The 144,179-nt window shown below is 44.4% G+C and overlaps 1 protein-coding gene across 1 annotated transcript; it reads left to right on the top strand.

Annotated features, from left to right (window-relative positions):
• Positions 1-64,137: 64,137 nt before the first annotated feature.
• CTSC (cathepsin C) lies at positions 64,138-121,426 on the top strand. The gene is made up of 7 exons (XM_086933981.1): positions 64,138-64,504; positions 83,554-83,699; positions 90,316-90,476; positions 97,374-97,529; positions 108,934-109,049; positions 112,034-112,165; positions 118,135-121,426. The coding sequence occupies exons 1-7, from the start codon at positions 64,336-64,338 to the stop codon at positions 118,635-118,637; spliced, it is 1,383 nt and encodes a 460-aa protein (XP_086790107.1). The 5' UTR covers positions 64,138-64,335; the 3' UTR covers positions 118,638-121,426.
• The last annotated feature ends 22,753 nt before the right edge of the window (positions 121,427-144,179 follow it).

Raw genomic sequence — 144,179 nt, 5'->3', positions numbered from 1 at the left:
AGTTTGAATAATGTAAATAAAAACGCATAACATTAAAGCTCTAGTATATAAACACCTACTGTCAAACTTACTTTAAAATATGCGTATATAAATTCTTATGCTTTTCAAAAACATGCCATTGTAGTGAATGTGAATATGGTCGCGAAGACTAGAGTCACCACAAAATTAGAAAAATAGATTTCAACATTAGTTTTAAGCTAAATAACTACAACAGAATATGTTTAAGGACTATAGAAATACACCTCATTGGTTAAACATACTGTAGAATGTGTTTATATATATGTGTTACACTTTGTACAGAAGACGTGGTCTTCGCGACTACAAACATCATCGCTATTGGCCTGGCATATGCTGTCCACTATTCTATTGGGCACCTTGCACCAGTCCAAACAACCCTTATTGATGGTAGGTTTAAAGAAAACTTATATAGAAAGCTATCCTAGCAGCCTTCAGACTAAGTCTTGAAAGAATGCAAAGCAGCTTGTTTTACCAGTCTATAATCTCATGAATGACCAAATGAAAGGAGAACCAAAACAGGTATATATATAACATATATGTATTTATTCTGAATACATCACTCTAGTCTCTTTATGAGGCTAGAGGCAAAAGTACATAAAGTAAACTTATTTAGCACACAGTAAATTAGCACAATATATATTGAGCCCTAGGGGCATACCAAACAATATATTAAGAAAGTGGTATAAGAACCACGACTGACATAGATACAAGGCCAAGAGCCTTTAGAACCGGTGGGGCCACCAACAACCACCGGGGACCCACAGGGGGCACGTGCAGTGTCTAAACACAGCCGCGAATCACCATTAACTTCTATGGGGAAAGTCACGGTTGGAAAATTACAGATGAAGGACACTTGGAAGAGGACTTGGAGCAAACCCCTTTAGAACTAGGCAGTTCTAGAGTCAATACCCACGGGAGCACTGGAGTACTCGAGTTACCTCACCCAGGGAAACTGGGTGCATAGGTGTCTTTTGATGTCGGGTTTCGTCATCGTTTTCAATGGCGATCTGCTGAAAAGTGCTGCTGGAGACCAAGTCAAAAGTGTTCGGGTGAATCCAAGGGTGGGTCAGAGATCTGAAGCACCTGAAAACAGAGGGGACAGAGTCTGGGTCACTAGCCAGTGACCAGGAAGGCGATGAGCGGATGCTCACTGATGTCGGGTGCTTTCAGATGAAGAAGGTGAAGCTTGACTCTTCAGCCACGAAGACCAGGAGGTATCAACAACAACCAAGAGCTGGATTCGAGCTGTCCCATGAAGGATGTCGAGTGCTGCAGTGTCGATATCCGGATTGGACCAAACAAGCAATGGCAACAACAACCCACGCAGAAAGCAAAGATTGGCTTTGGTGCAGACCAGTAAGGTCTGAGGGACTAACCCTTTGGAGGGGAGTCAGGGCACATCTGGAGCAACCAGGAAAGCCCAGGAAACAGAAGAGTTACCTTTGAGGGGACCCACCAGTCAACGGACTAAGGATCGCAAAGGAGCCTCAAGCGGAAATGCAAGAAGCAGGCTCACGGAACACTCATTGAGTGTAGGCCCACAATCTTTGGTGCAGATGATGCTCGGGGCTTGGGCTACAAGAAACCCAAAGCAAAACATCAGAAAAGATCGGGAAGTCAATGCACTTAGCAAATGGGCACATGTCAGGAGTTCCGGTCCCACGTCAGTCGTTCGGGCTGAGGGTCTCAGCTTTGCTGGGGACTTGTGTCGGCCTTATAGAAGTCTGGAAATCCTATTCCTGGGCTGCAGGTATTTCGAGGTCCAGCGGGAGAGTCGAAGATGCAGATTGGCAATTGCTTTGTTGGTGCCTGTTTGAACAGGGGAGTCACTCCTTGACCCCAAGGAAGATTCTTCCATCTTCTAGTCGAAACAGAATGCCGAAGTTCCAGGATATATGTTGCAGAGTTTTGTCCAGGTGTAATCTAAAGTCCTAAGGACTTGGGTCCCATACTTATGAGACGTTAGAGGGTTGGACATACTCTGGGGACCCACCTATGGTAGGGTCTGGGGAGAGGGGTGGTTACACCCCTTTCCCCGTGTCCAGTTGCGTGCCATAGCAGGGGCTGAGCGCCCCTGCAACCATTTTGAACTGGGGTATGCACAGGGACACCAAGTGTGCCCCCAGCACTGTCTGAAAAGCATTCTATGAATCCACCCACCCAGCCCCAATACACTAAAGCCTGTCTGGGAGGTGGTTACACCCCCCTGTGACAGGAAACCTATTGTCCAGGCCTCTACTGCCGGAGTTTCGTCCAACAGCAGGAGGTCAGACCTGTGTCTGTGGCATCTATTTTCTGATGCCAGGGCTCTTTTTTAAACTACTATCGGTTAGACCAGTGTGTACATGTCTCTCCCTCTAGAAGTGTGGAATTCTACCCCCGCTGCCAGGACTGGCAGGATTCCAAAGTGTTTGACACCAAAAACAACAACTTTCCATGCAGCCGTTCCAAAGTTAAATTTTCCCGCGAGGTCATAATGTACTTAAGAGTATATGGCTTGGCTGCATCACAGAACAGCATCAGAGAATAGATTACAGACACTGCAGAGGGGTCCTGTTCATGCATGGGCACCCTCCCACACCAAATGAAGCACTCTGCCTTCAGAATTGATAAGGCCTACCATAGGAGTGACGTATAGGTTTATATGTGTCAGTGATTAAAGGTAGATATAGGTAACCTATATCTTAGTAAGGGGGCATGCACCACCTTACCCAGGCTGCAGTAGCAGACCTGTGGTGCCATTTTTGAAGGCTTCCCAGGGGTGGCATAATACATGCTTCAGCCCCTGGTAGGCCTCCGGGGTACCTATGCCCTTAGTACCTTATACTAGGGACTCACAAGGGTAACCCAGTAACCAATCTGGAGTGTACCTAAAGTACATGCTATCAATTTAGAGAGGAAGCAGCTAGGCTGGATAGCAGGGCCTCAGCCAGACTAAAGTCGAAAAACAGTGAAACACCAGCAAAAAGTGGGGGCTAACCATAGTAAGCAGATCCTACTCTCCTACAGCGATGCCCGGCGTCACAGCAAAGAAAAAACTGAAAACAGTCTTTGAAGATGATTTTTCTGGAAACTCACTACAAAAATATGAGTTTTAAAAGTACACTAATAAAGCTCTACTGTTAAGCATACCGTAGACTGTGTCTATATAAATGTTTTACACTTTGTACAAAACATAGGCTCTTCGTGAATACCGACATCTTCTTGACGCCCAGTGTCACTGCGAAAACAGAAAATAGTCTTTAAAGATGATTTTTCCTGGAAACTCACAACAAAGGCTACAGGGCCATTATTGTTAGAAAATAAAATTTTAAAAAAACATAGAAATGTACTGAAAAAAACAAAGGTTACAGGGACATTACAGTTAGGCTCAGATGTCACATGCACAAAACCTGATAAATTAAGCAGTTATAGTTATCTGAGCTAACTATAACTCGCACCCTTTGCAATACACTGCTTATGACCTCACATATTGCATCACTTGTAACATGGTCTGTGACATCACTGATGACATTTCAAATGACATCACTTATGACATCATCCACAGAATCTGACGCACCCACTCACACATCAATATAACCTTTCGTACACCCACTCCAACTTGCGCACTAGGACAGAGATAGTTCCATCAAACCAAGAAGGTCCTGAAGCCAATTTGAGAGTTTCAGGGAACGATCTCTCTGGATATGCTGGACTTAGTTAGAATGATGGTCTCCGAACAGCTTTATGTGGGCTCATGACCTCATTGATAGTGATCTTACATCACCTGTGCCTCACCAATATGTCTCACCTCCCCTTGTACCATCTCCTAGTTTATCTGTGATACCTGTTTATAGAGGGGTGTCTGGTCTTGTCACAGACAGTCATTTAATGTTCACATCTGAGGAAGACTTAACCATCAATGTGATGAAGAAAAGAGAGCGAGGATGACTGAGGATAACATGATTCGGATCCCCTGCTGACTGGGAAGAAAGACTTCATTATAATTTTGAACAGTGGGCTCATTTTAGGACTATTTGTGGACTTCTGACTTAGCTTTTTCCTCTTTGCATATAGAATATTTCTCTTGACATTTTCTCTCTACCTTAAGACTCCATTTAATTCCATTTTCCTACTACCCAAGGACACCTTTGAGTTTCCCGAAAATACTTAAATCTCAAACATTGCATTTCTTGCTCTTTACACATTTTACAGATCAATGCTTTGTACGTCAGCTAAATGAAATATTTAGTGAGTTATGTGATGCTTTCAATATCAGAATGAAATTTTAGAATGCATTACACGTTGAATGTAACCATAGAAAAGAACAAAGGGTCCAACTGGGGGAATGCATTTCCAGGAAGGGCGCCCTGCTATGTGGGGTACCACAGGGCTCTGTGTTATCCCCTCTGCTATTTTACATCTACCTCCAGCCACTGGTGGAGGTGCAGGCAAATCTTGATTGTCAGGTATTTAATTATGCTGACGACACACAACTAATCATGCGGATTGACAGCTCTCCACAGGCACAGTCCAATATGCAAAATATACTTCGGTTAACTATGAGCTGGATGAACAATAACTGATGAAAGGTAAATCCTAACAAGACGGAGGTGCTTGCTTTTACAGCAAGGGTCAACCCCTGGTCCAAATCCTTCTGGCCACAAGAGCTAGGTACTACCCCGACACCGGCATTTGTGAAGAGCCTGGATATCAGGTTGGACACCAAGTTAACATTGACCAAACAGGTGACCGCAGTAGTGGGGAGTTGTGTGGGCCTTATGAGGTAACTCCGGAAACTTGTACCACTGCTGTCATTTTCCACAATGCGTACGGTTGTGTCAGCCCTAATTGTGTCACGCCTGGATTAGGGCAACGCAGTATATATAGGGCTACCTGACACTCTATTGAGGAAACATCAGGTGGCTTTGAGTGACACAGCAACACTGATTTTTAAACTTCCAAGAAGAGCACATGACACTCCTCTGCTAGGATAAATCCATTGGCTCCCAATTAAGCAGAGGGTTGGGTTTAAGGGTTTGTGCATTGCACACAAAGCCCTCTATGGGCAGCACCTGACTACATTGAAGATCACCTGAAGAATAATGTGCCGAAACGATACCTCCGATCATCTGAGGCAAGCCTGTTGGCATGCCTGTGCTTTGATAAAAGCTCTCTGGGGGGGACAAGCCTTCTCAGTCATGATTCCCCAGCTCTGGAACAAGCTTCCGAATAGTTTGCACAGGGAAGTCACCTTACTCCCGTTCAGACGGAAACTTAAGACCATTCTGTTCACTCAGGCATTTGGCTAAGTCTTTCTATTTATACCAGCAAACATGTTAGGTCCCGGTTAGGGTCTTGCTTCAGCACTTAGAGACCTGTTAGTGATTTTGCGCTATACAAATAGAAATGAACATAACATAACATAAATAGCACTTTCCTATTTGCCAATTGCAACATAAGACATTCAGCACCGATAAAAGTTATAAACAGGTTTGTTGTCAAAAAATTGCACACATTTTGATTATTCAAAAATGATTATAGTGACTGTCTTAAGGCTAGAGTTGCAATTTTTCACACATAAAAAGTTATTTCAAGGTGGGATTTCATCTGCTACTCCGCTTATGCAATGGTGATGGTTAGATTTAGACTTTGCTTTCAATGTGGACATTCGGGTTGGTGGTGGTTGAATTGGTGGCATTGGAGGTTGAGGTGGTGGATGTTGTACAAGTGACTGTGATGAAGTTACGAGGATGGCAGGTGATGTGTTCTTTGTAAGTTAAGGTGCCTCTCTAGACTCTCCTGCATGTGATGAACCAGAATTGGCATTTTCTGCTTTTTGTCTATATCATCTTTAGTTACAAGGCAAGTTGTCCTGCTCTCTTTTACCAAAACGTTTGGGATGATATTACATGGCAACATTGCCATGTCTTGAAAGCATTTCACAACATTATCAAAAGCACTGGTCTGCCTGTCAATGATCAAAGGGAGTCTTCATAGGGTGGCAGCTATCTCATAGAGATTAAACCTATTTCATGAATATCCTCTGCAGATTAGAGACAAATGCACCAAAGCACATCAAACCACTGTTACTTTTATCCTCACACAGTGATAAAACAACACAAAAACACAATCAATTAGACAAATTTCATTCGCAAATTTTCAAGAATTGATTCAGATTTGTAGCCGTATCAGAATGTTCAAGTTTATTGCAATGTAGACAAAGGCAGCTGACGCGCGTTTCGTCCTCCTGGACTTTCTCAAGGCTTATCTCTAAGTTGAAAATAAGCAGTTCTTAACCGATCGAACCGCATTCAGGGTTCCAATTCTAAAGAAAAATATATATACTATTTCCTTCTTCACTAGATTGTATATCTGCTAATTTTAAATTTGTTTGTTCACGCCGTCAGTAAAATCCTTGGTGTTATGACAGAGTACACTGGCAATAGTTTAAGCCCATTTCGTCAAATTCAGACGGTTCCTTATATGCCAAAGAATGTGAAGTTATAGTGTCAATTGGGCACTTTAACCATGATAATTAAGCGCATTACGTGCCGTGGAGTAGAGCCTTCACTGTGCTCCCGAATTACCTCTGCAGATTAACCTGCTGTTGGAAAAATGCATCCTCCCAGAGAGCAGCATTACATCATGCCAACCACCTCTGCACTCACAGCCATCTAACATGGCCAGCAGGTTGTCGGCATGAAGGAGTGCCATCTGGGCAGTTGTGGGGAGAGGGGAATAATGATAAAGGGATACCTTCTCCTCACCAGAGGTGTTCTTTCTGTCAGATGATTGAGAGAAGACCAAAGATGCACCTTTATGGGAGGAGTGTGTAGGAAATTGTAAAGAGATACTTACTGGTTGAGGGATGTGTGGAGGTGAGTATTCTGTAGGTGGAACAAGCATTTGTAGCTGCTTAGCTAAAGTCTGGTATAGGAAATACGCCTTTTCTGTGTGGTCACCCCAGAAGTTTCCCTTTTGCTGGACCCTTTATTTTGATGGGTCTAGAACTCTGTGCACTTTCCCTCTGCTAACCAATGCTAACGTTCTGGCGCCTCTCCTTTCAACATGGTAAAATTAGGCTACTCTTAATTGTCATAATTAACTCACTTCCGAATCCCTAGTTTATGTTATAATGTGTACTCAGGCCTGTAAGTTAAATATAACTAGTGGACTGCAGCACTCATTGTGCAATCGATTCCAGTGACAATGAAAACATGACTGCAGACTGGTCCTCTGTATTCTGGACGTGCTAATTTTAACTTCAAATTCGATCAGTCAAATAGCCTGTTTTGACTGGCCTAAGCCTCCCTTGAAATTGTTTATAAGTCACCCGTATGTAGGTCTCATTGTACATAAGGCAGGATGCATAATATTTAAAAGAAGGCCATGTAAACATTTAATGTTACAAATGTTCCCACAGTGAAAAAAACAAAAAGCTATTTTCACTGTAGAAATGCCGGCTGTCCCATAGGAAAACACTGGGATGCAATATTAAATTCTAATACGGTATAGCTGGAAAAGGGACTAGCAAGAAAAAAATACTACTACTAAAAATTACAGAAAAGTATTTTTTTTAGAAAGTTACCTTTTCCCTGCCTAAAGTTGCTGGAGGCTAATCTGTATTCTGGTCTCCCACTTCTGCCAGAGAGTAATTAGTAACTGAATACGTGTGAATTGGTGTGAAATGTCTCCTAGGAGCAATCTATAGTCTGTTCTGAATGGGCAAAGGTGGCCCCTCTGAACCTGACAGCATATGCTGGGTGGGACTGAGAGGATCCTTTTTGACACTAGAGTGCCAAATAATGCTCATATTTCAAATCCTGCCTAAAAGGTCTTCTAGGATGTTTCATATGACACTTGGGGCACACTTCAAATCACAGTCACAAGCAAACATTAGCTTCCACTTGGGCAGGGACCTTTTTTTGTGCCCCATTCAGGCAGGCAACAATCACAGTGGAGCCTCAATTTCACTTATCTGATCCTGTCCTAGGATTAAATCCCAGCAAGTCTTTTTAGGAATAAATGATACATTATTGTCCCATCAGGGTAGTAATGTGTGTGGTGATCTCCCACCAGAAACTTTCAATGTTTGGGCAAGTCCACCTCATGTGTGGAAAGGCAGCCCCTTTTACTTCACTTCTATGCCGTGTGTAATATGTTAGGAAACATAGCTTTAATGTGTACTCATGTCAGATAGGTACAATGTATATCACTAAATTACATAACTTTAGTCTGGCACTTCTGGTGACCTTTGCAACATGTGGAATAGTTGTGCTCAATTTTTTGTCTGTTCATTCCTTGCCTACCTGCCTTTCCCTTGTGCCCCTCAGGCTTCACAGGACTTGCTTGCTTTTTCCCTGTTAGATCTGTATATTGTGATGATGATTGGACTTGGTTTCCCGGGTAAGCAGTATCTGTAGGGTCCTACTGGTTTCCCGTCCTAAGTCTGCACTGTCCCATATCTTCTTGATCACTTTATTTAAAGTGGTTTGTGTTACAAACTGGCCCAGATGTACACTGTATACCTCACTGAGTTGCTCAACTCTTGTTAATACACCAGATTGTCCCACCCTAGATAGTGATGCCTTGGACCATGCAGCCCAGCATGTTGTGTTTGCAACTTGTCTAAATCTGGACAGGCACTACAGTATAGTTCACCTTTGTGCACGTCCCTATTCGAGCGATGCCTAGGGGATTTGAGTTAGGCTTTGCCTGTGTTCCAAAGACTTTCTTGTTCAGGCACAATTCTTCAGATAAGTTCTGTATGAACCTCTTATGAGAAGCTATCAATATCTTTTTTCCCATTTCCTGAAAGCGTCTGTATCTAATGGCTATATGCCTTCAGAAAAAGAAAAAAAAATCACTAGTCAACTAAGGAGACCTATTCATCTTTCTGACAGCCTTCTGATTTGAATGTGATGTTCAGGGAGTGAATTTACTATTTCGGTTACACTCTAAAAAAAAAATCTCCATTCATGAATACATGACATTCATTGTCTAGATGGTGGATGATTTCGGATTTACAACACTGCCTTCTTCTGCTTCAACTCATCTGACCCGCCTTCCTCTGCGTCTCAGCACTATCTCTACTGGCATGAAGTACAGCTCTGATGAACAAACAGGAGCATGTTCGGATTCCTGCTCACAGTGAGGCCCTAAATGGAAGGAAGACAAAGGAATTTGATTAATGCACTGGCTAGCATTCAAGGGTGTAACACAAGCCCTGCAGCCAGTGCAGGGCAGGGAAGCCCCCATCCCTTCAGAGGCCTCTGATAGAGCAATGATTATCATCTAAGATTATACAGCAAACCCGACTTTTCAATAACATTGCTTTTGATAGAAAATGGGAAACATGCACAAATCACACGGTATACGAAATGACACCTAAGTTGAGACACATAGCTACTGCATCTTAAAAGAATGCAGAATAATGTAGGGTAGATGTATATTATACATTTGTAAGTTATATAGTTTATCTTTACTTAGGAAATGTATTATTCAATTAACCTGTTTTTAGAAATGTGTGACTTAATAATCTCTCAATGTTATGGAGTTTATCTCTAATCACTTTGATTTTCATATATATGTGTTATCATCAATAAGGTCTCACAGAAATTATAAATTAAAAAGATTTAAATGTGAAAGATAAATAAAAACTGACTTTACGTGTAATAACTTGTGCACTGAAAGGTACAAAAAATGTAGGTGTTGCACATATATTGTTTATCATGCTAACATGAGACCTTTGTAGAATTTTAGGACATGTGGGCACGTTGGTACATTGAAACTTTTTATAAGTACCCAGCACTTAAATGTATTAATTTTAACTGTGATGAACAATAATCAAAGTATTATTGGGATACTTTAAGTTTATATGCTTACTTCTTTTTTAGATGTTCAATTTATTAATACTCAGGTTTACTGTATGCAGTTTGAATACATGTAGGCCTTAATAATCTGAAACATGAATTACTAAAACTTGTTCAAATGAAGTGAATAAGGACTTTCCACATTGTGTTCTTTTGTACTGAATATAATAACTGTTCTTTTGACTTTCTCCTATACTGTGCAGAGCACTTATTAAAATTTTGATACAGCTTAGGACAGATGCAAGGGAAAGTGCCCTTCTGAATTCTAAGTTCTATTTCTTCAATACGCCATTGTTCACTGTGACACAACATTAGTTAACTGAAAGAACTATGGGCCAGATGTAGGTGAAATAGATTTACCGATTTTTATTTACCGAATTTTACCGATTCGGTGATTAAAAATCGGTAAATCTATGTGGTGGACATGTAGGTATTCCAGATGTGCTGGAATACCGAATCGGATGATTTCGGTATTTACCGATTCGGTAATGCCCATTCATTCCTATGGGCTTTGAAGCCCATAGGAATGAATGGGCATTACCGATTCGGTATTTACCGAATCGGTAAATACCGATTTTCACAAGGGTGCAGGGGGTGTCACTTTGACACCCTCTGGCACCCCCAAAACAGGCTCGGGTGCCATGTGGCAGGCATACATGCCCTAAGGGCAGGTCTGCCTGTCACATGGCATAGGTGTGCATGCACACCGGAATCAGTATTTTACCATCAAATTGGATTTGATGGTAAAATACCGATTCGGTAAGGCCTCTGGGACTCTGAAGAGTCCCACCTACATCTGGGTGGCTCACATTCGGTAAATTTACCGATTTTTTATTTTACCAAATCGGTAAAATTACCGAATCGGTAATTTTACCGATTCGGTAAAATTATGCCCCTACATAACTATCACCTATTTACCGATCGGTAACGGCCGAAAATACCAATTTTCGGCCGTTACCGACCGACCTACATCTGGCCCAAAATCATGAATCCACCTATTTTTCTCAGGTTTTTGTGTCTTCTTTATGATTTCAACATATCATTTTCTTGAACTGACCAAATGGACTGCAAAGGCTGATCAAATGAAGTGATGCCAGGAGGTGTCACCTTGGAACTGACTGAGTATAATTGCCTACCCTGAAAGCAACAGGTAGCTGATGTGGGGCAGCCGTCATTAATTCTTCGTTTGCTACGGTGATAGACTAAGACAATTTCACCACTGTGACGGACTGAGACAAACTTGTGTATATCGAACTGAACTGGCTACTTGGAACTTTGCTGAACTCTCCTGAAAGTCTTGCATAACAGGGGCAGACTTAGGCAAGTGCACGCTGTGCACCTGCAAAGGGCCGCCAAACCCCAGGGGCAACCACGCCAACATATATCCTTAATATAATAACCCTCTGAGGATGGATACATATATGCGTGGCGGCCCCTGGCAGGGATTTGGCGGCCTCCGGCTCTGTTCCACTTCCAAACACCCTGACCTCCCCCTCCCCCCCCCCCCCCTCGAAACCTGAACCATAATCTCCTCTGCCATCTGACCCAGTTCCCCAGCCAGGAGGATAAAGGGGAGAAGGACGAAAAACCGCAATTTACGTGAAACATGAGAGCTACTGGAAGTGGGCTGTCTACAGAAGATGAGAGGAGTAAGCCTCAACCCCTCACCGGGAAGTCCTCTCGACTCTTAAACAACGGAATTGATTGGTTGAGACTGGAAAATATGATTAATGACTTACTTATCCCTCTGACACATACTTACGAAAATAGAGGAAAGACTAACCTCTTTGGATAAAAGTAGCCCATTAGGCATGACCTTTCCACCCACTTCCAGCCAAGCTGGAGCTCTTCCTGCTCAAGGGGATCGCGCTGCAGGGTCTTCAGTCCCAACCCACCGGGCTGTGACAGCAGTTGTTACCCCTCTTACCCAACCCCTAACAGATCGACAAGCTTCTGTCTCCCTGACCCAGCAGGTGAAACTTATGATGGGCAGCAATATGGCCACAAGTAGATAAAATTTCTATTATGGCTCAAATGATCCAGGGGATGGGGGGGGGCAAGTGGCAGACGCGGACAGGGGGCATACAACAGGTCAAGTTCTCCAGACCAAGGAAACGTATATCTCCCTCTCTCTGCTTCCCCGCCAGCCTTGGTTTTGGTAAATGTCCTGGTGCTTAGAGAAGGGCAAAGGGAAACAACAGCCCAACTCATGGATAAATCACTCCATTGGCTAAATACTCATCCTGCAAATTCCGGAAGTAATGAGAGTTTGGCTAGACACATTATTATGGCCAGGAGTGTGGGATGTGTGGACTCCTCAATCAAAGCATTCCAGGGGATTGTGTAGTAGTAAACTTCAAGAATAAATATGTTACAAGGTACCATTTCCACCGATTGCAGGACGAATTTCTATCAAGGACACAGATCTCTGCAATCCCATTGGAGTGCTTTTATAGACACCCCTTACCATTCTGTAAAATAGCTAGCGGCGCATTGAGCATAGGGTTTGCTGTTAATTTAAAACCAGGACACATGGATCTGAGTGGTCTGAAGGCAGCAAACAGATTTGAGCCTTTAACCCACTTGACTGACCTGTAGTCTTATGATTGACTACGAGGGAAGGCCTCAGTCCAGCCCGGGTGGTGGAAATAAGGGATAACAATCAGGGTGTAATCAAAATCCCTGAGTGTCATCTAAAAGGAGATGAAGTAAGCACTAATTTAGGCTCTTGGAATGTGTCGGGCATTGGGTCAAACTGGGTAACCCCCACTGGTTAGCCCACTGGCAAAATTTGAACATCTTATGCCTACAAGAGACGTGGGCAACTGATCCCATATTTGTCGATAAGTTTCGCTCATTTCAAACTGAGGCATTGCCTACCCCTTTAGGTAGAGCAAAGGGGGTATACTTACCTTGATCTCGAACACTCTATTATTGAGAATCAAGAATTTCCAATGCTCAAGCTACCACTTCCACCTTGCTTTGGTTGAGGGGGATAATGACTTGGACCGGCTGCTAGTACATTTTTATAATAAACATTTTAGGGGCAATATGAAGGAAGTATTGGTTCACTTAGATGAAAAGATAAACAAAATGAAGAGAGCTTCCCATAAAAAACTAAACTATGTTTGTGGTCTTGAGGCTACGCTGGGGGACCCTATCTGTCACTTAACTCACCATGATTATGGCAATAGCCTAAATAAAATGCTAATTGCTAGAAATCTGAAAGTCATCAACAAGGCTAATCCTATCACGGGTAATGTTTGTAACACCTTTCTCTGAAATTAGTATGAATCTACCCTCGATTTTGTACTGGTATAAGAGACCTTCCAGGGTAATATTAAACAAGTTGACACCCAATGTTCTTGTTTTAGTGACCACGCAATCCTTTTTGCTATGCTAGCAATTGCCCACAATATAGTATGCTGTAATGGCCGGATTTTCTGCTTAGATGGGATCAGCCCCTAGGGGCCCCTCTAACCCAGCCAGAACGTAACCACCTCCCTCCTCAGGACCATCTATCCAGGCACCTGGGTACCTACCTGAGGATGGGGAACTCGCAATATACAAGCTCATATTATCAGAAACACCACTAAATCTATAGGGATACTAAGAATACTCACTGATTACTAAGGATATCCATGCCCTACACCACACTCATACCTTATAGTCTCGCGACCACATGGGTCCAGACTAATCTACCCTGGGGCAGATATGACACACAATCCGGCGTGCCTACACACATGGGTCTGCAGCCCCAGTGCTCTCATTTACACACGGTCCGCAATCTGGCAGACCTCCTCGCTGGTCTCCTCCCCAACACTCTCATTTACACACGGCCCGCAATCCGGCAGGCCTCCACACCGTCTCCTTCCGGTGCTCTCACTAACGCCACTTACCGGTGACGACCACTTTCCTATGAATACCTATGGTTTTCTCTCTATATGTTGGGAAGTCTCTCTCACTATTCACTAAGGGCTTGCTACTACAATATTATTATGGGATGACCGAATTACTTAGTGTCAACAATTCCCTAGCTCAAGGGCTCCCTGTTCTCCCTATTTATTCAGACTTACCGGATCAGGGGCAGCATCTGTTCTGGCTGTAACATCTGACTAGGAGAAAAAGGTTACCTATGCTTTGGAACAGAAGACACTGTTTACAGGATTATGGGATGGTGTACTAACTTTATCCCTTAGTTGCAGGTCTCCTATCTCCCTAATTATTCACTATTACTTACCTGATCAGGGGTAGCATCTGTTCAAACAGTAATACCTGACTAGGAAACTAGATTACCCTCACTGTATAGGGATAAAAATATACACCACACTAGTTCACTAATTAAATGGGGTCACTTTATTGTAACAATGATAAAGTACACATACACAAATCTATGGGGTCTCTATAGCTAGCAGTAACTTTAACACACACTGCTGAAAGAAAAGGATTAGACATACAATTTATCTGCGGGGTAACAGGAACTTTCAACACACCGCTGAAAGGGAAAAGATTAGACAACCTAAAGTCTAGGGAATAAGAACAAGATTAAGGTGTAATTGTGAAGGGGATTAGTTCAGACTACCTCACCTATTAGAAGGAAGATTTCTCTCTGACTCTGGTGGGATCAGGGCTCTCTTTGTCTCTCCCTCCTTCACCACATCACCACGCCTCTGGTTCAATTGCTCCAGCTGACAGCCTTCTTTGATGCTCTCTGCACTGCTCTCTCTCTCTTCATCTTCAGCAATCATCTGCCTTCTTTCTCCATTCCAGAACTGCACTCTATTCTGCAGCTCCAGCAGACATCCTGTTCTCTCCTCTGCAAGAACCACTCTGCTCTGACTCCAAGCTGAGCTGACCTCCAAGCTGAGCTGCACACAAGCTGGACTGAACACTCCTCCTCTCCTGTAGCTCGCTAATATGGATTCCTCTCCCCTCATGGAAATTTCCAACAGAGGGCTGCCTCCTACCGAATTCCTGTGCCAGCTCCCAGGCTTCCACGCAACCGCAGTGGCCAGCTGCTTGTTACGTCTGGGCCCAAGAGAAAAACACATTCCTCGGATAAGAAGCAGTCCTAACCGGTCTTCCTCTAGCACACAAACAGCCTTACTGTAAACTTTACCTTTACCCCTGAAGCCTCTCAGCTCCATCAAGATGGAGTCCCTCTAGTTCTGGGCCTGTACGCCTGAGAAGGATGAAATAACCCTTAGCTCTGTCAGAGTACCTACATAAACCATACCAATGTGTAATATAAAGTCAGGACCACAGGATCCAACCTCTACTATAAGCAAGTATGTCAAAGCCAATAGGCAATAGACAGATTAGAGTCAAGAATAAGGGATCTATCATCATATTAAGCAGCTATCCTCTTCTAGGTCTGGAAAAAAGGGCTTAAAAGGGCCAACATAAGCTAGGAATACCTATCCTAGATGTGAGCAAGATTAAAGTCTATATCACTGCAAAATAGAGTCAAAAACCCTGCCATTACATTCCACCCTTAGACTTTATCTTGCGAACATCTATAACAATAACATCCATATAAACAAACATCAACATAATCTATCAACAAATCAAAAACCAAAAAACTCTCTAAAATGAATGACAACTTAAGGAAATTCCACCTGAAACTTAATGTAGGGAATACAAATGTAACAACCAACTGAAAACAAATCAAAGCACCCTTGACTTGAATGCTGAAACATATCTAAGATTTCATCTGATAAGAACAGAAACTATCCAAAGCATCCTCAAACTAAATGTGCCTCAACTTCTAGTGATAACTGGTGAAATCTAGTGATGTAGGGACTTATGTGTTGAATGAAAACAGCAAGGGGCCTAAATGGGGCCTACCTACTTCGGACAACTTAAGAACTAAATGTGCCTCAACTTCTAATGATAAAACAACAAAGGGCCTAAATGAGGCCTACCTACTATGGTCAACTTAAGCTAATGATAACTCATAAAATCTATTGGTGTAGGGCCTTGTTTGAGTGATAAAAATAACAATGGGCCTAAATGAGGCCTACCGACATTGGTCAACTTAAGGAAACATTTAGTGAAATCTGAGAAATAAACATGACAAATTGTTCTCAAGGTCTGGGCAAACATTAATAATAGATGTAGGACATAATCATACTAAAAGACACACCTCCCAGGACAACTTAAAGTCTAGGGTAACCACCCTTGGATCAATCAAAGTGAAAGTGTAATAACAGGAAAATAAAAGACAACCCCATTCCTACAAGATAGCTGGTGTAGCACAATGCATAGAAATATATATAAATGTGGTGTATATGTAAAAGCACAATATCATAAAACAGTTAGCATCCAGGTTCTTCACACTGTGGAACACATGTGTGTACCACCATTTAAAAATTATCAATCCTTCAAAACTGTTTTGCAGAAAACAGGAAAACTATAATAGGTGACTGCATCCTAAAAAGCAAAGATAGTACTTCATAAACATCAAAACCATGAAAATATTTCTTTTTGTTTAAAAGTGTGGCCTGTTCGTAGTGATTGCAAAGAAAAACATGGGAATAATGCAGGCCAAGTAATTGCATAACATATTCCCGTTGTGGGAAACATTATCAAAATCCAATAAAAATGGGTTCATGTAAAATACTATTGCCTTTGTCAAAAATATATCCAAAAATATGATCTGGGGTTTAAACCTGACCCCTGAGGCAGCCAATTGTAGAATATAATTAACCCCTTCCATGCTCATGACGAGCTCAGTCAATGTTCAGCACAGGGGAAATTTGGGACTCAAGGCAGTAAATTTTTGGGGCAGTCAATTTTTTTTTTTTGAGGACATCAGTGTAGGTCACCACCCTGCATCTTCATCCGGTAGCAAGGAAGCACGTCCTCCACCGTTGATCCACCACCAATCCGGTCTGGTCTGGTCTGGTTCCATCTTCCAAAAATAATAAACTAACATAAAAACATGAAAATAAAAAACTAAAATAATAAAGGGAGTGGGAGGGGGGTGGGCCGACGCACACACCGAACACCACAACCCAGCAACCTAGGACAAGAAAACAAGTATCATTAATCTTGCAAGATAAAATTTTCCATTTAAAAAGCACCCCAAGTGCTTTTCATTGTCGAAAAAAAACAACTTAATTAATTAAAAACATTCTTCTAAAGTCAAGAAATAATTAAAATCATATACTTTTAAATTTGTTTGGGCAAAATCTAATTTTTACATACACAGCCAGAAGGGCCTAATAATACCCTAATCCTCTGTGAGACAGCCCCTCCCTTCAGAATACGCAGAAGCCAGGCTACAGTGTGAAGTAATTTGAATCACTGCCAAGTGCTGATCTCATTGCAAGGGGAAGACACTGCCAAGCACTCGATCCAAGCATCTCTAGTCTCTAATCAGGGAAGCCTACCCAGGCCTACTGTATCTAACTAACTCCAAGGGCCAAGAGTCTGCCAACTACTCTGCATGTGCAAGGATCCCTTATCAGCAGGCAATGAAGCTGTCTGCGCCGACAGCCAGGAGGAGCGAGTTGACCCCCCCCTTACATAAACATTCCGTCCGCACAACAAAATTGGATGTTGGCCAATCATAACAAGACAGGCAGTGTTCGGAGCCTCTAGAGGGAAGAAGCCCCCCTTTACAAACCAGCTGGTCTGCCAAGGTCGAAAAAACACATTCTTTGTAAGCTGTTCCCAGGCCTGATTCTCTAACTAACGAAAGCAAATTCAACTGTGGTAAAAAGCAAAGTAATCTGCAACACAGTCATATGCAAGCAATTAAAAATAATTCTGGTACAGTGTACTGCTACTTAAAAGCTCCACTTTCTAAAAAACACTTTTGTCTAATTAATTCAGCTAGAAGGCAAGACATTTGAAACATGGGCATTTATTTAGCATGCAGATCAACACACAGAAAGGGGCAATTTGCTTCTGCACACAAGACTATGCATTTTGCATTTGAAAAAACGAATTATCATGGACTGTTGGGTTTAATATTTCTCTGCACATATATATATCAGGCAGCATGTTTAATGAACACTGCTTTTACCGTGCAAGGTATTACCTTTCTTTCAACAGCTTGTCAAAGTACATAGGCGAGCCTTGTAACTAAATGCAAATTAAACTAATGTAAGGGACACATAGCAATGCATTAAGATGGTAGTGTGTCATAGTTATCATTTTTAGTCAAAATAGAACAATATATTCTGCTCCACCCTAACTATACACACTACCATCCAAAAAATAAAAAACGAAATCACAATATACTTGCAGCTGTTGAAAGGGAAATAATATTAAAACAACATAAAATGCAAACACATTTCATCATTGTTTTTTTTTTTTCCAACCAGGGGCAACATGAAATTTTGCATTGCAGCATAATTTATCGTGCAAGCCTTCCAATTCAACCTAATAAAAGGGCCAAATTCATATATTATCAAACAGCCATTTATTTTCCAACTGAGTGGGTTAACTTACGTATGCCGGTCTGCTGCACATTAAAACAACTACATTTGAAAAAAAAAAGGTTCAGCTTGCATCAGGGAAAAATAATAATGAGAACACATTTGTTTTAAAAGCACACGGTTGCCTGTCACTAATTAAAAGCACATGTTACTGTGCAACGTTGGGCAAGATTTATTATTCTCAACCTGTGATCATTGCAAAACACTGGCCAGCACATTCCTTTCTAGATGGAAAACCCTCAAAGAAATAATAATGAAAACAGCCCCGTAGCGCGCGCACACCAACTGGGCCATCTTCTAATATTTCACTCATTTTAAATCATGCATTCAAAAATAATTCTCCACACGTCTGTGGATGCATATTAAGTAGCACATTTAAAAGAACACCGCTCTCTCCGTGCAAAGCCTTATCTCAATCCGACTGGTTGATTTATAACTTACCGACCTCTAAGAGTCAGACACATGAAACATCAGCTCCAAGGCAAACCCACACAAATTCGTAGACGCAATTCAAAAAGAATGTTAACTGAACAGAGCCCTACGCTCAGCACAAGATGTTACCTTTCCATCAAGAAGCTGACAAAGCACATAGGCAGACTCAGAAACCAATAAAAGTCAAATCAAATCATCAACCATCAAAACACTCACTGACATTTATAGTCAGCTCAAATAACCATGCATGTTAAACAGCATGTTAAAATAAATACTGCCATCTCAATGCAAGATATTAACCCTTTGACAGCTCAAAACAAAATCATTTCCCAATGACCGTAGTACATGGGAAATTCAAGATAACAACTCTCCACGTTTTCTCATAACACGTACGCACATCTTCAAAATGTTATCCCCAAGCACCCGAAAGAGATCCAGCTCTCTCCTGCCTAACGTAATGATAACATGCCCTGTCCAAGCCATGACCACATGGCGCTATTCACAAGCCATATTTACAAGACAAGCTCTTCACAAGTAATAAAACCAAGGCGCAATTCACAAGGAACACAGCAAGTCAAAATGAGAACATACTCCTCACAAGCCACAATTACATGGCGCTATTCACAAGCCATATTTACAATGAAAGTCAACAAGTTCAAAAAAATGACATGCTCCACACAAGGAATATATGCAAGGCGCAATTCACAAGGAACACAGCAAGTCAAAATGAGAACATGCTCCTCACAAGCCACAATTACATGGCGCTATTCACAAGCCATATTTACAAGAGAAAAAGTCATATTACATTGAACACATTTCACATTGCACAGCATAAGCAGACGCAGCAAGCAATATAAAGGGCAATTTAAAAGCATTTTTTACACACATTTGTACAATTGGACCATCACAAAGATGTTACTGGCTCCTTTTTTTTTTTTTTTTTTTTTTTATTATTGACATGTTTCGGATAAAAAGAGGTATAAAAAACATTACAGATATCATTTCATTACACAATCAGAATAAATACAATGGACAATATAAATACATACAATAAATACAAATACAGCAATAGATGATAAATACCATAAATTATATAAACAGGGTTACAGAGAAACATACTACAGTAGGCATAGATAGGCTAATCATAAACCATAGGCAGTTCCTATTACGCCTTATATTTTTCATTGTCTGGACACCCTCCATTTCTTAACAGGAGCCCATATATTTCTGCCCAGTTCTCTTGTTTTCTTACCCTTAAAATCATACAGGCATTCCTCGATATTGTGCATTCCTAATAGCCTAGTTAACCACTGCTGAAATGTAGGTGCTATAGGATCTTTCCATCCAGCGGAGATTAATAGACGCAATATAGCCACTGAAATAAAAACCAAGGCTTCGACTCCGGCTTCTGCTCTCAGTTTGCCATCCATACCTATTAAAACAACGGTAGGGGATAGAACGATGTTTTGTTCTAGCAGCCCCTCCAAAAATAGCTGTATCTCACTAATAATCGGTGTTAGATTCGGACATTTATAAAACATATGGAGGAGATCAGCTGGACCCATATTACATCTGGGGCACATATCATTATCTCTAACCCCCCAGGCCAATAATTTTGCTGGTGTATGATATAGATTAAAAAGGGTCTTATAATGCTGGGCCCTCAAATTTGAGGACCTAAAGATCTTCTTATTCAAAACTAGGGCTAGGTCTAAATCCACATCTGGATCACCAAGTTTCTGAGCTAGGGTAGTTTCTGTTTTTTCCATATCATCCTCCAGCTCTTGTTGGAGATTTTTATACCCGATTCCGATTTTACTCCCTCCCCTTTTCAAATATTCTACTATTGGGTTGCTCGGCATAAGGGATACCCTCGGCCTAAATGAGCGGATAGTTTGTATAATCTGCCCATATAGAAACCACTGGCTAGCTGGGAGCCCAAATGTTTGCTGAAGAACATTAAAGCTAAGAATCTCATTGCCTAGCATAACATCCCCTAGGGACCTGACTCCCAACTCCCACCAAAGACGGCTATTTCTATTTTGGCCTAGGTGGGCAAAGATACTTGATTTCCAGAGATCGATGTTAACATGAATTTTTGGGATTTTCAAAAATTTTCTTACCGATTTCCAAGTTCCCCATGCCCCCATTAGTATCTTGTATTTGGCCCTCTTATAATACTTCCTGTCAATTTCACAGAACAATAACCCTGTTGCTTTGCTACCCACTAAGAGCTCGAAGATGGAGGGAAGCACCTGGTTACCTGACTGGGATTCAACTGTTTCCAGATCATATTGAAACAATACATTCATTTGAACCAAAAGACATGTCCAATGATACAACCTGATATTAGGCATCTCCAAACCACCCCTCTCAATTGGTAGGGACATGTGAGCAGTTGATCTCCTAATTTTCCCATATTGCCATATAAAACGGATAAACATTGCTTCAATTTTCCTGATCATCCATTCTTCCAACAGCAAAGGGATGGCCCGGAATAAATACAGGAGTTTAGGGAACATGGTCATTTTTATTACATTTACCCTACCAATCAGTGAGAGGTGCAAAATATCTATCCTCTTAAGCTCCTTTGTGATTGAATCTATCAGTGGCATGTAGTTATCCGCAATTATCATATTTACATTGGCATTCACTCTTACCCCCAGATACACCGCTGATTCCACATATCTTTGATCTAGCTTATTAATATTACTTGTACATATGATTTGTGTCTTTTCCTCATTCAGACGATACCCTGACCGTATACCAAAATCTTTAGCCAGCTGGCATATCTCAACCATAGCTTGTTGAGGGGCCGTTGTTATAATTGCCAGGTCGTCAGCGTAAGCCAGAATTTTAGTCGTGTAGCCATTCAGTGTCACTGGAGTAATCTGTTCAGACAATAACATTTTTTGGATAAGGGGATCAATATACAGCGAAAAAAGAATCGGGGAGCAGGGGCATCCTTGACGCGTCCCTCTTTTAATTATTATTTTTTCTGAGCTTTGGCCCATAACCATTACCCTAGCCACCGGATCACTATACATCGCCTTAATTGCCCTTATACTCTTATTCCCAAAACCTCTTCCAGCCAAGATTCCCCACAAACAGTCCCAAGTCACACGGTCGAAAGCTTTCTCCGCGTCGAGGAGGATCATGGCCATGTCTCCTCCCGTGGCAGCATGGGCATCGAACAATGCTATTGCTCGCCTTATATGATCCGTGGTGCCACGGCCTGGCACAAACCCATGCTGCCACGGGGAGACTAAGCGACCAATGATCCCCCCCAATCTTTTCGCCCACACCTTGGAGTATAACTTTGTGTCCGCATTAATAAGAGAAATCGGTCGATACGAACCTGGACTATTCTTGGGTTTGCCTTTCTTGTGGAATATGACAATATTTGTCTCTTTCCAGGAATCAGGGATAGAGCCCGAGCACACTATGCCAGTAAACAAATCCAACAATATTGGGGCAATTTCCTCCTCTAAGCATTTATATACTTCTAAGGGGAGCCCATCAGGACCCGCCGCCTTACCAGCTGCTAGTTCCTGAAGAGCTATCTTAATCTCGGTCAAAGTCAGATCACAATCCAGCATCGCCCTGCTACTTTGATCTAGTTCTGGGCCCTCATCTTGGAGAACAGGATTTTGTACCTCCCTCCCACCCTCTTCATCATATATCGTCAATATTGGTGGGTTAAATGATTGGAGAAAGCGGCAAAGATTATGTCACTTTGTCAAATTTAATAATTTGGATGTTCTGTGTTTGCAGGAGACCCCCCTTCCCTGGGCCAGTAGAAATTTGCTGCATATAAGGGGGTATGAGATGTTAGCTTGCTCCTCTCAGACTTCAATGACAAGGGGGGTGGCTATTCTTGCTAAACCGATGATAGGTGGGGTGAAGAGGATTAAAGTAGATAGCTATGGGAGATGGGCAATAGTGGAACTGAATCTTGGGTGTACGATATGTACGGTATACGGACCGAATCAGGACGATCCGGCAGTGTTTGATACACTAGAAGGGGAACTTGTAGACTGGCCTACCCCTATTATAATTTGTGGGGATCTCAACATTTCGGTAGACTGGAACAGACTTTGTAGCTATTCAGGTGGTAAACCAAAAGTGTTTCATGCTCTGTCCTCCCTAATGAGATCGCATGGTTTGAAAGATGTCTGGAGTGCAAAAGAATCTGTCAATCCAGGTTTTACATATTACTCCTTTCCACATAAAAAATACACTAAGTTGGATTATTTTTTGTTATCTTCAGAGAAACTTGGTAAAGTCAAGATCATAAAGTTGCCCAAATCCCTATCTGATCATAACCCCTTGATTCTATTATATGATGTAGACAATATCGAAAGAAGACAATCAAAATGGTCATTAGAGAGAAAGCTCCTTCTGGATGATAGATTTGTGAGACACATAAGAAAATGGACCAGGGAATTCTATGATATCAATCGGTATAGTGCCTCTCGCAATGTAGTTTGGGAAACCTTCAAGGCATCTTTGAGGGGCGAGACAATAAGCTGCTCTGCCAGACTGAGGAAGGAGGACAGGATGAAGGTTGAGACCCTGATCAGGGAATTAGGAATATTAGAAGCACAGCATATTAGAGAGATAGTACAGGGCGTAGATGGTCAGGCAAGTTTGAACAAAATGGTTACGATCAAAGCCGACCTTCAGGGAATAGTGACGCAGAAAGAGTCCAGGGAGTATCAGTCTTCTAGGGCAAAGAGATACGAGACAGGGGAACAGGCAGGAAAGGCATTAGCACTCCGGATTAGGCAGGAGAGATCCAAAAACCTGATCACTAGCATACAGGAAAATGGAAACGAATATACTGAGTCTAAAGAAATATTGAGGGTTTTCCATACGTTCTACCAAAAATTATATGATGAAGATGTTACTGGCTCCTTCACGTAATGTCATCCTTCAACCCTGACAGTTCAAACACCAAAACGAAAACCATTTCTTCCACCCTGCTTAAGTCAAATGCCATGATGTACTGCAATCTCCTCACACTGCAACTGTTCAAGCCCATAGGTCACACAGGCTACATAAACTGCAAGACTACACCAGATGGAACTGGCGCTCAGGGCACTCCCTCACAACACATGGGAACCTCTCCAAGCACATGGCCAGATTACACAGGATTCGTAAACGGACGACTACACCAGATGGAACTGGCGATCAGGGCACTCCCTCACAACACATGGAAAACTCTCCAAGCACATGGCAGGTCACACAGGATTCGTAAACAGTCGACTACGCCAGATGTAATGGCCGGATTTTCTGCTTAAATGGGATCAGCCCCTAGGGGCCCCTCTAACCCAGCCAGAACGTAACCACCTCCCTCCTCAGGACCATCTATCCAGGCACCTGGGTACCTACCTGAGGATGGGGAACTCGCATTATACAAGCTCATATTATCAGAAACACCACTAAATCTATAGGGATACTAAGAATACTCACTGATTACTAAGGATATCCATGCCCTATACCACACTCATACCTTATAGTCTCGCGACCACATGGGTCCAGACTAATCTACCCTGGGGCAGATATGACACACAATCCGGCGTGTCTACACACATGGGTCTGCAGCCCCAGTGCTCTCATTTACACACGGTCCGCAATCTGGCAGACCTCCTCGCTGGTCTCCTCCCCAACGCTCTCATTTACACACGGCCCGCAATCCGGCAGGCCTCCACACCGTCTCCTTCCGGTGCTCTCACTAACGCCACTTACCGGTGACGACCACTTTCCTATGAATACCTATGGTTTTCTCTCTATATGTTGGGAAGTCTCTCTCCCTATTCACTAAGGGCTTGCTACTACAATATTATTATGGGATGGCCGAATTACTTAGTGTCAACAATTCCCTAGCTCAAGGGCTCCCTGTTCTCCCTATTTATTCAGACTTACCGGATCAGGGGCAGCATCTGTTCTGGCTGTAACATCTGACTAGGAGAAAAAGGTTACCTATGCTTTGGAACAGAAGACGCTGTTTACAGGATTATGGGATGGTGTACTAACTTTATCCCTTAGTTGCAGGTCTCCTATCTCCCTAATTATTCACTATTACTTACCTGATCAGGGGTAGCATCTGTTCAAACAGTAATACCTGACTAGGAAACTAGATTACCCTCACTGTATAGGGATAAAAATATACACCACACTAGTTCACTAATTAAATGGGGTCACTTTATTGTAACAATGATAAAGTACACATACACAAATCTATGGGGTCTCTATAGCTAGCAGTAACTTTAACACACACCGCTGAAAGAAAAGGATTAGACATACAATTTATCTGCGGGGTAACAGGAACTTTCAACACACCGCTGAAAGGGAAAAGATTAGACAACCTAAAGTCTAGGGAATAAGAACAAGATTAAGGTGTAATTGTGAAGGGGATTAGTTCAGACTACCTCACCTATTAGAAGGAAGATTTCTCTCTGACTCTGGTGGGATCAGGGCTCTCTCTGTCTCTCCCTCCTTCACCACATCACCACGCCTCTGGTTCAATTGCTCCAGCTGACAGCCTTCTTTGATGCTCTCTGCACTGCTCTCTCTCTCTTCATCTTCAGCAATCATCTGCCTTCTTTCTCCATTCCAGAACTGCACTCTATTCTGCAGCTCCAGCAGACATCCTGTTCTCTCCTCTGCAAGAACCACTCTGCTCTGACTCCAAGCTGAGCTGACCTCCAAGCTGAGCTGCACACAAGCTGGACTGAACACTCCTCCTCTCCTGTAGCTCGCTAATATGGATTCCTCTCCCCTCATGGAAATTTCCAACAGAGGGCTGCCTCCTACCGAATTCCTGTGCCAGCTCCCAGGCTTCCACGCAACCGCAGTGGCCAGCTGCTTGTTACGTCTGGGCCCAAGAGAAAAACACATTCCTCGGATAAGAAGCAGTCCTAACCGGTCTTCCTCTAGCACACAAACAGCCTTACTGTAAACTTTACCTTTACCCCTGAAGCCTCTCAGCTCCATCAAGATAGAGTCCCTCTAGTTCTGGGCCTGTACGCCTGAGAAGGATGAAATAACCCTTAGCTCTGTCAGAGTACCTACATAAACCATACCAATGTGTAATATAAAGTCAGGACCACAGGATCCAACCTCTACTATAAGCAAGTATGTCAAAGCCAATAGGCAATAGACAGATTAGAGTCAAGAATAAGGGATCTATCATCATATTAAGCAGCTATCCTCTTCTACGTCTGGAAAAAAGGGCTTAAAAGGGCCAACATAAGCTAGGAATACCTATCCTAGATGTGAGCAAGATTAAAGTCTATATCACTGCTAAATAGAGCCAAAAACCCTGCCATTACATATGCCTATACAAAAAAAACTGAAATTAGTTCTGGGAAGGAAAAATGGCTACCAATTAAAATGGAGCCAAATAGATACATTTAAATTAGTTCCACTAATTATAACTAACAGCAAGGAGATTGTTTGAAACTGCCTGGACCCTAATAGCTCTCCTGATTCAATTATACCTCATTTTGTGGACTTCCTTGATAAAGTTAAAAAGGCCCCGACTTGCCCTCAATCAAAAAGTGAAGCTCCATCAAATCCATGTTTTGATCACACTTGCCCACAATCCTTAAAAACTTTGTACATAGCACTTGGAGCATGACCCTGAAATAGTGCCTTGATTTCCTCCTTTCGGAAAAACTAGAAGAATGGAAGTCTAGGTAGAGAGCACTGAGAGAAGAGGCATGGGAAAATCTAGAAAACACAGCATTACTAAAAGTAGTAGTGACTTTTGTAAGGCAATTAATGCCCCTTTTTTAAAAAATCCTGCACATCCCACATTGGATATCCATGTCGGCGAAGAAGTGTGGGTGGCCCATTTTGAGCGGGTATTCGGCTCGGTGGATACCGTACCTACAGAATACACCCCCGCCCCCGACTCTTCCCTTGACGGAGCATCTAACATTTACACTTGGTGAGATAAAATCTGGGCTAGGGAAATGTATGGGCAGGAAGGCCCAGGGTCAAGACGGGATTCCCATTGATCTTTTCTTAATATATCAGGACTTGTAGTCCCCCTGCTAATAAATGTGTTTAATGCAATAGCAAGAATTGGCCTTTTAGTATCGTGGAAGTCTAGTATAATTATATTGGTTTTTAAAAAGGGTGATAAAGAGAACCCCCAGAACTACAGACCCAGGATGGAGGAGTGGTCCAGGGACATGAATATATTAATCGAGGTGCAGTATGGTTTTCATAAGGGGAGAGGTACAATAGACCAGTGCCTCAATCTAAGCTTGACAATAGATAAATATTCCAGAGCAAAGAGATTTATGGATCTTATCCCTGTATTCGATCCCGTGACCTATTCTAAATTATTGAACTTAATGGAAACTATGGGGATTGAAGCTGCAATAATACATTTCATCCACCAATTGTTTGCCAGTGCAACAGCCTCAGTTAATTATGGCAAAAACAGGGAATGCACACGCCCACTTAAGATCACTAGGGGGGTAAGACAAGCGTGCATCCTCTGCCCTTTTTTCATTTTCAATCTTCACAAATGGGGTTGAGGCAGCCCTTAGGGGATCAACACCTGACGTTCCCGTTTTTCATAACCTTAAAGTACCACCCCACCTGCACATTGGCACATGGAAATTGGAGGTAGGAGAGTCCGTCCCATACCTTGGAGTCATGTTTGATCAAGAACAGTCTTGGTCAAGCATGGTAGAGAACATGGCCCAAGTGATGAAGAGGAGTTTGGGAGCATTCCCGGGCTTCGTTAAGAAGCTGGGATCAAAACCTCTCAAACCAATCAAAACTATTTATCAACCAAAGACAGTACTATTTATCAACCAAAGACAGTACCCGCATCAACGAGAGTATGATCGCCAGCTGCTCTCCACCATTATTGCGAGCGTACAGAACTTTGTGACGATAGTCCCCTGATGAAGGCCTCACTGCCGAAATGCATTGGGATTTGATGTCTACATTTTGTGCTGATTAATTATGCATATTACAGAACCAAAAATGTAATACATGGATTGCAGTATCGAGAGAAAAATTGATATCTTTTCATGGATGTGCATATTAAAAATAAAAGAAACACATTCTTCAAAATCCAATTTGGGAACTTCTTTGAATAAACTTGGCTGTGATCCACAGAATTTCGAACCCAGTGCCCAGGAAGACACTTATACATCTGTATAAGTGCTACTTGTTCATTAATTAAATTTACACCATTATTTGATAACACACTTGGTGGGGCGGATGTGGTGAAAGCAACACCAAATCAAGGCAGGGCGAGGATCTTCTGCTCTAAGTACAGCCCACACTGGCAATATTATATTTATTAGATGGTGCACCCATGCACAGTATTCTATATTCAAATCTTTTTCAGAAGAACATAATCCATCATAATTGCCAGCTTCATCATCCTTCCAGCACTAAAGTTTGCGCTTGTCCACTTCATAGCTCGAGTCGACTTCAGTTTGGAACTTGTACTAGCCCACCATTCTGAGTATTTATTTTATTTTAGCATTGCTTATCATGTTTTCTCATTTGGCAGTTTTCTTCTTGTGTACTACTAGTCGCACTCTAGTCTCCCTTAGGTAAATGTCTCATTTTTTTGCAAAACTTGCATGTAAAACTTTTCTGAGCAAATACATTCAGTTACTTCTTCTGGCTTTTTTGTGCTGTTTCCGTTTATCCCCCTTGACTTTCACAAAACAGTGATGACAGCTCTCATTTTCCCGAAGCTAGATTACTGTAATGCTCTGTATTTAGGCACCCATAAATATGTGGTAAAGAAGCTGCAGGCTTTACAAAATGCAGCAGCGAGACTGCTGCTCAAAATTCCTACGTTTGCTTCCGTATCTCAATCATTGCAGGTTCTTCGCTGGCTTTTACAGAGAAAAAGGATTGTTTTTAAGGCCATGGGCATGGCCTATAAGGCTCTTCATTGGACTGGCCGTAAGAATTTTCAAGAATGGTTCTCCTGGTACATGCAGAGCAGGAATATTAGATCCAGCTCCTCACGATTTGTCATAATTCCCAGATCAAACAAAGCAAGATGGGAACGTAGGGCTTTTTCCATTTGTGCAAGAAAATGGTTCAATTCATTACCTCTTATACTGCATTGTCAACCTTCCCTGATACAATTTAGGAAGCAGCTGAAGACTTGGCCGTTGAATAAGACGCTGTTAGAGTCAATTGCATTTTAGCGTCTGAATGGATCTGTTGTTGTACCTTTAGGGCTAAGACACCTTAGGATAATCGCACGCTTTAGAATATCATTTGATTCATTTAAAAAAATGGTATTAACTCAGTTTTTAATATATCAATTTAATGAATTCCCTGCGATGAACATTCCTCATCCTACAGTTGGAGTTTGGCTAGGAGAGAGTGGAACCTCGCTGCAGAATCTGGTGCTTTCACTTGTATTCGACTAGTCAGCTAGCAGGCTCCTACTGTCTACCACTACCACCACCCTGGCACCTTGGGAAACCAATACAATACAGATATCACTTTGCCTAATCACACGTAAGAGTAGAACTGTGGGGTATTCATTCAAGATTCAATAATCTATATAAAATGGAAATTAATTCACACACCCACACCCCTTTTGAATCCTAAGTGGTTAATATAGTGGCAGACTGCATAGAGCAGGAGGAGAGAGTAGTAGGTCAAGTGAGGTTACCGCATCTATCTGTTGGTGTGTTACAATATCAGAAGATTTTTTTTAAAACTGGCTGTGGCCCTTCTGCAAAGGTGTGAAATAAAAGATTATTCACCCTTAAAAAGATTTACCTCATATTTAAAACTATTTATTTATTCCCCTAACAAATTTAAACTAGAAGAAAACATGCAATACCTGACCCACCCCTCTCCCTAACCCCAACCAATATCCAAACTAAAGTCTAAAATTAAAATTGTCCATAAATCACATGTCCATTCAAAAAATACAAACGCAAGTTTAAACCAAATCCCAGATTCCCACCCTCTCCTCAACAAGTCCTACCCACCAAACAAAAGATTAAAAAAGGGGCAAGAGAGGACTAGTGGTGGGGTGGGACTCAGATTTTCCTCTCCAGCTGGTAAAAGTGCTCCTTCATCCTGGCTTCCAGTCACGCCATCCTCAGGAGCATGCGCTGCTGAAATGCTCTAAGTGTACAGGTGGGAGCAGCAGTGGTTGAATAGCGGTGGGCGGCTGCCAGACCACGGCGCAGTACCACCGGAGGCACTGGGGCCTTGCTGGGGCCCGGGGCATTGAAACCTCCTCCACAGCCACCAGTCATGGATAATCTGTCCTGATGGCCTCCAGCTTCCTTTGCAGGGTCTTGGCTGCTATGTACTGCATGGTGGGTGGGGCAGAAGTAGCTATATCAAGAAATAAAAAAGAAAAATTGCAACCAATACTCTTAGGAAAACAGTAACACATACAATTATATAGTAGCACTAGCAGTACATAACATTTTTAGTATCCTCGATTCCTTGGTCCCTAAGATTTGGATGTGATTAGAGTTTCAGGAATTAGGTACTATGAAGTATACAAGTATTCTTCTCTCTCTTGTTTAGCTAATAAATCTTGTAGGCATGGCAGCTCAGCTTGTGCCCTAGACAGACATACTTGTGTAACAGACTCACATTACTTTACTACTGTCCGCAGGTGGGGCTACTACACAATTATCTCTTTTTCTAGTATGCCCATGCTCTGTTAAATGGCAAATGCTCAATTTCACTTTCACCCTGACTACAAGGTAAATGAGTACATGAATAGTTACCAATATGAATGATGAAAGACGGCACAACTTCACATGACGTACTAAAATTGTAACCGTGCAGCCGATAGATCACCCATGGATGACACTGTCAAAATGCTATGGGTAGGGAGTGGGCCTCGGAGGAAGGCGATTGATGATGTGTGGGTACATAATATATATGTTGTGCTTGAAAACTACTGTGAGTCAAAGAGGTAGTCTGAAATACAACCTCAAATATTTGAATCAAAAACGTTGATAAAATAAAAAACATTCCTTGTTTATTCTCCTTTCCAGGGATTATTCGATTTATCAAGGCATTATTCTTCTAGCATTATTTTTATTCTTCACCCTTGGCTTTGCAACTCAGGCACGGTTTGTTTTACATTCTATTCATCCATTCTTCACCTATGACTGAATACCATCCATTCATCCAAACATGGCTATCATTCTCAACAAAACTTTCACCAATATACATTTGTCATTTAACAAGCCATGTGTCCTTGCGCTGACCCACCAAACCCCCCAGAGAATTCCTTTCACCCATACACTTTCACCCACCCAGGCAGGTATCCTTTCTTCTATCTTTCCCCCGTCCTTGAACCACACATGCATCCCAGCAGCCAACTATATATGCATCCCTTCACCTATGCATCCTTCTCTGTCAGTCATATTACATTTCACCCGTCCTTCCTCCTTCCATCCTTCCTTCCCTTTTCTGTCAACCCATCAAGGTCTGACTTTTCTTCATAAAACTTTCTCTGCTGAGTTGAAGATAGAAGAGGCCATTAGTTACTCAACTCCCGCTGTATATGCTAATGCTAAGTAAAGGGTGTCTTGAACTGTTCACTACTAAGTCTCAACAGTACAGGGTACAACCTTGCAGCAAGTGTATAAATGGTCAATAAGCAAACAATATGACTTACCACTGCCCGCCATTGCTGCTGGCTCACCCCGCAGCTGCCGCATCTGCTCCCTGCTGGCTGGCCTCGCCGTCCCCTGCACGGGTGGTCAGTACGGCTAGAAAAATAAATTACAATTTTTTTAGATGCCATATGCGCCTCCCCTATATATTTTCTCTGTAGCAAGATTGAAAATACATACACCATACACATCACTACAATTTGGGCACATACAGTATGTCCTATCAAAAATAATAAAATATCAGGTTGGGCATTTTGTTGGTGGAAATGTTTTAAATGCCTCTCAAGAAGACAACCTATGAAGGACAGGACTGAGTGGCTACTCTCTTGTTCTAATGATTGAGCATGAAAAAGTAAAATAAAGCCTCTCATCTCAACAAACATGCGTAGAATACCTTACTTGAGCATGCAATCTGCATGGCAGAGTAGTAGTACTAGTACTGGTAGTAGTAAGGACCAATGGGTTCTCTGAATCTTACAGTACCACCACTAGGCAGTCCAGAAAATATATAAGGGGAGAGGGAAAGCTGACTGAAAAACCAGAAGAAACCATGCTACGGACAGACTGGTACAGACTGAGGCAGTTTGAGGTAAAATACAGATACTAGAAATATAAATAACTAAGTTACTAAATCTAAATAAGATAATGCAGGGATAACTAGAATTTAGAAACAAATTGATCGAAGAGGATTTGGGAAACAATAAAATTAGGAAACAGAAATAATAGTTCAAAATAAGGAGTAGTACAAGTTGGGGAAAAATATATTAATAATAATAACAAAAGGACTTACTGGCGCCAACAGAGCCATCGAATGAGGTGCGTTCTTGGGAGGCAGCTCAAGCTCCCGCACCCTCCTCGGATGACCTCATCTTGCCCCTGAATGCTGATGATCATGAAAGACGTAATTGAAGAGACAAAAAATGATTGGTGTTAAATAAATATAAAATAATCGCTCCAAAAAGATTTTTTGACAGGAAACGGCAATTGCAATAACATTGACCTTTCCTAAATCCGATCGAATAGTAGTAGACTAGTAGTGCGGTCGCGAACCGTCCTAACTTTATTACTACACAGTTCCAATATGATTCCTGAATGCTAAACCTACCTAGCCCACCTATTCCAAAGACTTTGGAATTAATTGTAAAAAAAATGTATATTTGCTTCTAAGTTCCGATCTTATTTGTAATCATCTCAACCCCCTTTGACAGGCCAATTCACTAAGTCTGCATTTAGTCTTTAGATGGAGACATGCATATTGCATACACCAAATTGGTTGCTTGCTAGTCACTTTACGAATTACAGACTAACTACCACTATCTTAGTGACAGGACAAAGGAAAGGAGTCTTTTGAGTCTGCAATACCTAACTTAAGTTCTTACATAATCAGCCCAAGCAAGCGCAAAGTGGCAAACAAGTACGATTAGGTACAGCCGAGAACCTGTCTAGAATAACGATCACATAATATAAGATTTGTAAATGTAACTCACCTGCATATGTGCAGCAAGATTGCCATTGCTGAAAAAAATATTAGCAACAAATAGAACACACAAGTAATAATAATATAAATAATGAGCAACTCACCACACCCGCAACTTCAACCCCTAGCAGGTCCAGCAGGTCCTGCTCTCGGTCCAGGATGTTGGACCACCGGTGCGTCAGCTGATTGTAGGAAGGCCGGACACAAAGAGCAGCGATTCACTGCCCAGCACATCCTCGCCTCCCGCTGCTGACGCTCCCGGAGCCCGAACCCGGACTTAGGCCTGCCGCCAGAGTGGAGGGAAACAGCTCTGCTACCACCACCTCAGAAAACAAGGCCGGGCCTGCAACCCTAACGGGCGCTGCCTTCCGCAAGGCCCGGTTCTCTTTTTTTTTTGCCATAACGCTGGAGGGGTGGTGGGGCAAAAGCATAAAAATATCAAAGAAAAGAAGTAAAACTATTAGGAAGGAAGTTAGTATATAGGAAAATAGTATAAAAAAACAAAACTCACTACATAACACAAAAAGTAGAAAAAAACACAAAATATACACTTAAGAAGAAAGAGGGATGGCTGATAAATAAAAAAGATCAGAAAAATTGTTTTGTGAACAAAGGTTTTGAAAGATTTAGGGAGGATTCAAAACAGGCCCCAAAACCATACAGAGAAGAAAAACAAGATGGCCGCACCCATGCGCGACAGTGTGGTGCAGTTTGCACGATATTTCTCCCGAACACGTGGAGTAGTGTGGCTCACTGGTTAGAGGCGGCAGACCCGAGAGCAGAGGACGGCCCGGGACCATGGTTCGATTCCCGGCGCGGCAGGTTTCTGGACCAGGGTCAGCGGACTCGATAATTCTCTCGCCTCGGTGCCCACTCTGATCAGCGATCACACTCGGCAACTCTGGGCATTAGCTTGCCTCATCTTCACTAACGGCCCCACCAGACCGCCGGGGATGCCTGGTCTGACCCTGGAGATACCCATTAAGGGACCATCTCTCAGGGAAGCCAGGAAGGGTTTCGCAGCGGTCGAAGCGCCTTGGGGCCCTACGGGTAAGTAGTGCGCTATATAAATGCCAATACATTTACATTTACACGCAATCCGCGTTGCGGTACAGTGGAAATCGTCACGCAAACAGGCGGGACAAGCAACTCCGCCTGCTCAAGGAACTCCGCGTAGCAGGCCGAAGTTTTTTTGCTACTTCACGGAGTTCTGCGAACCGCCACTACGTGAACTCCGCCCAGGCTCAGTTTATATGCTTAGTTCTCTTTCAGACATACAATTCACTATTAGTCTGGTTTACCGTATGCTAGCTTGAATACATGTCGATCTTATCGTTCGGAAAAATGACTTGTTGAAACTTGCTCAACTTAAGTGAATCAGGACATTCCACATTGTGTTCTTTTGTATTGAAAATAATAACTGTTTTTTTGACTTCCTCCTGTACTGCACAAAGCACTTGTTTCATTTTTGATACAGCTCAGGATAGATGCATGGGAAAGTGCCCTTCTGAACCCAATGTTCTTTTTCTTCAATTTGCCATTGTTCACTGTGACCCAAAATTAGTTAACTTTGGGAACTATGTCATTGCTCCACCTATCTTTCCAGATTTTGGGTCTTCTTTAAGATTGCAGCATATCATTTTCCTGAACTGACCAATTGACTGAGTGATCTGATCGAATGAGGTGATGCCAGGGGGTGTAACCCCAGAACTGACTAAGTATAATTGCCTACCCCGAAAGGAATTAGTAGCTGATGCGGGCTGCTTTCATTGTTTCTTCATTTGCTACGTAGAGAGACTAAGCCAATGTCAACACTGTGACAGACTGAGACAGACTTCTGTCTATCAAACTGGACTGGCTACTTGGAACATTGCTGAACTCTCCTGAAAGTCTTGCATAAGACTTAACTGGCTCTTCCCGGACTGACACATACACTGTGTGCGCCTAGGGGTCTCTGGGCTGAGAGGCTTTTTCCCTTTGATCTGTTCTTTTCTTGAAATCTGAACTACCATATTCATTAAATGATGAATTTAATTTGAACTTGACTGCTAAATTTCTTAATGCTATAGATTCCTAATTGAACATTAAACTACACTTTACTAAATGTACTTGACTCTGCTATTCCGATTTTGTGTCCTAGAGTGAATGAGCCTTCTCCATTGGGATACTAATGACTAAAGAGGCTTGTAATAGAGAAGTCTCTGAGCATCAAATTCTTATACTAATATTTTTTATTGCAGTAACTTAACTGTTAGTCTGTTTGATTCGTGCTCGTCTGCGTTTCTTTAGGAGATTTGGGCTTGCAGTGATCATATTCTACGTTTATGGGATTTTCCTGAGACTAGTTTATATGAGTCTAAATTCAAGCCTGTGATTCAGTTATCCTATTCCTGGTCCTCATTGGATAACTGCAGCATCCCTAAATATCCAACCCCTCTCAGCACAGGGCAAGATCCATTGGAAGACCATTGATTTATTATGCTTAAGATGTAAGATGAATGGCCCAGAAATGCTACAGCACTCCAGTTCTCCAGGGGCCAACATTTGGGCCAAGGTCAATGAATATCTTCAGGCTCATTAGGCGCAGGGAGCCTTATATACCAGGCAGCTAGACTTATTTGCAAAGCCTACAAATGGCAATCTGCTAGACCCCTCTTGGCCAAGCTGCATTGGCTGCCCATTGAACAAAGAGCTGCTTTTAAAATAGGCTGCCTGGTATATAAGGCCCGGCAGACCAAGGGCCCGGCTTTCCTGAAATCTCTAATCAACTCTCACTGTCCGGCTCGTAACCTCCGTTCTGCCCATCTCCACCTCCTCACCGCTCCGGTGGTTAAACTAAAGAAACTGGAGGGCTGCAGATTCAGCTATCTAGCACCCAAACTGTGGAACTCCCTCCCCCTTCTGATTAAAATCTCTGACACCCTGCTAAGCTTCCGAAAGAGCCTAAAAATTTGGCTCTTCTCGAACCTCATTTAAGCTATGGCCCTCACCCTCAATCTTAATCACAGCGCCAGGAAACCTTCGGTGTCAGTGCACTTTATAAATACAGCAAGGAGGTAATTCTGATAATCGTCGTTTGTCTAATCTGCAACACCCATTGCTAGAATTATTGAAAAGGTTCTGGATGGCTCCAAAGCAGCTGTTAGGCAAATCCTTCCCTTTAGTAATTCCTAAGATGCTGGTGCAGCAAATATAGTCAATGTTTTATTTGTTGAGGTGGTGTGGTCAATTCTCATCTTTTCGACCTTAATTGAAACTGCACATTAACCTCAATAAGAACATTTATATTATATTGAGGCATTTGTATAGCGCGTACTACCTCTATATGGGGACACAGGAGCATTTACCCTCACAGAATACAAGCTATATATGTAGAGTTAGTATTTGGAAGGGTGTTGGTTTTTATTTTGAGCTTAGGTGGGAAGTATTTTCCTGCTGTGCATAATGACCACTGTGATATGATTATCGTGTTATGAAACGTAGTGCCTTGAGGTATGATGGGTGAGTGTATATGAGAGATAGACGAGCAAATTATAATTGCAATTAGGGCTAAAACATATAAGTAACTATACAGCACCAGTCTAGCCCTGGAGGCTACAGGACATTCTGCACCATCTATAGATAGCAAATACTGTTGCAGGAGGTGCCTGAATTATTTTTTGTTCAAACTGATCGTTTTGCCTGTTCATTTCCACTTTTGGGAAACCTGCTGAGAATTGTAGAATATGTAATGATGTATGCCTCTGCTTTGTAATGCTTACCCATTTGAAATCTGTGCACTTTTTCACTTTCACCATGTTCTTCAAGCAGACTCTTGACCATAGTGTATGAGAGATCGTGTAGCTAGACCAGAAAAGATGCGAACATGAGAGGAAGTGGAGGTATGTACTTCCTACTTTAAAAAAAATGATCTTAACCTATGTGAAATTGTAGATCTTTAAACAAAGGAGAGAGCAAGGAAGGAAAGGAGTACGTCCTCTTTTTAGACAGAGATATAGAAGATAATTTTTTCTCAATAATATATCACCTTTTTTTAATATGCCCAAAAGGCCTTTTAAATAAAGCACCTCTGGGCACTTTAGAGGCATTTTAAGACACTTCTGCGCACTCACTCCTTCACAAAAAAAGCCTCTCCCCTGTAATCAGGTGTTGTAGCACTGCTCTGTGTTGTATTCGGCAACCCAGCCGGGAACCCAATGATGAATCATGACACCAACTAGGTTGGTGGGTGAGGGTTCTTTTAATAACCTTAATGGTTTCCTGCACTCTAGTATCCAGTAGCGAGTAGGACATTCCTCACGGAATAACCAACGAGTGCGTCCAAGTTGTTATATTCAAATTGTAGATCAACATGTCACCTTATCTATTTAGGCAGTTTCTTTGGCCAACTATACTAATACACTGCTTCGGCCCATTTTTGACATTTTGTTTAGAAGATCTCTCCCCTCTAATACATTACGTTGGGGGGCCGGGCTTGCTCTGGTAATGAGGACCCATGAAATATTTCCTGAGTGTCCCATTCAGATCAGCCTTTAAGACCTCTGCCTTTTTGTTTAGCAACTTTCTTTGTAACATTTTGCAAAATGCATAATATGGCTAAGCAATTCTTTATTTTCTGATAAGGTGGCAGCAGAACATCTAAAACCCTTTGAAATAGGTTAGTTTTGCTACCTTTACTCTCTCAGTGCAACTTGGGTACAATATTGGCACCCAGCCCCTTTGAAAGCTCACAAACCACACATGGACATTTGTATAGTTTGACACCAATAAAACCAGGAATTTTCCTAATCAGCAACAGTCAGATTGAGACACATAGTCCAAAACATGGTAAGTGTGGGGGCCTACAGCCCCTCTTGCACCTCACCTTCCTCAACGATTGTTAGATTGATGCCTGTAGTCAATTAAATTGCTATTTAATTGGAAGAATCACATCACAGTTAATTCCGTCTCTAACCATGTGGAATTTCGAAAGCCTCGCTATACCTACGATCAAGTGGAAAACATCAGCGCAGTCAACGTGGAAGACGCTAATGGCAAACAAAGATCTCAACATCTGCAGAGGCATTTCCTTTGCATTGTAATTAAAAAATAGACACATTCCATTGCCCGTGATGGCACCGTTGTTGTCTCCTCTTTGAAATATGAGGATGCTTTGAACCTTAAATACAGGCCATCTCCAAACATTTGTCAGCACTCTTGGGAAAGTTGATTTATAGCATATCTGGAGAACTGTCAGCAGGGAGCTATGGCAACCAGGAGGAGAGCAGCTAAGGGTTCCATGTTGCCTAGCAGCAGGTTTATTCCAGGTGTGAGCAATTTCATAGTCATTTGCAGAAACAAAAGTAGGAATGGAAAAAGTCTGTCAAACCCATGAAGGCTGGGCTGCTTGCAGATCTTGTTAAGTACAAGAGGGCAACTAATAATGGTGGCCAAGTTGCTCTTTGAAATTCTAAGTCTTTCTTTGTTAACACTGAAGTTGATTAATGACCTTGTTTTGCTTTTTTTAAACAATTCCTTATTAGTAGTTTTAAACAATACACCAAATCAGCAGGGTTGGAAACAATCAGCAGGCAGGGTATCACGCCAGGGACAGCCATAAGCAGGGTCATATGCTCACATTACGGGCCCGATTCACAGAATGAACTTACTACTTTTGGCATTCACAGAATGCACTTACTACTTTTGGTATTCACAGAATGAACTTACTCATTTCGGTATTCACAGAAGTTAGGACTCCTAACTTTAGGATGCCTAAATGCCTTCTGTGAATACCGAAAGTCTTAAAATTACGATTTTTCTCAATTTAGTAGTAGTAAAGTTAGGACTCCTAACTTTAGGACTCCTAAATGCCTTCTGTGAATACCGAAAGTCCTAAAATTACCATTTTTCTCGATTTAGTAGTAGTAAAGTTAGGACTACTAACTTTAGGATGCCTAAATGCCTTCTGTGAATACCGAAAGTCCTAAAATTACCATTTTTCTCGATTTAGTAGTAGTAAAGTTAGGACTACTAACTTTAGGATGCCTAAATGCCTTCTGTGAATACCGAAAGTCTTAAAATTACGATTTTTCTCAATTTAGTAGTAGTAAACTTAGGAGTCCTAACTTTACTACTACTAAATTGAGAAAAATCGTAATTTTAAGACTTTTGGTATTCACAGAAGGCATTTAGGCATCCTAAAGTTAGTAGTCCTAACTTTACTACTACTAAATTGAGAAAAATCATAATTTTAAGACTTTCGGTATTCACAGAAGGCATTTAGGCGTCCTAAAGTTAGTAGTCCTAACTTTACTACTACTAAATTGAGAAAAATAGTAATTTTAAGACTTTCGGTATTCACAGAAGGCATTTAGGCGTCCTAAAGTTAGTAGTCCTAACTTTACTACTACTAAATTGAGAAAAATCCTAATTTTAAGACTTTCGGTATTCACAGAAGGCATTTAGGAGTCCTAAAGTTAGTAGTCCTAACTTCTGTGAATACCGAAATGAGTAAGTTCATTCTGTGAATACCAAAAGTAGTAAGTGCATTCTTTGAATGCCAAAAGTAGTAAGTTCATTTTGTGAATCGGGCCCTTGGAGTTTATTTGGAGAGACAGAGCCTCCAGAGAATCGAGCTCTACCAGTAACACTTGTAAAGAACCAGCCGCTTAGTAAGCAGAGCCCGACATTCCAGCATATGCAGATTATATACGTACTACATGCACAGAGAATGGATCCTTCAAGCTTGAAACCTCTGTGGTTTGTCCCAGAAGTGCACTTTCACCAATTCCCAAAAGTGCAGGTGTACTATCACCGGACAATATCGCCCACCAATCCCATCACCACCCTCCAGGGCACCTTGGACAACCCCATCCTATCAGGATCGATCATATCCTAACATTCCACACCTTAACGCATCACAGCGCACCTTAACACATCATAGCGGATCACCAATTATGCGTCGCTCCTCCTGGCGCAAAAGTAGTGGGTCACTTCTCCAAGGTAAAGGGTCCATTGCCCAGGGAGCATTTAGCATGTATCAGCAGACCAGGTTAATACAGAGGTTTAGTAAATGGTTCCCAGATTGCGTTAAAAACAAGCATATGATCATTTATCTTATAAAGTATACCCTTGCACTCTGCATCCCTGGTGTATCCCAAGAGCCACTCCGAAAGTGTGGGAAGGTACGGTGCCCCCTAGTGCCGCCAAATGTACACTTTAGCCATGGCAAGGCCGTAGCCAGCCAACGTTGGGAGTGGTTGTTGAGTATGGCGCAATTAGCCATGTCCTTGAAGAGGGCTATGTTTATAGAACGGGTGATCTGAGGTACAGGAGCGGTGCCTAACACTGGCCACACCACTGCCCAATATGGAATTAGTGTTGTACAATGCCACAGAATGTTTGGTAAATCGCTGTCCTCTGTGCACATCTCCTGCAAGTGTCATGAAGATGGAGACCTGTCCCATTGAGACTCCTTGGGATCCTATATCAGTTGTGAAGGACCTTGAAGTAAGTGCATATCAATTTGTCCTCTTGGAGAAAGGTATCCTTAGTGACCAAAAGGTCCCTCCATGCCTCTGGGGTATAATCTCGATTGAGCCTACGTTTCCAAGTGGCCCTAGCGGGTTCCCTCATGGGTACTGAGAAGAGTTTAGAAATTGGTAAATTGTATATTCCTGAAACCACCCCCCCTTATATCTACCCCAGGTCTTTAAGTAATGTTTAACAGGAGAGTGCTGAAGGTCATGGGGAGCAACCCGAAGTTGGATCCTCAAGCAGTCCTCAGTTCGGTATAGACCATAGTTGGGACTGAGGTTAGTTGGAATTCCGTAAAAAGGTCCTGGTCTTAAGAGTATCGGCTGCCAGCAGATGGTCCCCACATGAATTCCCACAAGTATGCCAGGTTGACCAGTGCACAGAGGACCTCCCTATTTTGATGCTGCAATTATGCCAGACAGTGGTAGAAGCAAGGAGCCAGGGACTGACCCCTAACAGTTTGTGCATGTGTTTCTAGATTATCCGTGTGACCCCCAATCACTAGATTGCCTCCTGTTTAAAGTCTTAGGGACATCAAAGACTTCAACTCATCCTGCTACAGCACCTGGACTTTGCTTGCTGCAGGTCTTGCCATGCCAAGTGGTGCCAACCCAGTCCTGGGACCTTGAAAGTGGGTATAAAGTGCTGCTTCAACCAGAACCCACCCATCCTCCTCACAACTAGCGCATCTTCGCCTTTACATGAGACGGAGCCAGTGCAGCTTTGTCATTGCATGGAGCAGACCCAGCGCATCGCCCTCGGAATCAGCAAATTGCTCTTGGAATCGACACGTCCTCTACTGCGTAAGCAGTAGCCACGCATCACATTTGGAACCAGTGCATCACACTCAGAATCGACACATCGCCACTGTAGGCCGGCAGAAATTCGATGCATCTCATCCACTCCTTGGCTCCATAGTGGCTCATCACTTCGGCAACACCTTGCATTTTCGTCAACAATGACACATTCCCAGATTAAAGTACTATGGTTCAGCAAGCCCAAGTGGGTCTTTGTATCTGGCCAGGGCTCCATCATGGTCGGCCTAAACTTTGGACTTTGCCCCGGTCAAGCGCGACCAGATATCCTACTTAAGCGCTTATTACTTGTAAGCGTTATTTACAGTTAATTCTTTGACAATTCATATCTCAACTTCTACGAGTTGGATTTTTGTTGTATTCATCTTGTTTTATTCATAATATTATTGTCTATTTTTCTAACCTGGTGTGGAGTCCTTTTGTGGTATTTTCACTGTGTTACTATTTGAAGTGTTGCACAAATACTTTACACATTGCCTCTTAAGTTAAATCTGACTGCTCTATAATTTAGGGTATGTTTTGACTTACCACAACTAGGACTGTGTTTCCTGCTTGTTCAGGGTGCGTACCTTTGCCAACCAGAAACCCTATTTCTAACAGTTTGTCACTTAAAGGTCGAGTCAGGCTCTGACTCCACAAAAGGTTCTTGTGTAGCGAACGTGGCCAAAACAGGCCAAAACAAGCCAAGCTTTTGATGCAGCAGGGTTTTGCGAAAATAAAACCTGCTCGGATTGGACCCTCAGTAACATCTTTTAACTGAGTGCAGGCAAATTTTATTAATAATTGTCAAAATAAGGGGAAATGCTTTTGCGCATGTGTAAACTAATGTGTGTACTAATGCATGAAAACTAAAACAATGACTAATGCTGCTTCTGTGCACTTTAATAATGCATTGCTAGGAATAACATGGATTGAGCATGGGTTACTGCAATGCTGGGATGGTGCACTTTTAAATAACATTTCATGAAAATAATAAATGTTTGTGTTTGATTCTTGTAGAAAAATACGAGCATGGGCCTACTTTCCTGCATGCCAGTTCGGGGTTAAATGTTTGCTAAAAGAAATAAAAATGAAATAATGAGTTTTGAAAGGAGAGCAGAAAACGCTAAAGTATGAATTCGACCTTCAGGGTGTGCTGAAGTTTGTTTCTGTACATTGCAAATACATTTTCACTGTGGTAAACCACGGTTTGCATTGTATGACTAGTACTTGATGAGCATCATTTTTCCTTCACATTATTTACGATAAAATTGTAAAATTTTACACTGATTCTGTTATTATTCAGTTAGTGTAGATAAGTACATAATTATTGTCATCAACTGATCAACTGTAATTACATAGGTCTGTTGACCCTTGTAATTACATGTTATAAAAAGAAATAAAGGTTCTGTGATGTACTTTGGTTAAGAAAAAATCCGAAGCACACGTCTGAAGTGTATCACAAAGTTCAGTGCACAATGTTCACACACACATTAAAACGGTATTGTGAGTTGTTGTGAGTTGTTGTTTCTTTTCCTTTATTCCTTTAGTTTTGCTTCAGCCAACACGTGTTTCGTCGCATGCAAGGGATATACCAACTAACCAAACTTCTTTGGTTAGTTGGTATTAAACTTGCATCACACTGATACCCAGCTTGAAGGGATCAGTTGGGTAGTGTAAATGGGCCAATTGTTTGTGAAAAATTATCGATCCCTGAATGCTGGGTCACTTTCATGTGGCTCCTGCCTGCTGCCCACACTTCTTGAGAAAGTGTTAAAATCAAAGCATTAACATCTGAAGTAAAGAGGGGAGACAAATAAATTCCCATTTAGTGATTGATTTGTAAAAATTGTAACCAGAAAACTAGGGATTTATCCCGGCGTCCCGCTTCACCAAAGGGTGTGTGTTAGATCTGGGGGTCTCTAGTTGGCAGAGGTAAGTACCTTTGTCCAAATAGGGACCCTTACTTCTAGTCAGGGCAAGGGGGAAACACTGTTGATAACCCCTGCTCACCCCCTTGGTAGCTGGGCACAAGCAGACAGGCTTATCCCCAAGGTAATGTGTAAAGTATTTGTACCAACACTCACAGTAATATAGTGAAACACCACATATGGACGCTACACAAGTTGTTTATAAAAATATAAATCACTTTATATAGATTAGGCAGATCAAAACAACATAAAAATCACATACACCATCAATCTTGTCTTAGAGATGTTCAGTTCACTTAAGTAATGTTCTCTGTCAATGTTCTCCTTATAAAACGTATTGGAAATAGTAAAAACACTGGTAGGCTCAGTATGGCTGTGAGCCCTTCTTTCTAGTGTGTGGAAATTTACAAAAGGCAAATAAGATGCTCCTTTATAATGACGCTCCTGGCGTAGGGAGTATCACTGTGAAAACGGTGCCTTTAGTGAAAAAAATGCCCCTGTTGTAGCACGGAATGTGCAATGCTTGTGTGCTCAATTTCACTGTTGGGAAAGCACCCTTTACAAAAGCGTGGCGCGCGCCAGTCACAAAAAGGACACTGCCTTTAAATATTGCCCTTGCTGTCTTTCAAGTCCCCAGAAGGACGCTGTCCTTTATATTGCCCCGCTGTATGAACAAAAGAAGGACGCTTGTCCTGAATATTGCCCTGTGATACTTTCAGCCAGCACTGCACACCAGCTCAGTCATTCACAGCCCCCCACCGGCTCTTCACCCGCTCCCAGCCTAGCACCAAAACAGCACGGCTGGGAGCGTTTACCTGAGGAGTTCTTGCAGTGAGGTTTCCTTCTTTGTGAGCCCCCAACGGGAGCCGTTTATCTCCAGTAGGGCCTCAGCTGAGACGGGCCTCTTGCAGTGCAGTGTCAGTGGAGCCGGGACTTCCTTCCTCGGCTCTGAGTCGTGATGATGTGGTGGTGGGAGTCTCCGTTGCCAGGCAACCCTCTGGCTTTGTTTAGACTGCAACGCAGCTCTTCTGAGACTACAGACCTGGCCTAAGGCAGGCAGCTGTGGTGATTAAGCAAGGACCACACAATAATCTTGGAGATTGTGGGCTGGTGGTGACACAATACTGGCCCTCAGTACTGCACTTTCGATCACGGGCCGGCGGGGTGATTTTGGCCCATTTCATGGTTTGATACGGCCCCTCAGAGGATTCGCACCTCACGCAGAGCCCCCACTGTTTGCCGATAAGCACACTGAGTCCAGAGCACACGGGGAGGCAGGGCAAAGTTCAGGAGGCCACAGTCAGTGTGCAGAGACAAGCACTCCGCGCTAATAAGAAAATGGTTTCTTCCATAAACATTTGTGTCCCTGAGTTTACAACGGGAGGCCAGCTCTTCTCAGGCCCTTGGAGACAGGTAGACTTCAGAGGGGGCAAAGCACACAGCACAGCTCCTCTTCAAGCAAGGGGGACACAGCACACAGCAGACAGTCCCTTGTCCTCTTCCTCAGCAATTACAGCAACTGCAGGTCAGCTCCCAGACACTCAGCAATGGTAGCACTTTTCCTCAGTCTTCCTGGCTGTTCTTTTTTGGCAGGGATTCCTTCTTGATCACAAAGTTTTCCTGATCTAATTTTACAGGGGTCTCAGCTCTACATTTATACCCCAAAAGTCTTTGTTCTTCCTGTGTGAGGGGTCCTCGACCCAGTCCAGACCAGTTCTGGGTGCACTCTCCCAGTGCACATCTTCTTCCTTTGTGAGTGTGGGCCAGGGCCATCAGACGCACCACAGGAGGTGGAGCCAGCATTGTGGAAGGCAGGCACAGCCTTATTCAGACCCAGGTACTCCTCCCACCACTCTACATGCAGATAGGTCTATTCAGCCTCGTGCTGACTCACCCAGTCTCCTGGAGCCACCCCAGCCCCTGTCACTCACAAACCAGACAGTCAATCCACAAACAGGCAGAGGCACACAGAAAAGCTGAACAAGAAAATAGCCATATCTAAAAGTGCTATTTCCAAACTTAAAATTTAAAAACCATCTTCCCTAAAAGATGTGTTTTAAATTCGGAGTTCAGGGATACCAGATTCCATATGTCTATCTTGCCACTATGGGTAGATAATAGACACACAATTGATGGATGGACTGGTTTTGGGGGTTTCACCACTCTTCAGCCAGGATAACTTGAATCCAGTGGCACAGTGAGCCCGGGACCTACGTCTAGGCATTCAGGGACACTTAGGGCGAAAAAGCAAAAGACACACAATTGATGGACAGAATGCAGAACAAATCAAAACATTCTCCCCCAGTCAGGAGATCTGGGTTAAATCCATCATTCTTTTGCTCACCATGCCAACCCAGTTTAGGCCTGGCCATATGCAAATCAGTCTTGACCCTGTGCCTCATGGGAACAGTCCAGCCCAAACTGCCAAGCCAGGTCCTCCCTGGACCGGAAACAAGTATTCTAGAACCGGTTTTGGGGTTTCACCCCTCTTCAGCCAGGATAGCTTGAATCCAGTGGCACAGTGAGCCTGGGACCTACGTCTAGGCATATCCGGCGCACTTAGGATGAGAAAGCAAAAGACACACAATTGATGGACGGAATGCAGAACAAATCAAAACATTCTCCCCCAGTCAAGAGATCTGGGTTAAATCCATCATTCTTTTGCTCACCATGCCACCCCAGTTTGGACCTGGCTATATGCAAATCATTCTTGACCCTGTGCCTCATGAGAATAGTTCAGCCCGAACTGCCAAGCCAGGGCCTCCCTGGACCGGAAACAAGCGTCCTAGGACCGGTTTCAGGGTTTCTCCCCTCTTCAGCCAGGATAGCTTGAATCCAGTGGCACAGTAATCCCGGGACCTACGTCTAGCCATACCCGGCGCACTTAGGGCGAGAAAGCAAAAGACACACAATTGATGGACGGAATGCAGAACAAATCAAAACATTCTCCCCCAGTCAAGAGATCGGGGTTAAATCCATCATTTTTTTGCTCACCATGCCACCCCAGTTTAGACCTGGCCATGTGCAAATCAGTCTTGACCCTGTGCCTCATAGGAACAGTCCAGCCCGAACTGCCAAGCCAGGTCCTCCCTGGACCGGAAACAAGCATCCTAGGACCGGTTTTGGGGTTTCACCCCTCTTCAGCCAGGATAGCTTGAATCCAGTGGCACAGTGAGCCCGGGACCTACGTCTAGGCATACCTGGCGCAAATTATGGATGTTGTCAGTTTAAACAAGAGTACAACTACTCAGCCGGGCATCTGGCATGGTTGCTCTGTGTCTTCTCCGCTGCTGGTGCTTTGCCTACCCCTGCCTGCAGACGCTTTGGTGATGGCCGGCCATCGACGGAGTTCAGTCTCGGCAGTGCAGGTGCAGTTTCTCCCGCTGGCTGTTGAGGATCTGGGATTACGTCCCCCCACCCAATGCCTTCCGGCTTCAACTTTTGCTGCTTCCCCCACGGCCTGCCCTTTTGCTTTGCCTCCCTTGGGACGACCGGGACTCGTGAGTCTTGTTGCCAGGTACGGGGGTGCAGTTGTGGGGAGATTCTCTGCACTGTGGTGTGAGCCCCCAGGGCTTTTCTTTGCTATCCAAGCCTGGGGGGTGCGCCCTCCTGGACTGCGTTTCTGCCTCCTTCTGTCTGGGACCGCTGCCCCTGGCATCCAGGCGGACTTCCCGAGGCTCACCCCTCCTGATCATCCCCCAGCCAGAGCCTGTGCACGCATCTTACAGCCTTCAGTTCGCCTTTGGTTTTGTGCTGCATCCCCCCTCTGACTCTACTCAATGGAATCCTGCTCTCTGGGTTCCTCTTCTGGATTCTTGACTTTGGTGACTTTTGTGCATCACGCCATTTTTGGAGATGGTCTCCGTCTATACCTGTGAGAATTTAGCCTGGCAGATGCTGTCCACTATTCTAGTGGGCACCTTGCACCAGTCCAAACGACCCCTTATTGATGGTAGGTTACAGACAACCTTATAGAAAGCTATCCTAGTGGTATCTGTGGAGAGCAGCTTTCAGGTTAAGTCTTGAAGGAATGTAAAGCAGCTTGTTATACCAGTCTGTAATCTTGTGAATGACCAAATGAAAGGAGAACCACACCAGGCATATATATAAAAGTATGTATTTATTTATTCTAAACACACCCCTCTAGTCTCTTTATGAGGCTAGAGGCAAAAGTACATCAGTTAAACTTATTTAGCACACAGTAAATTAGCACAGTATACTTTTAGCCCTAGGGGCCTCACAAACCATATACTAAGAAAGTGGTACAAGAACCACGACTGACATAGATACAAGGCCTAGAGCCTTTAGAACCGCTGGGGCCACCAGGAACCACCCAAGGTATTGACACAGGGGACCCACGGGGGACGCCTGCAGTGTCTAAACACAGCCGCAAATCACCATTAACTTCTATGGGGAATGTCTCGGTTGGAAAATTACAAAGGAAGGACACTTAGAAGAGGACTTGGAGCAAACCCCTTTAGAACTAGGCAGTTCCAGAATCAATACCCACGGGAGCACTGGAGTACTCGTGTTACCTCACCCAGGGACGCCGGATGCATAGGTGTCTTTTCGTGTCGGGTTTCGTCGTCGTTTTCAATGGTGAGCTGCAAGAAAGTGCTGCACGCGACCAAGTCGAAAGTGTCCGGATGGATCCAAGCCTGGATCGGAGCCGAGAAGAACCTGAAAGCAGAGGGGACAGAGTCTGGATCACTAGCCAGTGACCAGGAAGGCAAAGAGAAGATACCAACCAATGTCGGGTGATTGCAGGTGAAGAAGGTGAAGCTTGACTCTTCATCCAGGAGTAGCAGGAGGCATCGACAACGACCAAGAGCTGGATTCGAGCTGTCCCACAAAGGATGTGGTGTCAGATTCCGGATGGGACCCATCAAGCCTTGGCAACAGCAACCAACGCAGAAAGCAGAGATTGGCTTCGGTGCAGACCAGCAAGGTATGAGGGACTCACCCTTTGGAGGGGAGCCAGGGCACATCTGGCGAAACCAGGAAAGTCCAAGAAACAGAAGAGTTACCTTCGTGGGGACCGACCATTTGACGGACCAGGGATCGCGAAGGAGCCTCGAGCGGAAATGCTAGAAGCGGGCCCACGGAACACTCGTGGAGTGTAGGCCCACAATCTTCGGTGCAAATGATGCTCGGGGCTTGGACTACGAGTAGCCTAATGCCCAACTTCAGGAAAGCTCGGGAAGTCGATGCACTTGCAATGTGCACAGTGTCCAGGAGTTCAGGCCCCACGTCTCTCGTGATGGCTGCGAATCTCAGCTTTGCTGGAGTCTCGTGTCTTCCTCGGAGATGTCTGGAAGTCTGTGTCCTACTTCGCAAATCCGGAGGGATCCGGCAGGAGCCTAGGAAATGCAGACCGGCAAGATGCTTCTTTGGTGCCAGTTTGAACAGGGGAGTTACTCCTTGACCCCAAGGGAGATTCTTCCGTCTTCTAGTCGAAATAGAATGTCGAAGTTCCAGGATATATGTTGCAGAGTTTCGTCCAGGGTAATCTAAAGTCCTAATGACTGGTTTCCTATACTTATACTAAGTTTAGGGGTTGGACTTCCTCTAGGGACCCACCTGTGGATGGATCCAGGGAGGGGGTGATTACACCCATTTCCCTGTTTCCAGTTTCGCGCCAGAGCAGGGGCAGAGCGCCCCTGCAACTGGTTTGAACTGGGGTATGCACAGGGACACCAAGTGTGCCCCCAGCATTGTCTGAAAAGCATTCACTGAATGCACCCATCAAGGCCCAATACACTAAAGCCTGTCTGGGGAGGTGGTTACACCTCTCTGTGACAGGAAACCTATTGTCCAGGCCTCCATTGCCAGAGTTTCGTCCAGCAGCAGGAGGTAAGACTTGTGTCTGTGGCTGCAGCATCCATTTTGTGATGCTGGGCCTCTTTTAAACTATTACCGGTCAGGTATGTGTGTACATGTCTTCTCCCTCTAGAAGGGTAGAATTCTACCCCTGCTGCCAGAACTGGTGGGGGTAGGATCCCAAAGTGTTTGCCACCAAACACGACATGTTTCCATGCAGCCACTCCAAAGTTAGCATTTACTGCAAGGTTATAATGCACTTAAGAGTATATCGTCTGGCTGCATCACAGAACAGCTACAGAGAATAGATTCCGAAAGCTGCAGAGGAGTCCTGCTCATGCATGGGCACCCTCTCACACAAAACCAAGCACTCTGCCTTCAGGATTGGTAAGACCTTCATAGGAGTGACTTATAGTTTTATATGTGTCAGTGATTAAGGGTCGATATAGGTAGCCTATATCTTAGTAAGGGGTGCATGCACCACCTTACCCAGGCTTCAGTACCAGACCTGTGGTGCCATTTTGGAAGGCTTCCCAGGGGTGGCATAAAACATGCTTCAGCCCCTGGTGGGCCCCTGGGGTACCTATGCCCTTGGTACCTAAGGCACCATAGACTTGTGTGACTTTACAACTTGTACATGTGCAATTTTTAGGTCTCGTCTGACGCAGCGCATGCACTGCTCTGCGAGACATTTAGTAAGGGGGTAAGTGCTACCAGAGGCTTTTGCTGGCCTCAAGCTTGCGGTTACGCACGCATGCACGTGCAAAGCCGCCATGTGGGTTTCTGTCATGTCTCATTAGACCTTGCGTGCCACTCTCTGCCTTGCTTGCTCTTCAATTCCCTCCCCTTTCCCCTCCCCCACCACTGATCACGTCACTCTGCTCGCCTTCATGTCCATCCTTCCTCCCTCTCACACTCGGCACCTGCACTTTGCCCTTCCCCCTCCCCCACCACAGAGTGCGTCTTGCATGACTCCACTCTGCTGGCCACCATGTCCGTCCTTCCTCCCTCGCACGAAACCACCTTTACCCCTCATTATTTTATCTTGTTTTCTTGTTTTTTCTTTTCGCGTGCTTGTTTTTGTTGTTGTCACATTTCTCTGTAGTGTCTACTAGTCCCTGCCAGTTGCCGCCATTGCATCCTACTCCCTGACCGCAATGGCGGTTGTTATTAGCGGCAGTACTAGAGTCCAGCACCACCGCAGCCTGCAATCTCCGCTGTCGCAGCCCCAGAGGAGGCGTGGCATGGACACATGCTCTCCTCCCTCATTAACATTTCACCCGACAGGCAGCCCCCCCAGAAGGATGACGGCGCCCCGCTTCCCCCAGTCCCATCGCCTCCTCCCACGCTCCCCGAGAGTGCCCCCTGGAGCTTGAGAAGGACGCCTTAACCAGCTGCCTGCCAGCACTGCAGGCTGTGGTTAGAACCCCACTGCCCATGGCGCGCACCGTTGGCCACATAAACTCCTTCAACTTGGGCATGCTGAGCATGCTGCTGGACGCCACCATGCCCTTCTGCAGGCAGCAGTCGGCGGGACCCATGGCCTGCTGGACCCCGGAGCAGCTGGTGGGGAACGTCTCCCTGAAATTGCACTAGTAAGTTGCGCACATCTATCCCTGTCCCCTAGACCGATTACATTTGAAATGCTTGTTTTTTTCTTTCCGTTTGCTCATCAGCACGGCTTCACAGACGGCGCATTTTATGTTTTAGACATATTGATATCAGGGCAGCCTTCAATTTCTCTTCATTCGCTGCCTGTTTGTTTGTGGCTTTCACCCTCCCTCCCCACCCTCCAAGCACACATACAGCTGCGGCTTTCTCACGGCAGAGACCTCACACTATGAACCCTCCCACAACCCAGTGTGCCCCAACTACTTTAATTTAATGGACACCATTCCACAATTTTTTTTATTTTAGAAATGCGTCCCAGGACGGCAAAAAAAAGAAAGTCCTAGAAATAAGGCTTGACTGTTTCAGGGACGGGCGTGGAGGACAGAGAAGACAAGGACAGTCAGTTTTCCCTTCTCCTGCTCTGCTGCTGCCCTGTCTCTCTTGTTCTTCCTGTTACTACCTCTATTTCTGTCTCTGTCTCTGTCTCGCTCCCCCTCACTTGCTATAGACCGTGACTTTAAGAAACACTCTTACCCTTTTTTATTTGTTCCTTGTGAATTGGATCCAAAACAGAAAAGCCTAGGAAATGCAGAGACTAGTGGAAGCAGACCAGTTCGTACATAAAAATGTAAACTGCTGCGTTCCAGTACAATGTTATTTTTTTCTCCTCTGAACAAAATGCAACAAACAAAGTTCATGAGGGGGACACTAGGGAAGCTCGGGACATCCGCCCACCCTAATAAACAGTTACCAGCAAACTCTTACGCTCTTGCATGTAACGGGTTGTTAGGAACAGGTTGTTAAAAAATAATCTACTTATAAAGCACCTGTGAGCCCTCCCTCCAGGTGCCCTTATGCTGCAACTGCACTCTGCTGGCCGCCATGTTCGTCCTTACTCCCTCTCACACTCGGCGCCTGCACTTTTCTTTTACAAGTCATTACTGTCGCTGTGTTAGTTCAGTTGCACCAAGTAATCTGAACCTGGACTTCAGCTCCCAGAATGCATCAGGTGGTTACATTAAAATAAACAGAACTGGGCTGCAATATTGCTTACACCGAGTCACCCAGCACCTTACTCCTGTGTCTGTGCCGCTTGCCAGGAAGGGCACCAGTGTATACGTTTTTGTCCAAAATGTTCAGTTGTTTCTTGTAAAGGCATAAATATCGAAATGTCATCTTTTTCTGACATTTTTTTTATTCCAAAGTGCAGCCTCAGGGGCTTAAAAGAAAAAAAGGTTAAAAATTAACCCTGGGCGGAGTTCGCGGAGTGGGGCTTCGCGGAGCTACGCGAAGTGGGCGAGAAACTACGCCCACCTCCGCACTCCGCGTAGCCCCACTCTGCAAAACCACTGGCCGGCAGCCCCGCAACCCGCCTCCCTCCCGCCCTCCCTAAATACTTTAAAATAAAGGAACGCAATAATTTTAAAAGCACTTACCTTGCCGCCGCTGGCCGCCGCGTTCCCCGGGGCTCGTTCTCTTCCGTCTTCCGTATTTTGCAGTAATGCGCATGCGCGGCCGCGCATGCGCATTTTAAAATTATTGCGTTCCTTTATTTTAAAGTATTTAGGGAGGGCGGGAGGGAGGCGGGTGGCGGCCAGCTACGCTCCATCTGCGGAGCGTGCGTAGTGCCGCCTGGCTCCGCCAGCTCCGCAAAATGCGGAGTAGGCGGAACTACGCACACTCCGCAGACGGAGCGTAGCTGGCCGCCCACGGTTATTAAAAATACAAAAAATAAATAAATTACATAAAGCAAGACATTGTGGTTGCAAAGTGGGCAGATTTTATTGGCAACCACACACATTTGCGCCACTTTACAGAGCTTGCTAGTGAAGCGCTAATTTCATTTTCTCTTTATTTAATAATTTGTTCAGTTATACATGATATCATCACCTTTTATTTTGGGTCTGGTTTAAAATATTTTAATTAACTATTTATATGGCTTGCGGACACCCTTACAGCGCGCGCACCATACCAGCATTAGTTATTTACTCCTGCACACAGCATCACTCACCTTCACCACAGCATCACTCAGTACCACCACACCATCACTAAATGCTACCACAGCATCACTCTGAAGCGCCACAGTATCAATCAGCATCACCACAGCATCAGGCAGCACCACCACAGCATCACTCAACGCCACCACAGCATCACTCAGGAACACCACAGCATCACTCAGGAACACCACAGCATTACTATATGCTACCACAGCATCGCTCTGCAATGCCACAGCATCAATCAGCATCACAACAGCATTAGTCAGCACCACCACAGCATCACTCAAGGCCAGCACAGCATCACTCAACACCACCACAGCATAACTCAGGGCCAGCACAGCATCACTCAACACCACCACTCAGTGCTTCTTACACTTTTTAATTACAACTTCTCAGCATGCTGCACAGCAGCCACATTCTCTACTGCACAGCTTACAAACATTGGCAAAGTCAATAGCTCTACGAGGCCCCCCAATGCATAGCCAATAGGTCTCGCCTTTGGGACATTATAAGTGTTTAGTTATCCAGCACAATATCCTTGATTAAACAACATCAAGTGTTGCATGGCTAAACACTTATAAGGTCCAAAAGCGAGACCTTTTGGCTATGCTGTAGTGTAGCTGTCCAGCTAACGCACGTTGCGTAACGACGCAACGTGCGGCAGCGGCCATCTTGTGATGCGCGCGCAACCCCGCGCGGGCATTAGCGCGAGTGCCGGAGCACGGACTACACCCGGCTCGGCGCTCTCTGACCATAGAACGTTAAATAAACAACGTAACCTTCACTACTGCGTCCTGTCATCATTGGGGGGCATACAGCAACTTTACATATGCCAATGCTTGTTTTCTTCCTTCCTTCCTGGACCTCGTGGTTTGGTTGTGAGTATATTTTTCAACACATTCACTCTTGAGGTGATATGGTGGTGGTTTCTATATTTAAGAGGTTTAATAGTGCATGATGTAGTCATCATCTTTTGTACATGAAATGCAAAGTGATTTTTAGTTGCTTTGAGCATTCGTAGGTTTTTGTTTACTTGAATCTGTTGATAACACATTAGGATATTATTATGAAATTGCTGATATGAGATATTCATATATTCATATTTTCAGGCCCCTGAGGAAGAGTCCAACAAGGACTCGAAATGCATCGGGCTACATCAACTACACGTTGCCAAGAAAGATTTTGTTGATATATTGAAATTATGAAATGTTTTGTTTTTTGAACATATGTTTGAATTTATTGAAAATGAACTGATGATTAAATATCATACTTTTCATAAAAGAATGGTGAATTTGGTTATATGATAAATTTATATTTGAAAGAAGTGAAATGAAAATTAATATGATGATATTTCTAGTGTGATTCACTAGTAGCAACAGTGCGCAGGGGTTGAGAGGTTCATCCACTCAAGTTAGGTTGGTCGAGACAAATTAGACCACAATGCCAAACTCACCAAGGTTCTGAGAACACTAGAAGGAAAGGGCATAACGGCCGAATGGGAGGAATGCCGGCTGGGCATGGAATCAGTAACGTACTTGGGACACGAGATCGGTGTGCAAGGCATCACACCCAAAGCTGAGAACGTGAAGGCGATCTGTGATGCACCCCCGCCTGCCAATAAGGAAGACGTCAGGTCCTTCTTAGGAATGGCGGAATACTACAGTAAATTTGTGCAGCTTTTCGCAACCAAAACGCACCACATGAGGATGCTAACAAGGGAAAGCGTGGTGTTCAGTTGGACGGAGGAAACACAAAGGGAATTTGAGAGCATCAAGAAGGAGGTAGTGGGAGCCATACCCCGACAACGATATGATCCACAGGGAAGAACGGTACTCACCACAGACGCCAGGTGATAAACGCTTGGGGGCAGGATCGAGGACAGGGAGTGATGGAAACACTCAGCTTCGCCTCGTGCACGTTGAGTGACACGGAAAGAAAATACAGCGTGATCGAAAAGGAGATGCTGGCCGTGGTGTGGGCAATGACAAGATTCAGACAATTTCTGTGGGGCACCCGCTTCCAATTGAAAACAGATCACAAGCCTTTGGTGAAGGTACTAACTTCCAGCGGCCATGCCACCCCCAGAATCTCAAAAATGACATTAAAGTTACTAGAATTTAGGTACGACGTGGAATATATTCCAGGCAGTCGGAACAGAGTGGCGGACTATCTGAGTAGAGCGGCGGCAATGGAACCAGGGGAAGAGGACCAAGCAGGTGGAGAAGAAATGGTGGCCCTGACGGATGACCAAGAGAAGGTCATCAGGAACCAGGAGTGGAATGAAGCATATAACGAAGACCCGACTTTGCAAGAGGTGAAGAGGTGCATAATGCAGGGCTGGCCGGAAAAGAATCACACAAGCGGAAACCTCAGGATGTACTACGAAGTCCGGGAAGAATTGTCGGTGGACGATCAAGGAGTGTTCGTGTTCAGAGGAGACAAGGTCATACCCCCCAAAGGCATAGTGGTAAAACGATTGGCGTTGCTCCACGAAGGCCATCTGGGAATAGTAACAAGCATTTACAATGCAACGGTCTCGCCTTTGCAAAAGTTAGCGCTTTTGGCATTGTAAATGACAAATGTTTTATTTATGTGTTGGTTTTGGAAACAGATAAATAAATGGCATTGTCATGAGCAGTAGAGAGTGAGTAGTAGAGAGTGAGTAGTAGAGAGTGAGTAGTAGAGAGAGTAGTAGTGAGTAGTAGAGAGAGAGTAGTAGTGAGTAGTAGAGAGTGAGTAGAGAGTAGTAAGTGAGTAGTAGAGTGTGTAGTAGAGAGTAGTGAGTGTGTAGTAGAGAGTAGTGAGTGTGTAGTAGAGAGTAGTGAGTGTGTAGTAGAGAGTAGTGAGTGTGTAGTAGAGAGTGTGTAGTAGAGAGTGTGTAGTAGAGAGTGTGTAGTAGAGAGTGAGCAGTAGAGACTAGTGAGTGTGTAGTAGAGTGGTGAGTGTGTAGTAGAGTGGTGAGTGTGTAGTAGAGTGTGTAGTAGAGTGTGTAGGAGAATGTGTAGTAGGGAGTGTAGTAGAGTGTGTAGTAGAGAGTGTGTACTAGAGAGTAGTGAGTGTGTAGTAGAGAGTGTGTAATACAGAATGTGAAGTAGAGAGATTGAAGTAGAGAGATTGAAGTAGAGAGATTGAAGTAGAGAGATTGAGGTAGAGAGATTGAATTAGAGAGATTGAGGTAGTGAGATTGAAGTAGAGAGTGTGGAGTAGAGAGTGGAGAGTCTGTAGTAGAGTGTAGTAGAAAGTAGTGAGTGTGTAGTAGAGTAGTAGAGAATGTGTAGTAGAGTAGTAGAGAGTAGTAGAGGGTGTGTAGTAGAGTGTGTAGTAGAGCGTGTGTGTAGCAGTGTGTAGTAGAGTGTAGTAGAGTGTGTAGTGTAGAGTGTGTAGTAGAGAGTGTGTAATGTAGAGTGTGTAATGTAGAGTGTGTAATGTAGAGTGTGTAGTAGAGAGTGTAGTAGAGAGTGTAGTAAGTAGTGACTGTAGTAGATAGTGTGTAGTAGAGAGTGTCTAGTATAGAGTGTGTCGAAGAGAGTAGTGGCTGTAGTAGTGAGTGTGTAGTGAGTGTGTAGTAGAGTGTGTAGTAGAGAGTAGTGACTGTAGTAGAGAGTGTGTAGTAGTGTGTAGTAGAGAGTGGTGACTGTAGTAGAGTGTGTAGTACAGTGTGTAGTAGAGAGTAGTGACTGTAGTAGATAGTGTGTAGTAGAGAGTGTCTAGTATAGAGTGTGTCGAAGAGAGTAGTGGCTGTAGTAGTGAGTGTGTAGTGAGTGTGTAGTAGAGAGTAGTGACTGTAGTAGAGAGTGTGTAGTAGTGTGTAGTAGAGAGTAGTGACTGTAGTAGAGTGTGTAGTACAGTGTGTAGTAGAGAGTAGCGACTGTAGTAGAGAGTGTGTAGTAGAGTGTGTAGTAGAGAGTGTGTAGTAGAGTGTGTAGTAGAGAGTAGAGTGCGTAGCAGAGAGTAGTGACTGTAGTAGAGAGTGTGTAGTAGAGTGTGTAGTAGAGAGTGTGTAGTAGAGTGTAGTAGAGAGTAGAGTGCGTAGCAGAGAGTAGTGACTGTAGTAGAGAGTGTGTAGCAGAATGTGTAGTAGAGAGTAGTGACTGTAGTAGGGAGTGTGTAGTAGAGAGTAGTGACTGTAGTAGAGAGTGTGTAGTAGAGAGTGTGCAGTGATTTGAGTTTTACATCAAATTAAAAACGGGAACGGAACAAACTCATCCTATACATTATTGTGGTAGGTGCCCACGCATATAGGGTTAAATGATGCGTTAGATGCCACAGGTCCCACCAACACGCTTCCTTTATGATAGGAGAATGCCCAACATCGCGGAGATTTGCTCTCTGCTCTTCCCGGATATTTGTATTTTCAAATGTATAATGTTATCCTGCTAAACGAAGACGATGCTCAAACTATAAAAGAAGAGGGTTTCACAGATATGTTAGTCCTTCCGGGCAAACAAAATGACCCAAAGAAATATCAAGTGACAGTTTAGAGCTCCAAGTGAGTCTTAATAAAATCAGTGTCTGGAACGCATAGCATCAAAAAACGAGCGGGGCATCAAACTGCAGTGTCATTCAATCAAAGCTTCAAGGCTTCTGAGCGCTAGCCGAGAATTATTTTTTGTGAAGCACTAATCACTGTGGAAGGTGCCCCTGCTATCCCAGATGTGAGAAGTCAGTCTGATATGAAAATAAGCAGTATTTGGAATGAATGTATTTGACAGGGGGAAGGTGGGGCGGCGCAAGACCGTACTGACGAGTGAACAGGAGCCATTTTGTACCGAGTGATTCTGCCTGTGTGCATGTAGACAAACCAGGCAGCAGCATCAGCATGTGATTCGGTAAAATAACAAGCATTTACAATGCAATGGTTTTGCCTTTGTTAAAGTTAGAGCTATTGGCATTGCTCTTGACACTCTGAAGCTCCACTCTGCATTCTGAAGCTCCACTCTGCACTCTGAAGCTCCACTCTGCACTCTGAAGCTCCACTCTGCACTCTGAAGCTCCACTCTGAAGCTCCACTCTGAAGCTCCACTCTGAAGCTCCACTCTGAAGCTCCACTCTGAAGCTCCACTCTGAAGCTCCACTCTGAAGCTCCACTCTGAAGCTCCACTCTGAAGCTGCACTCTGAAGCTGCACTCTGAAGCTGCACTCTGCACTCTGAAGCTCCACTCTGCACTCTGAAGCTCCACTCTGAATCTGCACTCTGCACTCTGAAGCTCCACTCTGCACTCTGAAGCTCCACTCTGCACTCTGAAGCTCCACTCTGAAGCTGCACTCTGAAGCTGCACTCTGAAGCTCCACTCTGAAGCTGCACTCTGAAGCTCCACTCTGAAGCTCCACTCTGAAGCTCCACTCTGCACTCTGAAGCTCTACTCTGAAGCTCTACTCTGCTTTCTGAAGCTCTACTCTGCACTCTGAAGCTCTACTCTCCACTCTGAACCTCCACTCTGAAGCTCCACTCTGAAGCTCCACTCTGAAGCTCCACTCTGAAGCTGCACTCTGAAGCTGCACTCTGAAGCTGCACTCTGAAGCTGCACTCTGAAGCTCCACTCTGAAGCTGCACTCTGAAGCTGCACTCTGAAGCTGCACTCTGAAGCTGCACTCTGAAGCTGCACTCTGAAGCTCCACTCTGCACTCTGAAGCTCCACTCTGAAGCTCTACTCTGAAGCTCCACTCTCCACTCTCCATCTCCACTCTCCACTCTGAATCTCCACTCTCCACTCTGAAGCTCCACTCTGAATCTCCACTCTGAAGCTCCACTCTGAAGCTCCACTCTGAAGCTCCACTCTGAAGCTCCACTCTGAAGCTCCACTCTGAAGCTCCACTCTGCACTCTGAAGCTCTACTCTGAAGCTCCACTCTGCACTCTGAAGCTGCACTCTGAAGCTCCACTCTGCACTCTGAAGCTCCACTCTGAAGCTCTACTCTGAAGCTCCACTCTCCACTCTGAATCTCTACTCTCCACTCTGAATCTCCACTCTCCACTCTGAAGCTCCACTCTGAAGCTCCACTCTGAAGCTCCACTCTGAAGCTCCACTCTGAAGCTCCACTCTGAAGCTCCACTCGGAAGCTCCACTCGGAAGCTCCACTCTGCACTCTGAAGCTCCACTCGGAAGCTCCACTCTGCACTCTGAAGCTCCACTCTGAAGCTCCACTCTGAAGCTCCACTCTGAAGCTCCACTCTGAAGCTCCACTCTGAAGCTCCACTCTGAAGCTCCTCTCTGAAGCTCCACTCTGAAGCTCCACTCTGCACTCTGAAGCTCTACTCTGAAGCTCTACTCTGCACTCTGAAGCTCTACTCTCCACTCTGAAGCTCTACTCTCCACTCTGAAGCTCCACTCTGAAGCTCCACTCTGAAGCTCCACTCTGAAGCTCCACTCTGAAGCTCCACTCTGAATCTCCACTCTGAAGCTCCACTCTGAAGCTCCACTCTGAAGCTTCACTCTGAAGCTCCACTCTGAAGCTCCACTCTGAAGCTCCACTCTGAAGCTCCACTCTGAAGCTCCACTCTGCACTCTGAAGCTCTACTCTGAAGCTCCACTCTGCACTCTGAAGCTCTACTCTGAAGCTCCACTCTGCACTCTGAAGCTGCACTCTGAAGCTCCACTCTGCACTCTGAAGCTCCACTCTGAAGCTCTACTCTGAAGCTCCACTCTCCACTCTGAATCTCCACTCTCCACTCTGAATCTCCACTCTCCACTCTGAATCTCCACTCTCCACTCTGAAGCTCCACTCTGAAGCTCCACTCTGAAGCTCCACTCTGAAGCTCCACTCTGAAGCTCCACTCGGAAGCTCCACTCGGAAGCTCCACTCGGAAGCTCCACTCGGAAGCTCCACTCTGCACTCTGAAGCTCCACTCGGAAGCTCCACTCTGCACTCTGAAGCTCCACTCTGAAGCTCCACTCTGAAGCTCCACTCTGAAGCTCCACTCTGAAGCTCCTCTCTGAAGCTCCACTCTGAAGCTCCACTCTGCACTCTGAAGCTCTACTCTCCACTCTGAAGCTCTACTCTCCACTCTGAAGCTCCACTCTGAAGCTCCACTCTGAAGCTCCACTCTGAAGCTGCACTCTGAAGCTGCACTCTGAAGCTGCACTCTGAAGCTGCACTCTGAAGCTGCACTCTGAAGCTGCACTCTGAAGCTCCACTCTGCACTCTGAAGCTCCACTCTGAAGCTCTACTCTGAAGCTCCACTCTCCACTCTGAAGCTCCACTCTCCACTCTGAATCTCCACTCTGAAGCTCCACTCTGAAGCTCCACTCTGAAGCTCCACTCTGAAGCTCCACTCTGAAGCTGCACTCTGAAGCTCCACTCTGAAGCTGCACTCTGAAGCTGCACTCTGAAGCTGCACTCTGAAGCTGCACTCTGAAGCTGCACTCTGAAGCTGCACTCTGAAGCTGCACTCTGAAGCTCCACTCTGCACTCTGAAGCTCCACTCTGAAGCTCTACTCTGAAGCTCCACTCTCCACTCTGAAGCTCCACTCCACTCTGAATCTCCACTCTCCACTCTGAAGCTCCACTCTGAAGCTCCACTCTGAAGCTCCACTCTGAAGCTCCACTCTGAAGCTCCACTCTGAAGCTCCACTCTGAAGCTCTACTCTGAAGCTCCACTCTCCACTCTGAATCTCCACTCTCCACTCTGAATCTCCACTCTCCACTCTGAATCTCCACTCTCCACTCTGAAGCTCCACTCGGAAGCTCCACTCGGAAGCTCCACTCTGCACTCTGAAGCTCCACTCGGAAGCTCCACTCTGCACTCTGAAGCTCCACTCTGAAGCTCCACTCTGCACTCTGAAGCTCCACTCTGAAGCTCCACTCTGCACTCTGAAGCTCCACTCTGAAGCTCCACTCTGAAGCTCCACTCTGCACTCTGAAGCTCCACTCTGAAGCTCCACTCTGAAGCTCCACTCTGAAGCTCTACTCTGAAGCTCCACTCTGAAGCTCCACTCTGAAGCTCCACTCTGAAGCTCCACTCTGAAGCTCCACTCTGCACTCTGAAGCTCTACTCTGAAGCTCCACTCTGCACTCTGAAGCTCTACTCTGAAGCTCCACTCTGCACTCTGAAGCTCCACTCTGAAGCTCCACTCTGCACTCTGAAGCTCCACTCTGAAGCTCTACTCTGAAGCTCCACTCTGCACTCTGAAGCTCCACTCTGAAGCTCTTCTCTGAAGCTCCACTCTGCACTCTGAAGCTCCACTCTGCACTCGGAAGCTCCACTCGGAAGCTCCACTCTGCACTCTGAAGCTCCACTCGGAAGCTCCACTCGGAAGCTCCACTCTGAAGCTCCACTCTGCACTCTGAAGCTCCACTCTGAAGCTCCACTCGGAAGCTCCACTCTGAAGCTCCACTCTGAAGCTCCACTCGGAAGCTCCACTCTGAAGCTCCACTCGGAAGCTCCACTCTGAAGCTCCACTCTGAAGCTGCACTCTGAAGCTGCACTCTGAAGCTGCACTCTGAAGCTCCACTCTGAAGCTCCACTCTGAAGCTCCACTCTGAAGCTCCACTCTGCACTCTGAAGCTCCACTCTGAAGCTCCACTCTGCACTCTGAAGCTCCACTCTGAAGCTCCACTCTGAAGCTCCACTCTGAAGCTCCACTCTGAAGCTCCACTCTGCACTCTGAAGCTCCACTCTGCACTCTGAAGCTCCACTCTGAAGCTCCACTCTGCACTCTGAAGCTCCACTCTGAAGCTCCACTCTGCACTCTGAAGCTCCACTCTGAAGCTCCACTCTGCACTCTGAAGCTCCACTCTGAAGCTCCACTCTGCACTCTGAAGCTCCACTCTGCACTCTGAAGCTCCACTCTGAAGCTCCACTCGGAAGCTCCACTCTGAAGCTCCACTCTGAAGCTCCACTCTGAAGCTCTACTCTGAAGCTCCACTCTGAAGCTCCACTCTGAAGCTCCACTCTGAAGCTCCACTCTGAAGCTCCACTCTGCACTCTGAAGCTCCACTCTGCACTCTGAAGCTCCACTCTGAAGCTCCACTCTGCACTCTGAAGCTCCACTCTGAAGCTCCACTCGGAAGCTCCACTCGGAAGCTCCACTCTGAAGCTCCACTCTGAAGCTCCACTCTGAAGCTCCACTCTGAAGCTCCACTCTGAAGCTCCACTCTGCACTCTGAAGCTCCACTCTGAAGCTCCACTCTGAAGCTCCACTCTGAAGCTCCACTCTGAAGCTCCACTCTGAAGCTCCACTCTGAAGCTATACTCTGAAGCTCCACTCTGAAGCTCCACTCTGCACTCTGAACGGTCAGACTCCAAAAATCGGCCCTAATCACAATAGTATTATTTCACCTGCGTGAATATAAGTCTTTGAAATTCTGGCCAGTGGTAATACACACAAGTAATATAAAATTGTTGTTCCAAAGAGCATTAAATGGAAATAAAACAAGTACCAGACCCATTGACGCCTGCACCTTAAAAGTGAAACTGACTGAAGCAAGCGCCCGGGCCATGTTGAAAAAAAAAGCCACACACATTAGATGCAGTCAAGGCGCGCTCACGAGGTCAGAAGGCACTCCACATGAACAACTACCAGACACATTGTTTCATTTCACTTTGAAAGTGCAGGTGTCAAAGTGAAACTGACTAAAGGAAGCGCACGGCCCATTAGATGCAGTCAAGGCGCGCTCACGAGGTCAAATCTCCAAAGGAGAAGCTCGTGACAGCCTGACTACAGCAGAAAAAGCTCGTAACAGTCTGATGTCCACAATATTCCCAGAAAAGTGGCAACATAAGTTGTCTCGCATAGCAGCAAAAGCTTCGCTTTTGCTTTCGTCTAGGCGAGACCTAAAAATGAAACTGAGAACCAAGCAAGGATATTGCTGGACAGGTATGGACTGAAGAACGGAACGATACGTCAGAGAATGCCCACAGTGCCAGGGGGCAGACAAAACCCTCAAGCCACTGCGCCCTGCACTGGGTGGATTTGACCCCACACAGAACCCGTGGGAGGAGCTGTCCATTGACGTCTTGGGCCCGATCTTGGATGGACAGGGCATACAAAAAATACGTGTGTGTCCTCATTGACAGATACTCAAAGTGGCCCGAGATGAAGGTGGGAGAAGTAATGGACGCCGAAACAATCCTAAAATTCCTGAATGACACTTTCGTGAGAGAGGGCATTCCCAAGGCGATCCTAAGCGACAACGGTCCTCAGTTCACCTCAGATAAATGGAAGAACTTTATGGAAAGAAATGGTATTCTATCCAAGCATACGTCGATCTATCACCCGGCAGGCAATGGCCTAGTGGAACGATTTAATCGAGTGGTGATGGGATCGGTGCAAGCAGCGATAGCGAGAAATAAGGACTGGGAGAAGGAAATATGGAAAATGATATGGGCCTACAGGATCACTCCCACAGGAACAGGATATAGTCCATTCCAAATCTTGAGAGGTCATGACCCGTTCACAAAAGACAATCGAGTATGGAAAGAGAAAACCATAGTGAGCAAGTGGTCCCCTGGTTAAGGCAAGCCTGGAGAAGGCTCAAGCCACATATGCAAAACATTACGACAAGCGTCGAAATGTAAGAGACACAGGCCTAGAGCAAGGCGAATGGGTGCAAGTTAAGCTGGCGACAATGCAAAGGAAGGGAGACAGCAAATATAGTAAACCCTTACAGGTGAAGGAGGTGTACGACAGAGCTGCCTTGTTGAGTGATGGGAATGTGTGGTCGCAGGACCGCATGGCGAGATGCAACAAGGTGTTACAGTGGGGTCAAGGAGAAAGAGACTCTGAAGTTGTGGAGGAGCCTAGGGTAGAGGAAGAAAGGGTCAATGGAGAAGCAGTTGAGAAGAACTTGGCGAGGAGTAAAGCAACAGAGGCAGTCCCAGAATGGAAAGCGAGATGAACACAAGGAGACCAAGAGAGAACTTGACTGCGTTGAGCAGTGGGGGAGCCGGTGCAGGTACTCCCGCGAGAGAAGCCAAGGCCACCCCAGTAAGACTGACCCGCAGGGGCAGAGCAGTGGTCAAGCCTGCCAGGTTCCAGGACTTTGAGATGAGTGGTGGACCGTAAGTTACAGTTTTCATTGTTTGGTAAAAAGGGAGATATGTAGTGTAGCGGTCCAGCTAACGCATGTTGCGTAACGACGCGACGTGTGGCAGCGACCTTCTTGTGATGCGCGCGCAACCCCGCGCGGGCATTAGCTCGAGTGCCGGAGCACGGACTACACCCGGCTCGGCGCTCTCTGACCATAGAACGTTAAATAAACAACGTAACCTTCACTACTGCGTCCTGTCATCATTGGGGGGCATACAGCAACTTTACATATGCCAATGCTTGTTTTCTTCCTTGAGTGACTTTACACCTTGTACATTTGCAAATGTGTTTCTGTTTGTATCTCTTATGTAACTCATGTAATCCAAAGTCCTTATGTAACGCAACTGGTTCTTTTGTGAAGCGCTATATAAAACCGCATGAAATAAAGAGTAAGGGACAACAGGGCTAATATACGGACAGTCCGTGTGAAGTACGAACGGTTGGTCACCCTAGCTGCCGCCATACCCAATGAGGAGAGGAGCAGATATGAGGCTGCGGTCGCTGACGCACAGTACACGAGCCAGCATTGCGGAAGGTGCGAGAGCGCATGCGTGTCCAAGAACACTCATTCTCGGCATGTGACCGCATCTCCTGACTTTACCGAACTGGGTCATGTGACCTTCCGGAATTAAAAAACTTTATCTCGTCCAAAACTCGGGACCCGCAGTTGCAACCAAGTTACTTCCTCGACACCTATTCAGCGACGGTCAGGTCAGACTCTCTGCGTTTAAAGCACTGCACCCCCATGGCCCTGCACTGCCTCCTGCCGCTGCTGCTCCTCTCGGTGCCGGGGCTCTCACTGGCCGACACCCCGGCTAACTGCAGCTTCCAGGACCTCCAGGGCTCCTGGCTCTTCAGTGTGTATAAGGGGGCGGGGGAGACTCAGGACCGAGACATCGACTGCTCCAGTCTAGGTGAGTGAGGACACTTGTGTGGGGGCAGGGGCGGGAATTAGCCCGTGAGATTAAGGAAATGTAAACTTCAGATTTCCCAGCAATCGCGCTGGAATAGCGTGTTCAAATACTTTATTAGAAGCAGATTTACATCTTCTACATTTGCATTTTTTTTTCTGTTTGTATCTTTAATGTAACGCATGTAATCCTTAGTCCTTATGTTTTGCAACTGGTTCTTATGTAAAGCGCTCTGACACCTTCGGGTATTTATTTATTAATTCATTTATTTGTGCGTTTTCATATAGCGCGGACTTTACCCGAAGGTGTCAGAGCGCTTCACAATAGGAACAGAACTGATACATGAGAACATTACAAGTGAGCAAAATACAAAAGCAAACGTTACATTAAATAAAGCAAAAATGACAATCGTGAGCCAACAAAATACAAGCGCTAGCAAACGGTGAATTACAGGAGGAAAAAGTGACGTGCGCAGGTTACAAAAGCGTACAAAGTAAACCTAGATGAGTGCCGATTGTTTGGGAAAGAGGTGGGACTTAAAACACGAAGTTTACAAACTAACCAAGTTTTTACACGGAGACGAGTTTGTGTTTTTTGTTACTGTGGGCACGGAACAATCCAGTACAAAAATTTAGTTTAAATGACAAAAAAGGTACATACTTCAAAAAGAAAATAAGAAAAACACACTTTAAGAGGGATTCTGGAGCCGCCTTATTTATCTCCGACCGATAATTAAAGTAAACTAAGATAGTAAAGCCATGTTAGAAATGCGTACAGGCGATTTTATATAAAGTTGTTTTTATGTATCATGTTGCTGGGGCAAATTAATATGAAGGGGTGGCCGGACAGGTAGGCAAAAAGCTCCAGCTTAAAGGAGAAAGTGGGGTGACTGTGCAAGAGGGCATCAGCTGCAGAAGGGGCTGAGAGTAACTTTATTCAGAAAGTGGGGATATCTGCTGCTGGATGAATTGCGGCCTACTGAAATAGGATGTTGGCGTGCATTGGAAACATGGTGGCCTGCTGCAGCATGAGAGTAGGAGATGGTACCTTCTGCGGGCGGAGAGTTGGAAGGTGCCAACTGTGGCAGAATGATAGGTGGAAGTGTGGCACCTTCTGTAGGAGGAGAGTTGAAGGATGAGATGGAAGAGTGTACCTACTGCAGACTTGGAGCTGGGCACTGGTAGCCTTCTGCAGGACGTGCGCAGGATCACCTGCTGCAGGAGAACAGTGGGAGGGAGGTGACTGCTGCAGGAGGAGTTGAAAGAATGGCATGTGCTGCAGGAGGCGACCTGGAAGCGGGGCACTTGTTGCACGAGGAGAGAAGCTGAAAGTGGGGCACTTGCTGCAGGAGGAGACCTGGAAGCGGGGCACTTGGTGCAGGAGGAGAGCTGCTGGAAGCGGGGCACTTGGTGCAGGTGGAGAGCTGCTGGAAGCGGGGCACCTGGTGCAGAGCTGCTGGAAGCGGGGCACTTGGTGCAGGTGGAGTGCTGCTGGAAGCGGGGCACTTGGTGGAGAGCTGCTGCAAGCGGGGCACTTGGTAAAGGTGGGGAGCTGCAGTGGTGGCTCCTCTGCTATGGGCAAGGAGTGTCGCCCCACTGCTTTCAAGCAGTTTGAGAAGGGGGAACCTAACATGAAATAACTTTCAGGTATTATCATGTTATGTTTCCTTTGCAGGAGGGTGGGTGGGGTTGCTCTGCTCATGAAGCAGGGTAGGGGTGGAGTGGTTTGCCCACTCAAGTGTGCAATGTCTGTTTGGTCGACCCTATCGGGCTGCCCAAAGCAGTCATGCGCACTTCCCTGTTCTCCATGCAAACTGCATTACAGCCTGCATGGGGAACATGCCCACCCCTACAACCCGTGGCTGAGCGCAGTATTAATTTCTTATGCCACCCCCTACCCCCTCCCACCCGTGAGCCATGTCGCCCGCCTCTGGAGAACTGCTGTGAGCGGGGCACTCTTCAGGAGGTGTATGTATTGGGGCACTGGTGGCCTACTGAAGGAGGGAATTGAGAAATGTGCTACTGGAGGAGAGTAAAGCATCTATTGACCCATGATGTGGAACTTGAATAGGGTTCTAAGTTACTGGAGGCTTGTTGGATAAACTGCTTCATTAAGGCATATGGGGCAACTAGTGCAGGAATGGATGTGCTTGCATCTGTTGCACAGTCAGAACTTTAAGATGGGCTGTAGGCAGGTGTGTGATACACAGGCTCTAGGTAGTTGTGTGAGGTGTCTTGCAGCATAGAGGGAGGCCTGTGCTGGAATTGGGAGCCGGCTGTATGCTGCATAAGTATAACCGTGTATTTGCTTATGGGGTACACAGAATTGTACTGTACTTGGCCCCAAAAAGGATGTTCTGGGTTTAATTAGAGGGAGTAAAAGTAATTGATTCTGGCAAAAATAGGCATCATAGGAGGCCTGTCTGCATCTGTTTCTGTTATATGCCTTGTAGTGATGCATTGGTCTGTTCCTTGAAATGGTACACATCACCTGTTGATTTTTCCTGCAGCACATTGTGTGAGAAAGGAATGTGCCACGTTTTTAGGTCTGGCCTGACAGCTCAACTCTCTATTACCGGTTATTATTGATTCTTTAGAATATGCATAGACTGGGCGTCGGTTCCACCCAGAGGAGTGAGTGTTCTCTCTCACCTTCTACTATTGGCATATAGTGTATCCTTCTGCATACTCGGGGCCAGCACAGCATCACTCAGTGCTTCTTACACTTTTTAATTACATCTTCTCAACATGCTGCACAGCAGACACACTTATCTACAGCACAGGTTAGAAACATTGGCAAAGTCAATAGCTCTACCTAAACACTTATAAGGCCCCCCAATGCATAGCCAATGGGCCTCGCCTTTGGGACATTATAAGTGTTTAGTTATCCAGCACAATATCCTTCATTAAACAACATCAAGTGTTGCATGGATAATCGCTAAGGTTCAAAAGCGAGACCTATTGGCTATGCCAATGCTTGTTTTGTACGTATTCCCGTGCTGGCTGGACCTATTGGCTTTTCCAGTCCTTGGTTTGCTTTTTAGATCTGTTGTAGAATGAGTACCTCCTAACAGCCCCTATCATGTGCTCAATTGAAGAACCTGTTCCCTCTCTCTGTGTGCGGTCTTGGTTATGGTAGGTTCATATTAGGAGACCAAGCTGACATTGTCAGATTTAATATATTAAGGACGCTCTCTGTTACAAAGTTATGCATCTGGACGGTTTCTCAAAACTTAGAAGAATCTCATGGTTTGCACAGAACAGCAAGCAGAGCTAGGAGACCGGCCTGTGAGCTCCAACTTCTCATGGTCACTAATTTCGACACTTATTCCTCGAGCGTGGCTGGTGGTGTCCATTGAAATTTCACCATTTACTTTCCTTGCCTTCAGCACGTTCGAGCACCGATTTTGATTGTATTACTTTTTGAGAAATCAAAAATGATGTTTGAATGTAATTCATGATAAGTTAATATAGAAATTAATACAATGTGCTACTTTTTCAGTCCTTACCTTGATTGCACAATATAGTCGGAAGATGAGGAAGTAGGGATGCTGTGGCCTGCTTGCTCTGACATTTGGAAGTGTATTGCGCTGCTCACACATGTAACCACTTGGGGTACCATGCAGGCTTTTAGGTTTCCCATTTACAGGCTGCGGTGTAGGTTTACTGTTTAAACACCCTTCGCCCCATGCTGCTTTGGGGTTCTCTACCCTCCCTCCCACACTTTTCTTTGCTGTTACCCCCACAATCCTTGCCTTACTTTACAGTCCCCTCCTCCCAGTGTTGCTTCCGCCGCCTGCATGTTTAATAAAAAAAAAAAAGATTTTTTTACTTACCATATAGTTACTGATCTAACCCTGAGGGGGGATATTGCATGCATGTTGCGTGCCTACAAAATGACTCGGCAGGTGTCAAAGGCTTTTTATTTGACCTTTAGTCAGCTATGCAGTGTGGCTAAAAACCATTGGCTAAGCCAATAGGACACTAAGGCGAGGCCAGTTGGCCTTGCCAATGCTTGTTTTATTTTGCTTATAAAATATTTCCCATATTTAAAATCACACGCACTTTACATTTCTTTACTTCTATTTAATTGGTTGGTTAGGTTTTTTACTCAATTCCTCACTTATTTTCTCGGCTAACCGCTGTGCTGCTTAGTCCAAGCTACTAAAGGCGATACAAGGTTACCATTATTGGAATTTATGCATGTAGTTTACTGTGTGGGCACTCTGTCACAGATCGCATCATGACCTCCAGTCGGGGTTTCTGCACTTTTTGATTTGTGACTTTTAAGATGCAGTGTATGCTGGCACTTGACTTTCACTTCAGGCTGGTCTATTTCTTACGCTACTGAGCTTCCTCTATCTTGTGGCCATTTATTTGGCTGTCTCTCTGTTAGTTTATTTTTCTGTAGGGGTTTTCAGCTTCCCCTTTTGCGAACAAGTTATGTTTTCTTAAATCTATGAATTTAGCACTGACGTGTTTAAACAAGCATTGGCAGTGGCAATAGTGATTGCTATGATTACGTGCCACCTGTAAGGCACAGGTTTGATTCACAGAAAGGCCTTCTTCACCTTTAAAGTAGAGCAAGCACTACAACGGCTATACTTTTTAAATAGTGGGCACACCTATAATTTTACCTTTACACCTGAACAAAGATCTTTATTAGTTACATTTTTAAGGTTCTGATATGGGAGTGAGGGTAAGAAATATTCCAGAACTGCAGTCGGATTAATTAAAAGGCCTCAGTAACATTCTCCATGTATTAGTTTTTCCTGATCCATGCCAACCGATCTTTCCATGTGTTCTGCATTATCGGTGTTTTCTATGGCAGTGTAGTTGGCAAAGGCAAGGGTTTGGAAATTCCCCTATTGGCTTGTTGCATAATCAACAAGGAAGTGTAATTAAAGATTTGGCTGGTTCTGCTCGAGAAGTGATGTTTTTCATGGAGATTTTCATATATCAATCTGTTTTTTTGTAACCAACATTTTTTTTTATTGAGGATTCTTGTTGCTCAGTTCATCTTTTTATTTTTAAACAGTTCTTTATTAAACATTTCACAAACTAACAAGGACAGCTACATCGGGGAAACTGATTAATACACAAAGATGTGCGGCAGACCATTGACAATAAGAGTTCGCTGTGATGAAGGGTGAACGTCTGAGCAGGAGGGAGATGGTGGCACTGGGTATGTGTGGAAGGTCGAGGAGGAGGCACATGCAGGCAGATTTCACTCCTTTAGCCTAGCTTTTTTTGTCTAAAGGCAACATTTTAATCTGCACAAAAAGACGAGGACTGCACGAATCGAGCCTTCGGTTTAATCTTCATTTTTGAAGGACGGTGAGTAATGAATTTCTTCAGTTCTGTTGTAAGTTTTCTCTTTGTTGAGCAAAAGTGAGAGGTGAAGGGAACCTCTGTCATTCTCTCTGTCTTCCACCCACACTAATTCAGGCACAATGAGAAATAAAGTTTAGACCTATAATGTTGGGTTGGATGCTTTGGTCCTCACGGAATAACCCATACTTTACCAGATAGGTTGATTCCAATAATAGAAGATCCGCGAGATCGCCTACTTCAAGTAGTGGTTATCTGCTGGTCAGTCAATGGAGTAATTTCAGATGTGAGTGTCACAGGTTTCATGTTCTGGGTACTTAGCATCAATGTACAACAATCATTGAGCCATTGAGGATTTTCGAATACATGTTATTACTAAGTTCCTTTTATGAGTCGTGGATGGAACCCAAACCTTCACACTTGCCCTAAAATTGGTGCAGAAATAAAACTATTGAATTTTCTCAAGGGAATGTTTGAAGCTTGAGGGCTGAAGAAGTTTAAAATGTCTTTCCACTAGAGTTGAGAACAAAATGATGCATTTGGCAAAAACAGCGGAGGAGAGAAACAGTTGCTGAAAGTTCAATCTGCTATTGTCAGATGGCTAGGTGCAGGCAGCAAGAGAAGTTTAGATTGGAGATTTGAGGTTATGTTTTGCTTTACAGTCCTCTGTGATTCAGGGGCAGCCAACCAGAAGCTTGATGTCCGCCAAAGCAGAGGCTAGTGTGTGTGTGTGTTTATTGTTGTTGTAAACAAATTAAGTATTTCATCTTGTGTGTAATGTCTATCCAGTGTTGGAGAGGAACGTGTTGCTTCATTGTCTCTATCTGATTACGAGGGTGGATTTTATCTAGTCATATATGGATCTGGTAGGATCTCCTGTTGTACTTGGACCTCTAAGCAGGGTCATCCCCAAACTTTTTGACTAAACTTTCTTGTTTCTGGACCCTTTTTTGTTGGGTTTTAGGACTCTATGCACTTTACCATTGCTAGCCGGTGCGAAAGTTCATGTGCTCTCTCCTTTAAAAAGTGGTGAAATTGGCTAACACTCAATTGACCCATTTAATTTACTTGTAAGTCCCAGGAAAATGTGTTTTCAATGGTGTCAGGAGAGCTGGGAGGGGCTGCTGCCCAGGGCTCCCTGAAAGCTAAGGTTTTCAGGGGGTACTGATCACACTTAAAGGGTACAGGGGCCCAGATAGAGGTGCTAGGAGAAAGAGGACTCACCTCTCACTTGTCCAGCCTCCGGGTACAGACCCTGTGCTGAGAAGCCAGTCTCCGGATACCACCCTGGGAATGGTGGGAGGTAGGGTGCTTAACACCCAGCGCTCTTGGCCCCCGGTCTTAGAAACCTCCGAGAACCCACAGGAGTGCTTGGAGAACTCCTTGCCATGCCAAGGACTGGAAGAGAGACCTACCCAAGGTCCCTGTTTAGAGCTTCCATTTGGCAGTCCATGGCGCGAGGCGTGGCTCTTGACACGGACAGCTGTGAGTGGCCTCTGTGGGTTGCTGTCCTTATGGGCAGAATTTTCCTTGGGTTGTTGGCAAAAGTCCTATGTACGTCGGAATGGGCCACATCACTCTGCTGCCAATGTTGGTACTGACTGCATACTGGAATGTATCTGTGAGCATGTTAAGGTTAGGAGCTGCAAAGATGGGATCCAGTAGTGAGGATGAGAGTTCCCAATGGTACAGTCTAGTGACCCGATAGAGTGTAGACAGAGGGATCCTACTGAGCTTGGAAGGTCATAGAACTGACAAGTGCCACTGCATAGGAGGGCCTTTATCCATGTTCTTTTGCATAAACCCTAAAGCCCATCAAGGTACTGTTTAGTCTATCCTGACGTGGCTGGAGGAGAGTCATGTTGAACTTGATCCTCTATGTGGGGTCACCCCCAAACGTTTTGCCTTAACCCCCCTATTTGCTAGACCCATGTACGATGGATTTTAGGTCTCTGTGCTGATAACTGCTAGCCTGTGCTAAAGTGCTTGTGCTTTCTCCTTTAAAACATGGCGAATTTGGCTTACACCCAATTGGCGCATTTAAGTTGCTTGTAAGTCCCTAGTAAAGTGGTACTACATGTGTCCGGGGCCTGTATATTTAAATGCTACTAGTGGGCTGCAGCAATGATTGTGCCACCCACTTATGTAGCCTTTCAATTATATCCTAGGCCTGCCATTGCTGCTTGTGTGCGCAGTGTTACTCTCATTTCAACGTGGCAAATTAAACCTTTTGTTTGGCCTAAACCTTCCTTTTTAATACATTTAAGTCACCCCAAGGGTAGACTCTCTAAACCGCCCACAGGACAGGGTGGGTTCTATTTAAAAAGTTGAACGTGTGCTTTTCAGTGTCACATGTCCTGGTAGTGGAAAACTCTCCTTCACTTTTTTCTGTATTCCAAGGCGTACCTTTCCCGTAGGATACAATTGGTTTACATTATTACCTTTAGTAAGTGATATCTTTTGATAGAGAGCAGGTAGGAAAGTCATGTTTAGTAAATGAGGAATTGTAATTTAAAACCTCCTTTAATGGTGATTACAGATTTTAAGTCACAATTCTGAAAATGCCAGTTTTAGAAAGTTGGCATTTTCCTGTCCTAACCATCTGGTGTAACATGACCAGGTGTATTTTGTGTGTTTTCCTAGACAGCGTCACAATAGAGGAACGGGGTGTTGGTAGGATTAGGGGAGGGGGCAGAGCGGTCAACTATCCTACTTGCACTTCAAAGGCCCTGGCCCAGCTCACACACAGGGTTTCACACTAGTGATGACTCTCCAGACGCGCAGTCACCTTTCTAATTCCTTGCTAGTTAGACCTGTTCCTCCAGGAACCCCCACTACTTTAGTATGTCTAGGGTTGTTTTACCAGTGAGATACAACAATAAGGTCATGTGCAGTAGGCAGCTGTTGTACAGGATAACCTAATGTGTATTTGCAAAGCACACTTTCATCCCCTTGGTACCTTTGCACAGAATAAGAGATGCTTGTCATTACCCAACTTAACTCTATATTAACCTCTGAAGGATGACGTGCTAAGTGGGCCTGAAGGAATTTGAGGGCAAACAGATTCCTGGAGGGGATTCATTAGTCCGTTGAGGCAACAGACCTGGCGTGTTCACTAGGGCACTGATTCTTGCTACGTTCACGATGTTTGTCGAGTGCAGAAGGGTTGTTGGTCATTTGTGACATAGTGTGGCACTATCCATCTTGCCCACTGAGGTTGTCCAACACCTCTTTAGAAACTAAATCTTTACTGAGTTTTAATCCTAACGATGGGTGAAGTAGTTGGTTGTTTTGTGAGCAACCACCCTTTTCTTTGTGATTGTGCCTCTGCAATTTGGTCTGTTTATTACTGGATTATTTGTTTTTCTGTATTTCGAGCCACTTTTTTCCTCACACTAACTCAAAAGTTCTTCCGCTCTTGAAGAGACACCTACTTAAATTTTTGGTAAGTCCCTTCCTGGCCCTCCTGGTCATTGTACTTCCTCAACAGATTAGAAGTAGTTCCCTAAAACAAAACAAACCAGTTTCTGTTTTAATAGTCCTATATATTTTTTTTAACAATTCTCATGCAACTTTAAAGAACTGTCTAGTTAGTCAGGGCTTTTGGCTCCCTCCTCTGTGTGTCTTCTGTTTCTGTGGATTGGAAACAATAAAGGTCTTTTTAAGTTCTGTCCATGTGTTTCCAGCCCTCTGAAGACGTAGTCCGCCTTAGATAATTCACAGCCTTTCCAGCTGCTGAACTTTAAAAGGTTATTTTCTTAAGCTAACTGCCACCCAGTCCTGTCTGATAACCAGTTATTCAAGTGTTCGGTGTGGACTCTACTTGTTTACAGTATGAACAAAAGTATCTTATTTTTTTGATGCCGGAACAAGATTAACGTTTGTACCGCCTTCAACTCTGCAAAGTAAAATCTTCTTCACCAACTTCAAATATTCTCTGAAAATACCACTCCCTAAATTCAATTATGGAAAGACTTTACCCTTACTGGTTACTGTTGTATTTTATTGTGTTTGTATTTATATAGCGCTTATTACTCCTTTTTGAGCAGTTAAATACTTTCTGCCTGATTACGAGTTTTGTGGTGTGGGAGCATACTGCCATGCCGGCAGCCCGATCCCGCACCCCCAAAGATGTGTGCCCACCAGTTTGAGTGTTTCTCATATCTGGCGGGCTTTTTTTGGAGGTCCCAGGATGGGGCACCTCAATAGGAATGCCAAAAAATGTTTCTGCAAAGCATGGACTGAAAACTCTATGCTGTGCAGGAACTGCTGTGCATGGGGTTGCTGGGGGCACATGTTGTGCTCCTCTGCATGCACCCTGTGCACATGGCCAACAGGGGGCCCGTGGGCCCTTCTTTGTATCCTCTCTGCCACGGTTTACATGGCTTAGGTTTCGCCATGTAAACCGCTGCAGAGAGGAAACTCATAATTTGCTTTGCTGAACCGCTGTTTTCCTGCCAAGCATATTGCTGCCTCTAAACCGTCGCACCATCGTCTGAGAATGACGGTTACCTGGCGGCATCTGCGCTGCAATGGCGGTTCGACCGCCCTAGTTGTAATAGGACAATTGGAGTGCGGCGGCTGGACCGCCACGTCTGTGTCTCTGCGAGTCTGGCGGTCTGATGACCGCCAGACTCTTAATCATGCCCTTTGCGGTGAGCAGTACACTACTCTGAAGCAAAGGTCATGGTTAAATTAGTGGTTTTTAGTATGGTTTTTTTCTCAGTAGAAATCCTTCCATGCTTTACGGCAGTTGTGGCGGAATCAGGAGGATTTGGATGTGATGACTCGCTGGGCTTTTTGGAGTATTTTAGTTCATGTGAGTGATTGGTTGCGGTTCTGCATTGGTTTATAATTTTTCACCTTCATTGGGTATGATGGGTGCTGCGCATAGATTGTTGAGAAAATTACTTGCCTGTTGGAAGAGGATCTGGTTCAAAGATCTACCTTAATGAATTATTCCCTGATTCATTGTCACAGCTGCAGGCCTGTTTAGGTGCTATCCTGTTAATCAGTCCATGTTCAGGAACTGAGGGCCAAGGCACTCTCAATGGATCTGGGTGGGCAGAAGGCACATGGGACCCCTGTGCATGCGTCTTGGACATCACTGCTGGTAAAGTTTGTAGTTTCTAAACTTATCCTCCAGAGGACTGTTCACGTGTTGTGAACCTAAGGTGTTAGGTTCTAGGAGGCCAGCAGTTGAAGTAACACGAGTAATTCATGCCAACGGAGATGACGGCCAGATCAGAATAAAGTTATGCATCATCGAAGAGCCCTTTCAAAGGCTTACTTTTCATTTCAGAAATAAGAGGTACGTTTAATAACTGGACCCCCAGCGTTCCCCTTAATACAAAAGGGGCCCTGTTGGGGTCCAGTGAAAGGGCTCTAATGCATGAGTAGCAAAATAGTTGCAAAAATGTTCACTGCCCATAACAAAATATGCATTTTTTTTTCCAAATGAGTTTTATTTTGCATTTTTTTTAAAAGGAGGAGCAGAATAGCAGTACATCACCAAGCAGCAAACAGCAGGTATAATACTGATTCATACATACAGAAAAAAGTACGTATAGTGCAACCGGATAAAGACAAATAGACCTTTCATAGGATATGTGGAATTCAAGTGGTACAAGAGCATCAAAAAACGCAAAAAACAAGAAAGGGAAAGTAACAAAGTGCCACTGCATAGCCTGTATAAGCCACATCCGTACTATAGATAAACTGGGATAGCAGCCTGAGCAATAAAAAGACCTATAAGTTGCACATACCCCCAAGGAGTGTCAATCGATATCTGGGCATCTCCTGTAAGTTCAGAGTCGCCCTGTGTGGTTTCACGTTGCTTAGCAACCTGAGCTCAATCCGAGCACTTTGTCCTATCACTATTTTTACCATACTCGCAGGGAACACTACGCCATCACGCGTGTGAGTCACGTCACCCCGCCCACCCCGGAAGCCGGTCTGAGTCTATTAATCACGCCGGCTGGCGTTTACCTTTAGCGGGGCGGCTTGGAGAGGCGAATAGGTACAATGCGACTGAACCTCTACGGAACTGTAAGTAAAGCTAATTTTGGACGGCCCGAGTGCCGAACTGTTGTCGGGCAACTTCCCGCCAGTACGGACCTTTGATGAACTTTTTTTCTTTTTTCCCCGTCCTTAGAATATGTCCCTTTACGAGGATTACCTTCCCTCCACCCTGTGAAGCCTTAAGACCCGAAGCAGGAGTAAGTCCTGTTAACCATTGGTCTTTTTATGTGTGCTGCATGTATGTTTGTCTAGTGTGTCTGTATGTACAAAAGGGTAAAGAATGCACCACACGTCGTTGTTATCTCACGCTAGTGTCAATGTGAGAAATCAAGCCACGCACAACTAATTTTCTGACCGATAAAGTAACGACATATTAATCACTGAGCACGCCAAAATTGATAATTGTGCTAGTTTGAGCCTCGAGTAGGCTTTGTCTTAGTACGTGTTTATTAAAACAAGTGCAAGCACCATCAAAAGTAGTTAATGGTGGGTAGCCTTGCATAACACGACGATCCTGAGTTGCTCTGAATGGGATGCACAGTAAGTAAAGAGACACGTGAGAGTCAGCACGGCACTTCGTTACAGGCTTGTAACTAGTATATTTGTGACCTTTTGCCATTTCTCTCCCACAGGCTTTTTGCTTTTCTCTCGTCCACCTGGGCCTGAGATTTTTTCCTACGGCAGATTTTTGTCAGTAGGGTTAAGGAATCTAGGACTGGCAGTACGTTAGTGTGCCCTGACCACCCATTTTCCTACGGTCCTGAAGGAAACCCGGTATCTTCCACCTAACGGGTTGAAACATGTAGACCTAGCACATAGTGATACACATGGTCATAACATACCTTATTGTATCCACACACTTTCTTTTAATATTGTCTTAGTAGCTTGATAATAAATTTGTATTTCACAAGTCATACCAGGACAATTTTTAACATTTTTTTCACCACTCGCACAAATACCAGCTCCACTGTAATCCAGGTGTTGAAGCACACCCTGATGGCACTCGGCTATCAAGGTGGACCCCGATGATGAAGCATGTCACCAACCAGGTTGGTGAGTGAGGGGTTTTATAAACAAAAGAAGGACTCTCTTTTGTAGTCATCTCACTCAGACTGTCTCTTGGGAGCATCTTCTGATGGTACTCCTCTATTGTTTGTTTCATAACCGAGATGATACATTCCGCAATCATATATGGTTATAGAGAAGGGTCCCAAGCATGTCTTCTGTATGCCCAACTCTAAACCACACTCTCCATCCACTTTGTAATGAACTGCCATATCATTTCCGTGCTTTCCAACCCTTGCAGTCATACAAGTTAACTTCCATATTATATATTGCCAGGAGTCTGGACCTCCAATCAACAAACCTAGGGGGATATAGGTTTCGCAAGCTTGATGCAATGCACATCCGTGCACCCGCCTTGGCAATAAATACCATATAAGATTATTTTTTTGCCAGCCAAGTGAAACAAAATAAAGTATGTTGATCTTTGTGTTGACAGCTTATTTACTGTTCTCTGACGTGACGCCACGTGTGCAGGAGCAAGGGCTGCAGGGAAAACAATGAGAAGTTGAGGGAAAACATTTACTTTTCTTATATAAACCACCAAAGCTTGGTCAGCTGCTCCCAGGCCCCGCCCTCCACCTCCATGTTGTTTTGACACGCCCAAAAACGGATGCGATTGCTGCATCGTTAGTCGCAAATATTTGCTGGAGACACATTGCATTCCTACGTGACTGTCAACGTTTTCAATTCTTAAGTCTCCAAGTCTCTCATTTAAAGTTTAGTTGAGGGGACTTGTAATATAAATATGGATATCACTAGGCTAGTTCCTCTTCTCCCCTCCTCCCCCATGCCCACTGAAAAAACATTGTAAGTGCAGAAGAGATGCCATCAAATGTAGAAGAAAGTATCCAGGCATTTTCAATGCTTTTGTGGATTTGAGGGAAAATTGCTTTCCACTGCAGCATTTTGCATTGTATACAGGACATATAAAAATTAACAGAATATTGAGAGGTAGCATTTTGAGACCGGTCTTGAGTAAAAATCGGGTGCAAGCGGAGATTGCGCCCGGCTATGCACTTTATGCACACAATTTCTTTTGTGAAGATTGTGCTCAATCCCAGGTTTGTTCACGCACCGTTTTCTGCAGGTTTAATAGAGAGGAAAATGCACGGATGAAGCAGCGAGGATTTCCAGTGGAAACTACGCAAAAAACCTGATCACAAAACCGTTTTTAAACCAGGGCAGGATTTTTGCATACACCAGAAACAAAAACATAAGTGAAATACTCAAACAGAAACCAAGAGAAATAAAAGAATCCTAAAGGTACAACACCGTGTATGAACTGCAATTATTGAAATGGCATCATACGAGGGACTAAAATAAATGATCCAATGAAAGGAAACAATATCAAGCTTTATGTGACAGCCACATGTGAAACAGACAACTTAATTTATCTAGTAACCCTTCCCATGCTGGTGACGAACCTCAGCCGTCACGCCCCGTGGTGGGCGTGTGCTGATGGCGGCTGGGGTTCGTCACGGCTGCGCCCTGTTCTTTTGTTTACCGCACAGAGGTAAAATCGCGGCCGCAGCAAAGGGGTTAAATTGCCCATGCGGCAAAGTATATGTGGGAAAAACTGAAAGAAAATTCAAAATGAGAATCAACGAACATAAATCTAACATCAGAACCAACAACGCAAAATCCTCTGTTGCAACCAACTTCATGGAGGCAAAACACAATATATCCCAGTTAAGATTCCTGATACTAGAGGTAATCGAAAAAGTTGAAGGAAGAGACAATAATAAACCTCTTTTAAGAAGAGAAAACTACAGGATAATGAGAATGCAGTCATGTAGACCACATAGTCTTAATGAACTCACGGAATATGCATGTTACCTATGAGTAACAATGGGACTGTTCTGTTCCAAGGAAGTTGCAGATCACATCCATAATGATATGTTTTATATCCTTTATATGTTTTGTCTCAAAGTGTTTTATTCACCTGCATTTGCAAACCGCACAGTGAGTCAAACCATGACAGTTTGATTATATCCGGTATCACATCGTAGTCTGTACCCACACCTAATATGGCCGCCGTATACCACATATCCGTAGTCCTTCTTCTCGGAACATTACTCGAGTCAGTCACGTTTTAAGCCGTAAGCTTGGCATAAACACACACCGCAAGAATCAAAACTATACTGCGATGCTGCCGGTAGTAAACCCGTTCGAAAGCACTGAAGACTAAATATAAGTAAGTGTTTCCAAGCGCATATAAGCGCGGGAGATAGAATACAATAACATGATTTTCGAACCAGCGCGAATCTAATTGCGGTTGTTAAACATTAGTCTTTCCCGGTTATTTTTTCAGCGTTTGAAAGATTGAGGCCATCGGACTTGTGAGTAAAACGTTGACGTTTAAACACATTGAACACAAATCAACCCACGTTTCTTTAAACATAGCCACATAAGGAGTCACATCACCTACTTAAAAAAACTGTGTCAATTCCTTAATGATGAGTGTTCTTTACACTAATAGAGTGCACATTAAACACATCACCAGGAAATATAAAATGCACAAATTAATGCATGCATAATGCTTTAATAAAAATGGGAATAACTTGATTGACAAAATGACATTGTATACAAATAGTGTGTTCTACTATAGACCTGCTCCCTGATGAAGAGCGATTTGGCTCGAAATGCATTGGAGTGTCATAAACACATGAAATGATTTATAATGCAGGAAAGTAAAATTGAAATGAAGTGAATTTCAATAAAACGAATGAAGCAGAAAAATAATCAGATTTAACATGATCATTTACTTAATAACCCTCTTGGAGGTCAGAAGCAGAGTGCCCATAGGGGGATGCAACCAAGAGTTATTGGAAGCACTACTTAAATAGTTACATTAGATGTTTCCTCAGGACGGAAACGTCACCTCGGGAGCACCCAGAAAATTCAATAAACTTCATTCTCAAAGCATTTAACTGACAAGGTTGTGCACAATCTATTATCTAGTCTTGATCAAAACAAATGAAACTCGGCATAAGAGTTTTTTAAGGGTTCAGTTTCCACAGGCTTTCTCTTTCAATAAAGGGAATTTATGTCCAAATGAAACGCGCCCTGGCTTCGGTAAACGAGGGTGAGATTGGCAGGGGAGCGAGAGTTGAGCAATATAAAGAAGCGAGCCCAGCCACGTTAATTACAAACAGATGGCGTGCGCCGCTGCTCGCTCCCGCAAGATGGATGCCACCAGAAGCACAAGTGCTTGAAACGAGCTGACCGATTTCTAAAGGTCACTCCTAGAGCAGTGCCATGCGCTGCCTAGGCTCAACCTAAAAAGGGATTCATACCATGGTCACCCAATCTTTCGCCTCTCTGCAGAGCTCACAGAGCAATTGTCACAAATTCCAGTTTCAATTGTGATTTTGTACAAATGTGTGAGAAGCAAGTCTACTGATGCCAATATATTGAAAAGGAAAAAGTAAAAGAAAATACAGTGCTTACAACTGAGCGGGTGGGTGTGTTGTGTGTTTGGAGATGGTAAAGAGGAAGAGTTGTGAATAAGTGCATATAGGAGAGAGTGAAAAGAATGTTGCTTAAGATGAAAGATGAGGTGTAAGATATGTAATTTATGTGTGAGACCAGAAGGACTCTGGTGTCATCCCTTATCAGCACACACTTGTGTCGTGTCTCCTTAGTTGAAGAAAACACTTTCAAACCATATTCGTTGTGTTCATCATTTATTTCATGATTTTCATTTTTGTTTATATTATTTCTTATCACATCTCTTCATGATTATCATGAAGAGATGTGATAAGAAATAATATAAACAAAAATGAAAATCATGAAATAAATGATGAACACAACGAATATGGTTTGAAAGTGTTTTCTTCAACTAAGGAGACACGACACAAGTGTGTGCTGATAAGGGATGACACCAGAGTCCTTCTGGTCTCACACATAAATTAGTTATTTAGACGTCGTGGGTTCTCGACGCCTCCTCATTGAGCACCACCAAATTGAATTAATCATAACAAAACAGAGAAAAAAATTAAATCAACTAAGCTGTGCATCTTCCTACACTTTATCAATGTGTAAGATATGTAGACAGGGCAGGAGAGGAGAATAAAAAGGGTGTGCACATCTAACGGAGAGTGAACCTAACAGAAGGGATTGATCCACTCAGAAGACCACTACCCCTTCCACATGCCTCAGTGGTGTGTAATTCAGTCTTTCAATTTCAGAATTTAAATGCTTCATTTTAGTTAATTACCACAAAATATTTTTTCCAATTTATCTTGTATAGATAACAATCCGTGACACAGCTAATCATCTTGGCTGGTTGTAGGTCTGTCAGCTGTTGAGTAATGCATCTGTATGCAGTAACGGAAAGCTCAGAAAGGAACTAAAAGAACGGCACACTGTGGGAATATAAGTTTAGTCTACATTAACACCCTTAATTATACCGGCCATACCAATTTTATAGACTCCCTAACACTCACCCACCCACCCTATCACCCACCCCCTAACACACCCACCCCCTAACACACCCACCCCCTAACACACCCACCCCCTAACACACCCACCCCCTAACACACCCACCCCCTAACACACCCACCCCCTAACACACACACCCTAACACACACACACACACCCTAACACACACACACACACCCTTGTTTATCCAATTTAAAACCCTGCTTTTTACAAACATTATTCCACATGGTGTGGAGAACAAGTTGGAATCTGACACAAACACCCCGATATGTTTTTTAGATGTAGTATTTTAATAGGGAAGTTTTAGAACTCCATTATACTGTGGTGCTAAGTATGAAGCCAATAGACTGCGGCCAAGCACCAGAACTGAAGTTTTGCAGCAACACAATTTCTTTCAAACTCGTATGTTTGTTCTCCTTTTTGCTCCTATTTCTGTTTCTCTGATAAGAGTCAGTTTATCAGTTAAATCTTGACAGTTTAAAAATACTGCTTGAATACAGTCTGCTGATGCTGCTAAACTGGACTTGTTACTAGCACGGGGTCGATGAAAGCTTGGGGGAGTGTCTTGTGTATCTCTTTCTGATTCTAGAAAGTAATACAGGCCAGTACTCTGCATACTTGGTGGGTGACTACCCAGAGCCTTTTGTAGCAAGGTGCATAACAATCATGGCTAAACCTTTGTGTGTGCTGGCATCAGTCATGCTGCACAGTTTCACTTCCAGTTATTACTCTTTCTGAAAAGCTTAGGGTTTCTCGAGCTTCTTTTTGGGGCCCATTGTCGGCCCTAAAGTGCACACTCTTGGTTTATCTCAATTCTTTTTGGTGACCAGGGAAAGAATCCCTGGTAAAGGGGAGTTTGAAGTCAATACTCCAACCGTGGAAGACCAGAGTCCCTCGGCCTCCACTGTTGTGAGACCAGGATTCTGGAAAAGAAATCGTGGCCCATTCTGCAATGAATACACAAACAGCAGAAACTGCATTTAACTGGTCCCAGAAATGGACTTGTAGTTAATGTAGTGTGTGTATATTATAACTTTAAGTCACAGCTATAAAGTTATAACTATAAATTCTATGGTTATGTAGTTTAAGTTGTTTTTGTAGAAAAATAATGAATTACATTTTTTACCTAAACCTTTTAGTTTTGTCGTCAAATTTCAATGGGTTTTATTTTTTTATAAAAAAAAGTTTCAGAGTGGAGGAGAGTGTCGTGGAATGTTGTAGAGTACAGTGGGGACAGTGTCATAGAATGTGTTTTAAAAAATATATATAAATCAAACTACTTTTCCCTACCGCTACACAGTTTGCTAAACTGCATCATTACTTCATCAACATTAAAACAAGAGTAATAAATATTTCACTATAAAACACACAGCAAAGCCATAGTGTTGTGTAAACAATATGGCTGTCTTTTCCTTTTGTTAAGGTTTTCATTAACCAATCCTTTTGAGTTTCATCATCATCAGGTACCAAGAGTAGACCACGGCCTAATATAGCAGTAGTTGTTTGTCCCTTATTGCTTAAAATCTACAGAACAATTTTACATCCTCGAGCACAACAGTCACTTTCAACACCATAATCTGTATTCCTGTGAAATTTCATCAAAATCTGTTCAGCCATTTTGCTCCTAAATGTCTTTAAGGCGTCTATGCAAAATGCATTGGTGGAAAAACTTGTTTTCGGAACACCCTTTTTTCTTTGCACCCCTTTAACCAATCCCCACAAAACGTTGCACCATCAACCAATATAGAAAAGAATATGTCTACAAAGTTTCGTGGAGATTTGACAAACAATGGTAAAGTTATTGCCAATCCGAAATCTGAGGACCACTACCTTTCAAAATCCTAACTATAGCTACATAGTGCCTACCGCTACTATGTCATCTATATGTGGCAAATACTGTATTACTTCTCATCTATTTCTCTTTAACATGACGTATATTAAAGGTTTGTCGCCCATTCCTTGGTGTGACGTCACTGCATTAGAGGCCACTGCAAATTATGTGTGTTTGGGTTAACATTTGTAAAACAAATAATTTTTAGAACAGTCTAAGATAAATACAGCAATATAAGAGCAAGAGCTAGAGGCTAACTAGCCTGTGGTGTAAAAGATGCCTGAGGTGTGGGCAGGTAGATTGTCATGTTTGACTTCTGCCAGTATATGTGCGCCTGTGTAACATCTGTCATTATTTTACAGGTCCTTTACAAAATAAATTTACAGTCCATCTTCAAAAACTCGACTTTGCTCAAGATGACCTGGGGAATTCTGGTTTCTTCACGTTAATTTACAATCAAGGATTTGAGGTTGTTGTTAATGACTACAAGTGGTTTGCATTTTTTAAGGTAAGCTTTAGACAACTTGTTTTTTCCTCTTGGTATTTTAGTCTGCCTGCTTGAGTGTTGAAGTCTTATTAGAGCATCTGCTCAGGGAAGAAGCTTGTCTTAAAGAAAACTTGTGCTTCCTGCTTGTTGATGGGTTGGAAAGTCTGAGGTAGAAAAGTTGGTCTTCCATTGGCACTTGAGAGCAGTTCCAGTTTAACGGGATTTTTTCTTAGAGCATATGGTACTACTAGCTGGTGCAAGAGAGCCCTTAATGATGCCAGAAGGCTCCTTTTAGCAAAGAGTAGGTGACAATTCCATTTTGAAAGGTCTAGTAGAAAGTTGGGGAAGATTAAATATGTGGTTTTTTTTTTTTGTGTGTTGGCAATAACTTTGACGCCATTTGACAAATCTTCACGATACTTTCCAAAAAATGTTCTTTGTTTGCCTAGTTTGTGCATGGACAGGTTTGGGGCAATTCCTTAAGCTGGGGGCAAAGACAATGGGGGGGGGGTTCCTGAAACCTATTTTTTCATAGGAACTTGAGACACCCCAAGGGACTGAAGGATGTACACCAGTTTTGGCAGACACTAGAACTTGGTCCTGAGGGCGTGTTTTCTGTTATTTGGTGCAACATCGTTCAGTAGTTTCTGAGCAATTAAGACTCTAAATCATTGTATATATGATGCTGCAGAGTTTCTTGAAAGCCGACAGATCTCTTGCTGAGATCTGATTGGCTGCCATTTCATCAGCTAGGTGTGGAAGCAGCCATTTTAGGAATCTGGACTCAGTCCTGAGTGCTGGGAAAAAAAAAATCCAAACGTAAGGATGTAGGTTAGGGATACTTTGACCCCCTAGACCTGGGTGGTGGGCTCCCATCGGGACCCCCCACTTGGGGACAAAGACTTCAAAAAAAAAAATAATAATTTTCAGCAAACTCTCAGAGGATCCACGAATCCCGGTAAAATAAACATAGAATGTGCAGGCACCTGCACTATTTAAAAAAAAAAAAAAAAAAAATATATATATATATATATATATATATATACACACACACACACACACTTCTGGGCCTGGCCTAGGCCCAAGGGGTGACACATTTATTATTTGGAGCAGTACATGCCCCCCCCCCCTCCCCGAGCCTCTAAGAGGTTCTGAGTACCCTATATCCCAGAGCCAACAGTTTAATAAAGAGGAATGGCTGCTGCTCCGTCTCCAACCCCAAGCCTAAAAAGGAACTCATCCCACAAGGCACAACTTTGCAAATGGGAAGGGAGCACATACCCCACCCCCCCAAAAAAAACATCTCAATACCAGTGAATGGCCTTGCTGACTCCATTCCCTGAGGCTAGACCAGAAACTGTGGCTATTTCCTGCCCAAAAGCAGGGGCATGGAAAGTGTAATGAGCTCCCACCTGGCAGTAGCACTAAGCAGCTCCAGATGGGTTGGAGCACAAACCCTTTTCCCCCGCCCACACAGTAATGCAGTCACTCGCACACCCACTGTCAAAGGTTAGTAGTTTCATTTAGGAAATTAAACCCACTTACATACCCATTCATACACTCTCACTCATCCATACAAGCACTCGCATTTCCGCTCCTCACCCATACATCCATCATGCAGACACTTACTCTACAATACAGCCTCTCGCACAACTCACTTAACCAAAAAGTATCTCACTTACCTGTACAGCCACTTATACAGCCAGTCACTCACTCATACAACCACTGACATCCGCTCACTCACCAATACGGTCACTCAAACAGCCACTCACTCACCCAAATAGCTACTCATGCACCTACTTATATACCCATACAGTCGCTCCTAGACCCCCCCCGCACCCCCCCCCCCCCCCCCCCCCCACACACACCCCAATACAGGCACACCAACACCCACTCACACACAGATACACAGTCACACACATGATATATGTTAGAAATTGTATCACTCAGCAGTAGTACAGAAAGTATACTATTTTAACCTTTGTAGTACTTTGGTATATATGTTTAACACTCATAATCTTTTACAAAACATGCCCTGGAAGCTGTAATCCGTGATGTCACTGACCATGTCATGAGTGATGTAATATGTGAGGTCATAAGCAGTGCATTGCTGCCGTAAATTATAGTTAGTTCAGCTAACTAGAACTGCTGAATTTCACTGGTTTTGTACGAGGGAAATCTGAGCCTAACTAGACCGTCCCTGTAACATTTGTTTTTCTAGTGGCATTTTGTATACAGTTTTTCTTTATATAAAATCAATTTAAAAGTAATTGACATGCAGGAGGAAGCTGACAATATAGTTTAATCTTTAGCCTGGAGACCTACATCAGCACATTTAGTGTTTAGATTTTAAGCGATCACAGGAGTTACTAAATGTTTTCTACTTACCTACTAATACACCAGTCATAATGTTCTAAAATGCTTACCTTTCCCTGTTACTCTTTGTAATTTGTTAAATGAGCAGGTGGCGAGTGTTTTGGTTATCACTCATTAGAACTATCCCCTGACTGCTCCCGCATTCACAGCTGCCTCCGAGTCTCATCACATTTTACTGAATTACTTCTTCAGTACAGTCTGCCGTTTCAGGGCCTGTGGGAGCACCACAGCACTGAATGTTGAACATTAGCTCTTTATCGATGGGAGGATGATCTATCCCTGTGGTGGGTCATATTTGACATTGTGGGTAGTGGTACAGTTTTGCTTGTAGATGGCAACCAAATGTATAGGATGAAATATAACATTGTAGGGAAGGGTTTCTGAACATATTGTTAACTATTTTACTGGCAGAGGTTTCCTGGAAATATAGTCCAAAGGAATATTTCCGGCAGTACTTAGGTTAATTCTTACAAAATTAAGAACTCCACAAGATTGTGGCGGTGGGGTAGCTATTATTCTAAAGGAGTCATGGGACATTGCCTCTTCTGAGTTGAGCAGTTTGGGTTTCATCAAGGGCTTGAATTTCTGCATTTCTGATTTCCCCTACCCTATATGTCGCAGGCCTACTACTATATAGACCTCCAGATTGCGCTAATCATCATCTTTAGGAGCTAAGCAACCTCATTGCACAGAAATCCCTACAATACACCAACTTCATGGCCTTGGGTGATTTAATTTTCCATGTGGACGACCCCTCATGTCCCCTGGCCTCGCAGCTTGTGCAAGACCTCAAGGGAGTGAACCTCACTCGACATGTTCTCGCGTCTACAAATAGAGTAGGCCATACTCTCAACCTCCTTTTCTCCAACATCCAATCCATTAGAGCTGAGAACCCTCAATGCATGACGTGGACAGACCACTATGTAGTTCCTTTCTCTTTTAACATAGGCAAACCACAGCCCACTGGCCAAAAACAGTGGTTGGTAGGTAGGAACTGGAAAAAAGTGAGTGCAGACAAAGTGGGTCCACTGATTCTTAACGGTGGCCAACTATGAACAGGAGATCCCAACGCGGACGCAGTTCTGTTTAATGCTAGGCTCACGACTGCCCTTGATGCGGTGGCACCACTAAAAAGTCCTAATTCTCTGAGACAATCCCCCTCAGCCAGTTGGTTCTCGGATGACCTTAGGAGGGAAAAAAGTGGATGTAAGAGATTGGAAAGGCAATGGAGGAAAGGTTATGCTCCAGAAACAAAGCCGGAGTATAAGGAAGCTTTAAAAAAAGCTGTTTGAATTGATAGGAGGAGCTAGAAAATAGTACTTTGTTAAGCAGATTGAGGGTGTGGAGCACTCAAGCAAAGATTTTCAGGATCGTCAGATCCTTCACTAACCAGTCTGCTGCTGAAGGGAAAATTCTGCCCTCCACAGCCTTATGCACGAATCTATCCAACTTCTTTGAGGAGAAGATTCAGATAGTATTCTCCTCTTTCACAACAGAAGAGCCACTTTTGGTTCCTCAGGCACCGATAACTTGCAAGTCAGAGGGCACCTTCACGGAGTTCGCCCATATTACCTTGCAGGAATGTCTGAATGAAATCTTAACGTGCAAGTCGGGTTCTCCCGTGGACCAATGCCCACCCAAGATTTTTAGATAACTTGCTCACTGGATTAATCCAGTATTAAATCGTATCTGGAATTTGTCACTGTCCACTGGCATTTTTCCTGATGTCGGGAAACAGGCTCGCCTACTACCCCTCCTGAAAAAAGCTAATGCCAATCCCATGGAGTTCGGGAATTACCGGCCTATCTCTTTGCGCCCGGCACCAGAAAAAATGGTAGAAAAAATAGCGCAGCGTCAACTCGCCAATTATGTCAATTTCCAGGACATCCTACACAACACTCAATCAGGTTTTCGGGCAGGATATAGTACTGAAACCCCCTTGATGGAGGTGGCATAGTCTATGAGAATGTCAACGGAACCTGGAGTATCTGCTGTGTTGAGTCTGTTGGATCTATCCGCCACCTTCGACACGGTTGCACATTCCATTCTGCTAAATAGACTTGAACACCTTTGTATTCATGGCACAGCCCTTGCTTGGATTCAGTCCTATCTCCATAATCGCACCCAAAGTGTATTTCTCCTGCCACATCAATCTTCACCTAAGCCTCTGAGGTGCGGGGTACCACAGGGCTCAGCACTAAGCCTCCTGCTCTTTAACACCTACCAGGTACCCCTCTTCAATCTCATTGATACCTGCGTCTCGTATGTAGACCACACCAAGCTGATATTCACCAATAAGGATCAGTCAAAGGACCCATTTCCTTGGTTAATGGGGTGCCTGAAAGACTTCACCAACTGAATTAATAACAACAAACTAAAATAAAAAACAGACAAGACGGAGGTCATGTTCTTTGGTGAGTCATCCCCCCTCTCCCACAGGACTTTGGTGGCCTGCTGAGATGGGCACTCCGCTTTGTCCTGCAAAGACCACTAGAAACCTAACCTTCAAGTGGGACTCTGATTTATCCTTTGAAACTCACATACGCCCTGTCTCGTCTGCATGCTTCGATAAACTAAAAACCCTAAAGAAATTCCTGCACCTCTTGCCAGAGGATAGCCGGAGAACATTAGTACATGCAACAGTTACATCTCAGCTAGACTATGCCAATAGGCTGTACATGGGACTTCCCCCGGTATCTGTTTCACAGACTGCAGATGATTCAGAATGTAGCTGCAAGATTTATTCCCAGAGTGCCTTTCTGCCACCACATTTCCGCTCGCATCAGGCTCCTCATTGGCTCCCGGTGGCAAAACGCATTGAATTTAAGTTCCCGCCCCTAGCTTTTCGGGCTATGCACAATACAGGACCGAGAAATCTTAGAAAGAGACATACTAATCGGCCCATACACTGAGATCCAATTCCAAGCTCCTACTTAACATTCCCCATTTTGCTAAAGCCAGAAAGGAAGGAAGGAAGGTCCTTTTCTGTCAGGACAGCTATGCTATAGAATGCATTGCCACTGCAATTTCGCATGTCGGACTCTGAATCCGAATTCCGAAAGTACTTGAAGACGTGGCTCTTCGGATACAGCTAGACAAGGTCACAATCTACTCACCTGACTACCGCTAAGCGCCGGGACACCTCTGAGGTAGCTCTTTGCGCTATACAAATATCATTATTATTATTATTATTATTATTATTATTATTACAATCACTCACTAACTCAGCTGCTGGCTGAACCCAAGGAACAGGAGCCTAGATCTTTGAGTCATGGAAACAAGAAAGCAATCTATGGGGTAAGTAATAATTCTACAGTGATTCCTTAACTTCACCTGTGACTACCTCTTCTTTTTCTAAAGGATACTTCCTAAAACAGACACTTTATACATTTATGTACGGTTGGTAATACTATTCTGCTGTGCAGGCAACTTCATAAGGCACAGATCCTATCCGAAGGCTGTAGAGGAAGGTTGTTAATGGTGTGTACAAAAGCAGTAGAGAAGAGGGCAATTTAGAGGTAGCCCGCTGAATCGCTATAGCCTGTTCTTAATTAATGGAAATACACAACATGCTGTTGTATTGGGCATCTAAGAATCCAAATACTCAGGTGAACACCGTAGAGTAAGCGTTTAGAACTTAGGAGGCTAAATAGTCAACTTGTACTTCAACGGGTAGGGAATCTCCAAACCTCTATAAGCCTTTTAGTGCCTCAATTGCCATCTATGTGTGCCTGTGAGCACTTCAAATTAATCTCTTCTCTTCCTGAGGATTTTATGTTGTAATCAAATGCATGCACATCAGTAATTGTGAATAGCCTACTTTTTGGTTGGCAAAAGAATAGTGAATCTAATTGGGGAAAACACTCTAAAGCCCAATTTAGCATGCCATCCAGATAAGGATGCAGGATTCAGATGCTAACATAGCACTTGGAAAAGAGATTTAGGTCTACAGCAAGAACCAACAAATCAGTAAGTGTGACATTATGATGTTGAGTGGCAGAGCGGGCACAGGGCAAGGTGTTGTGGCTTCATTCAGAAGCTCTGCGGGCTCATCTGTTGCAGATGCTAATATACCCTGAAAAATCTTGGTGTCTCTTTGTGTTGCGGCAGTTTAAGTAGGTATTCAGGCCCATTTGTGATTGTCGGTGTAAAATCCAAGGTTCCAAAACTATTGCAGATTTTTCATGTGTACTAAGTTCATGTTATCGTCTTTGGTTTCCATTTGATTTGAGGTTCATTCTTCAATTTGTGTAATTAACAGTACGAACAGCATGGCCAGAATGTTACAAGTTACTGCCACGAGACTCTTCCTGGTTGGGTCCATGATGTGTTGGGCCGGCACTGGGCATGTTTCGTTGGGAAGAAAATCTCATCTTCGCGCTCCCGTTCAGAAACCGTGAGGTCTTATGAACATCACGAAAGGTGAGTGTTTCACTACTCTTCTGCTGTTCTTGCAGGGCTTCTAGCTAAAATTTCAACAGAAGTGAATATTTAATATTAAAAAATATATATTTTGAAAGGTCTTTGTTGTAACAAGTAGTTGAAAACAATTCCCAAAATGTCCTCTTATATTCAGCTCTATTTAATTAGAAAATGTATTGGCTTGAGAATTTGGTATAATTTTTTTTTTTTTAACGTTTTATCGTCTAAAGAATTAACCTGAAATGTCAATGCTAGATGTGTAGACATTAGTTGTTGACATCCTTCTTTTCAAATGGAATTACCTCTGTGACCCTTCAGAAGGAATGTTGTTGCCATCTAATGCAGTATTTCTTTGAAATCTTATGAATTTTATCAAAAGAATATTTTGTTAATGGATTTAATAGTATTGAAACCTGCAGGATCCTAATCTGTGGACAGGACGCGCGCTTGGTAACTTTAGTCTAGGTTCCCAATTATTATGGTTAAATATTTAACAGGCTTTACACAGAACATGTGTTTTTTGAAAAGACATAGTCAAAAGAAGTAGAGTGTTTGAGCATACGAGTTCTTCAAATCCGTTTGACATAAACATTCTTAGCAACTAAATTATTTTCTTGACCTAGGAAATTGGGTGTAAGAAACACCATCTCTGCAACACAGTCCTTGATTGTGACATGCCTGAATTATATCTGCCGGGCAGCTCATTTATTTTAGTTTGTTTTAGGACTATTCACTGTAGGAAAGCCACTGGCATGTATATCTTGTGGATCACTGTCTCCAAAGTGAATTGGTCGCTATGTGTATTTGTCTCCTATATACCACCTGGAAAGCAATGACTTGATGCATCCTATATGATTCGGGTTTCACCCCAGCTGTTGTACAGAAACCGCACTGGTGGAGGTGGTCGATTGCATCAGGTGTACCCTTGATGCTGGTGCAAATGAGTTCTGATTATGCTGAATTTGTCAGCGGCATTTGATACAATCCCTTCACTCTTCTGATCCGCCTCCAGTCTGCCGGGATTTTAGGACAGGTGTGGAAATGGCTGGCCTCTATCCTTAAAGATATGGGTCAATAGGTGTGGTGTCCTCCGTTCTCTGCAGGACCACGGGTCCTTAAGGTGAGAGTGCCTCAGGTCTCAGCCCTGAGTTGTACACTATTTATCAATATCTTGCCACCCTGGCATTCTTGTCAGAGACCTTGGGTGCTAAAATAGTCTCTTATTCTGATGACACCCAGATGCTATTCTCATGGGGCAGTAACAAAGCTTTTCCAGGTGAAAAAAAATGAAATTGTTTGACTGAAGTTTTTCAATGGCTGTCTTTCTACCAACGGAAATTTAATGCGGGAAAGACTGAGCTTCTCTTCTTTGGTTTAAGATCGGAAGAGCCTTGGCAGACCTTTTGGCCTAAGGATGCTTCTCCATTTGTCCATCCAAATTCTATAAAAAAATCTAGGCATTAATTTTGATGGTGAGCTTTCCTTTCTTTCACAAGTCAGTGCGGTAGTGGGAACCTGCTTTGGCATGTTACATATGCTGAGGACGTTTCTGCACTTTCTGTCTTTGCCGGCTAGAAAATTGGTGGTCCAGGCTTTGATTACATCTAGACTGGGCTATGGTAATGCACTATATCCAGGCCTGCCCGATAAGTAGGTTGCAGGTGGTCCAAAATGTAGCTGCTCGTACAGTACTCCGCCTACTTCTGAGAACCCATGTGTCTTCGTCTCTCCGAGAACTGCACTGGCTTCCTGTAAGGAACAGGATTACTTTTAAGATCTTATTACTAATCCACCGCGCATTGCAGGGGACAGGTCCAGGATACCTGAAAGCTGAATCTGTTTCTACATCCCTCCCAGAAGCCTGCGCTCAGCAAGTCTCTTTTTGGACAATATTCCTTGGATCCTCAAATCCAGAACGGGGGGCTGGTCCTTCTCTTTTTTTGGGACGTCCTTTATGGAAGAATCTCCAGTTGGAATTAAGATGTCTAGCATCCACCTCTCTGTTACAAAATAATGTAAAACATGGCTTTTCTCTAATCGTTAATTCTGTTTCCTTTCACCTCTCGGTTTATCCCTGGTCTGTGCAGAGTGCCAGGACACTCTTCAGAGTAACAGTTGCACTGTAGAAATTACCTTTACATTACATTTCATTTCATTACATATCCCATGGTCAGGCGTTGTGTGTATGGGGACGGCCTAAGATCAGGAAGTAAATAATTTCTAGGTAGATGCAGCCTACATACACTACGATTGGTATCGATAGAGAAGCTCTGAAAGGGAGCAGAATGCTAATTATGGTGTCATCATTGCCCACTTGCATTGGTGCCTTGCACGGGAGACATTTCTTCACTTCTTTCTGCTGAATCTAAAAACATTTGAAGAGTCACTGCAGAATGGGATTGTCCCTGTGATTCTTGGACATATAAGGTTCTGTAAATAATTTTCGTAAGTACAGCTTTTTCAAGTGAAGCCATTTTGTTTATTTCTACCTTGGCATTCAATAGATATATAGTCACTGAAAAAAAGAATAGTTAAAACAACGTTATAGTGGGGTGTTGAAATAACACAACAACTAACATTTAAGCACTGAAAACCTTCAGGTATAGTTTACTAATCGAACTATAACTTGCGCCCCTTCCATGCGTTATTTATGACATTGCATATTTCTTTGATCACAACAGGGTAAATGAGCTCCTTTATGAATTTCACTGCAGCACGGGTTGGCCTTTTGTGGCGTGGTTAGGCACAGGGCTTGGCCAGAGACCAGCCTGACTCCTTGTGAAGCGGTCGCTCCAGCCTTCCTCCCGACCTCGTAGCGCTGTAGTGGTATCATAGCGCTGCTTCTCCCCACTGCCATACTTTTAATTGATTCTGCACCCGGTCTCTGGCGTAGCGCTCCGCATTGCTTTCATTGATTATAATATTTAAATTTGCCTGTGTGCGTAGCGCTGCTTCTTCCCACTGCCATACTTATTAATTGATCTCTGGCGTAGCGCTCCGCATTGCTTTCATTCATTGTGTGTAATATTTAAATTCGCCTGTGTGCGTAGCGCTGCTTCTCCCCCACTGCCATAACCTTAATTAAATTGATTTGGAACCCGGTCTGTGGCATAGTGCTCCGCATTGCTTTGCTTAGTGATTTTATTTATATTGTGCCTGTGTGCTCCACCGCTAGATCGCATTACTCTCATTGGCCCCTGAGCAAAATTGCTGCCTGATTGATTGCGCCCATAGCGTCCTGTTGTCATTGTTGTTGCTTCCACCATTTTGTTTTGCCTGCAGCCCGTCCCTCCCCATACGCTCCCGCCTCCCAGCTCCCCCTCCCACGCTCCGCCCCCTCCACTTCTCCACTTATGACAGATGCATCTACGCGCAGCGTCCACGCGCAGCGGTCGCGCCCTATGCGCGCCGAAGGTGCGCCAAAGGTAAGCCCGTCCACGCCTGGACCGCGCCCAGGGCCTGTCCCCCTGGTCCCCGCCGCTCCCAACCCACTAAAATCACATATGATGCCGCAACTCTCCTCGCCCTCAACCCCGGACGCACACCACAATGCTGCGAAACCACTCCAGGACGTACCCACGGCCCATTTGCCTGCCTCTCCTGCAAGTTCAACTGCTTCAGGACCCTCACCAAACCCACTTCCTCTACACACAGCTCCGACTCTAACCACCTGAAGTGCATCCTGCATAACACCCGCTCGGTCCACAGACACGCAACTGAACTCTGGGACCTACTCGACACTGCGTCACCTGACATCGCCTTCCTCACAGAAACATGGATGAACACATCATCAGCACCCGACATCGCCATAGCCATACCGGACGCTTACAAGATTATCCGAAAAGACCGCACCAATCAAACAGGAGGAGGCATCGCCATCATCCACAGGAACACCATCAAAATCACGACCAGCTCCGACTATAATCTTGCAACCGCCGAACATCTCCACTTCCAGATCCACACCGACCCCAGGACCACACTTAGAGGCACCCTCATCTACAGGCCTCCAGGTACCCGCACTCAATTCAGCGATGACATCACAGACTTCGTCAGCCTACATGCCCTCGCCTCCGAGAACTACATTCTTTTAGGAGACCTCAACTACCACCTTGAAAACAAACACAAAAGCAACACCACCACCCTTCTGGACAACCTGGACAACCTCGGACTCAAACAACTTGTTGACACCCCCACCCATGCAGCCGGACACACACTCGACCCTATCTTCACTTCCAGCAAGCATATCTCCTTCAATCGCACCACAGCTCTCCATTGGAAGGACCACAGCTGTATTCACTTCAGCTACAAAACCACCCTGAACCACAACCTATTCCTCGGAGAAACTGGAACAAAATCACCTCCGACCAACTCCTCACATCACTAAACCAAAACCCTCCCACCCTCTCATTGGACCCAAACCAAGCGGCCACCAATCTCAAGCAATGGATCACCCACAGTGCTGACGAATTAGCACCCCTGAAAAAGCACCAGATCAAATCAGCCAGCAAAAAGGCTCCCTGGTTCAACGATGACCTTAAAAAATACAAGAAGCTATGCCGCACCCTGGTGAAAACATGGAGAAAAAACCCAACCACCGACAACCTGGCCACCCTCAAGGCAGCCACCTGCAAACACCACCAACTGATTCGATCCGCCAAGAAATCAGCATTCAAGGATCGTCTCGACAACAACTCTCACAACAGCAAGGAACTCTTCAACATCGTCAAAGAATTCACCAACCCCACCGCAGCATCTAACGACATCACTCCCTCCCAAGACTTCTGCGATGCGCTATCCTCCTTCTACAACAAAATTGCTGACATCCACAACAGCTTCGAGAATACCCCCAGCGATCAGCCCTCCCCACCCCCCTCAAATCCTACTCCGCCAACTAACAACCTTAGCAACTGGAACCCAATCGCCACTGAAGACACCACCCGCCTAATGAACTCCATCCTCTCTGGCTCGCCAACCGACCCCTGCCCCCACTACATCTTCAACAAAGCTGACTCCATCATCGCACCCCATCTCCGTGATGTCATCAACTGCTCGTTCAACTCTGCCACCTTTCCAGATAGCTGGAAACACGCCGAACTCAGCGCCCTTCTGAAGAAACCCACAGCAGACCCCTCGGAACTTAAAAACTACCGACCCATATCCCTCCTCCCATTCCCGGCCAAAGTCATTGAGAAAGCCGTCAATAGCCAACTCGCCGCCTTCCTTGAATCCAACAACTCCCTCGATCCATCTCAATCCGGGTTTCGAGCCAAACACAGCACCGAAACCGCCCTCATCGCAGCGACTGACGACATCCGAACACTACTAGACAACGGAGAAACTGTGGCCCTCATTCTACTCGACCTCTCCGCCGCTTTCGACACAGTCTGCCACAGCACCCTTATACAACGCCTCAGCAACATCGGAATACAAGGAAAAGCCTTGGACTGGATCATCTCATTCCTCGCTGGGAGAACTCAAAGAGTTCGACTTCCCCCATTCAACTTAGAGGCCACTGAAGTAATCTGTGGCGTACCACAAGGATCTTCACTCAGTCCCACCCTCTTCAACGTTTACATGAGTCCTCTCGCCTCCATCGCGCGTCAACACAACCTCAACATCATCTCTTACGCCGACGACACCCAGTTAATCCTTTCCCTCACCAAAGACCCCAACACCGCCAAAACCAATCTTCACGAAGGCATGAAAGAAGTAGCCGAATGGATGAAACATAGCCGCCTAAAACTCAACTCCGACAAAACCGAGGTGCTCATCCTAGGATCTTCGCCCTCTGCCTGGGACGACTCTTGGTGGCCCTCCACTCTGGGCACAGCACCCACTCCCACAGACCATGCACGTAACCTTGGCTTCATCCTAGACTCCTCTCTCTCGATGTCCAGACAAGTCAACCCAGTCTCATCCTCCTGCTTCAACGTACTTCGCATTCTCAAAAAGATCTTCCGATGGATCCCCCTCGAGACAAGAAAGACGGTCACCCACGCACTGGTCACGAGTCGACTGGATTATGGAAACACCCTCTACGCCGGAATCACAGCAAAATTACAGAAAAAACTCCAACGCATCAGCGAGACTCATATTAGACATCCCTCGCCAAGATCACATCACCGGACACCTAAAAGACCTCCACTGGCTTCCCGTCAACAAAAGAATTACTTTCTGCCTTCTCACCCACGCACACAAAGCCCTCTACAATCTAGGACCCGAATGCCTCAACACTCGACTGTCCTTCTACAAACCCAACCGCCAACTAAGATCGTCCAATCAAGCCCTCGCAGCAGTCCCGCGCATCCGAAAATCCACCATGGGTGGCAGATCATTCTCCTTCCTTGCTGCCAAGACCTGGAACTCACTCCCCACTCACCTCCGCCTTACTCAAAACCACATCTCCTTCAGAAAAGAACTTAAAACCTGGCTATTCGACAAATAATGAACCCCTTCCCCAAGCGCATTGCGACCCTCTGGGTGAGTAGTGCGCTATACAAATGCCCGAACTTGAACTTTAGCCAACACCCACACTGTGGACAGCCAAAGGATGTGCATAGTATGGGGCTGGGCTCGGGCCTGACCCATGTGTGTGAGAGGAGATAATGGGCTCCCTCTTGAAGTTCAGCGACATTAAAAAAAACTTTATTGGACAACCCATAACACATATAGAGTGGAGATACTATTCCACTATTACAGAACAAATCTTCAAAGCCTGGTTGGGAAAATCATTTTGAAATTTCTTTGAAATGGGATTATAAGGCAGAATCTTAGTCTGGATTTAAAATACATGTATGACTCTTACAGCATATTTAATCAAGGTGAGTATCCCTTTGTGTGCTTTGAAAAGTATTGTTTTTTCAGTGGTTTACATTTCAGCTTCTATTGTTCCTGTAGGTTTTCACACAAACCTTACGTGTACGATCTTGACTTCGTTGATGCCATTAACTCTGTTCAGAAATCGTGGAAGGCAACTGCGTACAAGGAGTATGAAAAGCTTACACTTGGAGATTTGAATCGTAGAGCTGGTGGCCGTCACTCAAGGATCCCAAGGTATTAACAGCATAACAAATGTATCAAGTATTTACAGTTTGTTTTGCAACAAGAATTTAGGGGGTCATTAAGATGGTGGAAGGACTTTCCTCTGACTGGCATCCAATCGTATTTTGGACCGCCCGCCTACAAGGAGGCTGTCCCACAGGGCAAATTGGGTTGCAACCGCCACTGTGGCGGTCGGATTGCTGATGTTTTGCATTGTGGTGGGTGCTGTGCTCTGCAGCACCTGCTGCAAGCCAAAACAGACAGCCAACACATTTTTCTGCTCTACGTGGCAGGCACCATTCGGTGCCTACCACATGGTGTAGGGAGGGCCTATTTACCTGTCCCAAGAGGTTAGGGATGCCCGCCACAGGCTCTCAAATCCATTCCTGCCTGCCATTTTGCTGCAGGTTGACCACCGCTAAACGACTGTAGGAAATAGATATTGTAATCCCTAACTTATAGGCACCGCCGCAATTCTGGGATTACAGGGAGGTCCGACAGGCAGTCACCTATAGACCGCCTGTCAGGACCGTGGTGGTCGGTGCTTCCGACCGCCACCCGTCAAAATGCCATTGTTGTACATCGGATGGAGATCCCTGGTAAGATGGCCGAAAAACCACCACGACAACCTGTCGGTGGCAGTCCTTCAGCCATCGTAATGAGGTCCTTTAGTCTTGTTTCACCTGCTGGGCATACTTTCATTTGATAGATGGGTTCTGGAAAACATGTTGAAAAGTTTTTTTTGTTTTTTTTACTTAGGTGGTGTTAGAGGTGAATTTGGTATTGAACAATTTTGTCAGTGCTACTCTACAGCAGCAGCTAGGTTGATGCAAGTAACTTTAGCTACTACGACACATTGACCGTATATAATGGACCAAAAATGCAATTGTTTATGTCCAACATGTGTACTGTAGACCTCTTCTAAACCTTCAAATGAACCCTTTGCAGAAAAAAGTGCAAAATATTAAATTATTTAGCCCACACGCACGTCTTTGTATCTTCTGTCAGGCAACGTCACCTGGTTTACCTGCAAGAATGCTCTGTCAGTGTGACTTTGATGCGGCCACACCATCCCTCCTTAGCAGTTTGGATTCTTTGATGTGGCATCATGAGTGCGCCTTTCCAGATAGAATCGGAAGACTGGTTTAGGGAGGCAGGTCTTCACGCATTGGCACCTTTGGAAGTAGTCTGCAGGCCAATGCTCAGTAGGAGGTAGTTGCGCCTTCAGGCTGAATTTTCTGATGGCAATCTCTAGGTCAGTGGTGGCCCGTTGTTGCTATCAGCAATACCAGACATTCAAACCCGTAGCTGGCTGCTAGGTGATGGGTGTGTCTGGCATAAAGTTGACCCAGCTCATTCCAGGAACTTCACAAAAGGTTGTGGAGACCCTATGATAGAATGGGCTTTCTCCGGGCGCAGTCTCTGGGATAGTCTGCTTTCTCTGGTGATCCCCCTCTGTGGAAACACACAAAGGCCTTGCCTCCTGGACAGACTTTTCTCATGCAGGGCCAGGCGTACTCAATCCCTCTCATCTGGCAGGCAGGCTTCTAGGTTCTTCAGGTTGACCCTCGGATCCTCCAGAAAAAGTGACTTCAGATGATGACCTTCACCTCTGGGATACTGGCTGTCAGAAAGTCACCAGCCATAGTTACTCAGCAGCTCTTTGAGTACTCTGCAGAGTTCTTCATCCCGTGGCCAAGAAGAACTTGAGACCGAAGCAAGCGAGATGGTTTGAGTCCCACTTTTATGTTTTTTTACACATTTTCTAGACATGGGGTAAATCAATCAAATAGGATTTGTAGAGTGCGACTTATCCAGGTGCTGGGGAACGGGTTTCTGCTGCTGTGATGGTCTGGTCGAACAGCCAGGTTTTAATGTTTCACCTGGATTCCTACAGGGTGGGGCTGTGCAGAGGTGTAGGGGGAAGTTGTTCCACGATTTAGCTGCTAGAAGGAAGAAGGTGCATCCCCCGCTTCTGTGAACACGGGGAGCAAGAAGAAGGGATAAGGAACAACGTTTTTGGGTAGTTTGGATTTGGATCCACTGTCAAACTTTAGAATCAATTTGAGTTGGCTCATTTTCAAGTGTCCTTCTCAGGCTGCTTTCCAGACACATCCTTTGTGTAAAGTGATTCCTCTCACAACAGGTAAGAATGGGGCTGGCTCTAAGCAGTAATATTTACATCATGTACAGTTAGGTGTGAGCTTCCTGCACTGGGCTGTTGTCAGCCTTCTAAAGCAGTAATCAGAGACAGATAAAAGGGCAGTCCTCAGTTAAAAACTCCTTCACTTTGAACATCAAACTGCAGTCTCGCCCTTCTCCTCTACCAGCTTACCAAGTGGCAGTGCTCAATAAAAACTAATAAAAGGCCCATTGCTAAGAAAGTTCTTCATGAAATCTGTAAAGGAACCCTGTCTCCATCCTTCTCCCTTCAATGTCTGGATCTCCACCCTCCAACCACAGCAATTCAAGCTATATTCTTCCTCTATCTGAGAAAGTTTTCTTAATTCTCCATCTTGCCAGGCTGCATCGAGGGGCATCCAAAGTGAATCCCACTGGTTCAATACTCTGTCTCACACATATACACTCCTACTACTGCCACCACCCATGTCACAGGCTAACTGTACACATCAGCACTCCGCGTGCACACAGGTTGTCCGTACAAGGTTCTGCATTTCACATACCAGTGGAACTTTACATGAGAGGGAACTGTAGGTCACACTGTCATACCTACAAATAAAAAGGTCTGGTCACACTAAAGATTCACAAAATGCTATGCGCTGTCACCACTGCTTCATGCTTGTTCCCAGGACAGGGAATGTTTGCCACTCCTGGTCATATAACAGGACCTGGACCTTGCATAGCCAGGGGCAGGCCTAGGTCGTTGCACCTACACCAGATTAGGATGACACCTGGGCAAAATGAAGTCAATATGCCAGTCACGCAATTTGGGCAGTGGTACATGCTGGTCTTCTAATGCCAAGGATATTCCTGTCTCAAAGACACTTTTTAGGTCTTGCGTGGTGTACTTCGCTAGCGAGGGTTAAGCCCCGCCCCTCTTCTCCATTGGCTGGCCTCCTAAACGGTGGCCAGCCATTGGAGAAGAGGTCCTAGTGGCATTCTTCTTTCTCTTTAAGCCCCGTCCTTTTCAGATTGGGTTCCTTGACTTCCTGCTGGTGTAAAAGCTTTCTTATCTTCTTTATGGGTCCAGATGGCCCCATAAAGAAGATAAGGAATCTTTTACCGCAGCAATAAGTCATGCCGAGCCCGTCTGAAAAGGACAGGGCTAAAAGAGTGCCCACCCCGCCAGGGGCTTTGTATTTAAAAAGGAAAAGACGAGCCAAAGCCCGTGCCTGACGGTGGGCGGGGCAGGCCGTGACAAGAGAGGAGCCTCGCGGGCTTCATTTCCGCTTCCCCCAGGTGGGAAGAAGCAGTGCAGCGTCTTGCAGGCGTCCCTGCGCAGGCTTCCCAGAGTGTGGTGCGTGTGAAACAGGATTTCCTTTCAGCACAAAAGCAATTACTGGGATCGTAAAAACTGCATTTGTGTGAAGAGCCACCCCGGGCTCACGGGCAAAACCCCCATGCCCTGGAAAGTCACTCACCCCGGGCACACAGGCAAAACCCCCATGCACTGGAAAGACACGTTACCAAATCTGAGGAAATGGCATCTGATGCGCAGCTTGGGGCTCAAGAACCAATATGAGCGAGGTATGCGTGCCAATCTCTGCATGTCACAAGCCAGCCGGTGGTCCCGCAGCCCGGTGCCGCAGCAGACCCTGCACTCTAAGTTCACCAGATCTGCGCCGATCATCTAAAGACAAGTTCTCCCAGCCTCAATGTGTCCTAGTGTCAGTTGTGAAAAGCAGTGTCACTGTGTCAGTGGGCAGCGATGACTAATCTCCAACAGAGGCTCAGCTCAGTGGAAGGATCACACGTATTTACAAAAATGCAGCTGTCCTTCCTTTCTAGCCTGGGCGGAGGGGACTAAAGTCACAGGTGTCCTTCCTCTGGCATGGGCTGAGGTGCCCTGGAGCTGCGGAGACAGAGACAGCCTCCCTCGCCGTCTCCCTCCTCACCCCTCCGGGACGGCTGGAGGGTGTGATAGTGAGCCGGTGCCCCATAGTGCACCAGTAAACCTCGTGTGACCTTCATTTCCAGGTAAAATACACCACTTCTCAGATGCGACCTCCGAAGCATCACACTGAAGAGTCCAAGCCGGAACAGAGTGTCCCTGGCAGCAGACACGCCATGCATCGTACTGGAGACCGCCAGAGCAGCCTGTCCGTGGCAGGAGACCCCTGGGACTGCTGCGACAGGCTACGGCAGCAGATGTCGGCGGCATCCCCTGTCACGGGTCTGACAGTTCGCTGATCCTCATCACAATCTGGGCTATGACAACAGCACACGGGGCAACATGCTTTTGCCGCAGCCGTTGGAACCGTCCACATTTAAGGCGGCAGTACCAGCATGCACTAGTCACCCACCCTCACCAGAGGGTCCATTGTCCCAAATCCATCCATCCAAACCACCCAACCTGCATCCTTTCAGTCCATCCATTGGCCCATTCACACTCAGTCCGCGGATCCATCCACCTATCATCTCATCCATCGACGCCACGCGAGAGGTCCCCTAACACCGTTTGCCCATAGATCACTGATTGGCTGTGCCATTTGTAAAGTGAAGGGCCATCATATCGATTTGTTGGAGAGAGGCGCAGCATCCTGGGCGCGGTGTGACCTATGACTCGGCCACCCTGGCCAGCCGCGGCCTGCAGGAGGAGCTGGGCACGGAGGCTGGGCTGGCTTGGGCACTCTGGGCCCGGCAAGCCCTCTAGAACCATGACAGCCTGCAGGCCGGTGTGGGGGCTCTGTGTGTGTGTGTGTGGGGCTCTGTGGGGGTGGGGGGTTCGGTGGGGGCTCTGTGTGTGTGGGGGGGCTCTGTGTGTGTGGGGGGGCTCTGTGTGTGTGTAGGGGGGCTCTGTGTGTGTGTGTAGGGGGGCTCTGTGTGTGTGTGTGTGTAGGGGGGCTCTGTGTGTGTAGGGGGCTCTGTGTGTGTGGGGCTCTGTGTGGGGGGTTCTGTATGTGTGGGGCTCTGTGTGTGGGGCTCTCTGTGTGTGTGTGGCTCTGTGGGGGGCTCTGTGTTTGTGTGTGTGTGGGGCTCTGTGTGTGTGTGGGGCTCTGTGTGTGTGTGGGGCTCTCTGTGTGTGTGTGGGGCTCTGTGTGTGTGTGTGTGTGTGTGTGGGGGCTCTGTGTGTGTGGGGGGGCTCTGTGTGTGTGTGGGGGGGGCTGTGTGTGGGGGGGGGCTCTGTGTGTGGGGGGCTCTGTGTGTGTGTGGGGGGCTCTGTGTGTGTGGGGGGGGCTCTGTGTGTGGGGGGGGCTCTGTGTGTGGGGGGGGCTCTGTGTGTGTGGGGCTCTGTGTGTGTGTGTGTGTGTGTGTGTGTGGGGCTCTCTGTGTGTGTGGGGCTCTGTGTGGGGCTCTCTGTGTGTGTGGGGGCTCTGTGCGTGGGGCTCTGTGTGCGTGTGTGTGGGGCTCTGTGTGTGGGGCTGTGTGTGGGGGGGGCTCTGTGTTGGGCTCTGTGTGTGTGTGTGGGGGGGGGGGCTCTATGTGTGTGGCTCTGTGTGTGTGTGGCTCTGTGTGGGGGGATGTGTGTGTGGCTCTGTGTGTGTGCGGGGCTCTATGTGTGGGGCTCTCTGTGTGTGTGTGTGTGGGGGGTTTTGTGTGTGGGGCTCTGTTTGTGTTTGTGTGTGGCATTTGCGAGAGATTAAGCTATTGGCATTGTAAATGACAATGCCATTTTATTTATCTGTTTTCAAAACCAACACATACATAAAAATGTTGTCATTTACAATGACAATAGCACTAACCTTTGCAAATGCGAGACCGTTGCATTGTAAATGCTTGTTCTTTTACTTGCAGTGTTACCTTTAGCTAACGTTGTTTAGCTTTTCACTTTGCACTGCACACCTAAAAGAAATCTAAATATATTCAGTGGTTACTTTCTTTGAATATTCCTCTTGTTGGGAAGCAGTACTATTTTTTGTTGGTCGATTGATTCTAACCTTGTTAGAGTGTTCAGCTTTTGACTGGATTTGTAGTGCTTCTGGCTGGTGTCCAGTGACTTTCAACGGAGACATCTCACTGTGTCGGAATCTGTAACCAAGCAAAGCACCTTTGGTCAGAGTTGGCCTGAGATGCAGAGAAGCATGAGTATGTCCTTACACAGGAAACACTTTATCTCATGTTACAACATTGGCTCGATAAAGGGAGCTCCAGAAACGTTTGACAGGTTGATGCGTAGTTTGTTTGGAATGGCAAATTTTAGTTCAGTTATATGAAGTGTGATGGTTTGTAATCTTGCAAGACTCGAACATGAGAATTGATGACCATTTCTTTAAGGCCAGATTACTAATGTTGATTCTTTTTAAAACGTTTAGAATAAAAAAAGGTAAGTGATGGTTCCCTTCAGCATGCCTTCCCTATGTATAATCTCTTTGTTGGAAAGAGGGATTGTCTATAAATAGAAAATGCATTATTATTTCCACTCTTTATCCTTAAGCTACAGAGTCTGCTTTATCCACCGTGACCAAAGGTCCCATAGTAAGTTTTCTTTTTTTAATTTATTGTCTGGCCATCTGTAGCATATTTCATCATCATCTATCTTTTTAGGTTGAGCCCGGGCAGCACATGCGCTGCTCTGTGAGGCATGCTGTATTAGAGTATGTACTTAAAGTCCCACCCACTCTCTGTCCATATTTTTCATTGGCTTGTGTCATTGTCCTTCGTGAATACTGGCTTCTGATTCGTTAATAGACTTGTTAGTCCCTCCTTAGTACCGCTTGTCTTTATTTGTAACCTCCCATGGCGACTGGCTCTTTTACTTCTGTTGCAACACAGTAGGTCTTATTTAGTCTGTAAGCACTATTTTCTTTAATGAGTTTCTCCTACTGCAGACTTAACGTGCGTTCCTTACATGCTGTGCGCATGCTTTAACTTTCGAGCAGCCCCGGACAATGACTGCCGCTTCTTTGAAGTGAAATAGGTCTCACATTTACAAGAGTTTGAGCTATTGCCATTGTAAATCACATTAGCGTAAACTCTCGGAAATGCAAGACCTATTACATTGCAAATGCTGGGTTTTGTTTTTTTGTCCATAAAACTTTTTGTTTTAGTTTTGTCTCTGCCTTCTGGTGACACTAGTTAAACGTGAACTTAGTTTTGTATTTAGTTTTGTATAAGAAATAGATGGTGTTTAGATTAGTAACACAATAACTTGTTTCATATTTTTCTTTTATAATAACTGGTATTCCTCTTGCCAATTTTTTATCGACTTAACGACTTCTAAAAAGAGAAAAGGCTAAGCAGCCTTTGATAGGATTCGAAATGTTAATCTTCACATCACTGCATTTCTCCACCCCCGGTGTCTACCTCCATCCGCAATCCTGCCAGTTCATATTGTTTGAATAGTAGTGTTTGGTTTTTTTCTTTTTCTTTTTTTTCCTCGATCTTTTAAATGAGAACTGTGTACTAGAGGTTTCCTGGGAGAGTAGAGTTGCTAGTTTTTAGGATCTTGTACATTGATTGCAATTGATGAAATAGACTTCTGAACGGAACCGATAGACTTCTTGGGTAGTTACTGTTGGTTCAATAAGTCTTCACTGAGAAATGTTACAGCTGCAGGTTAGATTTCTGCATCTCGGGTGTGTTTTTTTTTCTTCAGTGTTGAGCATGACCTACAGCCCAAGCCATGTCTGGTGGCTTAGTGGACTAATGCATCCACTGTAGAGGCCTGTTTTCTACCTGATGGTCACAGGTTCAAATCCCGGCGGGTCCACTCAGCCTTTCATCCTTCTGAGAGCAAGAAAATGAGTACCATTGAGTAAGGAAGGTCCCAATAAACATCTGTTATTCAGCGCCAAGATACACTTTTGGTTGAACTGTGCTTTACAAATACACGCTATGTCAAGTTCTGTTTTAACTGGGGAGTGACTCCATTTGTTTGCGTAATTTCTTGGTTTCAGTGTATATTGTCCCAGTTCTCTGAATCGTCACGAGGGACAGCACATGCAGTAGGTAATTTCTTTGTCTTTCCATCCTATTCCAGGATGTGGTATGTGGTGATTGCAGCAGGCTTCCTTAAAATGTCTTCCTTTTTTTTTTGCATTATAACTTGCGGCAAAGTAAGTTCCCTGAGGCAATGAAAGGTTTTAGGCCTAGGCCCCAAACTATCCAGGCTATTGATGATGAAATGGGAGCCAGTTATAGGGGTGATGATTACAGCTGAGATCCATTTTAGGTCTCGCCTAGGTACCGCTTGCGCTGTCTCTCTAAGACCTGCTATATTCAGGATATGGGCATGAAGCTCCGCCCACTCTCCTCCCATCTTTTTAATTGACTCCTGTCACAGCCCTTTGTAAATGGTGGCTTTTCATTCGTCTATAGGCTCAGAAGTCCCTCCTATTCTCTTCCTGTAACCTCCCATGAGGACACCCCCTGTTACATGTGTTGTTACATTGTAGGTTTTAACTGCAGCCTCCGAGCACTATTTTCTTAAATATTTTTCTCCTGCCTGCTGTTGCAGGCAGGACACGCTCTCTTGCAACGCTTTTTAATTTTTTTTCTTTATTTATCTCAGCTGGCATTATAGCGGACATGTTTTTCTTTCATTATTTGCAGTGCCGAACGCGGTTGCATGCCATTCTTTCTGTTTAACTTTATTTTTTTGGGGTACAATGGTGGCACCCGCGCTTTAGATTTATACATTTTATGCTAAAGCGCAGTTGCTGCAATTGCAGTGGCTACCACACGATGGTTTGGTAATATATTTGTGACTGCGTACTCCTAAATGCAACACAAGCTACATACTACATTGTTACCACTCTTCTGCTAAATTTTCATGGCACATTTGTGAAACTTCTTCTTTGTGTGATGCTTGTATTTTTCAGACTCCCCATGAGTTCATGCCTACTAGGGTCAAAGGAACTCTTACAGAACTGGGAGGTGGGTGTTGGATCCATCTGATTCCCTCATCTGAAGGAGTCGGACTCCAAGCATATGAATCTGAAGCACCGGTGGAGGCCCTGCAAGGGCCTCATCACGTGCATAGTGGATGGCCAAGCCGTGCGACTGCCTAAGTTTGTAAATGTGGAGAGCGCCATTTGGCCCTGGCTACCTGACATCAGCATCAGTGAAATAAATTGTTATGTACATGCTGTTGGTTAGCTTCTGAAGATAAGACAGTCACAGTAATCTCTGTGTTCAGCTATATGTAGGATAAACTATGGCAGTTAGTCAAAAGAATGTAGACTCGCAGGACAGAAATTAATTATTTGAGTCTTGTAATATCATTTTATGCTAAAAAATGCATAGATAACTTTAAAGAACACTTCTTGGTAAAACCAAAAGTAAAACCTACCATAGTCTCCGTAAACTATTTGCTCCCCAGAGCAAGATTCTGAGAGAGTGGGAAGTAGAGTAAGTTATACACTAAGGTAGTAGAAATGGGCGAGCCAATGTATTGCCTTCAGTGCTGATCCAAGTGTGGCCAATAGGAGAAAAGTTAACCTCACTGGGCATTCAGGCTATATTGTAGCTTAATTCAACAGCTTTTTAATTGTACTAATGGCCGATGCACCAGATACTCAATCTGTGCCTCCTATACCACTGAGCAGTACAAGCTCTTCCTAGTGAGTGGTGTTACTGTGTGTGAGCATTATACTTGTGTGAGGCCAGGATAGCCGCCATATTTAGTGAGTGCATTATATGGGGTTTGCCTGTGACCATGCAGGATTATTGTTGTCTTTTGTGAATATAAGGTAAGTGGTCTACAGGTTAAAAGTTCTGCCTCTGTGAGTTCATAATAAGACCTATGCCTGTGTGAGTGCAACCTGAGGTATTTTTAGTAGTAGTTTTTTCGTGTTGGAATCGCAAGGGAATGTCAAGAGGTCATCAAGCGTTTGCTGGATGACTTTGTGAGTTACACAGCCGAATTTGAATATTATTGTGACCTCCACTGAGAGACTTTAGCAATCTTATAAAATTGGCATAATATGCTTTAATTTTTATTTTCTCTGTCTACAATTTTGCTCTAGGGTGGAATACTGCCGTAATGGGATCACGCTAACATGTGTGGCAGCTACACTTTAACGCCTGTTTCCAGACTTCTCTATGCAGGTTGAATACCCTTATGGAAATTGTTGGGTCATTTCTTTTATTTCTAATATATTGTCTGTTTTGACCAGTTGACCCCTTGCAAACCGGTTAAACTTTATAGTGAAGGCAGATTCTGTAATATCTAATTTTTAGCAGTATTCACAATCATTTGTCAAACACTGCCGACAGATCAAATAAGATAAACCTGCACGTTTCTCCTTCCTTCGGTGGATCTCTGAGCACGTTCATTGTTGCTGTGTTGAATCCTTCTCTGGATCTTCAGAATGACGTTGACAGTTAAGGATTAATTGAATTATAAGATCACATTCCTCAGTGATTTCTTTCATGCTGGTGTTATCAATCTAGAATTCAGCAAACTTGGAAATGTGCCTTGTTTTAGAACGGTATTAGTAATGCCCTGCCAGCATTGGGGGATGAGGGAGAGAGGGAGAATTTGCTTTTTATGAAATTTGCTGCAATTGGATCTCTGAACAAGTTTCAAGCAAAGTTATTTTAATTTTTTGTTGGGAGTTCTGCAGTGCATAATTCGGCGGATTCCCATGTTTGTGTTTGGAGCATGGGGACTGTTGTCCAGGAGTACACAGATTCTCAGGTTTTGCAAACGTCAACGGGCAAAGGCACTCTTTATTTATTAGACACTACTTACTATCTGCCAAAAACCTCCTACCCCGTGCTGTCAACCACCAATTGGAAACACTGCAAAATTCAATATACCTATGAGCGTGTGACACATTTCTCAGCAAAGGGGGCATTAAGAACACAAAATGTAATTTTGTTCCTAATCGCCTTTAAAGTGCATTCATGCATTTTTTACTTTATTTTTTATGCTCTTGCAAGCACAATAGGAGTCCATACGTTCTTAATGGATAAAACTACTGTGTCGGGTGAAGTCTTTCTATAATATAACCTTTTTCAAGGAGAACAAAATGCCAATGTTAGTTAACGTATTTGGCTTTTATGCTTATATCTACTGAAATAAAGATGGTTTTCTATGCTTTTATTTGCAGGTGATCTACCATTTAATGTTTGATTTTTGAAGTTCATTTGTTCGCAGTCTAATATCTGAGCTTTTAAATGAGAATTGAATTCCTTGCCCTGTTGGATCTCCTTGTCTCAATTTAGATGTTCGCTTACACTTGCATAATCGAAAGTATATTTTAATCATTGTTTTTTTCATGTTGATGAAGTTAATTATATTTTTTGAAATTCTTTCCTTGTTGGGTCTAAAATGTGTACTTTATTTCAGACGTCCAAAGCCTGCACCAGTGATGCAAGAATCTACTGGATTCTCAAATGTGCCCGACTCCTGGGATTGGAGAAACGTTCATGGTATTAACTACGTCAGTCCTGTTCGAAATCAAGGTATGCCCGATTATTTCTTCATGATGCAGAAGCGGAACAACATTTACCATCACCCATTTAAACCAATGTATAACATGTGTTTTTAGCTCACTAGCAGGCTTGTAGCGTCATAAACAAACCCTACTCTCATTAAAGTCCACATTTATATTGAAAACATACTGGTTACCAATTTTTATTGCACTATTTATTCGCCATGTGCCACCAGAATTGGTCAATATTACAAAAAAAGAATAAAATATTGTCTTAACTTACCCTTCTTGATGAAAGAGATGCATTTCCTGTTCTAGAAACAGTCTGTAAAGGGTCCTCCTTCCTTGTTGATCAAATGAGGATTCTTGCTAATTGACCGATTGCATTGGATTCACTCTGGCACAGTCGAATGAGTTGTTCCCCTTCTCTTCAATACTTTGGCCATAAATTGATGTCCCGGTTTCTACTACAACGCTTATATCGGACAACTCCATGAATAAAGGAGCGGGGGTGTTGAGGATCGAACCGGGTGCGACACTTACCTTTACAGCAGGGGGACAGGATTTATTAGAGCATCCGAACCAGTCTGCATGATCCATCGTCACTGGGCGTAGAAGACCGAGTGTGGTCCCGTCTCTTGAAGAATTCTGGCTCTCTTTCAGCTGAGCAGGTAACAAGGCACTACTTTGTGGTGTCCTGAAGCACCTCAAACACCTCCATTGTTTCTTTTTTTCATCCCTTAGTCCGATTCTCTCACCTTCCACTCAAGGATTTTCCCCTGAATCTCCATGAATCTTGCCTAAGCAATTGCCAGCCATTCTGAATTCCGCTGGCACAACTTTAAATCTGCATGCTTATCTGGCTGTGCCACATGAGTTCGAGCCCTATCCTTCATAGCATTTCGCTGCAATCACCATAGATAATCCCCTAAGCACTACATCTGTTACTGCCTCCAGCACCTGACTTGAAACCGAAGGATGAAGCACTTGGATGGTGGGTGGGAGAGCGATTGGGAGAATACAATGCACAAATATGTGCTTTGGTCAGGCAATGAATTTAAATGTAAACCTCTTTCATACAACACATAGCACAGATTGTATGATCCAGTCGGGAGCAGTGCATATCACTATTAGCGAGGCGTCTGCGCAATGTATGTACTTGAAGGTAAAATACACCCTAGCTGCTGAATGAATGTGTTCTGGGAAGCTAACTATCAATCGGGGTTTGTAAAGCGCAGCTACTCACCGGTGAGGGTCTCGAGGCGTTCATATCAACATGTACTAGTTTAAGTACCATGTCACTTTATCACCAGGTTACATTTTTTTGACATTTCGGTGCAGGATGTTTTTTGTATGCCTGTATGAAATTGGGTTTAATAGACTAAGGTCTATATAATCTTCGATTTTACTACTAACACTGCTAAAGGCATTCAAGTCTGTAAGAAGAGAACTTGAGCACAAACTCCTATGCTGCTGTGTAGCAGTTGAATATTTTGGGGAGTCATACATAACATAAAATTATAAATGGGTAAAAAGTGAATTACGGGGATGTTTACACCTTGGGTTTCTGAATGACATCATAGACAACTTGAGCTCCACTCTCATCTATTTGGTTTTGCTTAGAACCTATTGGTGACAAAACATTCTGTAACTCACTTTTACATATCTATATTTATAAATACATTGCTATTCTGTTCTAGTTTATTACTAAAACGTTTTACAATGGTCCAACTCCTAGTAGAATTGGTGTATGGTTGGCTTCACCCCGAAGTGATTTTATATACTTTAAACAGAGGTATTAAGAATGGAAGGTATATGAAGGTCTCCATTAATAACCATTTTTTCGGGGTTGTGTGCAACGGAGTCATCAAAAAATGGTCATGCGACCGTAAATACTATTGAGTTTTAAAACTTTGTAATTGTAAATTACGCTTTCAATTATGGAAAATCTGCTACAATAGCCATGGTTGATAATTTCAGGTTTGGAGTGAAATGGGTCTCAGTTCAACTTGCTCTGAACCCCCACAAACTCTTACATGTATGGCTAATTACGCATCTTACCGGTTGTTTCTTCCCTCTGAACACATTCCTACGTTTAAGTGGACTGATTTTGTATCTGTGTCTATCTGAAGTGGTAACTGAACGCCCTGATATTTCGCTGGGATCTATAGGAATAGACTTGTTCAAAATAAATATTTTCACTGTGGAAAAATAAAAATATTACTTGTGCAAATGCAAATTTCAGCATCATTTGCTTATGTGGATTTTTCATGCAGTGAAAAATGCAGTAAACCTGAAAATCAACATGAATGTTTTTTTAGAAATGCTCCCGATATTAGTTATAAATTCGTAATAAGTCTGTAACCTAATCCAAGCAGAAACCTGTACCAGTAGATTCCCGACTGTTCCAATCCCTGGTCTGTGACTTAATCCCTGGTTTTATCATTAGATTTTTATTTGGTGGCCATAGGATTTCTTGGGAAAGGCCAAGTCTGTTACCTAAACTAGTGTGCCCCAAATATTTACATTTTTTTCCGGAAAGCTGGCAATTGTTTGAGATGAAGAATTGGAAATAGCCCACCCTACTCCTCTCTCTACATTAAAAAACCAATCCCGATCTTTGAGAAAGTTGTCATGTCTGGTGGCCAGCCAGCAGAGATGTTTTTTTTTCACTCTCCACCCTCAATCTGGTAGACGGAAAGTCCACATTGCAGTTACTTAGCATATTGGATTTACAAAGGGATCGACCCTCTTAATTAATTCAACCTCATGCTCCTTTTGCTTAGCCTGGGTGCTGAATGGACATATGTAGCTCTAACTTTGCTCACTTTGCATATTTTCTTCATGCAAATTAAGTTTTCCGTTTCTTTATGTGAAATAGACTTTTTAAGGCCCTGCATTATGGCAACATTTGCTAAACGGTTACTTTTCTCCAGTTTCCATGCCTACAAGGGAAGTTTTTGTTCCCTACCTTGTTACTTCCTCTTTGAATAATGTTATGCTTTTGTTCCACAGCTTCCTGCGGCAGTTGTTATTCATTTGCTACCATGGGGATGTTAGAAGCTAGAATTCGTATCCTGACCAACAACTCCCAGACGCCCATTCTTAGCCCTCAGCAGGTTGTGTCCTGTAGCCAATACTCTCAAGGTAAATACAAGCAAATTTACAGTTCAATAAACGTTTTTTCTGAAGATGTAGATCAATTATTCTGCCTTCCTGTCTGCTGTATCCAGAGTTAACATATTTAAACCCATGATCTTACAGAAACCTCTGTTTAATTGACCTGGTAATGTTCCACTTCTCATTTGTCAAATACTGGTAACAAATACGATGAATGTTTCATTAAATTTCTCAATAATTGTTTAATTCTAGAACCGGTACCTTAACCGGTAATGTTTGACCTGAGATAGTTTCATTATGCTTGTATCCTTTGCATCATCCCTACATACTGTGAAGGGATTTGTGGCAAACATTAGAAATTGTGTTTTTGCACCACAACAAATCTTTTAAAGGTACTAAAGAGAATCACTACAATTCACTCCTCTATTTGTGTTCCACCACTATTAAGAAGTTACACACATTAACATTCCAACTCGAGGAGGCTTATTTATTAGTTTCTTGTTGGAGGGTAGTGCTCCGAGAACTTTTAGCTTGCATTTTTGAATTCCTCATATAGGAGACCCCACCATTTTTAATGTAATTTCCAAATGGTTATGCAGCTGAGAAATAATAAAATTGGAGCAGAGTGAATCTGCCTAACCTGATGTAGGAAGCTGGCTCGCTATATAGGGGTGATTATGATACCGCCTGTAAGGGCCGCATCTTAATGGGCAGGTCATTATGTTGGAGGCGGTCGGAAAGTAATCCTGACTGTCATTCCGATTGGTTTCCGATGGACTCAATGAGCCTGCGCGCCAGTCAGAAGCTGGCAAGTGATCTCAATGGCTGGTCTTTCCACCCTTAAAATTACGATCATGGTTTCCTTGATGTGCCTACCATGGGGTGCAGGGATGAACCCCATGGTAGGCATCGGAGATCCGAAGCAACCAAGTGGGTCATAACGAGGGTCCGGACTGGAGACAAAAACCCGCCAGACCCCGCTGCCGGATACTCATGAGGTTCACCTTGTCAATCACAAGAGTTGACCTAGGGAGGGCATTACCCTCTACCTGTAGTGCACCTTAGCAAGTGCAGCACATAAATGGTCATCCTGATTATTTTTTGACTGCTCACTTTATGCACATTATGTCCTGAAGAAAGCCAGGCCCGTTTCAAGGCCTGGCTGAAACATGGCATTCACAATGGATGTGGGAGACCATTGCTAACTCCAGACACAACTGCCTTGTTTTTATTACTGCCAAAGGCTCACTTATTAAATAACTCCTGTGGGTAAAGGGACCCGAGGACAGTTTTTTAATCTCACACTCTCACACAATCACAGCACACTCACTCCTCAAAAACATGCTCTGCTGTAAACCGGCGTCATAGCACACCCGGGGCGTGCACAGTGCCACCGGATGGGGCCCAATGATGAAGCATGCCATCAACTAGGTTGGTGGGTGAGGGCTTTCATAAGAAAAAAAAATTTCTGACAAACCATACAGTTTTTAACACAAGCTGGTTGTTCTTGATTGCATATATATTCCTCAGGGAAGGGAACTAGCTTCTCTGTTCCTCTCTCTTTTTCGATATTCAAAAATCTGAAACCTTGGCAGCTATGTGGAGGAGCCAGAGGTCCGTGGACTTTGCAAACGGGACTTGGGCTGCAGAAAAAGCTCTGAGAATTCTCTCCTGCTGTTTAATGACTGCCTTGCAGGCATTTAACTCCATGCGCGCTAGCGGAATTCCGCTCCTGCGCTGAGTTTTTCTAAATCGCACTTTGCGTGACGAGCTGGGCTCGTCATCAGCGTGCGAGGAGGCTACGCCATGGCGAGCCCAGCTCGTCATCAGCGTCGAAGGGGTTAAACATCTTTAGAAATGCATTTGGAAGCGCAGCAGCATCATCACCATGAGCCGCACTTCAGAGGCTCCAGTGACGTATTTACTGAATGCAGTGGTATCCTTTATAGTGCGCACTGATTGTAGGTGTCTACGCAGAGGGGAATCTAGGTGTGTGTGCCCGCTCAGTTTAGAGGGAACCATGATGACCGGTAGTGGCCAATGGGCTACCACCCTTTATGGTGTCTACACTCTCTATATGAACACTTCCTGTGGGAAGTGGGCATAACCCTGACCCTAGAATACTAATTCCATACAAAACAAGATCGAGGAATCTGAAAAGTGGGGTCCACATCAGCTAGTCCACCTTAGGGTTGGTGCTGGCTTGATGTGAGCACACCTACTTAATCTTACTAATTTCCTGCCTGTCTTGTCGCCAAATAGTGGGGTCTGGACAGGGGGGTGGGTAGCTCCACTCTCTGGAGAGACCTGGGTCACATAACCAAGGTGGCTGGGCTGTTAAAGCTGCCCGGCCTGGAAGACAGTTCCTGCTTGGAGGAGTTGTTAACACCGCAGCCCAGAGCAGGCTTTGTTCCTGAACTCTGAGGGTGAAGGCCCTCACCTCAGGGTGGTCAGAAACGTTTCTAGGGTGTCTGGCTGGTCGAGACCAGTTGGAGAGTACACTAGGGATCAGTGGGGTTTATTAATTAATCCAGCACTGGCATCAGTGCGGGTTTATTGAGACGAGGTGTTTTGTACCAAACACCTTGGGCTACAGTGAAGCCATTATGTAGCTGGAAAACTTGTAATGACAAGTAACCAGCTAATGTACTTGATATGGCTTCCCTGTGCACTGGTGAGATCGAAGGATGAACTTAATGCATCCACTCATGTAGATATGCCCACACATGGGTATAGTGCACTCATGGGACCTCTTTGGGCCACATATGATACTGCATCCTGCAACATTGGTTGTTACAGTATATTAAAAAAAAAGCAACTGCGGCACTCGCAAGCTAAAGCGTGGGTGCTGCAATTGCTTCAAAAGTAAAGAAATAGAAAGCGCGGGTGTCACCATTCTTAAAAAAAACAGAAAAAATGCATGTGGCCGCGTTCGACCTGCAAATAACAGAAGAAAGGCGCGACCGCCATTATTCCTGCTGAGTGCCACGCTGTGTACATAAACAACAAAAGCATTGCGCTGAGCGTGTCAACAAAACTAATTAGGAAAATAGTGCTCAATAGAGGCTGTAATCAAAACCTACTGAGTAACACAGATATAACCGGGGGTGTCTTCATGTGAGGTTACAATTGGAGAAAACGCGGCACTAAGGAGGAACTACTAAGCCTATTGACCGCTGAAAAGCCATCATTTACAAAGGACAGTGACCGAAGCCAATTAAAAAGACGCTGATCATCCTTTTGATTCTGGGAAAATCACTTAATCTCCCTGTGCCTAACAAAATGAATGTGTCCTCATGTAACGAAACAGGTGCTATGTAAAGCGCTGTGATACCCGATTTGGGTCAAGTTTGCACTATATACAACTCTGTTAAAAAAAATGGGTTGGTGGGTGGGAAGTAGGCATAGCTTCATACCCATATCCTGAATCCAGCGCAAGTGCTGCCTAGGCGAGACCTAAAAACAACCAGGTTCCACCCAAAAGATGTGAACTGGCCACGGTGCCTTTGAAACCGCACACTCATTCAGCATGACATTCTGGGGGGTTTTTTCATCGGGAGAGCAGTGAAGAGAAAAGCCCCCAAAAACCTAACCAACGTCTTTAACTTCCACCAGCCTGTCGGACTCCTTTGTTCTTAACGTGGCCAACACTTTGCCCTTCTCTAGCGTCTAACAGAAGTAAAAGCATGAGCTAACTTGAATGATCTTCCTAAAAAGTTTGACCGCCGACTGCCGAGGAAGATCAAAATAGACTCCGAGCCCTCGTATGTGCAGATGGATGCAGTCTAAAGAACGGGGTTATTTACCAAACCGAAGAAAGGAATATCTTTACTCCCTGTCCGAAGAATGGCGGCATATCTCTAGCTAAATAAAGGAATGCTTTCCTCATCCGTGCCACTAACAAGACACCGTAGTTGTTGAGACCACGTCTTATCGATCCGTATTGTACCGCTGAGGGCATCATCAGCCACCAAAAGTTTTTATTTGACTCCCTGGAGAACAGATAACTATCTCTGAACAGGTTGGAGTAATTGTACCCTGTCTTGCAACGAAAATCGGTGTCTCTTAACAGTATCCGGTCCTAAAATCTAGCAACTGAGCACTTAAGGAACACAAATCGGCCTATCTTTTATCGTCCCCTGATATCTTTGATCCACAAGAGAAAAAAAGGTCCTGAGGAAGGTGGCTCATCCACCGAAACGCGCGTCGACCGATCATGTGCGGGGGTCTCAAGTTCTTCTGAGACCCTAGAATTTGATAACTTGTCAATCAATACGTAGTTTCTCCCTTTTTTCCCCTTTTGGTAGTGTGGTTGTGGTATGCATGTGTGTATGTTTGCGAATTGAGTTGAGTATTTAAATATCAGGTGGCCTTCTTAAAAATTAATTGTTTACTATAATCGTGTATAAAAAAATCCTTTTCTATTACTGGTGTGTTACTAATAATGTGTGTTCTAAAAAGCAAAAAATTCGAGTTTGAAAAATGTATTTATGATGAATCATGTATTTTTTTTATGAAAAACTGAAATGAAAAAAATTTAATTAAATGAAAATAAAAACTATGATAAAGTAAACACTTTTATATAACTGTCACCTTTCTTAATTATTTGATGCATATTGCCTATTGATACATATGACCACTGAAGGAACAATTTCCTAGAACAAACTTCCTAAAAAGTTCATACATGCAAAAATCCTGACATCATTTAAAAGGAAATTTTAACATGAGGTCTGGCCTGTCTGGGTCCACGGGGGAAAAATCCAAACTGGGGAGCATGCATTCAGCCCACCTGTTGGAGTTCCCTTCTTATTCAGGCAATGTTTAGGGCCTGTCCTCTACTACTTCCACTATACATAAATGCTCTTTACCTTAGGCCCTTCTCCTCATATGTTACCTATGCCTCTGAATGGTTTCTTTCTTTATTGATGGTTGTAAATGTTTGTTTTTGTGCTATGTATTTTTTCACATTTTATTATGTACTCCTGGAAATAAAGCTGATTGCAACCATAAATAACGAGCATGGAGAGTAGCTTGTACTTCTTGAATTTTAAACCCTAGCAAATGTGGCCATTTGCAGTGAGTGCGAGAAGCACTGTTTTTGCCATTGCCAAAGGCATTGGCCATTGAGCACAGCGGTGATGGAATCCTAATCAGACAAACTCAGCAAGTATCCCCACCCAACCAGCATGTCTTTCTGTGCTGCCAATAGCTTTTCCACTGATCTTTGCATAGACGTTACCAAAGATTGAGGGACTCTGGGAAACCCAATTCTGGAGACCGAAGTATCTGAGGCCTGCAGTGAAACTTTACTGTGTCGTGTGGTTTAAAGGTTTTATGTACCTAGTGGTTATTGGGTATGTAAAGCAATGTAGAATGAGGCACTTCTAGACCTGTTGCACAAGCCAGAAATTGCACGAGAGTGTTTGTCACCGTTTCCCAGCTTATTTTATAAGCACATCTAAAACCCACCCATGCTGCCAAGTCAATTGCTTTACTAGGGCGTTGGTGAGCTTCCTCCTAATTAGGGGTGTACGAAATTTGTGTAATTTGCTTTAATGTAATTACAACAAATGTTGGCAAATTTCTGCAAAATGGTGTAATTACCTGAAGTATAAATACAAACTTTTGTGCTATATTTAGCGTAAAATGTGTCTGTAGATACATTTTTTAACACAAGGGCGTATTTTGCACTAAAAAAAGTGAAAAGGAAGAAACTATTCTCAACATCAGCTACTTGCATTCTTTCGCTGTATTTATTCTATTTTATTTATATTGCTAGTGGCATAAGTTCTGGAATGCCATATAACAAATGTAACTCGAATTATGCTGGTGTGACTTTAATTTTGGACCAGGTCTACTCCTGAACCTCGTTAAAGAAAGACCACAGCTAGAAAATCAGTTTTGAATTGAAATTGAGGACAAGTGGGAAAAGAGAAGTCAGACTAAATGAAAAGCCTTATGGATATATTCGTAACCTTGTGTTCTAATATTTTCAGGTTGTGATGGAGGGTTTCCATATCTTATCGCAGGAAAATATGTTCAAGACTTTGGAATCGTGGATGAGGAGTGTCTCCCTTACACCGCCTCCGATTCTCCCTGCAAACTTAAAGAGGACTGCTACCGGTACTACACGTCAGAGTACCATTATGTTGGAGGGTTTTATGGGGGGTGTAATGAAGCTTTTATGAAATATGAACTTGTAAAACATGGTCCTTTGGCAGTAGCTTTTGAAGTTTATGATGACTTTCTGCATTACCAAGGGGGGATTTATCACCACACAGGACTGCAGGATCGCTTCAACCCTTTTGAGCTGACGAACCACGCGGTGCTGCTGGTAGGCTACGACAGAGATGCTGCTACAGGGGAAGACTACTGGATCATTAAAAATAGCTGGGGGTCTTCCTGGGGTGAAAATGGATATTTCAGAATTCGCAGAGGGACTGATGAGTGTGCCATTGAAAGCATAGCTGTAGCTGCAAAACCTATACCAAAACTATAAAGATGAGCTCTCAAAGTTTTACGTCACTATTTTTAGGAGGAAACCACATTAATATTGCAGATACATCCTTAAAATCCCGCGATGCAAGGGAGAAACTGGATTCAGGAATAGAAAATATTTTTCATGTATTAAGAACGGGATTACACAAATACCTTTTTTAGAATTCCATTGTGGCACAATTTGTTTAAGCAAGGTGACATTTCTCCAAATTTGCAAGACCAATCAAAGCTGGGAACGGCTAAATCTGCATTATCAAATGAGCAATGTGCATGAAGCACATGTAGAGTATATCTCCATATGTTTAACCTCCTATCAAATCCTAGACCATCGGTGATTTAGTGAAATATTTTAAGCCCTACAGGTTGCTTGATTTGCGCACTAGTTGAAGTATAGACACGTGTATTCTGTGTGCTTACAGAAAGGGGTGCTAAGCGCAGAAGCACATGCGTACTCTTCTAATCCTAAAATACTGGAATTCTGGGATTGATGATAAATGGAAATTCTTTATGCTGCAAGCTGACACATAGCTTTTCTACAAGGATCACATCCATGAACTGCTAACTCCTAAATGACCTTTAACAGAATTTGTATAATCATTTTGGATTAGCACTCCCGCCATTTTGTTTTTATAGTGATAGAATTAATTCATTTTTATAACTTGTGACAATATCTTCCACAGAGACATTTAACTAAAACATACTGGTTTTAACTAATGATTTATTGCATACTGGCCTACTCTGGTACACACAGTGCATAATTGAATGCTGAGACAACCTGTCCTACTAATTCCCTATTTGTGAATTATGGAAGTTGATCCAAATCTATTGAATGTTTTTTTTGTTCTGTTAAATGCTTTTACGCTTCACGTAGTATTTTTGTTAATTCAACCCCATTTACATGTGTTTTAGGGGTATAATGAGGCTGTATTCTACATGTGTGAGATCGGGAACATTTGCCCTTCTCATACTGGGACTTTCATTTTCATTTGTAGGAAAACGGGCATAGAATAAACCCCTCTCACTAGCACAATGATTTAATGTTGAAGGTGTACATACTTTTTATATCTTCTATTTTTGTAATTGTGTTAAGTTGTGGTCTTTGTCCCAGCATGTGTACTTCTACAGATTATCAGATTTTGGTAGCCTTTTTAGACTAAATGGTTTTAACTCTTTTTTTGTATTTCACAAATAGTCACCCCTACAGTTGGAAGTCTGACATGCACGAGCAGTATATGTTCTATGAATGACTTTTGCAAATTTTTGGGGCAGTTACTGTCCCCCTCTTGAATAGTTCTACCCTGTCATCTGTCAAGGGCACCAGATCTAATGCCCTTATCGAAGGCTAAGAGATACTCAGAGACACCTATTGTGTTTACCATGCCATTGCTTTGTCTATTTCATAGATGGTTCTTATGATCTGTAAATCAAGAAAGACTGTACGGAAAATAAAGGTGCATAATCTAGCACCATTATATTGTAGTAATATTTAATTGGCTAATTCATCCAGCCTGTTGGATATTTTTTGTCTGCCTATAGATCAAATATGACTAAATATGAATGATGAGCAATCCTAGATAGCCTGCTATGGATGAAGCTGTATCCTCCTAATGAGCTGAATGGTGCTGAAAAAGATTTAATGGGTGCTTTACCTTCAAACGAGCACTGAACTCTAATCTTTGACAAACTTTGACTACCTAGTCATTGGCCTTCACTGTGCTTTAGGATTTCGAGAATCTGTTTAAAGTTTCTTGCGAAGAAACCATGTAAGCGATGTATGGTGAAATACATTGTTGATGGGCTTGCTCCCTGAATATCACTAGAATGCATGAACCGCATGTTTCACAGTTTCTCTGATCTCGGTTTCCATACAATGAAAGGCGTGATCTAACTGTACTCTGGTGTTAGTTTAACACTTTCTAACTATGGACAAAAACTTAGTTGCGAGTACCAGCATGAAAAGTGCTGTTTAGTGAAAACCAGAACTGAATAAATGTGGCATCCATGACAAGGGGCTACTAAACCGATACATACTCTGTGAGATATCCACTTTAAAGGCCTTTATATATTCAGGGTCATTGGCTTATTTGATCCTTGTAGATGTTCCACTGCAATACCAGCCAGAAAATGCACATAATCAGTATATTTCTGGACTTAATCCTGAATAAAGAGTGCACAATTGAAGGGATCTTCATTCACTTATTCGTGTCACGCTTCTACTTTTTTCCCCAAATAAATGTTAAATATTGAACAATCTCTTGGAATGAGTTTCATGAATAAACACGAAGAACTCCACAACTTATTTTACTTCTAACTCTACATCATTTAGAATTTTCATACAGCCTTGAGGCCTAATGCTTTCAAGCATTAGCTATGAAATAAAACCATATCCTATGCAACGTGTTTGGGATCTAGCAGTGTGTAAAAAAGAATCTGAAAAGACGATTTTTAAGTTATGCCTTAATGAAATTATTCTCTAGCAAAGAAGACATTGGATAGGAATAAGGTGGTGTGATGCATATTTTATTTCTACAAATGAAAACAAACCTTCTACTGAACTGTTGCTATAATCTTATGAACTCCTGCAAATATGGTTTGTTTGACATTGATGGATGGTGTTAAAAAGGGAATTTAAATTTTTTTTTAAATTAAATATGAGCCTTATTTTTAAATGCATATTGATAACATATTGAATTGATTAAATGTTCTGGACAAAACTGATGCTCTTTTTAAAAAATGTTTGACTTTTTCTAAAACGAAATGCTTGGTACAATAAAATGCTATGAATTTTAAGGTTTCAGTTTTTTATTTGCATGAAAAAACACTCAATGCATTTAAGATGCTGGTGGGTAATGCTGGATCAGGAGAAGCTTCACACGAAATGTTTGAGTCTTGAATTCGCAAAAATGGCTTAGAGTAGAGGGAAACGCAGTGTATTTATTGTGAATTGCATCGTATGCCTGGCCTATTGAGAAATGACTGCCCTTTACATGGAGAATGTATAGCAGATTTTCCCACATCTGGATGTGTTGAGGTCAAGTGTGGGGAGTGGACAGTGCATTAGGGATGGCTCATGAAGTGGGAGGATCTTGGCCAAGGTTCTCGTTCATAGTTAATGGTTTGACTGTCTATAATATTGGCTCACATATGGACTTCTGTGTTTGCTGAGGAACCAACGCGCTTTTCACCAATTTCCTTATGATCTGGTAGTGTATGCATTCGGTGGACATGATATTTTGTGGAATGAACCTATATGATGAAGTAGGCATCTGCTAGTCTAATGGTCTTTCAGGATTTGGCATTTGAAATTAGACTGAGGGATTTTAAGCTGCAGCACTTCCATACCATACGTATGTGGCACATTGATAGCAGACCAATTCAGAGCTTTTGTGAGAAGTCAATACTGTATAGAACCAGGCTGTTGGTTTCAAGAACTTTCTCAGTTTAAATAAAGGCAGGTACTTATCAGGGTTGATTGGTGGTAGAAGCCTCTTCTTATGACTACTGTGATATTTAGCTGTGGCCTAGAAACCGCTTTAATGTGTGGCAGTCTTTTGTAGTAAAATCATTGATAAACCAGGTCCCGCATTTGCAAGAGTTTAAGCTGTTGGCATTGTAAATGACAATGCCTTTTTTGTGTTTTTAAAAGAAATACCTATATAATGCATTCATTTCTAATACCAATAGTCAAACTCTCTCAAATGCGAGACTACTTTAATGGTGGCCGCGCCCCTTTCTTTAGATGCTGCTTGCTGTATTCACGTTACTGTGAGCAGCATGTAAGGAACGGGGCGCTGCCAACATTAAAGTGAAAGTGTGGTATAGGGCACTTTCACCCAAAAAGAAAAACAAATAAAGGTTCTGTAGCGAAGCCGCTAAAATGAAAGTGGACCCTGCTGTAAAATAAATAAATAAGCGCGGCCACTGAAGTAAAAGTAGAACATGCTGTAAATTAAATATCTAAATAAATGCAGCTGGTATAGTTAAAGCGGACCACACTGGAAAACTAAATTGATTACTAATAACAATATAAAAGCGGGTGGCGTGCTGAGACGTTGTGGGTGGAATAGGGGGGGGAGATCTTAAAAGAAAACGGTTCTCACCCACTACACTAAGCAGACCGTGTAACAACACAAGTAAAAAGTCCAGTCCTCATGGGAGGTTACAAACTCGGACCAGGCGTTACCAAGAAGAGACTACTAAGCCTATTCTTGAGTGAAAAGCAACGATTTAGAAAAGAGAGTTACAGGAGCCAATTGAAAAGATGGGTGGGAAATGGGCGGAGCTTGGAGTCTGTACCGGAATATAGCATGCAGAGCAGCGCATGCGCTGCCCAGGCTCGACCTAAAAAACGAAGTGTTTTACAGTAACAGGTTATTGCAAGATGGGATCTCGCTAGAAGTCAACTTTGTCAATGCGTCAGAACTTTCAGAAGAGTCAAAATCGTGGGTATTAAATGACGAATGTTACCAGACTCAGGAGTCCTGTGATGTCTAACCTTCACTCAATTATTTTTTTATTATGTGTAACAATGTATTTTTTTATTTTTTTTGTTGCTGCAAAAAAAGAGAAGAAACATGTAGCGTGTGGTCTAGTAGCATTCATTCCTGCTAAGCTGTTTGAAAGAGACAAGAATAAGAGAAATGGTGCTGAAAGAGTAATTGCTGACTTTGTGACTTATTTATCAAGAGTGGTTTGAAAGCATCATGCCTCAGCAATGGAGTTTTGCACTTTCAACATGAATATTTAGCATTTCCTTTTTAGGTTTCGCCTGGCGTCCGCTGCACAGCAGCGTTCGCGCAGGCAAAATCTTTTGAGAAGCAGTACGGGGGCTTTGTCCGCCTGCTCTTCCATTGGCTAGCTCCATAAATGGAGGCTAGCCATTGGAAGAGAGATCTGTCTGTCATTGCTGGAGCAGATTCGTGGGCGTTTCCGGCGATTTTTTTTTTTTTTTCGCTCTCCGCCCCTTTGTTGCCGTCATTGCGGGGGTGGGTGTTGTCTTTTTTTTTTTTCCCCAGGATGTTTGTGGCTGCCATTTTTTTCTAGGGGCTAGGGTGAGCTGGTGGGTTTACGTAATGCTCCTTTCTCGTCTGGAACCTCCTGCAGCCTCTCCCTGCCCTGCCAGAGCCGTGGACACGCAGCCGCTGCATTTCTCCCCGTCCCTTCCACCCCCCTCCCAGTCCGCTGCCTTCTCGCTGATCTTGATAGTTATGGGGAAGTTCCCTGATTCCCTTACATGCTTCTAGGAAGCTGCTCACTTCAGGGGAGTAGGCCTCACAGATCCCCAGTCTGCCTTTTCTGTAGATGCCGGATTTTTCTCCACGGGCCCCCTCTCTTCCTGGAGTCAGAAAGTCTTCCACATCACTCCCTGCTTGCTTCCACCGTTTTACTTTCTGGATACGGGGTTAACGGCCATCAGTGGCCCCTCGCTTAGAGAAGGGCAGCTGAATTGAACAGATTCAGATCATGAGGCTCTGCAAGCTCCGGCATTTCTCCCTGTCCGTTCCATCTCCCTCCCAGTCCGATGCCTCTCACTCGTCCGCTGCCCCCCCCAGCCCCCTCCTGTCTTCAAATGCTCCTTTCTCGTCAGGAACCTCCTGCAGCCTCTCCCTGCCCTGCCAGAGCCGAGGACACGCAGCCGCGGCGGGGCTGGATGAAAATGTAAGTGTTTTCTAAGTTTTGGATCAAAGCAATAATACTCTTTTAATGTAAGGGGATTTGTTTATCTTTTGTTTATAACGATTGTTATTTTCAGACCTTAGTAAAGAACCAAAGGTTTCTTTTAATAATTTTGTCAGGAAATTTGTTTTGGTGGTGTTAAAATAGACTGTGGCCCTAGGCCAAAGTTGAAACCCACTACGCAGGTGCTGCATCTGTGCCCAGTGGGTACATGGAGTGGCACTTGGCCTTTCCCTGCACCTCGTCCCTATTCTGCAGAAACCTGCTATTTCCACTGTGTGCAGTACTTATGCTTCCATTTGCCCCTGCACATGTTCATTTGCAATGTGCAATAGACTGAGGGTGCAGGAAGCGGCCTTGGGGCCATGCTCTGTATGCAATCTTGTTGCTTTTAGAGATGCTGCAAATTACACTGGGTGCATGGTGTTTCGTCCAGTGCAGCAGGTACTGTGTGTAGGATGTGGCAGACAGCCATGCTCTGTACACTGTCTTATGCTTACCGAAGCTGCTTTCAGCATGGCTGAGACAACTAGCCCTGTTCCTGTGCTCTCAGAATGAGTTGTGTACCTTGTCCAGTACATTGGCAGATGTAGTAGGCTCAAAGTGCATGGCGTTACTCTCGGACACACCCTAGCTTTAATCTCCATGCCCTTAAAGCCACTAGGCATGGCTATGACTGGGCGTACACAGTGTGTGCCCTTCTACCCCACATCCTTCTCTGTGCCATGCTCTCAGACCCCACTGAAGCAACTTTGAGTAACTTCAGCCCTGTGCCACTATGATCTTGATCGTTATGGGGAAGTTCCCTGATTCCCTTAAATGCTTCTAGGAAGCTGCTCACTTCAGGGGAGTAGGCCTCACAGATCCACAGTCTGCCTTTTCTGTAGATGCCGGATTTTACTCCACGGGCCCCCTCTCTTCCTGGAGTCAAAAAGTCTTCCTCATCACTCCCTGCTTGCTTCCACCGTTTTACTTTCTGGATACGGGGTTAACGGCCATCAGTGGTCCCTCGCTTAGCGAAGGGCAGCTGGATTGAACAGATTCAGATCATGAGGCTCTGCAAGCTCCCATTAAGCCTATTGACTCTGAAGTGGCCAACAGGAAAAACAGCTTTGTGGGGCAACCAGATTCATTTTGATGTTAATAACCATCAGCCATTTCGACTGTCCGTTTGTGGTCAACTTGGATACTGCATACAAATACTTATTCCACATGTACTAAACATCAACTCATAGAAGCCTGCCTGGTGCCTTTTTATAACCCAACAACCTCAAAAGCTACTCAAGGGATGTGCACCAACGCCCAAAAAATATATTCTGGGGGAACTTTTGTTCTCGTGCTAACTTCGGTGTAAGTCTCTTCGGAAGATTTTTCTTGCTGCCAATGTCTGTGTTTCCTAGTTTCCACTGTCTGTATTTCTGTCTGCTTGGTCTGTCTCAAAGCGCCTCGCCCCTTCCCTCGTTGTGCGTGCTTTTCTGCCCCCCTTCCCTCATTGTGCGTGCTTTTCTGCCCCCCTTCCCTCATTGTGCGTGCTTTTCTGCCCCCCTTCCCTCATTGTGCATGCTTTTCTAACCCCCCTTCCCTCGTTGTGTGTGCTTTTCTGCCCCCCTTCCCTCGTGCGTGCTGTTCCCTGCATTTGACCTGGTTTTTGTCCTTCTGTTCCCTGCTTGTGCCTCGGTTTTCGTGCCTCTGTCCCTGCTTGTGCCTCGGTTTTCGTGCCTCTGTTCCCTGCTTGTGCCTCGGTTTTTGTGCCTCTGTTCCCTGCTTGTGCCTCGGTTTTCGTGCCTCTGTTGCCTGCTAGTGACCCGGTTTTCGTGCCTCTGTTGCCTGCTTGTGACCCGGTTTTCGTGCCTCTGTTGCCTGCTTGTGACCCGGTTTTCGTGCCTCTGTTCCCTGCTTGTTCCCTTTGTCATTGTTTTTCGACTTTATCTTCCTCCTCCTCCTTCCCATTTACTCATCAGAATTCTACAACATGTACAGGAAAATATGTCATGAGCAATGACAAAAGCTCTAACTTTTACAAAAGCGAGACCGTTGCATTGTAAATGCTTGTTTAACTATAGTTTTCTTATATATATATTTAAAAAAAAATTATCTTCATCAACTGGGTTCTGCTTAACACAATGTGTGTGTATTGAGCAGCAGTATCAATGAGCTGCCCTGCCCAAGTCCTCTGGTTCAACTTAGGTCAGCAGCTCTTTTTAAAAATATTTTTGTATGACTTATTAGAACAATTTATTTCATGGGACCCTCTGTGGCTCCTGTGAAACGTATAGTGTTTAAAGAATTTGCCTTTGAAAATGGAGAATGGTAACATCCTGTCTCACTCTCTGCATGTGTCAAATTTGCTTCAATTGCATATAGAGAAGGCATTAAAACTGGGAATACAGAAGTCGGTGAAACTGTCGGCAACAAAAACCGAAAATATGTGCTCGCTATCGAAAATCAGCCCGGTACCATCATATGCTGCAGTGTGCATCTTGGGTTGCCTGTTCTCTCCACAAATACCGGTTTCCCACAGCTTGGATTTCACTATACAAATAAGTGCTTGTGGAACTTGTAGTGTTGATTGCTCAATTTAACTTTACTGCCCTAACACTTATGATTTCTAAAAAGAAAGGACGGGGATTTTATTTGGATTAAATAGAACGAACTTGACCCCTAAATGTGATTTTCTCAATAGCTAGAAGCAGGTTCTGTACTACAGCAGCACGTGTGTTATTGTAGCAGTGAGGGCAAGGATGGAATGAGTTTCTTGGGATGAAAGGGGCAGGTAGTTTCTGCCATCCTAGACCAATGCCAGAATCTGCCAGGTTAAAGGGCCAGCTCTGATGCCATTTAAAACAAGTAAACCGAACACAGCATGCCCGTTTGGCAAACCGAATTACAAGAAGCTTTTCCAGGAAACCGCCTCAAAGTTTATTCATGTTCTAGCTATGAAATGTTCACTTAGCTCATAGTGTATATTTTCCATTACCCTGCAGATGCGCATTATGCACCTTGTATTCAAACACCAAAATCAATAAACAATTAGATAATGCATATCCGCAGAACACATCGAGGATTATTTAGCACATAATTCCCCGCTAGTCTGCAAGCTGCGGTCAGGGTATGTAACGAACTATGTTGGCGCTCTCTCTGCCGTTTCCGTACTTTCTAAGAGCCCAGGAATGTCCTTAAACGAAGAGAAGGGTTGCGCTCATCTTTGAAATTCTGAGTTGCGCGTCATCATTTAAGTAGTAACTGGTCATGTAAAATGCACTTACCACCCCTCCCAAAAAAGTAAAGAACAAGTAGTCCTCAAAGACCTAAAATACATGTATATATACAAATATACATTGAGCTACTGTGGGTCAACCCTCTTAATCTATTGGTCTGTTTAATGGTAATTCACATTATGCCTCTGTCTACGACTGCATGGGGCAATGGATCGACCCACTTGATGCTCTGGCTGTCATGCACTATAAATATAGGCATGCCACCTGAGCACATTTTTGAATTCACTGATTAAGAAGTGCACTTCATTGCCAAGTCTTCCTTTGGCAATACTACTTTTATCTTTCCTTTATTTATCTTATGCTCGAGGCATATAAGCCGCAAATTACACACTGTTGCATAGATCGCCTTCTAGTGTTGGGCCCGGATGTTTGCACTTATTTTTGTCCTGAAAAGTCTTTGGAAGTCACGAGATAGGTGACTCCTCGTTTGGATGACATTGTGCATGGGCATCGGCTCCATCCATAGATTGTTTTTTTCCGCCATTGGGCTCGAATGAGTTTCCTGCGCTCCGGTTTGGAATAGATTCTACTTTCGCCGCACAATCCTTCACGCGTTCCACAATCGACACAAGTCTCAACAACTTCGAAGTCTTCAATTCCGGTCGTTGAGGAAGGCCTTCGGGCCTACCTGGGCCTTATCTTCTGCCTCATGGAAAGGATGCCATTCAAGAAGTGTCCTCAATGTGGGTCGAAGTTTCCCCACACCGATCTTCATGAGGTGTGCAATCTCTGCCTCTCACAGGAGCAAGAGGCCAGAGACGGTTCAGTTTGCACCTCCTTTTGCTCCAAAAAGGCAATTCGGGACCAACGAGCTCGAAGGACCATGGCTCACTTGTCATCTTCGATCCCCGACGACCTCTTCCAAGAGGGCGTGGACGTGCCAGAAGAGGAGCGGGTCAAAGAAGGCATTGTCAGCGACTCTGAAGCCGAGGACTCAGATGTCGAGGGCATCACTCCGGCACAGCGGGTCATAAGTACATACGGCGACCCCGACCCTGCCTTGACACCCTCGAAAAAGGCTTCGGTCACACCTTCACCTTCGGGCCCAGGTGCACACCGAGAGACTGCTTCCCATGCCCTGCCTTCGGGCCCGGTAAAGAAGCCTACTAAGCCTTCAGGTGACTCTGGCTTGAGTCCGCCTACCCCCGGTACCGACACACACCTACCGGCACCGAAAAAGAAGCCATCCTCTTCCTCATCCATGCCTACCACTGCTTTGGCATCCAAGTACTCAGCGCCGAAGTCTGGCACCGGCTCCTCGACACCGAGAACACACTCGGAGCCAACCAAAAAACTGCCACCAAAAGCCTGACTCTCATGCCTCCGAGCCAAAAAAGGCCTCAGAACCGAGGAAACAGCACGTTCCACCGGTCAAAGAGACTGGAAAAGTTCACAGTTCGAAGCCAAAAGAACCTAAAACCGCTACCAAGCCGGTGCTGAAAAAGCCTACGGAACCAAAGACCTCGGCACCGAAGGATGTACCTTCTACAACAGAACTATTTCGACCAGATCCTACCCAAAAAACTCTTGTGAAGGATCCCAAAACTGGTCACTTGACTCTTAGCACCAAAAAACGACCACTAGATGCGCCTGCACCGGCTCCTCCTCCTAAAAAGAAACATTGCAACCTCTCCATTAAGAATCCCCTCTCCTCCTCCTCCCCCTCCACCACCTCCTCCCCACCACATCACTTTCCTACACCATCCCCATCTCCAGTAGAATATGATGATGTGGATAACACCTCTGAAGATGCAGGGGGACGTGCGGACAATGAACCACTAGGGAATCCTAGTCCCCCTGACTCCCCTGACCCCTGGGATGATTATAACACCCCAGACATCCCTAACATTCCACAGAATGACACATACCCTTCCAGGCCTTCCCTCCCAGAGGACACTATGGGCTTTAACCAACTCGTCCATAGAGCTGCCCAATACCATGGGGTTGCCCTACACACAGACCCAGTGGAGGAAGATTTTCTCATGGACACTTTTGATACAACACACAAGCCCACCTCAATTGTGCCCATGCTTAAGGGGGTCATTAAGCATGCACCAAAGGTATTTAAAGATCCAGTCAGGGCTCGAGTCATCGACCCCCGGATCGAAAAGGCTGCCCCTACAGATCCAGTCTACATTAAAGGCCCTGCACCACTAGACACCCTTGTAGTCTCCAATGAGCGAAAAAGGGCCAATTACCAAACATCCGGTGAGGCGCCCCACCAGATAAGGAGTCTAAGCTCGGAGACGCCTCTGGCAAACGAACGGCGTCACAGGCAGCAAACCTATGGCGCATCGCCAATACTCGAGCACTGTTAGCGAGGTACGACAGGGCACATTATGATGAGCTGGAATCCCTAACGCAGCGTCACCCAGACAAATATAAAAATAGGGCCAATGAAATCATACAAGAAGGTAAAACTATCACCAATACCTCCATCTGTTGTGCCCTAGATGTGGCAAGGGCAATTAACACCAGTGTCCTTTTGCATAGGCCTGCCTGCCTACGCATTTCAGGTTTCAAACCTGAAGTCCAGAGTTCCATCCTCAATCAACCATTTGATGAGCAACACCTATTTGGCCCTAATGTGGACGTATCCCTTAAGAAAATGAAGGATACTGACACAGCTAAATCTATTGGAGCCTTGCAGTCGCAAACTCCCAGACGCTCATTTTGTCGCTCATCATGCTGAAGCACCACCAGAGGCTACTCCTCAGATAGCCCCTCCACTTCTTCCCTACCCAATCCACCTTCACTAGAGGCTACCCAAGAGGTGGTTACAGGGGTAACTAACAAAGGCAGAGGCAAAACTAACAACTCCCGCTCTGCCTCCACCCCTACCCAATGACTTCCCTCCACTTCCCCACACCATTCCACTCCACTCCAGTCTGGGGAAGACAGCAACAATTCCTACCTGTCTGGACCAACATCACATTAGACAGGTGGGCGCGACAAATAATTCAATTGGGTTACTGTCTCGAACTAACATCTACCCTCCCCCCCCCCCCCCAACATATCACCCAAACAGCATCCAATGTCACAAGAACATTTGTTAGGAGGTAATATCCCTCTTACAAAAAAGTGCAATTGAACCAGTTCCCCTGCACCAACAAAACAAGGGAGTTTACTCTGTACTTTCTTATCCCAAAGAAGGACAGCTCTCTAAGGCCTATTCTAGACCTCAGACCTCTAAACCTATACATACAATCAGACCACTTCCATATGGTCACATTTTAGCAAGTCCTTACTCTTGTTTCACAAAACGACTTCCTTGCTACCCTGGATCTCAAGGACTCCTATTTCCTCATACCCATTCACACCGCTCACCGGAAGTATCTCCGATTTGTAGTGGACGGCCAGCACTATCAATTCGAAGTACTCCCATTCGGAGTCACAACAGCACCACAAGTGTTTACCAAGTGCCTAGCGGTGGTGGCAGCACACTTAAGGAGACAGCACATTCACGTCTTCCATATCTCGACAACTGGCTCATAAAAGCCAGCTCATACAGCCAGTGTGTACAACACACTCACGCCACTATCCAATTACTCCACGATCTGGGGATCACAGTAAACCACACCAAGTCCCATCTGCAACTGTCCCACATACAACAATACCTCAGTGCCACAATAAACCCCCTCAAAAGCACTAGCTTACACCTCTCCTGTCATAATAGCTAACATGCAAACTCTTCTAACAAAATTTCAACCGGAACACCCTCTTCCATCTCGAGTGTTCGTGCAACTCATAGGCATGATGGCATCTTGCATATTCATAGTGCCTCATGCAAGCCTCCGGATGCGTCCCTTTCAAGAGTGATTGGCATGCCAATGGAACCAGGCTCAAGGTCAGTTAACAGATCTAGTGTTGGTGGACGGTTGTACTCGCCGCTCTCTGCAGTGGTGGAACACCAAGAACCTTACCAAAGGACGACCGTTCCTAGAGCCGGTTCCTCAAATAGTCATGACAGCGGACGCATCGCTCTCCGGCTGGGGAGCTCACTGACTGCAACACGCCATGCAGGGCAGGTGGATACAACAACAAAAGCTACTCCACATCAACCACCTGGAGTTACTAGCCATATTCTTAGCCTTAAAAGCATTCCAAAAGCAAATATCAGGCAAGGCTGTCTTAGTCCGCACGGACAACAGGACAGCCATGTACTACATACAAAAACAAGACGGGACACACTCTCTGCAACTCTCTCAGCTAGCACAGAACATATGGAAGTTGGCTATACCTCAGAACGTTTTCCTCTTAGCCCAACATGCTCCAGGGGTACAAAACACCACAGCCGATCTGTTGAGCCGCCAGACACAACAGATCCACGAGTGGGAACTTCATCCACAAGTTCTGCAACCGTTCTTTCAGATGTGGGGACAACCTCATATAGACCTCTTCGCTACCCACGAAAATGTCAAATGCCCAAGCCGCCGCCAGATATCCACACCCACTGTCCAAAGGCAATGAACTGGTTGGGCAGATTTGCATACTCTTTTCCGCCTCTCCCACTCATTCCACTAGTTGTGCGCAAACTATAGCAACATTCCCTAACTCTCATTTTAGTTGCTCCAACTTGGGCCCAGACAACCGTGGTACACCACATTGCTAGAACTTTCCGTAGTACCGCACCAAAAGCTATATCTATCTCAACGTTTCTTAACCCAGAACCATGGAGAGGTCAGACATCCGGACCCAGCTCAGCTCAACCTTGCGATTTGGCTCCTGAGGTCCTTGAATTCGGTTACCTTAACCTTCCCCTTGACTGTATGAACGTCATTAAAGAAGCTAGATGTCCCACCACTAGGGCATGCTATGCAGCCAAGTGGAAACGTTTTGTAATATGTTGTCATAACAACAACATCAATCCCCTGGATGTGTCTATCCAACACATCATAGGCTACTTACTACACCTCCAAAGATGCAACTTAGCCTACACTTCTATTAGACTGCATCTTGCTGCCATGACAGCATATCTACAAAATAGACAGCATCTATCACTTTTCAGAGTACCTGCCATAAAAGCCTTTATGGAAGGCCTCAAAAGAATAATTCCTCCCAGAGCACCACCTTCACCTGTGTGGAACTTAAACATTGTTCTCACACGGCTAATGGGACCTCCCTTTGAACCTTTACATAAATGTGAGCTACAATTCTTAACATGGAAAGTTGCTTTCCTAGTAGCTATTACTTCTCTACGAAGAGTTAATGAACTACAAACACTAACAATTCAGGAACCTTTTCTGCAGATGCATCATAATAAGGTAGTTCTTAAAACGAATCCTAAATTCCTTCCTAAAGTTATTTCTCCCTTCCACCTCAATCAATCTGTGGAACTGCCCGTATTTTTCTCGCAGCCACAAACCGTCGCAGAAAGAGCTCTTCATACCTTAGATGTCAAAAGAGCATTGCTTTACCATATCGAGATAAACACAACCCTTTCGTAACACCAAACAACTTTTAGTTTCTTTCACACCACCACACAAAGGAAACTCAATATCAAAATCTAGGATAGCTAGGTGGATTGTCAAATGCATACAAATATGCTACCACAAAGCTAAACGTACGTTATCTGTTCCTCCTAAAGCCCACTCTACAAGAAAGATAGGGGCTTCAAGGGCATTTTTAGTGAACATTCCCTTGGATGATATGTGCAGAGCAGCTGCATGGTCTACACCGCACACATTCACAAAACACTATTGTGTAGATGTGCAAACTGAACAACAAGCTACCTTGGGCCAGGCTGTACTCGAAACACTATTTCAAACCACTGCAACGGATACTGGTGGTCGCCGCTAGGAGGGGGTACTGCTATATATTCTATGCAACAGTGTGTAATCTGCAGCTCATATGCCTCAAATGGAAAATGCTACTTAGCAGTATGCATCTGTTCTTGGCATGTAGAGCTGCAGAGTTACACACGCCCACCTGCCTCCCCTGCTACCTTTATCTGTTCCAGTATTATCTTAATTAGATACAGCTTACATGGGCATCCTTCCTGTTTCTTACAATGCTCCATCATTTCCCCTCTGGCGAAAAACAATCTAAGGATGGGATGGAGCTGATGCCCATGCGCAACGTGATCCAAAGGAGGAGTCTCCTATCTCGTGACTGCCAAAGACTTTTCAGGACAAAAACAAGTGCAAACATCTGGGCCCAACACTAGATGGTGATCTATGCAACAGTGTGTAGCTCTGCAGATCTACATGCCAATACTGCTAAGTAGCCTTTTCCTTATATTTGTAACACTTTTATGCTTGATCAATGTCTTCATGTTACAGTAATTCAAAACTAAGGGTTTTGGGGGAATAAGAACCACATTTTCCTTTCATTGAAACCAAATTGGTCTTCTATACATATTTTAAGTACATCTGCTTGGCAGGAATCACCCATATTGTTTTATTTAATATGATGGTTAATTAAAAAAAATAATGATTTCATTGCAAGGAAATTGCAGCCATGAGTAGGTGGAACATTGTTTTTCTTTTTTTATTCCATATGCTTGTAGTACATTTTTTTTTTTAGAACCAAGTCTGCCCACCTTTCGGTCACCAGCCCCATTGGTTTTATCAATGCCTGTTTAAGATATTGGTGCAAAGTGTGCATCCATATGTTCTTCTCAAAGTTTTACTGTCTTTGCAAATACTGATGCTGGCTTCAGATGAGTGGGCTGGCGTAAAGGGACGGAGCAGAGGAAATTTTATTGTTCCTACAGAACATTCATTCAGCATTATTTTTTTTATTGAGGTTTCTGTTTTTTATGGGGCATCCAGTGGTGGACTGCCAGATCCACTTATTTGGTTCCAAGGTGTCATGACTCTGCACAGTATAAGTAGGTGTTTTAGATGGCAGCTCTGCTGTGTGGAGCCTGGCCTGAGTGTGTAAAGTTTGTTTAATCAGATACAACTCTGCTCCTGCTATCATATAAAATTGAAACCATTTAAGATCTATGGGACCATTCTGCTGTGTGATTGGGTTCCTCGACTACAGATGGGTACCACTGCACCCAGAAGGTAGACTAGCAATCCATAGACTGAGCCCACCTCCTAGTTGACATACAAATGATCGATATTACATTTAATGAGGCTTGAGGCTAGATTTGCTTTCTGATAAATCTAGAAATAGGGGCGGAAGAATTTTCAAGATGAGAGATTTTCCATTATAAGAAAAAAGATTTAGCAATTTTCGTAATTTCCAAAACTATGAATGTCCGAGTAAGCATGGAAAAGTGCAAAACTATTTCCCATTACTTACAGGACTGGTGGGGATGGAAAGCATTTTCCATGAAAATAAAAAGATAACAAAGAACAGATTTTTAAATGTCTCTAAGCATTAGTGTAGCTATAATTCGTACAGGACAGTCTATTTTCACTCAGTTTGAGTAAAGAAAATATTTGAAAGATATAGCACTTGGAAGAAAACCAAAAGCATCTGACTATAACCGTATTGTGTCATGACCTATAACATGTAGGCTAAGGCCTAAGACTGGATTCACTTCTCTGTGCCTTAATTTTGTGGTGCTCTGTCTCCCTCCCTCTCCGTCCCCCTCGGTTTCCCCCCTCTGTCTGTGTCCCTCTCCTTCCCGCTGTCTCTCCCTGACTTTCTCCCTCAGCCTCCCTCCCTCTGCCTCCCTCGTTCGGACTCCCTCCTTTTCCCTCCCTCGGTCACACTCTGTCTCCCTCTCTCTCTCTCCCTCTGTCTCCCTCTCTGCCTCTCTTGTCTGTCTCGGTCTCTGAATGAATCTGTCTGTCCCTGTCTCTGCCTCTATCTGTCTGTCTCTGTCTCTATCTGTCTGTCTCTGTCTCTATCTGTCTGTCCCGGTCTCCCTCCCTTTGTTTCCCTCTCCGTCTCTGTATGTCTGCTCCTGTCCCTGTCTCGGCCTCTATTTGTCTCTGTCTGTCCCTGTCCCTGTCTCTGTCTGTCTCTGTCTCCCTCTCTCACTGTCTCCCTCTCTCTCCCTCGGTCTCTCTCCCTCGGTCTCTCTCCCTCGGTCTCCCTCCCTCGGTCTCCCTCCCTCCCTCCCTCTGTCTGTCTCCCTCCCTCTGTCTGTCTCCCTCCCTCTGTCTGTCTCCCTCCCTCTGTCGGTCTCTCTCCCTCCATTTGTCTCCCTCTGCAGCTCATATGCCATCCCTCTGTATTCGTCCCTCTGTCTCCCTCCCTCCCTCTCTCTGTCTCCCTCTCTCTCTGTCTTCCTCTCTATATCTACCTCTGCCTGTCACCTTACCCCAGCTTTTCTGGCACACGCACAGCCACACCCAAGACTTTGCAGGTCTTTAAAAGACCATTTACTTGTTAATGGGGCTTTGTTGTGAATCGCCCGGCCCCCATAGAGCAGAGTGTCTCGGAGTTCGCCCTGCTGTGGCTGACTCCGAGACACTCTTAATTAGCAGCAGTTATGTGCTAAGTGCCCTTAATACTGGTGTCATCCCGCAACAAACCCACCATTTGCAGGCGACACAGTACTGTGTCGGGACACACATTTTGGAAAGCTCTGCCCTAGTGGATCACTTGATTGGTGTTGTCCCCTCGGTACACACAGACCAGGTGGATTTCTGTCCGGGCAGGCCACTAGATCTTATATTAACAGTGTTCATAACGCTATAGCCCTAGCTTCCCAGCATAGCTGCCCTGCTGCCATATTCCTCGCAAATATAGAAAAGGTTTTTGATCCAGTTAGCTCGACCTATTTGTTTGCCCTCTTGCGGCGACTTACCATTGGTCCCAGGTTCATCACCTATATCTGCCATCTTCATATTGACTTGATTGCGCATGTTCAGTGAGCACAGCGGTGTCTGACCAATCCCTATTAGGTGAGAAACACTGCTGTTTGGAATAGCAAGAGCTGCTTGCGGAGTGGCTATGAATTGCTGCACAGGTGTCTGTATTTGACTGGAGTCCAGCATTGTCAGACCACATTGCCCTTTATGCAGATGATGCAGCAATCTTTTTTTACGCACCCTGAGACCTTGGGCCCACTGATACTGCCAATACTGCAGATATATGTGGAAAGATCCGGCCTTTCACTCAACCCATCCATGTCAGAAATATTTCTCGTCTGCTCCACAGTGCCAGATTTATGCTGGCCAGCTGGATTATAAGTGGCAGCCATTGGCTTCAAATACCTATGGGTTTTGTAACACCTGATTCCGCTCTGGCTTGGGCGATGAACATCCAGCCTCTGTTGGACAGATGATAGGCGGAGATGAGGACGTGGGCTGTCCCCCCCATTGTCACTCTTTGGAAGGTCAGCCATCTTTAAGATGGTACCTCTCCCCGTCTCTTATAATCAACTGCAGAATTATCCCTATGTCTTACCTAAATCCTTTTTTTCTCACCTTCATTCCCTGCTCAGGCTTTCTGTGGAATTTTAAAAGCCGCCCTGCATACCGCTTCCTAAATGCTTTAACAACACCTGTGATGTTGGTATTGCTGTTGCAGTTCTGCAAAGCTACCATAGGGCCTCTCACCTGTGGTTATCAATGAATGATGGTCGGATTCTCGGGGACCCAGCTTATGCTAGAAAAAAAATGGGGTCTTGGCGACACAACTATACTGTACCTCCTGCAAAGGCGGGTCAACCCGCACGCTCTGCTCTTGGTGACTAGGGCGTTTATTTTGATGAGGAGGTCAACCCTTGGAGCTTAGGCTTGGAAAAAGAGGCTAAAAGGCCAGAACTCCCTGTTGGCGGGTACCATACCAGGTGACGCAGCTGCCGGGTTTTCGTGGCTGGGATACCATCGGGATCTCAACCCTGTGAGATGTACTTTGGGTGACACTTTCAAACCGTCCAGGAGGAATACAACCTTCACCATAGTCCGTTTTTACAGCTGCAACATGCTATCCTGCCCTTTTGTTGCTAGGCTGGACGATCTCCCTGAATTCCAACCACTATGGCTAACCTGCTATAGGGTGAGATGGATGATCACTTGGTGTCACCCGTTTATCGTCCCTTGATCCAAAAAATGCCTGATACATTCAGGGAGCCGTGTTCTGTCTGGGAGCACGACCTGGGGGCCCTATCGGCTGACAATTAGGTGGAGGCCAGCACCTTCCCGAGGGGTGCAGTAATCTCTGCACAACTGTGCCATATTTAATTACATTATTTAGATAGGGCCTACCTCACTGGCTACAGGCTTAATTGCATAGGAGTGATTACTTTGCCCCTGTGCTTATTGTCACTGTCCGTTTGGGGAATTTCTGCATACTGCATGGGGATGTCCTGTTCTCCGCCTACTCTGGGAGTGTATCCTGAATTGCATAGGGAATGTCCTGGCTTGGTCGATTCCCTGAGACCCAAAGCAGGTCCTTTTCACACGGCTGATGACTTAGACCTATCTCTTTGTGGCACGACACTTCTGAGGGTGGGTTTCACACTGGTCAAGAGTGATGTGGCGTGCCACTGGAAGGCAGGAAGTCCACTATCTGTAGCTGCATGGAAGAAAGGGGAGGACTGGTGCATGATTAGAAAACAGGCAGTTTGCAAGGCCAGGGGTTGCCCTCAGAAGCACTGCAAGGTTTGAGATGATTGGGCGGCTTATAGAGTCAAACAGAAGGTGACTTATTTTCGTTCTCCGACATTGAAGGGGAAACCAAGCATGCAGAGGGTCGAGGCGCTGATCTAAAATACTGCATGATTCTGTTCATATGTATTGGGCGGAGTTGGGTATTTTGTTACAAGTTCTAATTTTTTTTCTGTCATTAAATATGGTAAAATTCAATAAAAGTGTTATTTAAAAAGATATATATGAACAAACAGGTGAGGGAAGTGTGCATATTATTGGAGGTGGTCAGGTTGGTTTGTACCCGACACATCATACTTGCAAAGTCAAACTGGATATGTATAGCTGTGGTGTTTGTGTCTGGAACTATTTATTTTGGTTCACGCGGGTCCGGGCTTGACCAATGCTGTCCTCCAAGGTGTGGTGTTTTTCCCTTGTGTGTATTTGTCCAATGGTGTGAACACCAGCAATGCTGGTTTGATGCAAACTTACAAAGTAAAAAAAACAGTATGTCCCAGTCAGTCACTCTGTATGTGTCCGAGGAGATGTGAGTATATGTTACCAATGTGTGGACTTTTCCCACACTAACATTGGGGGGGAGGGGGTGTTCTTCGTCCATGAACAGCAGTGGAGCAAAGTGATTTAGAACAAAGTGAAACCCCATATGTGTCAGTGAGTACATATGGTAAGGAAGGAAATCACTGCACTCCATGAAAATAAAATTTGATAAAGCAAACACAAGGAGATGATGGACGGAGTGTTGAAACTTTTCAGACACTCACCTCTAGTCACAGACTTGGGTTGAATCCATCATTGTTCTTTAGCTCACTTCGCAACCCCAGTTCAGACCCAGCCATATGCAAATCAGTCTTGACCCTGTTCCTCATGGGAAAAGTTAAGCCGAAACTGCCAAGCCGGTCTTCCCTGGACCAGAAACGAGCATTCTAGGACTGGTTTTGGGGTAGCGCCCCACATCAGGCATCCTAGCTTGAATCCAGAGGTAAAGTGAGTAAGGGACCCACGTCTGGGCATACCCTGCCAACTTAGTGCAAACAAAGCAAACACAAGGAGATGATGGACGGAGCGCTGAAACTTTTCAGACACTCACCCACAGTCACAGATCTGGTTTGAATCGATAATTGTTCTTTAGCTCACTTCGCCATCCCAGTTCAGACCCAGTCATATGCAAATCAGTCTTAACCCTGTTCCTCATGTGAACAGTCAAGCTTGAACTATCAAGCCAGGTCTTCCCGGGACCGGAAACAAGCATCCTGTGAACCGTATCTCGGTAACACCCCTCATCAGCCAGGCCGGCTTGTCTGGGCATATACATTTCCATCTTTGGGCGGACAAAGCAAGCACAAAGAGATGATGGAGGAAGCGCTGAAGCTTTTCAGACACTCACCCCCGTCACAGATCTGGATTGAATCCATCATCATTCTTTAGCTCATTTGCCCACCCCAGTTCAGACCCAGCCATATTCAAATCAGTCTTGACCCTGTTCCTCATGGGAACAGTTCAGTCCAAAATGCCAAGCCAAGTCTTCCCTGGACCGGAATCAAAGCATTCTAGGACCGGTTTCGAGATAACACCCCTCATCAGCCAGGTTAGCTTGAATCCAGTGGCAAAGTGAGAAAGGGACCCATGTCTGGGCATACCCTGCCAACTTTGGGTGAACATAGTAAACCCAAGCAGATGATGAACGGAACGCTGAAACATTTCAGACACTCACCCCAGTCACAGGTCTGGGTTGAATCCATCACCATTCTTTAACTCACTTGCCCACCCCAGTTCAGACCCAGCCATATGCAAATCAGTTTTGACTCTCTTCCTCATGGGAACAGCTAAGCCCAAACTGCCAAGCTAGGTCTTCCCTGGACCAGAAACAAGCATACTAGGACCGGTTTTGGGGTAACGCCCCATATCAGCCAGGCTAACGTGAATCCCGTGGTAAAGTGAACAAGGAAACCACGTCTGGGCATACTCTGCCAGCTTAGAGCGAACAAAGCAAACACAGGGAGATGATGGACGGAGCACTGAAACTTTTCAGACACTCACCCCAAGTCACAGATCTGGGTTGAATCCATCATCGTTCTTAAGCTCACTTCACCACCCCAGTTCAGACCCAGCCAAATTATCAAATCAGTCTTGAACCTGTTTGTCATGCGAACAGTCCAGCCGAACTGCCAAGCGATGTCGTCCCTGGACCGGAAAGAAGCATTCTGGGACTGGTTTTCTGTATAATACGCCTCATCAGCCAGGTTAGCTTGAATCCAGTGGCAAAGTGAGCAAGGGACCCATGTCTTGGCATACCCTGCCAGCTTAGGGCGAACAAAGCAAACCAAAGGAGATGATGAACAGAGCACTGAAACATTTCAGACACTCACCCCCAGTCACAGATCTGGGTTAAATCCATCATCGTTCTTTAACTCACTTTGCCACCACACTTTAGACCAAGCCATATGCAAGTCAGTCTTGACCCTGTTCCTCATGGGAAAAGTCCAGCCCGAACTGCCAATCCAGGTTTACCCTGAACCAGAAACAAGCATCCTGGGACCGGTTTCGTTGTAACACCCCTCATCAGCCAGTTTAGCTTGAATCCAGTAAAATTCAATATCCTTTATTTAGGGCACCACACTCTGCAAACTGAAAGTTCAATATACTTTAATGTAGCTACACGTTTTAACCTTTGCGTTCTTTGTCACTAGGCCCTGCACCTAACCCCATGCCATGCACGACCTAAGGTGCCATTGTAGGCCATTCTCTGAAAAAAGAAAGGTTAAAGGGATGTTATAGTTAGGAATTGCAAAAATATGGTACTGGATCATTAATGGGACATTATAGTTAGGTGAAAATATGTTAAAACATAACATTTTGAACTAAGAAAACCACTGAAATTCACCAGTCATAGTAAATACATCTCTTGCCTTAAAGTAATTATAACTCAGGCCCTCCTTATGCATTGCTGGTACCCTCCAGCATACCCTCACGTATATGTGTCTCACGACATGTTCAATGACTGCATTGATAACATCCCTAATGTAATTAGAAATGACAACACTGATGGCAACACTGTGCATGGGTGTATTTTTTGGGTCCCAGTAAGGGCACTCCGGGTACTGTGAACACCGGCTGCATACCAAGAATATTCTGTATCTTCACAGTTTGGTATCGTAGATCCAGGGCAAGATGCGCAGAACATTTTTGACCTGTTTTTAAGATGTGAGGTCTCGGTTCTGGACCTAGGAAGCCCGCATAGGTCCATGATGCTTCCCACAGGCTCATGATACAAGGCTGTGAACCACAAATCCAATTTCGGATCCACAAACTAAAAAAAAAACAACTAAAAAGGTGGGTCTTTCTGTAGACCAGGCCTTGCGGCCAATCCGCATGTGGGGTTGGCAGAATGCTGGGCACAGCGGGTCGGGCCCTCTAGGAGGGACAGGTGCAGGGCCAAAAATCGCATATATTGATGGGTGCTACTTTTGAGGGCTGTGCTCTCTTGTGCACACACCCAAATGGGGTTTTGAGGCCATATCATGAACTGGCACCAATGAGTCCCTAGCTATGTTTGCCTCCTGCTTGTGAGTGTTGCTCTCTGAAAATAAAGTGCTTACACTCAGAAATTCTTGATTTCAAGTATGCGCTTTAGACAGAGTAAATGTGCAGAACAAGTGCCATGCTCTGCAATGAGTCAACGTACCTGCCTATGATACAGCTGCATGATATTGTATATACTAAAGCTTTCTTTTCATTGTAGAACATTTTGAAATCTAGCTTGTGAAATTTGGGTTGGCATCAGTGATAGAGGGGTGGAAGCAACTTGCAGTTCGAAAAAAAAAAAAACAACACAATTTCATTAACAGAGGCAACATCGGGGGTACTTAGCAAGCCTGCCAAATTTGCTTCCTAATCCCTTCCTCCCGGTTAACTGGTTTGAACCCAAGTGAGCAGTCCAGCTGGAGCAGCACCTGTACCACATTAGCGCTTGTCTCGTGCAGTTTGTTCATCTGTAGCAGGGTGTTCATAAATGCTTCTAACTAGGTTGCATCATTTGCAAAATCTGCAGACTAAATGTACAGATGCATCAAAGGAAAAAACCGTTGCAAACGGGCAGATTCTCATTCTTGCGACCAGTATTTAGCATTTGGGATGCATCATCCCAAAAGCAAAAATCGCAATTTAAGAAATCGCAAAATTGCGATTACTTATATTGCGATTGCATTTAAGGGATCTCAAATTGAGATTACTTAAATGCAATGCATCAAAGTAAAAACATTAGCGATTTCGCTAATAGGGGGAGCAAATTACCATGAAGTTGAACTTCATGGTAATTTGCAAAAACTTTGAAAAATGCACTAAAGTGCATTTTTCAAAGTTTCATTTTACACACACATGCCCTTGGGGCATGTGTGTGTGCAAGATGTTCTCATATGCAGATTTCAGGGGTGCAACAGGGTGTCCTTTTGACACACTGGCACCCTTGAAATTGCATTCTCAATTTGCGATTCTCTAATTGAGAATTGCAAATTGAGAATGTCTTCCCATTCATTCCTATGGGCCTCTAGTCCCGTAGAAATTAATGGGGAGGTATTCCTTAATTGCGACTCGCAATTTGCGAGTCGCAATTAAGGAATGTTTAGAATTCGCTAGTATTTTTGCGATTTCTTCCTGCATAGCCTTTTGCTATTCCTTATTAGCGAATCCTTATTTTTCGCTTATAAGGAATCGCAAATGGCATTGTTGATCTATACCTAAGTCCCTAACATTGCACGGCTCCGACTAGTAGTTTGATAAATAAAGCGCCATATATTTCCTCAACAAACCTGCTTCACTTCTCAGAAGATCGATTTAAAATAACTGGGACACTTCTTCAAACTTTGAAGGTGATTAAAGGGAAATGTAAATTTTGCAACAGATGTAGAAGCTACTGCCTATGAAGAGATGTTGAGAAGAGTGAACGTGTATTGTGCTCTACACTAATAGATTTTTTTTGTGGTTGGGGGTGGTTCTACATTGCAGACCAAGCCCTACATACTTGGCTCTCTTCCCTACGATTCAGAGAATTTTCTGTTTACAGAAAAACACTTGGCACCAAAGGATTCTGCAAACATTTCATTAAATAGCTTTGAGTACCCGGCATGAGGCTTCACCGGTGACATTCAGTGTACTAACCATGTTTATCTGTTCCACAGTTTAATGAGACAGGTCCTTGTTGACTAAGGAATGGAGCGATAATATCTGCATATTCTATCAGGCTGCTCGCCTAATGATCTGTGCTGTCTGAGCTATAAAAAAGGCATTGGCGAATCTGCAAAAGAGTGATGGGAGTTGAAGTGATTATTAGCCGCTCACTCGAGGGTGTGGCATTTGTGGATCTCTGCCGACTGGCACAAGAACTTTCTTTCTTTCCTTCCATGGTCTCACCTGAAATGCTGGCATTGCATCTGTTCCAAGAAGAAGAGGTCTGTGTCGCCGGCTCTCATAAACCGGTGTATTGTGATAAAATGCTCTCATTAATAATATGTGGAATAAAGTACATGCCACCGCACTGTTTTAGAATCTTGCATCATATAGAGAAACCGGCCTGAAGGCCGCATTTCTTTACAATGTTGAGGGACTGTCGGGTGAGACACATTTTCAATGTACAGTAAGGGTTACTTTATTCCTTCTAATGCATGGTTGAACATTCACTCTCCCACAGCGTTAGATTCTTGGTCTCCTGCTGTTTCATATGAAGCGATCTTCTGGCGGCAGATTTGTAGAATAAATGTGTACTACGTACTGTAAAAAGTACATACAACAATGTTTAATTTTTACGTCTGGCTTAGAGACAGCTTTTAGTCATATCATTCCTCCATCAATGTAGAGTACTTACCCCTTAGAATAAGGGACCAGCATGAAATGTAGCACGTGACTGGATGTCGTCAGGCTCTTTCGTTATAGTGAGATCATGTTGTTTGCTCGCTATCACTGTATGGGGTTTTTTTTTGCCATTCACCACCCTAAAAAGAACATATGATGATGACGGGTTTGTTAATTCCCTTCTAATTCACACATGTTTATTGGTGTTTACAAAAGTGCTCTCCC

Source organism: Lissotriton vulgaris, chromosome 8 (genome assembly GCF_964263255.1).
Source record: "Lissotriton vulgaris chromosome 8, aLisVul1.2, whole genome shotgun sequence".
Taxonomy (NCBI): domain Eukaryota; kingdom Metazoa; phylum Chordata; class Amphibia; order Caudata; family Salamandridae; genus Lissotriton; species Lissotriton vulgaris.
This window is presented reverse-complemented; position numbering and strand designations above follow the sequence as displayed.

Excerpts from the sequence above, each read along its gene's own strand:
- CTSC (XM_086933981.1), top strand. The coding sequence starts at position 64,336 with ATGGCCCTGCACTGCCTCCTGCCGCTGCTGCTCCTCTCGGTGCCGGGG. Across the intron at positions 90,477-97,373 it reads TCTTATGAACATCACGAAAG|GTTTTCACACAAACCTTACG; the intron begins GTGAGTGTTTCA and ends TTGTTCCTGTAG. Across the intron at positions 97,530-108,933 it reads CGTCACTCAAGGATCCCAAG|ACGTCCAAAGCCTGCACCAG; the intron begins GTATTAACAGCA and ends ACTTTATTTCAG.